Source organism: Tachypleus tridentatus, chromosome 10 (genome assembly GCF_004210375.1).
Source record: "Tachypleus tridentatus isolate NWPU-2018 chromosome 10, ASM421037v1, whole genome shotgun sequence".
Lineage (NCBI taxonomy): Eukaryota > Metazoa > Arthropoda > Merostomata > Xiphosura > Limulidae > Tachypleus > Tachypleus tridentatus.
The window spans coordinates 166,347,978-166,492,156 of record NC_134834.1 but is presented as its reverse complement, the minus strand read 5'-3'; the positions used below and the strand labels follow the sequence as shown (position 1 = coordinate 166,492,156).

The window sequence follows — 144,179 nt, the reverse complement described above, 5'->3', positions numbered from 1 at the left end:
TTGTTATTAAACTAATTTTACCCTTATAGAAGTGGTGGAATAATTCTTTAACAGAATAATCGCACTTTAAATGAGTGTCAAATATTTCGTATATTTGTTTATTCTTAAATCAGAAAATTTGTCAAACATTACAACATGATTCAACTCACAGTTATAAAATATTTTTAATCATTACTTTAATTGAGATATTGCTACTAGACTTTAGTATGTATTCAGATAGTCTTCTGCTAGATTATGATATTTTAAAGTCGCATTTGCAAATAATTCTTACTCAGAAGGTTTATGCATTATTTTAAAGCATTGTTACAATTAACAAGACCATTGTAACAAGTTTACTCCTAAAAAATTACTAACGAAACGTCCAAGCTGTCAACATTTTGTTTACACACATACACAGAATATATATATATAAACAATAGTTTCTATACCCTTAAATAAAACGTAAAAGAATAACTAAAGCACTATAGTCTCTTCTGTTTACACACTTTGCTGATTATATATATTATTTTCCACAGAATTTAAAATAAACATTTTGAAGTTTTCCAGAAATGTTCATATTTTTCACTACTTACAATTATTTGTACAGCAATAAAACAGTTGGTGGAAACATTCTGTTTTTTAGAGATGAGAGTGATGGTTACGTAATTTCGCAAAGTATGATTACCAGAAATGTAAAATCTGTTCTAAAATGGTCTTAAGATTTTCTCCGCTAAAGGAATCAATCCAAAAAAGAACATCAAAGAACATTGGACTTAGCAGTTGCAGCGTGAGCCCTAGCGACCACGGCCAGCGGGTCCTTACTCAATCGCTCGCAAATTTCATAATACATACTAATTTTAGTGCTAGAAAATGAATCACTAAATTTCACCCGGGTTTATTTGGCTGAGATAGTTAAGTACTTCTTTTTAACTATAACTAGATGTCTACTATTGAAAACATGGAACATCATCAGTGAATGAGAAATAACGTCAATTAATAAAAAGTATTCTCCTCCCCTTCATCCGTCACTCTCGTCCTCAGAGCTGTTTTTCCATAACCTCATCCTGGGTATTCCCTTTCGGCTCCTTCTCAACCGTCATTGATAAAGATAATACCAACGTAGCCTGGCATCTAGAAAATCTGGATGGAAACAGAAGATAGAGAAAAACGCACCAGTCGTTCTTGAACTTGAACGAGAACTGAGTGAAAACGAACGTTAAGCGATTCCTGGGTCGGTAGAGACCTAAGACAGTTAGTGTAAATAGTACAGCGGTGTGCTGCATAGCTACTACGTGATTCATGGAAAGAGAAATGGTATACAACTTTGCACTGAATACAGAAACTGAAGAGGGATCCTCTGAGTAAGAACAGAGCACCAACAAACCATGGCAGAACTGACAGAGTCACCTGATTTCCAACGATCCATGAAAAGGGAAATGAAAGAATGATTCAAAAGATGTTCCTCAAATAGAAGACGGTATTTTCAAACAGAAGTTTCTGCATTCCTCAGATGACAGGTGGAAATGGTAATTAGCCATTGGGCTGATCAACAGAGACAGCAACAACATCCGATGACAATATCATCTAGTCATTGATAATGGTCAAGGTAAGTTGAGTGCGTTTATATTTCATGCGATAAAGTTTGGAAACATTAATAATACAACATTAGTTGTTTCTACTCTTCTTTTACAACTCCTAGAAATATCACTTATGAGTTTCTGTAATTACTTCCATTATATTAAATCTTATTTATCATGAAAGAAGCTAGAATTCTATTTCTTCGATCATAATATTCCAGAAAATACAAAAGTCTAAAAACTTAAAATGAAGCCATAAGAATAAAATAACGTAAGCAAAGCGGCAAAAAAAAACTATTATTTTTTATCTCTTTCTATACTTTTTGTATTTTGTTTTATTTATAGAAGCTATATTTTTCTGAACAGTTGGCACATATAATATCGGTGTATGTCATTAATCTGTGCAGATACGGTCTTTTGTGTTTTTAATAAGAATAAGTTAAAACTAGTTGAAGAGCAGATTATTTCAACTGTATATCGAAATGAAACTTAAGAAAGAATAAACGAACCAGTTTCATATTTACTGTAAACGTGTGATAATCAAATGAATTTATATTAAAAAAACAAAGAAATGTAAAGAAGCTTTTCACTTATCCAACTCTTTGATATAAGTTTAAAATAGCAAAGGGTCCGGCATGACCAGGTGCTTAAGGCACTCTGCTTGTAATTCGAGGGTCGCGGGTTTGAATCCTCGTCACACCAAACATGCTCGCACTTTCGGCCGTGGGGACGTTATAATGTGACGGTCAATACCACTTTTCGTTGGTGAAAGAGTAGCCCAAGAGTTGGCGGTGGGTGGTGATGACTATCTGCCACTGCTAAATTGAGGACAACTAGCGCAGATAGCCCTGGTGTAGCTTTGCGCAAAATTCAAAACAAACCACAAACCAAAATTTCAAAGCATATTATAATATTCAATCGGAACTATAGTTTATCTGCTATTTGGAATTTACAATTGGAAGATTTGCAATGGAAATTTCAGAGGATAAAAAATAAATATATTCCCTCTCACCTACGTGAAATATTTTGAAATGTGTATAATAACGTGCATGCAATGGTGTTTTTTCACAATATAATGTAAGACCAAAAACAGATTAAACCTGCTACTGTTATTTATTTTAAAGAACTGTATGCTTGAGATAGCATAAGTATACTGGGGAACAACCTCAACTGACTGTGTTAGTACGACAATTCTAAGCCTATTTTATATCCTATAGCTCACGCTACTTTAAATATACAATTTAAGCTTTATAAACATCAGCTGAAAAAGAACAATCAAAATAAGTTTGTGTCTGAACTTATGTGTCGCATGTTCCCATTTAAGTACAATAAATTAAAAATGTCGTATAAGATGTAAAAGTTGTGTAACATCACAATGTGCTTTACGTCCTACCATTGCAGCTGTACGATTGATACCATGACACAATATATTTGTTCATATACTCTTGAAAAGCTAATGACATTTTAACTAACAAATTAAATCGGTTTGGTTTGAATATCGCACAAAGCTACACGTGGGCTATCTGCGCTAGTAGTCTTTAATTTGGCACTGCAAGATCAGCAGGAAGGCATGTAGTCATCACCAACCACCGCCAACTCTTGGGCTACTCTTCTACCAACGAATAGTGAGATTGACGTACGAACGATTGAAATGGCAAGCATGTTTGATGGGACGGGGATTCGAACCTGCAGCTTTCAGATGGCAAGTCGAGCGCCCGAACCACGTGGTCACACCGGACCGAACAAAATAAAAAACATAGAGTTAGTGAATCACAAACACGACTTAGAAAAGATTAATGGTGCTGCGTGATTTTCGTCGTCATGTTTTTATGAATCATCATAAATCTAAATAATTCCCAATTAATTATTTTAATTTAATTGAGCTGTAAAACCATTATCCTATACTATTTTTCTCCCGATGTCTTAACGGTAAGTCTTGGGGCTTATGTCGCCAAAAAACGGGCTTCGTTACCCACGGTGGCTACAGCATGGACAGCCACATATGTATCTTTGAACTTAATAACACTATGTTTGTTTGAACTTTAGCACAATGCTACACAATGGTCTATATGTGTTCTATCTACCACGGGTATCGAAACCCGTTTTTTGACGACATAAGCCCAAGACGTACGCAATGCCACTGGGGAGATCTCAACAATAACTAAACCCTAAGGGTCGCTGTATTAAGTAACAAGCTGCCTGTCTAATTTTAAGCCTACGTAAACGTTCGACTGAGTAAACTTTCTGTATAAGAATACCGAGCAGGAGACAATGGTTGGTAAAAGCAATTCGGATAGGATAATACAATACAATAAATTATCCATCAAAAAAAGACTGTGAAAAATATATGACTGTAAACTAGTCAAAGGGATCTACTAGTACTCGCTTTTACTTTTATATTATATAAATTTATACTTTGACTTTTAAAGAAAGCCCTCAGATAGATAGAGAGATAAATCTTATTTTTAAGTAAGAGGCAATCGCTGATTCTACTTGTCTTGAATAAAATGTGTCAGAAGTTCACTCCTGTTATTAATGAAATTTATAATATAAACTAAATCAAGCAAAACGTTAATCCAACCCTAGGTTTACAGTATAAAGTTAATGTAGGTGTATTACTGGTGCGTATGACGTAGGAAAGTAGTTTCTTTGAGTTCTATTGTTTCTGTTTGGTTTCCATCCTGAACATATCGTTGAAAAAAGGAAAACTAACAAAGTTTTAGAAGTTTCAACAAAAATTTAAAAAACAAACAACACGAACTTCTTCTTAAAATAACTTGGAAATAAATTTTAATTATCAGTGAAAACTCTGGTGGTGATGTGTTCCTGACACGTAACTCGAGGCAGCGTGATTCGCAAATTTGAATTTGAAGAAAATATTAACATAGAATAGAAACTAGCTTGCACGTGATTAGAAACAAATACAAATCCAGTGATAACGCAATCAACCACCTGAAAAATACACAAGCTATATTTATTAAAACATTCATATGTGAACTTACAACGCTGTAATCCGGGGTTCGATACCTGTGGTGGGCAGAGCACAAATAGCCCATTGTGTAGCTTTGTGCTTAGTTACAAACGACATCAGCCAGCATTGTAATAGTCTGCGATTATGTTGAACGAGACTAGTGGTTAGCGTGCTATGATTATGATCAGAATGTCCTATGTTTGAGCTTGTTACACAGCGCTGAACACGCTACGCAATTTTGACTATAGAAAGACACTTTTTGGGCCCGGCATGGCCAAGCGTGTTAAGGCGTGCGTCTCGTAATCTGAGGGTCGCGGGCTCGCATCCCGGTCGCGCCAAACATGCTTGCCCTTTCAGCCGTGGGGGCGTTATAATGTTACGGTCAATCCCACTATTCGTTGGTGAAAGAGTAGCCGAAGAGTTGGCGGTGGATGGTGATGACTAGTTGCCTTCCCTCTAGTCTTACACTGCTACATTAGGGACGGCTAGCACAGATAGCCCTCGTGTAGCTTTGTGCGAAATTCAAAAACAAACAAACAGAAAGACACTTAATATAAGCGACTGTTAACTGTTCTCTTAACTGTTTTTTCTTCCTGTGATCAGTAGTTCTAAGTTTCTTAAAATAAATTCTTTAACTGGTGATTTCATATTAGTAATAAAAAATATAATTAGGTCTTGGTACCCTGTGCTGTGGAGGTCTCAGTGTAACTAAGTATGAACAATTATGCTGAATATTCACTTTTCTAATCTGGTGCCGTACAGGTTGAAACAAGCCAGACACGCTCAGGTGATGAATGAGCTGGACTCGTAATCTGAGGATCGCAAGTCTGAATCTCTTATACTAAACATGTTCGCCTTTTCGGTCACAGAGACATTATAATGTATCGTTCAATCCAACTATTCGTTGATAAAAAGAGTATATCAAGAATTGACGGTGGGTGATATTGAATAGCCAGCTACCTTCCCTTTAGTCTATCGCTTTTAAGTTAAGGATGTTATTGAGTAGATATCCCTCGTGCAACTTTGCACGAAATTCCAAACAAACCAAATAAATAATTTAATTGAAAATGACAAATAATTTGCATATCTAATCATACTATTTGAAAAATAAAAAGTAGGAAACCTTCGAAAATATTTTAATAAAAGACTGAACATGCTATCAACTCAATGATTTTACTTGATGTATTATGATCCATTGTAATCGTATTTACGGAGGAGTCTGTCATTTCTTATGCTACATACGTTACGTATTACAATTTCAAATAGCCGGAAATTTTAATTTTAATTTAGAAGTTTAATTAAATGTCGATATGTATTAAATTTATGATATTTGTCAACAAGACTGATACACACACACATCTTTTACTATGCATATAACAATTTATAATAGCAGTTATTACAAATAATGATTTATATACAAACGTTTTACAAACTTATAAACAATTTTGATTTTTCTATCTGGATCAGAACTGAATATTTTATCGACGGTTCACGATAAGCGAATGAATTTTGAGTTGATATCGGCACAGTTCACTTGATGCTGAAGTTAAGCATGTCTCAGTAGAATTACTAAAGTTCGAAGTTAATCCACTGAAATTAAATGGTTTGTAACGTTCGAAATCTATGGATGCTTTTGGTGAGATATCTATAGTTTCTTGATTGATAAGTGTTTAATATAATTATACCTAACGACGTTTATAACAATATACACTGCTGGCCAAAATCTTAAGACCAATGAACATAAAGAAAAGATATAAATTTTGCGTTATTACACTCAACCACTTATTTGAGTAGAGCTTCGAAAGATGAAAATAAGAAAAGGGAAAATAAAAATAAAAAACTTTTCTAGCATTTAATAAGGAAAATGTGAACACTGTGAAATTAGCCTAAATACTAGCTGGTCAAAAGTTTAAAAAAAACGAAGCGTTAATCGGTAAACACGTAACGACATTTAGTCATTTGTGTTTAAGCATCTTGTCAACATCTTCCACTCACATCTCTTGTGTTACACTGGGTAAAAACATGGCAAAGGCTAAAAAGTTGACAGAGTTTGAACGTGTCAGAATTGTCGAGCTGCAAAAGCAAGGTCTCTGTCAACGTACCATCGCTGGTGAGATTGGATGTAGCAAAACTGCTGTTGCAAATTTCTTAAAAGACCCTGAGGGATACGGAACGAGAATTTCAAGTGGTCAGCTCAAGAAAATTTCGCCGGCGTTGAGCAGAAGAATTCGACGGGTTGTCCGGCAAGACACCAGACGATCGTCAAACCAGATTAAGCCCTTTCGAACGCAGAATGCAGCTCAAGAACAATAAGACAGCATCTACGAGAGAAAGGCTTTAAAAACCGTAAACGTCTTCAAAGGCCACGCCTTCTTCCACACCATGAAACAGCTCGGTTAAACTTTGCTGAGAAGCATTAAACATGGGACGTAAAAAAGTGGAAAAAGGTTTTGTTCTCTGATGAGAAAAAATTTAACCTGGATTGTACAGATGGCTTCCAACGTTACTGACACAATAAGGATATCCCACTGGAGACATTTTTTACACGACACAGTGAGGAGGTTCCATCATGATCTGGGGTGCTTTCTCCTGCCATGGAACAATGAAGCTTCAGGTTATACAGGGGCGTCAAACAGCTGCTGGCTACATTGGCATGTTGAAGAGAGCATCCTTATTGATTGAAGGCCATCGCTTGTGTGGAAATGACTGGATCTTTCAGCAGGACAACGCTGCAATCCACAATGCCCGCAGAACAAAGGACTTTTTCATGACGAATAACGTGATTCTTTTGGACCCTCCAGCGTGTTCGCCCGAACTGAACACCATTGAAAATGTTTGGGGTGTATGAGAAGGGTAGTCTATAGAAATGAACGTCAATTCCAAACAGTGCATGATCTTCGTGAAGCCATCTTCACCACTTGGAATAACATTCTAATCAGCCTTCTGCAAACGCTTATATTGACCATGCCAAAGCGAATGTTTGTAGCTATTGCAAAATTACAAAAACGTCGTTATTAAAATAAATATATAATAGTGAATCAGTAACAGATGTCATAATTTCGCAAAGGAAACCACTCTTATAGCGTTTTCTTATTATTATTTATATTTGAAAATAAGCTAAATTCATTATGCAAAAATTATAATTTACAACCTAAATAGCACTTTATGAGCAAGTGATCCAAACTCTCAGATCAGAGAATTCCCCTCCTGAAAGTGTTAAGTCTCCGAATTTACGAACCTAAACCAGGGGCTCGATTCTCCTCGGTGAATAACCAGATAGTCCATTGTAGCTTTCCTGTAAGAAAAGCACACACAGATCATAGAATCCATAATTCAAGTGTGACAGAGAGACCAGAAAGTGAGAGCTCAGGTAGTATGCAACAGTTGATGTCTCAAGAGCTTGGTCCCTTTCCTGGAAAAAAGGCAACAAAAACAGAAAGTTCCATCACTTTTAAAACATACCAACAATTAAATCGCGGATCATGTTCACCAGCATCCAGTTTCAGACCTTTAATTACTTCGATGCGAACACACACATTAAACACAAGACAATGTCTGACCAATTATTTTCAAGAACATTATATCACCTCAACATCTGATCAATAAATATAAAGTGTTGTGGCTATTCATCAAGTATAATCTGATATTATGTTATGTTGATATTTGAATGACGAACATAGATTCGCACGATTTATCCTTGAAAGCTGTTTTACTTACGTTGTTCTGCAAACGGACACTTGCTTCACTATGAACCACGAGTTTCTTAAAACTTGTTAAACTTTGCTACTAATGTTCGCGTCTGTAGGCTGTAATAGAGCGGTTTTATTATTGCATCTTAAACTTACATACAAACTCTTGCAAGTTAGCTGAGGAGAATCAGTAAAAACACATTCTGTTGGGTTTGGTTTGAAATTCGCGCAAAGCTACACGAGGGTTTTCTGCGCTAGCTGTACCTAATTTAGCAGTGGGATTGACCGTCACTTTACAAAGGCCCTACCGCCGAAAGGGCGAGCACTTTTGGTATGACGGTTTATATTGTTCGAAATCTATAATCGTTTCTGGCTAAATTCTGTAGTATTCCGATTAACAGATGTTAATCACAATTGTAGCTTCCGAAGCTTATAGAAAACTGACTGTAGTTGACTAATGATGTTCTGCTAATGAATCTCGGCTGGCTGCTTTTATACGAAATACCAAACTTTTTCGAATATTCATTCGTTTGTTTGTTTTGAATTTTGCGCAAAGCTACAAGACGGCTAGCAATTGCAAGTTAGCAGAGTAAGAAAGGTAATATCAAATCTTATTTCAACTTAAAATGAACTTAGTACCAACATATACGATTCGATAAATATTGCAGAACCTCTTCAGTAAATAAATGAAAGATCTGAAGGAACAAGTCGAGTTGTACGTACAGTAAAAAATGTTTGCTAACTCGTGAATACTTTAGCGTTTTAACATATTGAATTGTTAAAATAGCTAAACTATTGATTTTTATACCCGTATGTAGTATAACATTACTCACAGACACCCTGGTATCATTTTTCCAGTTAAATTTAATCCACTGAGAAATAATAATGTAATTTTGAAATGTTTTAACTCAGTTATGTGTGAAATGTACAGAAAAAGAGATATCAACTTGAACTATGCGTTAGGTTAGAAGCCAAAACCACAACTAGTTGCATCTATGGATGAAGGTGTTATTTATCTTTAAAAAAAAGAAACTGAAGGTTTGTCAGCGCTTGTTATTATTATCTTACTAATTTCCAATTTCCAAACTGTTGTCTCAAAGCTAAAAATATTTTTGTGTCTTGTGGTATGGTAACTCAGACTATGTTACCAACACACTTACTTTCACTTGTGGTATGGTAACTCAGACTATGTTACTGACACACTTACTTTCACTTGTGGTATGGTAACTCAGACTATGTTACCGACACACTTACTTTCACTTGTGGTATGGTAACTCAGACTATGTTACCGACACACTTACTTTCACTTGTGGTATGGTAACTCAGACTATGTTACCGACACACTTACTTTCACTTGTGGTATGGTAACTCAGACTATGTTACCGACACACTTACTTTCATTTGTGGTATGGTAACTCAGACTATGTTACCGACACACTTACTTTCACTTGTGGTATGGTAACTCAGACTATGTTACCGACACACTTACTTTCACTTGTGGTATGGTAACTCAGGACTATGTTACCGACACACTTACTTTCATTTGTGGTATGGTAACTCAGACTATGTTACCGACACACTTACTTTCACTTGTGGTATGGTAACTCAGACTATGTTACCGACACACTTACTTTCATTTGTGGTATGGTAACTCAGACCATGTTACCGACACACTTACTTTCACTTGTGGTATGGTAACTCAGACCATGTTACCGACACACTTACTTTCACTTGTGGTATGGTAACTCAGACTATGTTACCGACACACTTACTTTCACTTGTGGTATGGTAACTCAGACCATGTTACCGACACACTTACTTTCATAGACATTTTCTAACGTTCAAAATATCACCACCAGAAATATGATAACCTCAGCACGTCATCTCCACGTCACAAGAATACCCATTTATAGCTTGCTCAGTCCTCTTCACCCCCCTTCTCCCGGATAAAAAGAGTCTTCAGCAACCCTCACTCACCAAGTCTCGAATGTTCCTTCCCTTCCTGTCGTTTTTCCCTACCTCTCTTTATAAATAAACAAAGTTTTAGGTTAAGAAAATGCATTTAGTTTAAACATACCTTTAACATACTAGAGTTATAATGTAATTTGACCTTATTTAAATAAATTATCTTGGGTGAAGTTTTTCTCGTACACTACTTTATTAAATACAATACTGTTCAACACCCTCACAGTGTTAATACGAGTTCCAGCTAAAAACTACACGATGAGTCACTTGCTCTCTATCTACTGCGAGGAATCGAGCCCCGGATTTTTGCGCTTTAAATCCGTGAACTTACCGTTGGATCCTCTCAGCTGTGGAGGCGTTATAATGTGACAATCAATCCCACTATTCGTTGGTAAAAGAGTAGCCTAAGAGTTAGCGGTGGGTGGTGATGACTATCTGCCTTTCCTCATGTCTTACGCTGTTAACTTAGGAACGGCTAGCACAGATAGCCCTCGTGTAGCTTTGCGCGAAATTTAAACCAGACTTACCGTTGGTACACAATATAAAATATATTTAGTTTGTTTGTTCATATCTAGTTCCCCCGAGGGTTCAGTTTGCCAGGACTACAAACCAAACGAACTGTGTCCATGTCCAGTTTTAAGAAAACAAGATACCTTTTACTGTTAGTTAAGCCTCACAGTCTGTGGACTTACAATGTTAAAAACCGGGGTTTCAATATCCGTGGTGGGCAGAGCACAGATAGCCCATTGTGTAGCTTTGTGCTTAATTCAAAACAACAACAACAACTGTTAGCTAAATGTCACGCTCTTGTAAGATTTAAATATTTCCACAGTCATATACTACTGTACCAGAATATTAAGTTAATACCAAAATACACGTGCAACTTTAACCACATGTAAGACTTATAGTCTATACTGAACATGACAAGTTTATGTCAACACATGAGATAGAAAAAAAAAAACTGAAATAAAAATAATATATGTTTTTATGTCACGCTATGCTTATGCTATGCCAAAAACTAAAATGTAACCGAATATTGTATTATATGTAACATCAAGTATACTTGTTGCCCTTCAGATGCTATGCGGTAATTTAACGGATTCAAAATGTTAAAATCCAAGGACCAATTCCCCGTGGTGAACAGAGGGCAGATAGCCAATAATGTGGCTCTGCGCTAAAATAAACAAGCAAAACAAAGACAAGATAATAAATCAACAATATTAAACATTCGTGCTTAAATATGATTAAAGTAAATAACAACAAGTAACAAATTAGAGAATTAACTTTTGAAAGTTTGAAACCCGAAGCTGATCATTTTATTCTGCTTTAATATCAGTTTTAGGATCGAAGGATTGAATTCTCGTCCTACCAAACATGCTCGTCCTGTCAGCCGCGGGGACGTTATAATGCTACAGTCAATCCCACTATTAGTTGGTAAAAGAGTAGCCCAAGAGTTGGCGGTAGGTGTTGATGACTATCTGCCTTCCCTCTAGTCTTTCACTGCTAAATTAGAGATGGTTAGCGTAAATAGACCTCGTGTAACTTTGTGCGAAATTCAAAACAAACAAATGCATTCCATTTATTGCCTTCGTTTAGTTGTTTTTTCTTATATGCTGTAAACCTGACAAGAAAGTTTATAAAGGAAATATCTGTTTTATTAAAAACACAGTTTGAGACATTCGCAGGAACAATACCTCAGGCTTAGAGACAAGTTAAATAGAGGAAAGGTAATTTCTAGCACTTAATATCCAGCTACGTTTCACTAGGCAGAAAATTTTGTAATGAAATACCTCTTTGCAATCCATGGTATACCAAATTTATCCATCAAGTGTATCCATTTTCAGAGTTATCAACAGTGACAATGGACAGTATGCATGTTTATCATTAAACAATGTTTTGGCTGACAAACACTGGTGATAGACTGAAAAACAGTACTAATGAACAGACTCGTAGTGAAGCAGGCTTCAAATGTGAGTACCAGCTGGCCTAATAATTGAACAGTGGACAGAAGGCGACTGTTTCTAACCATATCATATAAAAAGACCTCTAGAACTGTCTTATGGTAACCGATACACAGTCTTAAACACTTTTTATCTGATGCAAACTGAAAATCATAGCATCTTGGACGGTTATAATGCAGATTCTAACCAATGAATGGCTGGAAGTGTATGATGCGGTCTCGTAAGTAGTGCTTCTCTCTAATACTCTAATAATTAATAATGTTTGTTTATTCGAACTGCAGGTTGCTGGAAGTGACGTAATGATGTGGATCTATTTTTGTCTGGAGCTTTGACTTTTTTTTAAAGGACAAATAACATCCAGAAAGTACTTCAACGTCTTCCCAACCACATCAACCCTACAATACTTCATATAAAACTCTATAAGTAAAGAACAAAACTCTTTGAAGACAATAATGCAACAATTGAATCCTCTTATATTGTCCAAAATTCCCTTGAAGAGGAACACACTTTTTTTTTAGTTATTGTTCGAAATTAGTTAAAATATAGCGTAACGTACATTTCAATGAATGTTCTACAGTCGAACATGTCACGCCAAGTCCATGCTGTGCCTCAGAAAGAAAAAAATCAATTTCATATTAAACAGGGGCTTAATAAAAGGGCTGTTCTATATTACAATTCTAGTACATGAATAAATCACTTTTAAGGCAAAATGGTCATTCATGCTTATAATGAGCAAAAACAATAAAAGATGAAACTTTGTAGAATGGACGGCAACTGCCTGTTGTAGAGACACAAGTGTAGAGGACGACGTTTCGAAAGTCTTCCGCTTGAAAACGAAAGGCAACAGGCAGTTGACGTCCATTCTACAAAGTTTCGTCAAGTTAATTTTGATTTATATTTATTATAACTGTACGAAATTTAATTACCCAATACTCTGCCTAAACAATCTATCAAAGAATAATGAAAGATTTTAAAATATCTTTTTTGGTAAGTATCACAGTCATTTTATTTGTATGATTTGTTTGTTTGTTTTTTTGATTTCGCACAAAGCTACTCGAGGGCTATCTGTGCTAGTCGTCCATAATTTTGCAGTGTAATACTAGAGGGAAGGCAGCTAGTCATCACCACCCACCGCCAACTCTTGGGCTACTCTTTTACCAACTAATAGTGAGATTGACCGTCACATTGTAACGCCCCCACGGCTGAAAGGGCGAGCATGTTTGGCACGACGGGGATGCGAACCCGCGACCCTCGGATTACGAGTCGCATGCCTTAACGCGCTTGGCCATGCCGGGTCTATTATTCGTATGAACTTGTAATCATTGATGAAAAACGGGTGATTCACTCTTAATTATAAAAATATGGTAGGGTTAATTCTTGCTCAAGGAACTCTTAATAAAAGTAATTACTTTACTACAACAAGAAAAATATCTTGAGACATAAACGATAAAATATACGTTGCTGGGCCGGTTAGTAAACCTGACATCAAGTGTTTGATAATAGTATTAAAACACTTATTTCTTGCCTGAAGAATCTTTTAGTTGCTAAACAAAAGAGCAATAAAAGATTTAAGTCCTGAATAAATATAAACTTTTTGTTTTGTTTCAAAGCAACACAACAAACAAATACGACGTAAGCAAAACAACAAACAAATACGAAGTAAGCAACACAACAAACAAATACGACGTAAGCAACACGACAAACAAATACGAAGTAAGCAACACAACAAACAAATACGACGTAAGCAACACAACAAACAAATACGACGTAAGCAACACAAATCCCATTATTGATATTTCCTAACACTAATTTTAATCCATAAACCTTGGAATACTAATATGCTCTAAATTTCAGCATGCGAAGATAAATGTTAGTAGTTTATGTTTATTGTCAGAATTTCTAATAACTCCCTGAAGCCTTATTTGTTCGAAATAAGCAAAACGAGCTAGTAAAATGTCATGTTATTAACCGTAAGTTAAAATATTTATAATAGAGTGAAGATATACAAATGAATGAGCAAGTCCTGTTACTGGTTAACATTAAATTAACGAAAAATAACAACAAAGCTAATGATATTTATACAATATGATTAATCCTATTAATTGTTTAGTTGAAGTGTGTTTGTGAAGTTATTGCAGTGAGTGTTGCTTCAAACTATCAAAATAAAATATGTTTTTGCCTCTGGAGACAGTGTGTAAATCTAAAGATAAAGGCTTATACCTTTAAAGGCAAAGTCGATGAACAAGACCATAACAGGAAACATAGGTGAATATGTAATAGCATTGGGAGCAACTTCTTTACCTCTATATTTAACAAAACTGAGACATAAATAACATAACCTGAATCATAATTAAATACATTATCCTCACAAGTCTAAACATTATATTCTTTACAGCGTCGTTTATATTTACTAGAGAAGGAATATGCGAGATGTTTACACACTTATATGAGTTGTTTTGTTGTCGTCTTGAATTAGGCACAAAGCTACACAATCTGTGCTTTGCCCACCACGGGTAGCGAAACCCGGTTTTTAGCGCTGTAAGTCCGCAAACATACCGCTGAGCCACTGGGGGGCCGCTTAGATGAGATATTACAGAAATGAGTATTTAAATGCATTGAATAATATGCAATTACTATGATAAAAAATAAACTGGTCACGTTGAAGGAATAAAGGTTATGTCTCTCCTCAGAAGGCCACAGTCTCTGTTTTGTATACGAATAACCAAGGTAATGCAATCAAAGTTGTCAGCTGTTATACCTTCTTTTCTATGATTGCTCTGTAATATTTTACTCCAAACTTTGAGTTTTGTTCAAATACGATTTGAAGTTTTGATTTTTTTTATTAACTATTGTACGATCAATGGATGTTTCTTTGTTTTGAATTTCACGCAAAGCTACTCGAGCGCTATCTGCGTTAGCCGTCCCTAATTTATCACTGTAAGACAAGAGGGAAGGCAGCTAGTAATCACCACCCACTGCCAACTCTTGGGCTACTCTTTTACCAACGAATAGTGCGATTGACCGGGACATTATAACGCCCACACGGATGAAAGGGCGAGCATGTTTGGTGCGACCCAGATTCGAACCCGTGACCCTCGGATTAGAAGCCCACGATTAAAGAGCGTGTTTCTTGTTGCTTTTTTGTAGCAACAAAACACGTGAAAGATTCCATTTCAAGTGAAATTACTAAATGCAAGAGGAATAATTTATACAACGGTGTTATTCAAGCTAGAATCAAGACTATAATGTCTAACTGTATAAATCTTTGATACAAATAAAACCAATTTAATTAAAAATAACAGTCTTTAAATTGAAAAGTGAACATTATATATGAGGGTAAAATACATGAAATCAGAGAAAAACCTTTTTTTTTTGAAGAAACTATATTATATCAAGAATTTTAGAAGGGTATTAGCTTCACACGTTCACGTGTCTGTTTTAGTCCAACACTGTCTTCTGAAATGTAATAAGTCAATTGAGCTTTAAATGATACCAAGCATCGGAACTCATAAAACCGAAAACTACGTAAGTTTGGTTTGTTTTGGATTTCGTAGAAAGCTACACGAGTGCTATTTTTGTTAGCCGTCCCTAATTTACCAGTGTACGACTAGAGGGAAGGCAGCTAGTCATCACCACCCACTGCCAACACTTTGGTTACTCTTAACCAACGAATAGTGGGTTTGACCATCTCATTACAACCAAGGGTTGAAAGGGCGAGCATGTTTGGCGCAATGGGTCATTAGAAATATTATTTAACACTACTGTTTATAAAACTATGCTAAAACTTTAAATGTGCAGCCATTAAAAGTGGTAGAATAATAGCACTATATCTTTTCTAAAAATCTGGAACTACCGTGAATCAGTAACTGAAAAATGGAGACTGTACCGTTAACAATAATTTGATGACAAATTAATTTGTTAAGGATAATGGAAGTACGCCTTTCAGTTCGATTTAATTAAATTAATGAAACGTAACAAATGTAAAAAATTAGTAATAGTAATGTTTAGCAGTCTCAGTAGCAGGTCCAATGCCAGTGTAGGGGTTAGGTCGTGTGGGGGTTAGGTCATCTTAAAATATCTGTGGTTGAAATTAAAGTTCTTCTAATCTTAATTAAAGTTTAAAACTCAACTCTCAAGTATGAGGACCTATCATATTATAAATCATGCATTCCCTGTTGCATTATCTTGGTGTAAATACAAATGTAATTATAATAAGGGCTCGATTAAATATTTTTAAATGTGAATGTTTAGGAAAGAGAGAAATGCTTTGTAAAAAAAGAGGAGGCTACTTCCATACTTACCACTCTAATAAATTTCATACCTTCTACCTACTTATCTGCCCTTGCAGTTCTACTCTATATAGACGCTCGTTATAACTCGTTGTACAACATAGAATCCATTAGATAAGGCCCGATATGTCCTGATGGTTAAGGTACTCGACTCGTAATCTGAGGGTCGCGAGTTCGAATCTCCATCACACCAAACATGCTCGCCCTTTCAGCCGTAGGGGCGTTGTAATGTATCGGTCAATCCCACTATTCGTTGATAAAAGAATAGCCCAAGTGTTGGCGGTGGGTGGTGATGACTAGCTGCCTTCCTTCTAGTCTTACACTGCTAACTCAGGGATGGCTAGCGCAAATAGCCCTCAAGTAGCTTTGCGCGAAATTCAAAAACAAAACAAATCATTAGAAAAAGACTGTAGCTAGCGTTAGTTCTTGGCTTCAACTTCTGAATCTTAATGAGACAGCATCAAAAGTAGAAGAATCGAAACCTGACACTATTTTTGACGACAAAGTAATAAATTTAACTCGCGAAGGAACTCGATTCCACTTATACTTTTCGCCATTCTGCTCGAAAGAACTTCACACACAAAATGGCTAAAGGGAGAAGTTATATCAGTTAAGGTATTTTAAAAGGGGCAAATCAGTTACGATACTTCGTCTTTGTCGCTTCAAGAAAACATTATTGCAGTGAGTTACAATAAGATAAAATTAGAACCTGATTTACTGTCAGTTCTACTAAAATAAAAGAAAAAGATTAGGGTTACCTCTCAACAATGAGTGCGGAACAATTCCCTTCATGTCATTAATTAGTCATTCAGTTTTAGGTCAAATCACCTACATTGGCTTTTAACTGCACTAAACCACTTACATTAGTGAATGTGACCATACTTAGACTTTGTTATAGTTACTGATACGGTTTAGAGCTCAGCCAGGTTTTTAGGCCATTTCTTAAACTAATTATGTATCAAAATATTTGTAACACAACGACCCTGTTTATTACAGGATATATAACAAATTAAAAGCCACAAAAAAGAAATAATATATTTTTATATATATTGTAATAAACCCCACTGAGTGATTCCATCAAATTTTAGTCACTGAGTGATCTAACAAACAAAAAATATAATTGCTTAATTAATGCAGTATCTGTGAATTAACGGAAGTGTTCGTTTGTTTGTTGTATTGCCAAGCACAAAGTTACAAATGGAATTCTGTGCTATTTTTTTTGTGGGTATCTAAGCCCAAAGTTTAGCGTTATAAATTCTCAGACGTTCTCGCTAAGACACTAGGTGGGGGAGAGACTCAACGCTAGGGTTTGTGTTTGTGTGTTTGTGTTTTCTTTTTAGCAAAGCCACAAAGGCTATCTGCTCAGCCCACCGAGGGGAATCGAACCCCTGATTTTAGCGTTGTAAATAAACATTTAGGGTGTTTTTCTTATAACAAAGCCACATGAGGCTGTCTGCTGAGCCCACCGAGGGGAATCGAACCCCTGACTTTAGCGTTATAAATCCGGAGACTTGCCGATGTACTAACGGGGTGCCAACGCTAGGGAACACGCGTTTTCTTGTAGCAAAGCCACCATAGGCTATCTGCTGAGTCCACCGAGGGGAATCAAACCTCTGAATTTAGCGTTGTAAATCCGTAGATTTACCCCTGTACTAGCAGGGGGCGTTAGGGAACATAATAAAAACAAGCTGTTATTTTTATGGTTAAAATATCCATTAATTTACAACATAAAGTTCCATTTTTTGCTATTGTAGGATGGACATCATCATCGTATAGGACCAGTTGTAGGACTACTGTTACCTGATCGAATGGTGAAAATTGGCCGTTATTTGTTCAATGCACTCAGAGTTCCAAAGAGCGGAGGACGTTTTTTGCGGCAAAACGTTCACAGAAAGAATCCTTAGAATGATAATCCATGAATGATAACCATTAGAAAAGGCACGAATGAAGATAGATGACACAGAAGTATTCTTGCAAGAAGGAATCTGTTGCTTATAAACAAATGTTATTTGATGTCATTGCAAATACAATAGGATAATAAATAAATTTTACATTTACAATATGCTAAAATAGATTTGTTCTATTCAAAAACAAACAAATTACTCCATATTTTTATTTTTGTCGAACTCAGCACTCATGTTAGTAGACCTCGATAGTAAGCTAAGATCTGATGCTGATAATGTGACTGGCTTTAACAGTGTACTTTATACTCATAACTTATTTGTTTGTTCTGAACTTCGTGCAAAGCTACACCAGAGCTATCTGTGTTAGCCATCCCTAATTTAGCAGTGCAAAACTAGAGAGAAGGCAGCTAGTCATCACTACCCACCGCAAACTCTTGGACTACTTTTTTAGCAAGAAATACTGGGATTGACCGTCACTTTATAACTTCCCCACAGCTGTAAAGGCGAGCACGTTTGGTGTGACGAAGATTTCACACCTGAGATTGCGAACCGAGTGCTCCTAATAACAGGCCATGCAAAAAATTATTCAAAAGGTATGAAATACAATCAAAGAAGTTGTTTAACCTGTAACCACAACATGTGTAGTAGTAACACTTCTACTAATTATATTACCGGTAAAACCTTTATTTGTTTGTTTAATTATTTTATAACAAAGCCGCATTAGTCTAAGTGGTCTGTCCACTAGGTCCCTCCGCTGGTACATCTACGGATTTACAACGCTAAAATCAGTGGTTTGATTCCTATAGACGGACTCACCAGATAGCCCGATGTGACTTTGCTATAACAAAACACACCCACACGCACAATGTCCACCAGAATGAAGAAGACCCTGAATTTTATCGTTGTATCTCCGTAGACTTACCACTGTTCCATTGAGGGACGTTTTAGTAATAATGGTGTTCAGTAATTATACTACAGAATAAAATTCGTAATTTACATGTTGAAATGTAATATGTAGACAACACTTAATTTTTAAGAAGCAGAAATAATTTCCAAATGGTTTCGACCAAAAGCTAACTTTCCATTTTTCTATATAAACATGCGTATTCTCCGGCATACACTTGTGAATATTTATGAGGCAGACAAATTAATTTGTTCAAAGTAAAGATTTCAAGATGTTAGCTTTAACTTGAGGGAAGACGACATTTCGGTGGAAACGCTCGTTACAATTTATACTTAATTAAGGACTTAAGGACTCAACTCAAACTCAAAGATACATTGTGAAGTAATAATAATTTATATAAGTAATACGCTTGTATTTTGTTTGTCCATCCAGAACATTTGTCGCAAAATACTCTAATAAACGCTACAAATCTCATATGGTTAGAAAGATGGTGTGTGTGTGTGTGTTTTCATATAGCAAAGCCAAATCGGGCCATCTGCTGAGTCCACCTAGGGGAATCGAACCCCTGATTTTAGCGTTGTAAATGCGGAGACATATCGCTGTACTAGCGGGTAGAAAGGTCTTTGTCTGAGGAGTCATGTTTGCATACCGGCTGTTTCAAAACCTCATTACTTGGTTTTGCTTAGACAAACTTTTCAATGCAAAGAGTATGGTACAGTGTGACGCAATGTTGCTGTCGTCACATGACGACTTACCTCGATTTTAGCTTTAATTTTTTTTATTTTCGAAACATTTCACACAAACAACACATAACTCGTGTGTTATTTTCTAGACAAATTAATATTGCGCTAAATAAAATTTATATTGGTTTTCTAGACTTATTTAGATCTAAAACTCACATACGCATTTCGTCCAAAAACATGTGCTTATTACTTTGTGAACATGTATTCAGACATTTCTGCATATTCAGCTAAGTCAGTCTTCATCACAATTTTACATTCACTTCAGTTTGCAATATTGTAGCTGCGGTTCGTTTCATAGACTGCTATAAACACCTTTCAGCGGCTCTTTTTTTCTTTACTACAGCTTTTATTTTTCGGTTTGGTGAGTTGTTTTTTGTTTGCTTTAACTCGTAAAATCGTGTGGTACACTGAAAACTCATAACTGTTTCATACTTTCTACACTATTATAAACACCATTACTTTACTTTATTGTCTGCTTTACGTGTATTTTATTAAAGAAAGTCACGTCTACGTGAATTTGTTTGTCCGACCGCGTAACTTTTATTTTTGAAAAAAAACAACAACAAACAAACCAGGTTTTATCGATCTAGTACGTAATGCTTCCAGGAAAGCGTTGGTTTAAATGATGTGCGTGCAAATGATAGAACAAGGAAAATGAATAGCATGAAAAACCACGACAAATATTTTACGATTAGTACAAAATAAAACGTAAGCGGGAAAAATCATCAAAATACATTTTTTATGACCATTTCAAAAAGATCTGTATTTCAACGAAATATATTTAAAGCACTTCGTTAAAAAATAATTACCCCCCCCCCTCCAGTGTCTCAGCGGCATGTCTGCGGACTTACAATGTTAAAAACCGCGTTTCGATACCCGTGGTGGGCAGAGCACAGATAGTCCATTGTGTAGCTTCGTGCTTAATTCAAAACAAAATCATTAAAAAAAAGAGAGAGAAAAAGATAGAGAGAATAATTTCGGAGTTTCCGTAAATTACGCAAAAAATATGCTTTTAAACGATGCGTTAATATATATATTTTCATTAAATTACGTTTTTTATCTGTACTCTCCCAATGGCACAGCAGTATGTCTGCGAATATACAACGCTAGAATCAGGGTTTTGATCCCCGTGGTGGACAAAGCATAGATAGCACACTGTGTAGCTTTGTGCTTATTAACGAATAGAAATAGTTTTTCTGTAACCTATCTGGACTATTATTTGCTATTTCAATGTAGTCAGTTTTCAAATAATTCCTATTTTTACCAACCAATCTTATATCATGCTCATATTCACCGGCTAAGACACCACAGAACTAACAGAAACAAAGTGCGTATGATCTAACTAGTTGGCCTGTTATAAGTAGAGATCAAACTCGAAATCTAAGTTGTTACCTTGTGAAAGCTACCGATTCAAAACAAACAATTACCTTAATTTAATCTAACTTAATTGCTGCTTTCATAATGTTTAATGATCAAAATTAATTAGCCTTGCTAGTTCAACAGTCTAAAACAACTGCTATCGAGAGTAAAAGTAAGGATTGTCTTATAGTTCCGTTTATATTTCAAATACATAGAACTAGCTAAATTTAACATCTACAGTTAAAGATACTTTACAGAACAAAGTGTGCGTGGCCTTACTACCTACTGAAAACCCACGTTAGGCTAATAAAGGAAACTTGTTAAAAACGTAGCACCAGTCTTGTTATGATTCAATACAAATGTAACAGTTATTACTAATGAGTTGAAAAACTAAATATCCAACGATTAGATACGTTTGCAAGAAGATCATAAGCAGAGGAATCCATGATTAATACTTGGTCTCAGATAAAATAACCAGTGCAGAAATTCGTAAACGTTTAACGCCTCATTATAAGTGTAAATCATAGTCTTTCATATGCTTTATCGAAATGTACCGACGGGTAATTTCGATTTTAGATATAGTTATAATTTGCGGTTCTTAATGAACAAGGTTCTCAAATTTTGGGAATCTGGTAAAATGAACTGAAACCGACACGAAACAACTGATTAGTAAATTACTTCACAAATGATAGGGAAGTTAAAAGCAATCTAATTTAAATAATGGGAGTATTATGACTTATCTCGGACGAGTCTTCATTTATTATTTTACGTATAACGATTTCAAATAGCCTGAAATTTTAATTTTAATTTTAATTTAGATGTTAATTGAATATCGATATGTACTAACTTTACGATATTTGCCAAAAACATTGTTACACATTTTCCTTTCTTAACACAAATATATTTTAATATACAAATAATAACACATTTGATAATAACGGTTATTACAAATAATGGTTTATATACCAGAGTTTTACGAACTTACAAACAATATTCAGCCTTCTATATATTTTGGAAGTGAATACTTTGTCGACGGTTTACGAGGAGCAAATTGTTTTTATGTTGATGCATAGATACACTTCACTTGACGGGAATGCTAGCTAGCTCTATTCTTCACACGTAAGCTTTTCCTGGCGAAAATATCTAAACTCCTTGCAGAAATACTAACGTTCAAAGTTAATTCACTGAAGTTAAACGATTTGTAATGTTCGAAATCTTTAAACATTCCTGGTCAAATATCTGTGGTTTTCCTATTATTAAGCGTTTATTACAGTAAATAGATTCCAAGGTTTATAGCATACCAACTGTAGCAAACCAACAATATATATAACTGTCTTTCGGCGCGTTGGTCTATAAGCGTTAAGGCGAGGTTCTTGAATATCAGTTGGCAACAATAGGCTAATCCTTTCGTAAATCATATGTTGTTGACATTTTGGACTCAAAGACCTTTTACAAATTTAGGGAATATGGGTGATTTTCGCAATACACATTTAATATTATAATTTACATGTATTTCTAAACATACGTTGAATTGAAACAAAGACAGATATTAATATAAACATATAACAGTAGATATATCACAATAGAAAAGGTCTGAACACATTAATTTTAGTTTTTTTTCTGTTGCGCACAAAGCTACACAATGGGCTGTCAGTACTGTACGTACTATGAGTATTGGAAATCGGTATTTAGCGTTATAAGCCTTATTTATCACTAAGTAACTGGGGAAGGGGTGATCTGGACAAATAAATCATAAACATCTTAAAGGAAGCCACTCATAATAATTATGAACAAGATATAAAATATGAAGAAGTCACTGAATATTTTATTTTTTATTATTGTAAATACATGTTCAACCCAATCAATAAAAGTTTATTTTTGTAAAATAATATTAATGTATTCCGTGATGACGAGAAAACACTTGTAGAGAAAAATATGTATGTAAAAACGGCCGGTATGGTCAGGTTCACGATGACCGAAGAAGGTCGAAACGGTGTTCGCTCCTCTACATAAAAAAAATTTATTTACCCATACAAGCCGTTTTTACATAAATATTAATGTATTTACGGAAATAATTAGGATTTAATTTTCGATCGCTAATACTTTCAAGTAATAAGGTATATAAAGGCGTTAAATTTTTAAAATAACACAACTCGTCATGGTCAGGTGGATACGGTACTCGACTCGTAATCTGAGCGTAGCGGGTTTGAATCACCATCGCAACAAACATTCTCGCCCTTTCAGTGGTGGGAGTGTTATAAAGTGACGGTCAATCCCACTATTCGTTGGTAAAAGAAAAGCCCAAAAGTTGGCGGTAGGTGGCGATTACTAGTTGCCTTCCTTCTAGTCTTACAGCGCTAAATTAGGCGCGGATAGCCCTCGTGTAGCTTTGTGTGAGATTCAAACACCAAACAAACTTTCCATTATCATTGTCTAACAAGCAGATCAATCAAGCATATCTAAACATAAACTTTGGTTTGTTTAAAGTTTGGTCGTTTGGAAGACTTTATTTAACAAGGTCATTATTATGCTATGATGGAATGAAATGAGTAGAATTATGGATAATAAATAAAACGTAAGTTGTTATTTCTTATTCTAAAATAATTTACATCATAAAGTTGAAATAATTCAATGTGAATTTTAGTAATATATAATTTTAACTAAACTCTGATCAAAACCAAGATACTTGAAGTTTGATAATATCGTTGAGAAAACTGGACCTCATCAGATATTTTTGGGACAATGACCATAACAATTCCGCCAACAGCAAGAGTGTTCAACTAATGACGTAAAGTTAAGTGTTCATACAAGCGTTTCGAAGTTTTATTTTCTTCCATACTTTAGATTGTTTATTATTAACCCTAATTATCGTGATAGAATTTTAAGTTATTCTGGTAAAAGTTATTACGTAATAAAATGTATTGTTCTTTATTTTTAAACAAATTATACGAGTTGTTTATTTATATTCTTACTTCTGAACATTTAGTTTTGTATAATTTGGTTTTAATGTTTTTTACTTTGTTTGTTTTTTGAATTTAGCGCAAAGCTACTCAAGGGCTATCTGCGTTAGCCGTCCTTAATTTAGCAGTGTAAAATTAGAGGGAAGGCAGCTAGTCATCACCACCCGCTGCCAACTCTTGGGATACTCGTTTATCGACGAATAGTGGGATTGAGCATCACATTATAATGCCCCCACGGATAAAAGGGCGAGCATGTTTGGTGTGATGGGGATTTAAACCCGCGACCCTCAGATTACGAGCCTTATGTATTTTACTAGAAATAACGTTTATTGCGTGAAAACTTTAATCTTCTTTCATCTTAGCACACGAAAGCATAGGAAACTATGTATATTGGTCGCATTTGTAGTTTTTAATAGTTTGTTTGTAGTTCAAGATATGACTACACATTGGGTTACCTGTGCTCTTTTCACCCAAATTTTAACGTTATTCGCACTGGCAGTCTCTAGATTTAAAGTGATAACCTAGTGAGAAGGCAGTTAGCTAATTAACAACATACACTGCAAACTCTTAGGCCACTTAAGGTAACCGACAGTCTTATAATGCACTAAAAGCCATAGTTGCGTAAAGCGGTTAGTTTTTATTTCTTTATAAGACGCAAAATAATTCACAGATTAGTGTTGAACAGAGTGTTTTTGATGAGTACGTACTGAGTTTTTTCAGGCTTGGAATATAATATTTATCTGAACAGGATATGCCTGACGCCTACAACAGTTTTCACTGAAATTGCGATGTTCTGCAGTATTAAATTACTGAAGTTAAAGAAAAGAAAAATATAAAAAAAATCCAGACAGCATATTCTAAGAGGGAAACTAATATAAAACGGTGCGACTGGGGGCAGGTTTTTCTTAATCTGTTCAGTGCCGTAGACGAAATAACTCGTCCAAGCCGATCGGTAACACAGAGCCACAGACGAGTTAATTCGTTCCCAATAATACCTAACTTCAACGCTATATGTCATCACCATATATGCATTTGACCTACTTACAAATTGTTTCACTTTCGATCCAAAATGGCGCCACGAAAAAAGTTATAAAATGAAGAAGCGTTAGAGTTGTATTGTAACAGCTGAAATACTTAGCAGTCAACAGGTTAAAGATGGCACATCTCTGGTTTTAGTTCACAAGCTATGTCCTGAAGACAAATGGGATTGGTGAATATGTTGTAGCTTAACATTTGGGCGAAATATGGGTCTTATGAGAATGTTATAGGGTTTGGGATTTCTTTTGAATTACCTATTGGCCGTATTCGCCCAGGGAAGTAAATTGAACTTTACCCATAGTTTTATTTACGTCTCAAACACTGGATGCACAGAAACATAGACTGGGCTTCATACTTATGTTGGTATTACAAACAGGTTGCCAACTGAATAATTAAAAATAAATTTGATTATTAACATTAACGTTACGTGTCCTTTAAATTCAATAGAAGCAAAGATCCTTTGTAGTGTGTAAAATAGAGCTCAAAACACCAAAGATATGATATACACTCCACCACTCTATTAAGCCTAGTCATATTTGTATTTGTTCAAGGTTACTGATGAGAATTGGATAATCCAATCAGGGGTGTGTGTGTGTTTTCTTATAGCAAAGCCAAATCAAGCTATCTGCTAAGCCCACCGAGGGGAATGGAATCCCTGAATTTAGCGTTGTAAATACGAATTCAGTCAGGAGAATAAATTGGAGAAGTAATGTTTCTTAAATATTCAAATAGTGTATCCATCCAAAAAGGCTTAAGCAAAAAACTAAAACTATGTATCAGCTAGACCCCAAGATGATATCTCATGAACTTGGCGAAACATTATTTTACTCTTGTTTTGTAACTGGAAAATTGTGACCCCTATTGAAAACCTACGTACATAGTGGATAAAAATTTCGTGGCGTTGGGGTTGCACATTGCGTAATAAAGAGTTTATTTAGTATCATATAAGCAAAAATTCCATTATAGTATGATGGCAAGAAATAGGGATCTGGAAGCAATAGTGAAACCAAATGACCCTCTCTGTGAGCTGAGCTACGCGAAATAAACCCGAGTAACGAAAGCTAGTAAGAAGGTGTTTTTATTTATTTTGATTAATATACTGCTGATGGAAAAATATTCAGGTTAAAGCAAACATTTATCAATTTTATTTTTGGTAGAAAATATTTCGTGCATAAAGAAAACTATGTAAACAGAAGAGACTACAGTGGTTTTGTTCATTTTCTTACTTTCATTTCGATTACAAAACTACCGATTTTTTTGGTAAAATGTGGATTCCTTGTGGTGAATAGAAAACACTTCACACCTCCATTCGTTTGAAAATGATAGTTATTGCCTACACGTGATATTTTCCAACTTGTAGTGCTAATATTGAATAAAACATCAACAATTTGAAGCACTCTCCTGTTGTTTGTTTACTCAAAATGATGTCGGTGACAAATGCTTATCAGTTGGTTAAAGCCGTACATAAATTTCAGAAAGCAAAAATAAAATTTCACGCATAGAAGCGAAAAATGGATCATGTAACGTGTTCCTCTTTTTATTGTTTTTTTCCACCAAATTTTTACTCATTTTTTTCCAGTAAGCTTTTCTACATCTGATTACTATGATTAACTAACACTTTCAAACTTGTTCTGAATGGTTTGAAGAGGGACGGAAACAACAAAGCATATAAATTTTACGTAATGAATATTAGCTGACTGAATTTATGTGTAGAAATATATATCTGCCTCCTTGCAGTTTTATTTAAGAATTTTTATCAAACGTTTTCTCTCTGATTACTAAGCAAAAATTTTAGGGAGTAGATGATAAGGCGAACATTATTCAAGTATTTGCTGTATTTTTGTATCTACGTTAACATCGCCTATGGATATAGCGTCGCAAAAATGCAAAGTAGTTTAGAATCAAGGACGCTAAGTCATTAGACAATTCGTCAAAATTAAACAACGAGTGTAAATACACACTCAAATGTTTGCTACGTGTTATATATTACATCATATTTGTATTCACTAGCGTTGACGTGATAACATAAACTTTAAAATATCTAAATGATTCTTTTTTAAATATATTCGTGAAATGCAAACTACAGCTAATGACACATCACAAGACAGATGGCATTCACGTATTTTGATTTGGTTGTTACTAAGCACAAAGTTACACAATGAACTATCTGTGCTCTGCTCACCAGGGGTATTGAAATCAAATTTGTTACAAAACTTTATAATTCACTTAAGGCACCTTTTTGTGCAACCTTTTTGAAGAAAATGTTTAGTAGTCATGTCAATGTAAATATTTATTTTACAATGAATTATTACTTAACTCAAGATTTGTACATCGTATGATAAATCGTATAGTTTGTGTACTTCTCAACCATTTGTTGTTATTTTTGTCTGGACCATAACTAAGACTTCTGATCAAAAGTAACATAATTGTAAGTATCAAATCTAAAACAACTAAACAAAACCTTAATATCTTAATAAACTGGATTTGAAATTTTAACTCAGAGTGGTAGTTATGTGCACTTGGACTTGAATTCCAGGTTCAAATATAACCGTCTACAATTTTGAACAACGCAACAGAGACAAGACCAGACAAAACCATCTAATTCATTGAATAATTGATCGACTGGTACCTTTATAATGTGCCCATAATGAAAATGTGGAACTACAAATTTTTCACATCCGTAGCCCGACTCGGTAGCCTCTAAATTATCTGAAATATATATTATTGAATGATCAGTTGTATGCCCTAGCTGTTAACCGTGTTTCTGATTTTAATCTCCATACTTTCTTATACGTTTTTGTCTACCTGAAACACTTAAGTTAATACTAAATTTATACATTACACCAAGGCTATAAAATGATAATAATATAGTTAATACTTTGAAAATTTTAATAAACTTTCTTTTCATTCAATATAACTGAATATAAAGACACTAAAAAAGGGCTACAACTAATAAAAAACATGCAAACACCAATCGGTTACATTTAAGATAAATTTTACGAAATATGAATAAATGTATGAGTATTCATATATTTGTAATAGGGCAAATTCAATACTATAAAACTAATGGACGTTTCAGAAATTATTAAAATTCATAAACATTGTCAAACTTCTCATGAATTACATCTCTATTCTGTTAATACATGACAAGTTGGTTTGTTCAGAAGCTCGCCAGCCATCCCCAGTTGAGCAGCGATACACTAGATGGAAGATAAGTGGCTAATTAACAACACCCACAGCCAACTCTAGAGCTATTCTTCTCTCGTCGCATTTTAAAGCTTAGTACGTCCGGTGATGGGAGTTCGTACCCGCCACCCTCAGTAAATGAGTTTAGAGCCTTAACCACCAAGCGTTAAGGGAAGTTGAAGTTAAGCCTGAATTTATAAAGTTTTGTGTCCGCCAAAAGTCACAAATTATTCTACATGAAACCACTGTTAATTGTTTCTCATTTCGATGTTCGAAACTATAGACCAAAATTCAAGGTAAGATTGTATTCTCTGACGAAACTTATCGTAATATTAAGTTTTGCAACTTAATGGTACCTTTCAAACTTAGAAATACCAAAAACAAATATCGGAAATTTCTACTGCTTTCCAAAATAGAACGGTTTCTACTTGACATTAGCAAATTAACCAGCACTAAGTTTAGATAAATAACGGCAGGATTTCTTCCTATTACAAAATATTGAATTGTTTTGTTCCTTTTATTTTTTTAATCACGGTTCTGAAAAATGTTCGATTTTCTACTTTCTTTACCTCATGCTAGACGATCTGAGCTATACGTTTTATAACTGTAACTGCATTGTGTAACTGACGACACTGTTTCCAGGAAAACACTCTACAAATTTTGACACTTTTAAGAAGCGGGTCTTGACAAGAACCAATCGACATAATCTAGACTAAAGACGACATATTCACTGTTACTGAATGGAGGTGAAGCCGGCACTATATTCTAAAGAACATTAGCTATATTACTTCACTATCTGTCTTCACTAGTTATATAAAATACGTTAGAGATCAGATCTGTGTATCTCAGAACGGCTGGTATGGGTATTAACACTTTTAGAGTGGGTTTCTCGTGATCAAGAATTACTCCAAGATCAGATCTATCTGTGTTTTCCACCTAAAAGTTATACTTTTTGAAGTTGGTTGCAGTTTAACGATCAAAAGTCTATCCAAATCGCTATTTATATAGGAATAACAAAAATTAAAATTACAATATTAAAGGCCAAAAGATGACGAAAGAATTAAACCAAGAAGTCTAACAATCACAAAAATAAAAAAAAACGACCTTGAACAATGGTGGCGGATTGTAAGATAAATTTTAAATACTGTTTCATAAGTTATGCTTAGAAATTTTTAACGGTAAAAATTCAGAATAATAGACAAAAGAAATATTTGCGGTCTTGTGTAATATTACGAATATTAGTCGTATTATTCTGTATGTATTTATTTTTTGTTATGTGAAAAATATTAGATCAAACAAGAAATTTAATGTTACGCAATTTTGATAATGTATAAGTACAAGAAACAAACAAATTGAAATATCGAATTGTTTTATTGTTTCTGGCCACGTGTGTTAAATGTTCAAATACACAATTTGACGAAAACTTTAATACTTTAACATTTAATCAAGAAATGTTTTATGAAACTATTGAGTATATTTATCTGCATACATTATATATATATATATACACACACACACATATGCAAATTGAAAAACATTTTTGCTTTAGCTTTGTACACTTACACGACACAAGAAGATACATTAATATTTGTGAGGCACTTAATTTCAACTAAACTTTTCTTTTGTCACACAGTTACAAATGATAGCAATTCATTGGATGAAGTAACTCGAACTTCATGACACAATATTTTCTCATTTATATTATTCTCAGAAACAAAATACATTCTCATTTTCCTAACAGTATACATATTTGTTTTTTTGCTATCTGTACGTCATCTCTCTTAACTCTTCGCTAAACTCAGCAGAATTTTCAATGAAAGAAGGTTCTTCTCTAAACGTCACTTCCGCTTTTAGGCCTCGTTTCAAACGTCCATTGTGACTGGTCCTTCGAGGTACGTGTAAAACAGCGGAAGTAGTCAAAAATTTGACCTGGTGGTGAGTATTTTTGGTAGCACGTCTTGAGAATATTATTCCAGAAGGCGACTCCGACTCTATTTCAGATTTGTTCCCCGTCTTAGGGCTAATATCAGATGATGACTCACGAGATAAAAAAGGTCTTTCTCGAAATCCTGGAATTTCCAATGTCACTGCTCGCACTCTGTAATGTACAAAATACTCATCAAGAACACTTAGTTCACTGTTATTGGCAAAAATCCATTTCCTTGTGAGCCGAGCTGTAATTGAAATGTAAAGCTAGTAAAATAATGTTAGACTTTTCCCTACAGTTTCCCATTTGATTTAAAATGAACACTGTTATTCTCTCAGCATTGTATAGCTTAAAAAAAAACTATGTTCCAAGATTTTAAGGAGATTACTTTAAAACAAGTAAATTCAGATAATACGAAATAATAACGTCCAAATATTCTCTTAACATGCACTATTTTAATCGCAGTTTTGTAAATTATAGGGGAATGAAGAGAATAAAAAATAAAAATTGTAGCCATGGCTGGCGCTAAGAATAAAAGTAACATTTCTATTTTATGTGCCAGAAGGAATATTGAGTTACCTCTGTAACTTTCAAGTTTTTTACGTAACATTCAGAATAGCATTTCTACATATCTTTCTTCTTCTGTATATATATATTGAAATATAATGAGACAAACAAAACTGAAAATTAAAAATTAGTTAAAGAAAAAAAACATGGTTACAGCCTGGCATGGTCAAGCGTGTTAAGGTGTGCGACTCGTAATCTGAGGGTCGCGAGTTCGCATCCCCATCGCGCCAAATATGCTCGCCCTTTCAGCCGTTAGGCCTTTTTAATGTGTCGGTCAATCCCACTATTCTTTGATAAAAGAGTAGCCCAAGAGTTGGCGGTGGGTGGTGATGATTAGCTGCCTTCCATCTAGTCTTACACTGTTAAATTAGGAATGGCTAGTGTAGATAGCCCTCGAGTAGCTTTGTGCGAAATTCAAAAACAAACGAAACATGGTTACATATTTCGTAAGTAGGTTTTGTTTTCTGTGTATAAGTCAGCAGAAGAAAAATATATCAATATTTTCAAATAGTCAATGTTTTTAGATGTAAATTATTGTTTTATATTTAAGTACTGAGGATTGAATTCCTCTGTTTTGCACATAACTCTGTATACAGATAAGTGTGTGTATATCCATAACAAAGTCTAGTATGCTACATTTACGTATGATACGGTTTGGTTGTTGTTTTAGTGCAAAGCTAAACATTAGTCTATATGCGCTTTGTGCAACGTGGAGAATCGTGTTTCACACGATAGCGATGTAAGTCCGTAACTTACTACTGATCAACCGGAGGACTTTTGACTATGAACGCAAGTGTTTTGAATAAGTGTCAAATAGATTAATGAACAGGTAAAGTCACTTTATTATAGCGCCTCTCACAAGTTAGGTTTATTCGTTATTGACTTAAGAAACGTATATGAATTTGCTTCTTAAATAATTTGTCATTTCTGCTAAACTATTTAAATTAAGAAATACACGTATAAGCTGAATAAAATAATTGTAATTTCAAAATTTTATGAAACTTTCGAGTGCTCTAAGAATGTATATCATACGATTAAGTTCGAATCAAGTGATTTAAATGTATAGAATTCAAGTATTTAGAATACAGTAAGAAACGACGAAATGACTACTTTTTGGTTTAACTTCCTCATATCCTCGCTTTAATAAACAGAATCTAAATACAGTTTTAAGTTAATTACCAATACTTGAAAGATGTGCTATTAAACAAATGTTTCAAGCCATTTCACTTTTTTTTAAATATTATTGTCATTAAAAATCAGTACTTGAAAAAAAGTCAAAAACAAAAAAATCGTAAACACGTTAAAGTTTGTTACGTTTTGTGTTCATTATTATCAGACGAACCTTTCAGTAAATAACCATAATAATAGAACCAGACCAGAGAAAAGAGCTAAGAAAAACACAGACGAATTAGTATATTAATCTAAAAACGCAAGTTTCAAATCAGAGAAAGTAACGCGTTACCGACGAATAGATTTGCTTAAAGCTGAGAAAGGAGCAAAAACTCAAGTAAAAGATGGATACCTGTCGTGCGAGTACAGTGTTCATGTTGCCATATAACTAACAGTATATACCACAGCGTTGACGTCAGTAGAGTATTAGCTAAACCGATCAATACCACATTAATCTTACTTGAACGCGGACCCACTTCGTAATTAACGACCGATTCTACGAAACTAACGAAGCGAAAAGAAAAATGGCTTAACTTTCCGACGCTAATGTGAGTTGCACGAGTGGACCATGTAGCTCAAACCATTAGGCTAAACCACTTGTTCACTCTCTCAAAGTTACCCACATGTAACTCAGATGAATATTTTTTCATGTGCTATATAACTGTGCCGGATGACATATTCTACTTTAAAGAGTCTTCCTTTACCACTTAAAATATCATTTAATTGTATTTATCCGGTTTATCAATTTTATTAAATAAAAAAGAGAAAATTCGTGGAAACCTATCTATCTTGATTCGAACAACACAAAGTTGCTCTTTATTTTACTAATATTCAAAGAGTGATTATATTTCACTTTTGCATTTATAGCGAAGAACAATAAGTAACGGAAGTAAAAAAAAACGGGACTTAACTTTTAATTATTTGATGATAAACGAAAAAAGAAATTTGTTGAGACAGCCGCTGTTACACGAACTAGATATACGCTAATGCTATTATTATGATGAACTGGAAAAGTAAAACACATCTTAAGATGTCAAACTATTATACCTATCAACGACTTGTTGGTAATAATTAGGAATAAATATCTAAGCAAATTTTGTAACACACCATTTCTTTCATTTCGCATTTTTTTTCAGTAACTACGAAAGGTGTTCAGTAAATAGAATATGCTTCTCAGACTTGATTAGGTTTGTGACAAACGTTGAAAGGTACTCAGTACATAGGATATATTTTTCAGATGTGGCTATATTCTAGGTGAAAGAAAATTAAGCCTATTATAAAGCTAAATACATTTTATTTGCTGATTACTCAAATAATTTAATCGTCTAAATGGTAAGCCTTAGTGAAGGAACAAAATCGTGCTTATAATAAGGCATGCACACATATCTCTTTGAGTTGAGGTTAATACAGACTAATAATTGGTTGATGCCAGAGTTTTATTAACTCAAAGGTTAACATTGCATTTCTTTTATTTTTAATTTACTTATTTATTTTATAATAGCAGAAAACAACCATAAAGATGAGATAGACACAGAAAATATGTAATTTCATAATATCTATTACAAACATTATCTTGTTTGTTTGTTTTTGAATTTCGCACAAAGCTACTCGAGGGCTATCTGCGTTAACCGTTCCTAATTTAGCAGTGTAAGACTAGAGGGAAGGCAGCTAGTCATCACCACCCACCGCCAACTCTTGGGCTACTCTTTTACCAAAGAATAGTGGGATTGACCGTCACATTATAACGCCCCCACGGCTGAAAGGGCAAGCATGTTTGGCGCGACAGCGATGCGAACCCGCGACCCTCAGATTACGAGTTGCACGCCTTAACACGCTTGGCCATGCCGGGCCCAAACATTATCTCTGAGATAATACCAAATACACTAACATTATCACAACGAACATAAATTACGTTTCATAGTTGACACCAATACACGAAAAGTTTAACGCGTAACAAATGTGATTTTATTTACAAAATAAAGTTTGTATATAGCTTGAATGGGTAGTAAAAAATTTATTACAAATGTAAGATGCTTCAACAAACTTATGTCATTATTAGGTGCAAGCAAAAATGTATTTGTGACGTAAATAATGTTGTTGTTTTCTAGTTAGTAGCCCTACTTTAGAGTAGGGATGGTGCTTTATTCTATACCAGATAATTTCAAACACTATTATTTAACCGACAAATTATTGAATTTTCTTTACTATTTTTATTTGATGCTTTAAGTGAGTAACTTTTATTTATTGTTAAGCCTAAAGTTACACAATGGGCTATGTGATCTGCCCAAACTCGAACTTTAGCACTTTATAAGTTCTCATGCTTACTGCTGAACCACCAGGGGGAGGAATACACAATGGGTTATCTACGATCTATCTATAAACAAGCCACTGGATTAGGCATTGCAAGTCCATAAATTGACTGCTAATTCATCGGAGGTCTCTAGTGGATGAACTTTTAAAAAAATTACTATTACCAGGTGATCAAATTTAGGAAACAAACGTCTTTCATATGTCAAATAACCTCAAACAGCGGAACATTGTTAGTCTGAAGTTTTCCTATGTTTAAAACCGGTTCAGCTTTACGAGAAACATGATGAAAAATAAATCTTGGAAAATATAACAGTCGAAACATATTTCAAACTACAGAAAAAATATTAAAATGTGTTCATACCTGTAAAGTTGAGGTGGCAAAACTACTAGGAATCCCGGACACTCAATGGTTGCGGGGAAATGTTGTATGGGTATAGAAAATACGTAAAGTATACAGTATTGTTAAGGTTCTCAGTACCTACGTATTCACTGGGGAAGGGGGGGAAGGGCTCAGTCAAGAAACAAAATTTTCTCCAGGGGAGTTGTGCTGAGGCCCTCTACTGTCTTTATATATTGGGTTCAAAATTAGTGCTACAACATACAGAATTACTAACCTACTTTTCACTGTCTATATGACTTATGACACAGTGGAATGTCTGTGGATTTACAATGTTAGAATCCGGGTTTGACACCCATAGAGGGCAAAGAACAGATAGTCCATTGTGTAGCTTTGTGTTTAACTTCAATCAGTCAGTCAACTTGTGCTGAGAAAGCTAAGAACTCCTGCTATTACGTTATGGAAAAAATACTTTTCATTATTGTTTCAATTTATAGTTTTAAATGAAAACTTATTTTTTGTAAAAGTTTACTGACAGCCATCAAGGAAAGCAACTGTATTTAAAAAACAAACAAACAACAAGGTCATCTTTCTATTTCACTTAATTTACTTAGTTTCTCACAACATTGTTTTTCCATCCGGAGTTTGTTTTGAAAACCGTAAGTACTGTTTGAAGTTCTAAAGCTCTAATTAAGAAAATATCATATACGTAATTAAAAACAACCTTATAAAAGCTTTAGCATCTCTACGTATTGATAACGGAAACCGTATTTAACAACTTTCGAAACAAACACACCTAAAGAAACAAAAGTTGCAGAAATTTGACTATAAGACAGACCTTGATTTTAGCAAGAAACAAACTGAATTATATTATGTTGAACTTATGAAATTCAGGGAAAGCATTCACGAGAAACATAAGTTTTTCATACAAGTTCAAATCGCTCATAAAACAAGGCTTTCAATTTCCTCAAGATCAGAAAACATACACAGAATCAATGACACAGATCTTAGGATTTCTTCCTTCGAGAAAGCTGCTTGAAAATGATTAAGTCTGATCTATTGGATTGAGGAATAATTCGTGAGCGTTTTTTCAAGTTAAAAAAATATATCCATAAATAAAAACGCTTTCGCAAAATATTTCATGTCATTTGGTAGATAATTTTTTGCTCTAATAGATGGTGTGTTTGATTTTCATATGTCTTTAATTTTTGCTTTCATTTTCAGCTCATTAAATGGAATGTCAAGTGGACAAAATCGAGCATTTTCGACACCATCTGCTTTTCGCATTTAATTTCTTGCAATTTCGTTTAAAACAATGCACACTATATACCTAGGTATTACATGAAATAAAGTATCATAATAAATGTTTTGGGTGTAATGTGTTCATGCATTGAAGTATTGTATAGTCTTGCATGTAATGCTTGAATGAAATTATTTAAAAACGCTCACGAATTATTCCTCAACCTAATACGTATACTTCAGGACTTTTAGCGTAAAATTAAAACATCATAAATACAACCAGGAACAAAATAAAATATTAGTTTTTATAGCATTTTAATTAAGCTTTAATGCGTGTCTTCTGGATTTTATATTTTAGGTGTTGCACATCGTCGTAAAGTTTCACATCGTGAAAAGTCCATTTTCAGCTAAACGCAAATTCTATCAGTTTTGTTAAGCCTAAAAATACACGAGTCTTATTTAAAAAGTTATAACCTGAAATCGCCGAACAAATTCTGAAATTCGACAGTGTTGCGTGCATATGTTTTAAATCCGTAATTATTACTTTGTTGATTCAAACTGTGATAAATCCATATGTTTAAAACATAAAAGTGACAGTCAGTCAAATACTTGAAGCTATACAATACGACTATTTTAATCCCTTAATGTTTTTGTTAATTATGAAATAACCCAATGCATTGTCATTTTTACAACTTTGAGAACATAGTTTCGGTGAGTTCAAAAATGCCCATAAAAGAATTAGCATCACCATATCACAAAAATGTTTAATCTCGTAAACTGCTAAAAATACCACTAACATATAACATGTAATGTTTTAAAGGAAACCTAGCAGAAACTTAATGAAAGTCAGCAAAATTTTCTTACGCAAAAGTTATTAAAAGTTTGAAATATAGTTTTTAATGAAGGTAAATCAAAACAGATTTATAAACATTACGATACTTACCCTGCTTTTAGTCGTCTAATATGCTCACGTCTTCGGTGACGCTGAGCTCTGTGTTTAAGAGCACAAATTATAGCAAAAGCTAGCAGTGGAAAACTGATAACACAAGACACAATAGGAATCACAATGGGACGAGCATCGAGGGAAACTGAAAACAAAGAAATAATACGTTTACGTTCCTTTTTGTAAAACAAATTCCTAGTAACAACTGATTGGAGTCTATGATTGAACGTCTGAAACAAAATATTCTGTTCTATCACAACAAAAACTTTGTTTGTTTTAAATTTCGCGCATAGCTAAACGAGGGCTATCTGCGCTAGCCGTCCCTAATTTATAAGTGTAAGAGTATAGGGAAGGCAAATAGTCATCACCACTCACCGCCAGCTTTTGGACTATTCTTTTACCAACGAATTGTGAGATTGACCGTAACATTATAACACCCCCACGGCTGAAAGGGCGAGCATGTTTGGTGCGACGGGTAGTTCAGATTACGAACTACAAAAAAGAATTTTATCATTGTATTATGATGAAATGAAATAGTCGGTTTCATTAAATTCAATAATGACGTGAATATCCAAGAGTTGATTTCAATGGTTGTAGTTGATATTAATCAACAGTTGATCTTAATAAATACAATGGTCGTAGTGTGAGATAAAGAATTTTTTGTTATGATTTTGTCTATCGTTCAATAATTATTTCCTTCTATGGTTTAGTTTATTTATAAATTTTTAGTTACATTAAAATGCTAACTAACCTTCTATTTGAATACGTTTATTAAGAGTAAATATGTATGTATGTGTACATATATTATGAAACTGACACCAGCTTCCCTGGCAATGACGCACAGATTATTAATGTAAGAAAATATTATGTTAACTTATGATCACCTCAGATGTACTCTCGTGACGTTAGAAGCATATAAATACTCTTCCATAAGCTTCGTAAGTGTAGTCACGAGATAGTTAGAGAGTTATTGCTGTTTTTGACTCGATATTGTTATTCATACAGAAACTGATTTAGGAATATTGTATTTGTTTTATTGGAATTAGGTTTTCTTATCCTGGGTCTTTTCCATGATTTCATTATTTGAAATAATTAATAATGATATTAATGCTTTATTGTTTATTAACGTTAATATACCGTTCTGTCCAGGTGTGTTTTTGATAAGTGCTAAAGTTGTTATAAAGTCTTGTTATAATTTAATGCATTGTTCTGTTGTTCTTGTTCATTCATCAGTGTAACGGCGTATTATGTTAAACTGCCACAGTAATAAACAAAAATATCAATATATGAAACGGTCGTAGTAAATGTCCGTGAGATGGTCAAATCACACATCTCACTTTGGTCTTTGTAATAAGTTGTAATAACCTTAAGTTCTAGAAATCACTGACGTTATGATTTGTGAAATTGAACCACAAAATACCTTCTTTTAATAACTCTCTAATCAGATTTCAAGTTTTGTACCTTTGGTAAATGAGTACAAACGTTTTCCAAGTGGAAATGTGGCATAGTTAATTAATTACACACACACATATGTTCAGATACATATGGACAAAACACTCACTACTTGAACAGTTGCATCATTTAAAAGTGGTATCATAACTGGATTTAAGAAAGTAAACCTTATCTGTTTCATCTTTTCGATGATGTTACGAGATACATCTCACTTGTAATATTCTGTTTAGTTTTGATCTCTTCGTTTAAATAAGGATATTCATTTATTTGAAAGTGTTCAGAGGAAAGCTACAAGAAGGATGAGGGATAAATATATTATATTACAGTGATAAGTTACGGTCTCTTTATTTATTTCATTTTAAGAAAGAAGGACAAGAGGTAATTTTATTGAAGTACAAGTTTATTCAATGGAGGCCCGGAATGGCCAGGTGATTAGGGCAATCGACTTGTAATCTGAAAGTCGTTGGTTCGAATCCCCTCATACTAAACATGCTCGCCTTTTTAAGCCGTGGGGGCGTTATAATGTGACGGTTTATTCCACTATTTGATGGTAAAAGAGTAATACAAGAGTCGGCGGTGGGTGGTGATAACTAGCTGCTTTCCCTCTAGTCTTACGTTGCTAAATTAGGAACGGCTAGCGCAGATAGCTTTTCATGTAGTTTGGCGCGAAATTTGAAAACAATTATTCAATGAATCAAAAGAATTAAGACCTGCTATTTGTTTTTACTCTGTAACTAAAATAACAGGATAATATGACAAACTCGTTTAAAATTTGTAAAAGACAAACCACGATAAACTGAGGTTTTTTTTTCTAACAGGGTGATTAACTTATGGTATGAGTTATATACAGCAAAAGTAGTAGCCAGCACTTAACATAAGCCTAAGTTGTTTTCTGTCAAACACAAAGCGTAAGTGCCGTGGATATCGAAACATAATTTTAGCATTAAAGACTTCCCATTTACTGCTAGGCTAGTGGAATTGCGGGAGTTGAACAGGGAGAGGGAGTTGATTATTTCCTTAAAGAGCATGGAGTGAAAACATCGAATAACAAAATAACCCTTTGTTCTTCGTACGTTATGTTAACAAAAACAATTAGCTTGGATATGAAATGATTTAACTTTGTTCGTCACTGTTATTAGTACAATAAGTTAAGCGTACCTAAAATCATTACAAAAGTGCAAATTATGCAATTAAAATCAACTTATTTTGTACAAAATAGCGTTTCTCGAGAACAAGTTATTGATATCAAATAACTTTTCATAACTTATATTAACTAGGGAAACAAAAACAGAAATTAAACTAACCTGTGATATGTCACTTAGAAATTAATGGACAATTGTTATATCTGAACTGTATTCCTCCATCCAAGATAAGTTTCGCGCAAAGCTACACGAGGGCTATCTGCGCTAGCCGACCCTAATTTATCAGTGTAAGACTAGAGGGAAGGCAGCTAGTCATCACCATCTATCGAAAGAATGTTATTTTAACTGTCAAACACGGTAAATATATTGCAGCACATAGTCAATTAAGACTCCCCAGGCTCCAGTCTTCAATTCCGCACGTATACTTACTGGTCTACATAACAACTTAATATCTTACTATTAATATCCAAACTACCGACCTCAAGCTTATTTCTACTGTTTTTAATATTTCTTTAATGAACTGGAAAGCGAAACGACTGTTGTAATATACGATATTTAAATATTATTAATTTTACTTCTATTCTGTGAATACTAACTTATGAAAACAGTAATCTGTTAAGGTTCTAAGTTATTGCATAGTCACCTTTTTTTCCAAGTACAAATACAAACAGATGCGTATACTAACAACAAGGGGTGAAAGTTTGCCGGTACACAGCGGTACTGAGTATTGGAACTTTTTTTCACGGCGGTACTAATACTGAGACACATTTTTGAGCTGTTTCATCGAATGCACGTGCCTCTATTGTTCTGTCACAAAGCATTTCTTCATCGACTTTCAAATATTCGTTTATTTGTTTACACGATTTTTTGTTTTGTTTTTTTTAAGAAAAAGAGCTCTACTTTCCACAGCCGAGTGCCTCTACTTTCCACAGCCGAGTGCCTCTACTTTCCACAGCCGAGTACCTCTACTTTCCACAGCCGAGTACCTCTACTTTCCACAGTCGAGTACCTCTACTTTCCCCAGCCGAGTACCTCTACTTTCCACAGTCGAGTACCTCTACTTTCCACAGCCGAGTACCTCTACTTTCCACAGCCGAGTACCTCTACTTTCCACAGCCGAGTACCTCTACTTTCCACAGCCGAGTGCCTCTACTTTCCCCAGTCGAGTACCTCTACTTTCCCCAGCCAGTACCTCTACTTTCCACAGCCGAGTGCCTCTACTTTCCACAGCCGAGTGCCTCTACTTTCCACAGCCGAGTGCCTCTACTTTCCCCAGTCGAGTACCTCTACTTTCCACAGCCGAGTGCCTCTACTTTCCCCAGTCGAGTACCTCTACTTTCCCCAGCCAGTACCTCTACTTTCCCCAGCCGAGTACCTCTACTTTCCCCAGTCGAGTACCTCTACTTTCCCCAGTCGAGTACCTCTACTTTCCCCAGCCGAGTACCTCTACTTTCCATTGTTATTGAAAATTTCACCACCGACAACAACCAATCCAAACCGCAACTCTTTGCAAATTCTCACATTTTTCTTAATGGAATATAAGCAGTATTTGATGCTTCGTCTTTAAACAGCATAAGCGCCCCCCCCCCCAGTGGCTCAGCAATATGTCTGCGGATTTACAACGCTAAAAACCGGGTTTCGATATCCGTGGTGGGCAGAGCACAGATAGCCCATTGTGTAGCTGTGTGCTTAATTCAAAATAGCAACAACTAAACAGCATAAGCTCCTCAGACCAACGTATTGAGGATTAGTTTTATTGCTACTTATAAAACAGTTTGCACTGTGTTTTGTAATTATAAAGAAATTTTTGAAAAGGTACTAATTCAGTGTTAACAAAAGTTTCTTCAGCTATCGTAACTTGTACAGTGAAACATATTATACTTACACAGCAGTAAACCAACAAACAATGATTTGTAAGGACAATCAATTTCTTTATTGTTGGAAACAAAATATATTTTTGTAGTGCGTTTCTTACAATAAATATTGTGCTTACACATCATTATCAATTTTTCTCAGCCATTATCTTCCAATACTTCCAATAATTACTCAGTAGTAATTTACGCTGATACATTGCTACTTTTAGGTGGCTAGTTGTTCTTTTTACCACACGTCAACAATGGGTAAAAACAATCTCATTATTGATCATACCGTTTGATGGTTCACACTCACTACCATGAAGGTTTGTCTTATATTGTGTTCCAACAATTAAGCTTTAAAAAACATGTAGAATACGAAAAAAGTTAAAATATAATATAATTTACTAACTGATATAGGAGCTTCAACCCTAACCAATATTCAGTGTACAAAAATGGGAATCACGTTTTCCGATATTGTATTATAAATATGAAAGTAAACGTCGGAATTATATTATTACAGACCACGTATTAGTAGAAAAGTTTAGAAAAAAGCTATATTGGGCCATCTGCTGTGTTCACCGCGAGGAATCTGACGTCATATTTTTAGCCTTATAAGTCCTGTAGACAATTTCACGTTCTTCACTTTCTGGTTTTACTACCAGAAACTACTGCATTTAAAATATTTATTCCTAGATCGTTTCCTTATAGTTTGTATTCAGAAGAAAATTAATCTTTGAAACACACCACACACACACAAGAAAATATCTATCAGTTGTAATAGGTCCGGCATGGCCAGGTGGATAAGGCACTCGACTAGCAATCTGTGAGCCGCGGGTTCGAATTTCCGTTACACCAAACATGCTCGCCCTTTCAGCCGTGGGAGCGTTATAATTCGACGGACAATCCCACTATTCGTTGGTAAAAGAGTAGCCCAAGAGTTGGCGGTGGGTGGTTATGAACTAGCTACTTTCCATCTAGTCTTAGACTGCTAAATTAGGGACGGCTAGCGCAGATAGCCCTCGTGTAACTTTGCGCGAAATTCAAACCAAAATACGTTTTAATAACATTCTATACTAAGAAAGGATACAATATGCCTGTTTTAGGTTTTCTATCTATCTTTGTTTTGGGAGATATTTAGGTAATTTACATTTTAATTTCTCTCTTCTCTATTTAGGGCAGTGATGTTTGTTTAGGTTTTTCTTAGTGTAAAACTATATCGTAGACTATCTTAACTCTGTCCACAATGAGGAAATAAGCTTGGGATTTAGTTGTAGGTCCATGAACTTACCGCTGACCTATAATGTAATTAGTCCTTTTCAACATGTGTTTAGTTTTATCAAATAGTAAATACATTTTTTTCTCGAAAGTTAAATAAAACAATGTGCATATACATTTAAAACTTTAGTCTACGTGTTTGACTGTTGAAAGAAATTCTTATCTCACGATCAAATGGTACTGCTATTATTTCACAGTTTTAAAAGTATATGTATATATATATTACATGATTGTAGCTAAATTTTTCTTTTCATTATTCCTTTGATTTATATTTACTAACAAAAAATAATTTAGAAAGATAAAGGTACAAATTGACGGTTAAAACCTGTGGATAAAATGTTATTATACTCCTAAATAAATTAATATATGTTTATTTTTCACTACAATAAACTACAGCATCCCGTCATCACAGCATTAAGATTTTTAAAGTACAAGTAAAAAATATCCGGATCATAGAAATAAAAATACTATTGTCACTTTTAGGATCCTAAAGATAGGCCAAACATGTGTAGATAATCTATAGTTACCTTTAGGATCCAAATGATAGGCCAAACATATGTAGATAATCTATAGTTACCTTTAGGATTAGAATGACAGGCCAAACATATGTAGATAATCTATAGTTACCTTTAAGATCCAAACGATAAGCCAAACATATGTAGATAACAGATCAGAAGATTCAAATTCGAATAAAGTTAAATCACAATTCAGAATAGCCAACAGACAACTCACCTGTTGGTTTAGGGAAAGGTAGGTTGAACTTAGTTGCATCGTCATGAAATACTGTAGCGTCGGGTAGAGCAGTAGTGGTGAAATGCATTGTTGTGTTTACAGTGGAGTCGATGGACATCATTTACACACAAGACACATAAATACAACCAGCACGTATTCTTACGAAGCTAGACTGTCAATAAAAGCAGCTTTAATCTTGGAAATTCGAACTTTAACATTGCCAGACCGTCATATGCCGACTTATCACGTTCCAAACACTCTTCATAACGTATTCCAAGGGATTTTGGTGCTAAACATTTCCGAGAAAAGAATACCTCTGTTTCTTCCTCATGACTATTTCGAGTTCAGAGTTCGAGGCTAAAAAAAATTGAAGCGAAACTTTACCATTAGAAACAAATTGCTTTTATTCCATTAGTTAATCATGACTGTTTTTATTCCGCTCACCGACAAGATATATCCCACGGGTGCGTTACAAGTGTGTTGTCACGTCCTTTATTACAAAACACAAGCACCTAGTTGTTCTATTGACCTTTTACAACGCAAAAAACGAAGAGTCGATACCAGAGATTCGTAAACATCAACGAACTTTCAGTCTGGGAGGCAAGTCCAACATCTTATGATAACCAGGTTAAGAGTAGAAATAATGTGCTAACCGATACTGCACAAGCACATTATGTTATCACAGAACGTCAATATACAAGTTAACGCACATCTTCATTGTACATTATGTTTCACGCAAAAAAATTTTCGCGGTGTTCGTAAAGTCGGAATTCCTCCTATAAAAGTGGATAAGTGAAAACTGTGTTAACTAATAGGAAAACTTAAGTTTCATTTTCATATAAACAATAAGAGCTGGTAAGGGCATTAACACTTTTGTTGATAAGCAGAGAACAACGTTTCGACCTTTCTAGGTCATCGTTTCGTTCTAATATAAAGAATAAAAGCCTTTAAACCAAAATTGTATTAATTGATAGGAAAAACTTGCGTTTCATTCTTATGTAAAGAATAAAACCAGTTCCTTTTTGAACGATGAAAGGGATATTTCCAAAATTTAGTGTAAACTTAATTGTTATTATTTCCATCAAAGTTAATTATCGAGATATTAATACTTAAAAATAGAAAGCCTGTTTGTCTGATTTGTACTGAATCAGCTTCGTCTGTGGTGGATGTTATCGATCTGCCATGACACACTTTGTTAATATAAAGCCTTCATGTGTCGAATATCAATCAGAATGTTTCATAGACATGGGGTAAAAATTATACTGAAAACGCTCAATGTATTTCGTAAAGCTTTTACATTAACATTCGTTCACGCTTTCCCATTGAGGCCCGGCATGGACAGGTCGGATAAAGCATTCGACTCGTAATCTGAGGGTCGCGGGTTCGAATCCAGGTCGCAACAAACAACTCGCCCTTTCAGCCGTGGGAGCATTATTAATGCGACGGTCAATCCCATTATTCGTTGGTAAAAGAGTAGCCAAGAGTTGGCTGTGGGTGATGAAGACTAGCTGCCTTCCCTCTAGTTTTACACTGCTAATTAGGGACGGCTAGCGCAGATAGCCCTCGAGTAACTTTGCGCGAAATAAAAAAAACAAAAAACAAACAAACATTCCCAATGAAATAATCAAGTATGCTGGGGATAATTTAATATTTTGCTCCATAAGATTTTTAAATCTTGAAAACACCTTTAGGGATTTTTCAAAGTTATTGAATCAAATTCTATTCAAACTTTTTAATTATATATATATATATATTTCATGCCACTAATGTCTTATGTTTATTCTTGTTGTCTTATTTATTGGTTTTTGTTATTTTAGCTTAAGTTAAAAAATATGAATAATGCATATTCCTCGCATGGATATCTTTCCTCATAAAAGCTAAATGATGACAATTATGCATAGGCTATCCCTAGTTAACAACGACCACCATTAAATGTTTGGGCATTGTTGTTCGACCAAAGAGTGGAATTTGACTGTTCCTCGTATAACACTATCAGGCTCACTGCCCCAAAGTGAGAAACACAGTTTTGTTGCTGCAACGGATTCACAGTCCTGGAACTCTATCAGGCCACGCCCAGTCATACCTAAGACGACACGTCAATAAATAGGGTTTAAGGACTGTTTAAATTTGATACTGCTTGAAGCAGGCAAGCTGTACACAATTTTCTCTTCCCGACGTAATGACATAACATAAGCTATTATTAACTTTGATAACTTTGTATTCCGAAACCGTATTTCGTTATTCTACATAAGTTAACTCGTTATTTAGTGTAAATGTATTCCATTACAATGGATGTAACGAATACATTGATGGTAGCAACAGTAGCCCAAGTTTCTAATGTCGTTAAGTTCAAAGGATATTCCTGTCCAGGAAATTTTAAATATTTGATCTAATCATATCTTTCTGATCCGAGTATATGCATATTTCGCGTCGAAAAGGACCTTTTCAAAACAGACTAATTTACAACATCAAAGAGCGATTTTACATCGGTTGCGGTTATCACGTGACTTGCTGATTTAAATATTAAAAATTATCTTAGTGTAAGTATTTAACCCTGTAATACTCCTACACATAGAAGTATGGAATGTATTTAGTGATATAACATTGCTATAATCATGGCTTTTTCGATCCACAGCTTAGCACACTTACTTAAGCCCGGCTTAACCCTTAACTAAATACATCTAAATAGCAGCTATTAACAAAACAACAAAATCAATTCAGTTTCATCAATAACAATTACAGTTTGTTCCCATTCACATAACATACATATATAGAAGGTTGATGGGTTATTTATTAGGTTACTGTTTAAAACTCATTATGCAGTCTATCATCTGAAGTACTTCGTGCTAACATTTTGAATTTTACGTTTTGTTGGTCATGTATTTATTTATTTTCTTTGTAGGTTTTCGTGATTCAAGTCAGACATGTGTAAGTAATAGTCTGAATACTGTCTAATTAAAAATTGTCAACAAACACCTGATTACTCTCTGTATAACAAAATAACAAAAATTAAAATTACGATATTAAAGGCCAAAAGTGGTTCGCCCCCCGGTCTCGGCGCCAGATATAAGGGCCTGGCATGGCCTAGCGCGTTAAGGCGTACGCTTCGTAATCTGAGGGTCGCGGGTTCGCGCCCGAGTCGCGCCAAACATGCTCGCCCTCCCAGCCGTGGGGGCGTTATAATGTGACGGTCAACCCCACTTTTCGTTGGTAAAAGAGTAGCCCAAGAGTTGGCGGTGGGTGGTGATGACTAGCTGCCTTCCCTCTAGTCTTACACTGCTAAATTAGGGACAGCTAGCACAGATAGCCCTTGAGTAGCTTTGTGCGAAATTCAAAAACAAACAAACAAACAAAAGGCCAAAAGTTGACGAAAGAATTAAACCAAGAAGTCTAACAATAAAAAAAATTAAAAAACGACCTTGAACAATGGTGGCGGATTGTAAGATAAATTTTAAATACTATTTCATAAGTTATGCTTAGAAATTTTTAACGGTAAAAATTCAGAATAATAGACAAAAGAAATATTTGCGGTCTTGTGTAATATCACTAATATTAGTCGTATTATTCTGTATGTATTTATTTTTTGTTATGTGAAAAATATTAGATCAAACAAGAAATTTAATGTTACGCAATTTTGATAATGTATAAGTACAAGAAACAAACAAATTGAAATATCGAATTGTTTTATTGTTTCTGGCCACGTGTATTAAATGTTCAAATACACAATTTGACGAAAACTTTAATACTTTAACATTTAATCAAGAAATGTTTTATGAAACTATTGAGTATATTTATCTGCATACATTATATATATATATATACACACACACACATATGCAAATTGGAAAACATTTTTGCTTTAGCTTTGTACACTTACACGACACAAGAAGATACATTAATATTTGTGAGGCACTTAATTGATGTCGTCATGGTAGAAAAACTTTGGTGATAATTCTCTAGATTTTGCATTTATTTCAGGAGGCAGGAAGGTTCTTGATTTCCGTATGGTTCCAACAAGTCCTGTTCTTTTTGTTCGTAGGTACTTGGCAAGTGTCATTGTTGTGAAGAAATTATCTGTCGTTATTGTCCTTCCTTTTCCAAGAAATGGCTGACTCAGTTCTCTGACTATTCTTTCTCCTTGATTTGTTTCTGTCGTACTTCCAACCTTTTCAGTATAAATTTGAGCGTTGAGGAGGTAACTTATCTCTGCATCTGTTAGGCACCAAATCTTTATTCCGTATTTGCCTGGCTTTGTCGGAATGTATGTTCTGAAGCCAACTCTTCCTTTGAAGTTACATAGTTGTTCAACCACTGTCAGGTATTCGCTTGGGTTGTAACTGTTTTTGCAATTTTCAATGAAAAAATTCCAGACTCCAGAGATGGCGGCATCTTTGATTTCTCTATTTCTTTGAGAGTGGATGTCAAATCTGATTTTTGAGCACATTTTTTTGAATTTGTCTTGTGTAATCAGTTTTCGCAAAAATGGCAAACCGAATTCGGTTGAAAATATTTCGTCTATCGATGCATTTTTGGATTTGCTTATTCCAAGGAAAAGATTAGCTGCGATCCATTTCCAGAGGTCTTCTTCAAAAATTGGTTCTTTCATGACGGTGTTTGTTGAGTGAATGATCTGTTCCATCATATTATCAGAAATGAAAATTTTGAATGTTTCGAATGGTGTAGAGACTCTTGGAGCAGCTTGCCTTGTAACGCCTGGGTTCCCATTGAATATATTGAGAGTTGCGGTTCTCCTGTTGATCCTTGAAGGTGTTGTTGAATAACTAAAATTCTTATCTTTGGACAAAAGTTCGTTCACTGGCATCGTAGTAAGATCTTCTTGATTACTTTCTTCACTTTCAGAAGGATACGGCGCGATTTGTTTATCATTTTCGGCTTCAGAAGGATCTTCATCACAACTTTCAGAGTAGTCTTCGACATTGCCATGTTCACTTTCATCGTCGGATGGTTTTGTCAGTAAATGTACAGCTTCATCAAGAGATATCATTTTTGACACGGTTTGAAGATTTCAGCTCCTATATATATAGGATTTGTGGATTCTTCTAGAATATTCTAGGAGCTTCAAGAATATTCTAGATTATTCTAAATACTTCTGTAAAGTTTCTAGAATGTTCTAGAACAGGCGTGGGCAAACTAGGCAATAATCAGGACCGTCTAAAATTATTGTTGGAGTAGTTATTATCCTAAATATCCATCTTTTGAAAAGAAGTTGTAAAATTAATATATTTTTACTATAATTTGCTTTTTTCGCTTGCCCAGGCCTGTTATAGAATTATTCAGGAAATAAATAAAGTCATTTTTATGTTTTTTGATCTGGGGCCTAATAGGCCCCAAAATACCCTTAGTGGATGTTTTAAAAATGTGTTTTTTTAATATTATTTCGCAAATGTCTGAAAAGTCAAAATATTATTGCTCCTTAAAATATAAAAAGATAGGGTCAGTTAATGGCAATTTCATTTAAATACAAAATTATTAGCCTAATATTAATAACCTTTCAAGTTGCTCTGGGGCCTATTAGGCCCCAATTTTCGTAGGAGTGTTAAAAATTGTCAACAAACACCTGATTACTCTCTGTCATTATCTACACATATTTGGAGAAAAGAAGGACACTACTGTTTGGCCATGCACCAGTTTTCAGAACTTTGTTTCGAAAGTTCTCGTAAAGCTACACTAGCGTCATCTACGCTAACAGGCCCAACTTTTGAAATAAATATTGAATAACCGAAACAAAAAAAAACAAACCTAACATATCCATGACCTAAGAGTGTAAAACTCATTTTCGCGATAACAGGTACTCTCAGTTTCACGATTTGTTACAGTAAGCACTAAACCACGCCCTGCTCGTCAACTTTTTTGAAATAATCATGTGTTAGTGTTCGTACAATTGAATTGAAATATTTAAAGCTAATCAAATTAACCTACCACAAGACTTGTTTTAAAAATTTTCTTTACTATTCGTGTTATGATTGTTTATTATTTTTGGAGAAGGAAAACTGGCAATATTTCATTACAATAAATAATGTCATACTATTTATTTTCTCCAACATTTTATGCATTTTGAAAAACTTATATAACATTCTAGGTTTTTGTTTATTTGTTTATAATTACGAACAAAGATACACAATATGCTGTCTGTGCTCTGCCCAACACAGGTATCGAAACCCGGATTCTAGCGTTGTAAGTCCGCAGATATACCGCTGTGCTACTGAGAAGGAACATTCTAGATTACATCCTGTTTTCTGCCCTCTTCTCACAATTTTCTTGAATATTGTCTTTAGACATAAAAATTGCAATTATTAGCATTTGTAGAGTCTACAATAGTCTCAGAAACCATTAAACTAACAATTTAGAATATCACAACTGATCTAATGCATTCGAATATACAATAGCATAGTATCGTTTACTATTCTTTAATTTGTATATTAAAGTAGAACTTTAACCTAATTTTCTACCACAAAGACAAACATGAATATTTATATATTTGTATACCAGTGTCTTTCAAAAATTGTCTTAATTCACCGAGATAATTGTTATTCACGTTCCAATAATAGTGGTTCAGTTAACAGTAGACGCTTCACAGTTAATTACCGAATATGTGGTTGCAGTAAGATGTGTAATTTAGGTCTGTGTTCCCGTTTTCATTTAGATAAAAGCTTTTTAGTGCACAAAACTTCTATGTCATCTGAAACATTTCTACGCCCTCTGTGGAAGACGGTTTTCTAAATACCGTTTTGTGCTTTTCTAATCTCGCAAGAAAACTGTTTGATATACAGTTGATTAGACTCATTAATCTGGAGAATTCCTTGAATTCCCATTCATATGTTCGCTTGGAAGTGTTTGAACTTTTAATTTATACTGGACACACACAGTATGCGAGAAGGAATCTTTATGTTAGAGAAACATTCCTCAAGCTGTGACATTGTTCGAGATACTGCACTGTGTCATTATAACGTACTCCATAAAGACGTGGTTTATGAAGGGAACGAAAAGAGACGTAATAAAGCTCGAGCTAAATGGGAAAAAATAATATTAGAATAATAATAAATCTAAAACACAAACGCTCTCCGTAAAGAATTAATTACATTTGTTACATAGGAACAAAAATGAATGAACCTACTACAAAGTATATAATTCTTTCAGTTTGTGTTATCAGTTTGTTAATAACTCTAGACATTGTGAACTTGGAATGTCAAAACTGCTAGATGATATCGATAACATATATTTCAGTATTTACGATATCAATATAAATCAGCTGTATTCTTGTTGCTTTAAGTGGTAAACAGTTGCGCTGTTTAATAATAATTAAAAATCTATTCGTATTTCGAATTTGTAACAACAGTTAAGTTTTGCACTGATTTTATCCACTTCACTAAAGAAAATTGTCATTCCTTGTTAAGTCCCTCGCTGGTACAGCGCTAAGTCTACAGATTTACAATCAGCGGTTTCATTCTTCTCGGTGGATAAGAAAACACAAAACAGTCATTCTTATCAAATTGTAACTACAAAACTTACAGTGAAACTAAATAGACCATTTTCTTGGGTGAGAAAGTCAGGTTTAAAATAAACTGAAAAAAATATCATTAACACAAACCAAATGGTGGTTACCCATGGCGACCTGAACGAGTTAGACTTTTTTCCATCTGTTTTGGCCTAATAAAGTCTTATCCTTGTATTTTACGTTTATTTTATATTCCATTTAAATATTTACATAAGTCGATTCGACCTCTTAGATTATTAAGCCGTTTTTCCTTAGGATGGCTATGGTTTATTTTGTTACTCATAAAGCTGCACAAAGAGCTGTCCGTGCTTTGCCCGCCACGGGTATCGAAATCCGATTTCTAGAATTAAAATACGCAGACATACCACTGTGCCACTAGAGGGCGATGGCTAAAGATCAATACATACTATTAGTAAATTCTCTTTGCGTCGTACACATTGCGTATTGAATGAAGTACTATTGCCATACTGCCACTGCTAGTTTTAAATACGTAAGTATTAGTAATCTGACATGGGCTAATTTTAAATATTTAAGTAGTGGTAACTTGATATTGGTTAGTTTTAAATACGTAAGTATTAGTAACATTTTTGTTGTTGTTTCTTGTTTGTAATAACATTTCTTATGTAAATAAGATGACTGGTAGAAATGTCATTTTAAGGCACCTCAATCCAGTATTGCACAAGTGAAAACGTGTTAACAATACGTATGATAATTCCGCCAGATGCACCATATACATACAAATGATGGATACTATATGATGTTTACAACCTTAAATTTATTCAAAACGAGTATAAAATAAATTATTTACAATCCTAGGAAGACTTTTTTAAAAATGACTTTTTAAAGATATCATGTCTTATTGACATTTATTGGCATTTTATCTTATGAATTGAACGTCTTAAATTTCATGTTTTTTTCTTATTAAAAATAACACAATAAAGTAATACTAAACAACTGACAATGAAGTTTCTAGTTTTGAGACAAGCAGAGCTGTATTTTTTTATTTTGAATAATAAATGAAAAGTTCTCCGTAGGAGAGTTTTACCGTAATGGATAAGATTGTTTTTTATTCATTTCTATACATTTTCTCAAAGTTAACGTACAGATTAAAATTACTTGAAACGGTACCTTATTAAAATTAAAAAGACCTTAAAAATAAATAACCTAAGATTTTAAGATGTAGAGCCACTTAGGTGGAGAAGCGAAACATTGAAAGAATAATAAAAATGGTCTAAAATTGTATGAGTTTAATTATTGTCCTTTAGTATTATATTATATCACATACATATATCATCTATAAATCTTGTATTTTCGTAGTTTATTTTAAAATATAAAGTACTAGCAGTGCTGTACTTTAAAAATAATGGAGTAAAAGGGGGATATGAGCCTCCTTCTTTTACCACTATGAGGCCGAGGTTTGGTAAGCAATATGTGAAATATCCATTTTAAGCCTAGGGATGAGTAACCAGCGACCATGCCTCTAATGCGGGATGCCAGGGTCCACTTCTTAAACAAAAAAATACAACACTTTTTATCGCAAGCAGGACGAAGAATAATCGCATGATCTCCGGGTACTCCTAGTTTCACACATAAAAACTAAATCCTAGCGACGTTAAAAGTAAAATCTTATCACTATTTTGAAGGGTATGGTGCGATACGTTTCTCCGATCTAAAAGTGCCTGTGCTACGCGCGACATTGAACGTCACTTTCGTTTGGAGCCGGTTATATAGACTCTGTTCGTGTCATTACGAAAGTAAAATTGAAATAGCTGCCAAATATGAACTGTTTCGTTCAGTTACTCATACATTTAAATTCCACCAAATTCACTGGAATTGGTTCAGCTAGTTCAAACAAGTGTTGAAAACAGGAAGGCAGACGAGAAGCATTGGAAGAATTGCCCTTATCGGTCCTAGTTGTCAACTTGATGTCATAACGGATAATGCTTGTGATAATAGCTCCCAAATGCGTTGAGGATATCCCATCTATCAGACAAAATTCAGATGTTGATAATAAAGTGGACAGTAATCATGAAAAATCAATTAAGTGTACAGCACACCCTCAACACATCAACTCCCACTGTCTGCAGCAAGTTGTGGAAAGTCAGTTAATCTTAAGTTCTTAAGGTAGAAATCAAATCACCCTAAAATTTCTAATGTGTGAAACTTTCAACATTCACACTTACCAAAAAAAAATACTAAACGAAATTAAATGAACTGAGAGATAACTACAAACCTGACCTTAATAGTTCTTACATAACCAGCCTTCTCTCTCTTTCATTAAGATTTATTCAAAAACAACGTACGCCAAGCTCAGCTACAGTGGCACAGCGTATTTCTGTGGACTTATACTACTAGAAACCGGGTTTCGATACCCGTGGTGGGTAGAGCACAGACAGCCATTTATACAGCTTTGTGATTGATACTAAACAACAAAAATTTGAAATTAGTCATTCCGCCTTGGTATACTGAACAAAATTATATTTTCCAAGTAAACTACTTGTAAACCCAAGCAATTAACGACCTCTAATGTATCCATAAGATAAGTTTCATAATCAAGAATTTATTTTTATCAAACATCTTCGTATATTTAATAAAAAAGTTTAAAAATTATTTAATTACCAGTCTTTATATCCATTATTTTTCAATTTTATTTATTAAAAGAATTACTGTTGTTACAGGTTATTGAAAACCTTTATAATTGAGATGTAATAATACCTTTTAACATAATATGTGGAATAACCCTATGGGGAATGGTACTCTAATAATCAGAATATTAAATTCCCTTCTTTTATCTAAAAATAGCAAACGGTGCTCTGTCCTCGACAAAATTAATACCTAAATCTAAGTAATCAACAAGACCATCATTATTATTACGAGTTCTTTCGAATATATTATGTTTGGTGCAAATTTCAAGTTATTTATTGAAATTAAATCATCTAATTAACAGAAGGTCTTGATGTAAAATGTAGAATTTAATACCTGCTTCAGAAATGAGTTTTCATAATAGAGATTGACCATATTTGAAGAGAAATTCGCTTCCATTGGAAAGAGAGTAGGAGTTAAGAGTTATAGGTGTAAGCACTTAATTCTGTACTCTTTAACTGATTTTCCATGATAGCTAACTCGTTTAACATCAACGTTTGAATATTATCTGAGAGATGGGATATCCCCAACGCTTTTGGGTACTATTATCACTAGCATCATCCGTTATGACAACTAGGACCAACAATGACAATGCTTATTTGATACATATATATATATATACACACACACACTCACATATCAGATAGAGAGATAGATATTTTTTAACACAGATATTTCACTGTATGTTTTGAGACTGACAAATAAATGTCTTACGCATGTTTAAGGACATAAAGATTAGGAGGAACGAAAACATTTCAAATATAGTATATGGATTTGCAATTTTATTTCAGTCCAACTAAAATATTCTCAAATTGCATTATATTTGGGTTAATAAAATTTGGTATTTTCAATCTAAAGGCATCTTTCGCAACACATGACCGTGTTAGAGAACAAAGGTCTAGACATATCCTAACCAGACGAACGGCAACTAATAACCAACACCCGGAATCTTCAAGACTACTTTTAATGTGATTTTAAAATCAGGAACATGTTTTGTGACATATCGTTAAGTCAAAACTTTGAAACTCCTGATCAGCGGTTCATCATGCTAACGACTAAATTAAGCCTGATCAAGGTTGTTAAAAAAACGTAATATGTTACAACAGACAACGATCTAGATTTTAAAAGTGTAAATAAGGTTCATAAGATAAGTGACTAAATTATCTCTACCTTACCTGGACGTGACTAGTTATCTTTAGTAAAAAGTCCCTAATGTTGTAGTACTTTCTAAAATAAACATTAACGGGCAGTTGTGTTTTATAAACTGAAAAACATTTCAGTTATAATAATTAGAAATGGCCTAACGTGTAACTTAAAATAAGAAATATAACTTATCCATGAAATATTGGTGTTCTTTACATGTGCTAGATTCTGCATTTATTATTATTATATGTTTGTTTTTTTTCTCGAAATAGCTGTATAAACCCAGCTATTGGTTGGTTACATACACTGTTTCAAAACGTGAAATCATTTTAGCTACCCTGTACATTTTGCAGCATGATGACTTATAGTGCCACCTAACATTTGAGACCAAATCAGTAAGCAGGCGAAAATGAGTTTACACGACATAAAGGTGATATTTTCTTATTTTCTATTCAAATTAAACAAAAGAAGCAGAAAACTAAATAAGAAAAACGTTTCCACTGATATGTCTAATACCATCATGATATAAGGTTAGAGTTCAGAAGACCAATAATGGTTGAATCATTGAATTGAAAAAACCTCCACCAAAACATGATTATCTCCAAGCAAGCGAAACGTCACAAAGTTTAGTGCTGAATTAAAACTGATGCGCCCTAAATGATTTTATTATAAAGTGTATTCATTAAATTGAGTGTTTTCTGTTGTGAAAATATATATATATATTTTTTTAAGTTTCTGAGAGTTACTGAAATCTATATGCAAAATGGAGGTGATTAGGGAATAACAGTTTTAGAACATTTTGAATAAATTGATAACGTACAGAGAAATTCTTTACCTCTGTTGATTATTTGAACGTCTACAACAAATTAGATAGTGGTATTGGTAATAATGAATTGTGAAGAAGTGTCTTTTGAAATTCGAGCCAGAACTGGTGGAGTGGCTAGCGTGCCAAGCTGCTGTTAAGAAGGTCTGAGGTCCGCAATGTTCCACGCTTTCAGCTGTGAGTGTCCTACAAGTTTGAGTGTCAATCCCAGTTTTCGTGAATAGCTGAAAAATCCAATATGTCAGCGAATACTGCTAACTGTCCTCCTTTCTCTCCCTAGTTCAAAATTAGAGACGGACATATCTACATCTGTGCGCTGAAAATACCATTCAGATCGAAAATGCCAATACCAAATTTTGAAAGTCATCAAATGTAAATAATCTTCAATCCAGTGCCTTGAAAACTGTATGAATTTATACAAATTTAATCATATGAAAGAACTACAGAGAAGTAATATTTTAATGTATTGTTCAATACAGACAGACACACAAACATACAAACAGCAACTATATATTGAATCATAATAAAAAGTGGAACTTTATATGCAGATATGAAATAACATGAACAATTACACTTTAGTGCTCGTATATGTCTATAAAGAACTTATTTTAGTGGCATTATAAACGTAGGCATAACTTAATTAGAGACAAACTCCGCAAGCATGTTTTTTTGTAGTATTATGGAAACAAAAATTGAGATAATGTGTCCATTATGTCTGTGAAGGAACAATGTTTCGTAAACTTGAGTATATAATATAGTTATGATGCAATCTCCTCATAAAATATTACGAGCATAATAATGCTTTTATTATTGACAAGAAGCATGTCGCATGTGGTGCAGGAAATACAGGTAAAGTGTTTATGTAGAATGTGCAATAAACACAATAAACATTAAAGTCTATCTCTTCAATTTTGACACCAAGAAAACTGTCAATCTTTAGCACATCCATGTTTTACTATTTCTTTGAAAAGCTTTTATGAGATCCCTGCGTGCTAACTTTAAATCATTTAACACTTAGCATATATGCATGTACATATAAGATGCACAACAAAGTTGATTGAACTTGTTTTGAAAATAACAAACACGACCAACATTTTATGTTAAGTAATTTTTTAAGGATCATTTAGCGAAATTTTTAGTGTATTTTTTATATTCTTACGCTTATTCTTACTTCATTCCATAGATCAATATATCCTTTATTTGGTTGATTTTCTACAATTATCTTTAATTTTACACTCATGCGCTGAAGCAGAAAATAATCACAACTTTGTACCTTCTTCGGACAATCAATGTTATACGTTTTTTTTTAGTACCTACGCTTGTTTCAGACTAGTTTCCTTTTTTTTGCATGTGACACATATATATTGTTGGCTGTGTACTGCGTAAGTCCCTCCCGTTCTCGACATTTGTAGAACATTCTTGAGAGTAAAAATCAACAATATTTATTTCACAAAATCGCGAGCATTGTTGAACCCTCTAGAAACATATGTGTTTGGTATATAAAATCGACGCGCTGTTATACAGTAAAAGAAGAATATTATTGGTCAACTACAGTCAGTGTGTTATAGGCCTCGGAAGCTATAATTGTGATTAACGCCTATTAGTCGAAAAACTACAGAATTGGACCAGGAACATTTATAGATTTCGAACATTACAACTGTTTAACTTCAGTGAATTAACTTTGGACGTTAATAGTTCTACGAGGACATTAGATATTGTCACCGGTGAAACTTACTGGTGCTTCAAACATAGCCAGCTGTCAAAAGAAGTGTATAGGGGTACCAACATAGAATTAATTTGATCTCCGTGAACTTCGATAAAAGATTCAGTTCCAAACCAGAAATAAAATTCAGTATTGTTTGTAACTTTGTAAAATTCTTATATATAAGCCACCAATTATAGTAACTATTATAACAAATTATATGTTTGTTTGTTTGTTTGTGTATTAAAATATATTTATGTTAAAAAACACTGTATGCCTCAATCTTGTTGGCAAATATAATAACTTTCACACGTATTAAAATTTAATTAACTTCTAATTTAAAAATTTAAAATTTAAATGTTAATACCTAGTATATGACATATAATAAATCAGAGACCAGTCCGAAATAAATTATAATACGTAACACTCAGTAAGGACGAAAGACTCAAATGGAACGATACTCTTGAAGTGTTTGTTATTCAATGTCTATTTAAATACGTCAGTTCTTAACGCAGTTGTTAGCTCATTGAATTTTCCATCTCATATGCATGCGAATCAATGGCTGTAAGTACAAAATAGCCATTTAAAAGTCCTACATTTAAGCCTTTCGTGTTTGGTCGTACAAGGAGCATTAAATTTTCACCAAAACACAAGGATAAATTCTAAGTGCACTAATAGGGTTGTGAATGACTAATGCATTATGCAAAAGATAATCCTCTTATGTAGCATTCCAGTTTTGTATAAACCAACAGTCAAGCCTAATAATAAACTATTTCAAGTATTTTTTATTTAAGTATTAAAATATGGTTAGCGTGAAACACTTAATCTTATGTTGGCTAGTAATAACTTAAACAATTATAAGTAACATTCAAATAAACTTGATTTAAGAACTTGTATCCAGCTAAAAAATAAAATAACTTGTTTCACAAAATGTAGAATATTCTAATGGAGATACAAAGTTACTTTGTTTGAAAGTGAAAGTTGTTTAATATAATTCTTATAGTTGAACGTGTTTGCTACGAGAAGTGTTGTTGGAGCTGTCGTGCTTGTAATGGAATTGATAGCGGCAGGAAAAAAAATAGCATTTTAAGAATAAAAAAATGTATGTCATAAAAATACACATGAGAAATAAAATATAAAAATAAACTTACATGTGCAGAAGTTTCTTGAATCAGGCTGACTCAATAAGACGTATACTACAATTTTCCATGAAAACTTTTAAATTTACTAATCATATTTACATTGTTGCTTTACGTCCAATAGTTCTTGTAATTTTTTCAAACATAAGGTCTAAGTAAACATTGCTGTAATTAGTTAATTTAAGTCCAAGAATATTTAATATGATATATATATATATATATACACACAACTGCAAGAGTAGAAAATAGGAAATCAAAAACGTGTAGTAACACAATAAAAAAGAAATGGAGTTTTGCAATAAGTGATAGTTTTTAAAATGTAGAAATCTAGTATAGTTAAATCTATGTTTTATTTAACATTGTTATTTGATTATTTTGTTTGTAATTTAGTGGACAGACCCCGGATGATCATAATTGTTGAAAGTGTATCATTTCGAAGAAATAGCTCCCGAAATACATTTAGATTCATTGCTTATTTCAAGGTGCTGAAGGAAAACTATATTAGAAATAAGAATTCATCATCTGTTATTATTAGCTTTAGGTACAGTATCGTCTTGTCTGACATTGATGCATTCGCCATAGTTACGCTCTTGAATACGTCACAGAATATTTCCCTGTTCTTTTTTAGAACTGATGACGTTCTACTACGGAATGAGATTTAGCGTTGTATTTGGGTAAACTGTTAACAAGTAAAAATAGTTTCATTTTCAAAGATGTGTAAAAGTTGCTTGCATTTGTAATAACGACAAACGCAGGTAAAGATTCTTATACGAGTGTCCACAGATCTGGTTTACAAAATATGGTCATCTTACCTTTGTTGTCATTCGCGTATGATGGATCGTAGAAGAAATACCTAGGCTTACCTGTAAAGAAAAAGAAAATAGACAAAGAAAGTGTAAAGTGGAATCAGTAAATCTGTAAAAGGGAAAAGTATGGACTATTTCATACACATGAACATACGTTTATACATTTAATCACGTAGATTTGGTCTTGTGTTGAATTAATTAAAACTGTTCGATAATTTGCTTCTTATAAATTTGAATGTTGGCTACAAAGTCACAGAAAGTGTTTGCATGGTATTATTATAATTGCAAAAGAAAGCACTTTTACTGAAAATTTATCTTCACGAGAACACTGTGCCGAGGTTTTATCTTACCCGGATGTCTCTTAACTAGAACTTTAAAACGTGTTTTAATACCGCTAGTCATTTTAATTTCATTGTTTTACAACTTTAAGTTACTTTGTGACGAGTATATTTTAATGTAACAGGCATGAAAAGTCTATAAAGAAGGCCTGAGTGAGAAATAAACAGTAAAAATAGGAATAACAATAAGAATCAGTAAACTTCATGAATGAAAATAGCGAACTTGGTAAATGAGCAGAAATTCTCTTGGTACGTCAGCTAAGTTTACCGACTTAAAACGCTAAAATCCATGTTTTGCTTTCCTCTGGTGGGCAGAGCGAAAATAGTTCATTATGTGGCTTTGTGCTAATAAACAAACAGTTGCCATAAAAATGATGTAAAGGTTTAAAGTTCCCATATGCCCAGTATTTAAAAACTGTATTAAAAATGTCGGACGGTAATAGAATTTTAATTTACGTGGTAGATGCAGCATGTGCATCATACTATAATGGAACTCTTGCTTACATGATATTGTAAAAACATTTTTATTACATGATATGCAGTTCCCAAATTCGCGAATTTTTTATTCTTTACGTATGCAGATTTGCAATAGGGGTCACAATTTTTCCGTTTCACCTCCGTTTCCCGTCATAGAGAACTTTATTTTATTCCATTCCATGAATACGTCTCATACGGATCTAATGCCCTGGCGCTATCTATATAAATATACTAATAATATCCGTTGTATGTCCATGTAAATACTTTGCATAGTATAATTGTTGGGTTCATGAGGAAATACATATGCAAATTTATGGTTTCACATTTTGTGTTTTGTTCTTTTTATGGGCGTTTTGATGTTTTTTAATTATTTATAAAATAAACAACTTTTTATCTCATAAGATAACCACATTTTATAACTTCCGTCCAGAGTACGGGTATCCTAGATAGTATTGATAATCCTACAACTTTACAGTTTATGTGCAATGAGTTACATACAAGTCACAGTACACATCAATAAGAACAGTTCAAGCTTATACTTAAATAGTAGAAACAGAACATAAATTTATACTAGTAAAAAATATGTAATTAAACACACAATAAATACAATAATGTTCTTTATAAGGTTTGGGATTATTCTCGGAATTTAAACAGACTTTCTGACAACTTTACTCCATCTTGTTTATTAACACTTTATTTTGATTTGGTTACTTATTTCAATGACATTATGTGTAAGGACGCTTAATATTAAACATTCACTAAACCTTTTGATAGCATGAACCTAAATATCACAATCCATCAAAAAAGGAACTATTTATATTTTTACTACATTGATATCCTACGAGATGATCGCCCAATAAGATATAATTAATGTATAGAGCACGTTTTTGCAGTAAATCTAAAATTAAGATGAGTATATATTTTAAGAATTACACTTTAAAGCTTACCGTTTAGAAGAAATGTTGTCGCTGTGTTAAGAACAGCCTCCAGGTTTGCAATTATTAAGCACTTGGACTCTTCACCGTCAGCTCTGTAAAGTATTACATACTTTCCTTTAGTAACTGAATAGTAAGTTTTGTTCAAACCTACTAAGGCAATGGTTGAATAATCATATCTTCCAAAACAAATGCTTTACTTTACGAGTCGACAGCCACTTAATGTTAGAGAATAAGCACTCATGTATTAGCTTGAGTTATTAAAAAGTACCTCACCAGCAGGTACTTTAAGGTTAGCATAGTTGGCAGAGCACTGGCCCAGGGTTCAAAGAAGTGAACAAAGAAATTATCACGTTTCTCCATTAAACGATTTCTATTCTCAGCTATAACATCTTTAAAATGAAACATTTTTGTTTGTCTGTTTTCTAATTTTTACACTGAAATCCAATTTACTTGGAATTTCAAACTGTGTAAGAACTCTGTCCGTGGCTAAAATTAACTTCTTTCTGTAGATGCTATGACTGTTCTTCTATATCTGATAATACTATTACTGTTAGTATATCATGTTTCGAAACTTTAGGAGTAGTCAACATATTTAGCATTTCACTGATATTGCTACGAACGCGATCAATATTAAGTTAATTGCATTTCAAAGATGGTTTTAATGTGATTTATTTCATCCTGAAACATAAAATAACTATTAAATATCCCGTACGCATGATTACTTAGTACTTTAATTAAAGAAACCTTACATTCCTAAGGAAGAAAACTACCAAAATGGGTATAAAGTCCTGATATTTGAGTTATGACATAAGCCTACTTCAAAATATATCTCGTTGATTATATACTAAAGCATCCACAAATGACAAACTATATTTTTGTTTCCACTAAACTGTAAACTTTGTTTCTTATTTAAATATGTCTAAAAAATACTAACACTCAGTACTTTAATAGAAAGGTGCTAAATGCATTCAAGAAGAAAGAAGTTCGAGTTCAAAAGAACTTCATCCCATCCATTGAACTTCATAGAATAAAAAAAAAATTAGCTATACAAACGTAGGATTAGATCCAATACTAACATAATGAAAGTGGAAACAAATTGTTTTGGAACACAAAATGTTATTCTCTGGCCGAAAACGGAATCAGATTAGAAGACACGTGCTTCGAAAAGGAAAGCCAGTTCTAGAAATATTATTATGTGAAGAGAAAAATAACAAAACTTCATATGGTTACACGACGGTTAACAAACCTACTTACAAATTTCTAAACATATGAATGAGTTTAAACAATTTCAAGAATTCACTTCTTGCACATTTCGATGATGGTTAGAGGTCCATTTAATAAAATAATAAATATTTATTAATATACTTCTTGTCTATTTAATAAGATAAATTATTTATTAATATACTTCTTGTCTATTTAATAAAATAATAAACATTTATTAAAAGGCTTCTTGTCCTTTGAATAAAATAATAAATATTTATTAATAGACCTCCTGTCCATTAAGTAAAATAATAATATTTGTTAATAGATCTCCTGTACAATGAGCTGGCCCGGAATGGCCAGGTGGTTAAGGCACTCGACACATAATCCGAGGATCGCGGATTCGAATCCTTGTCACACCAAACATGCTCGCCCTTTCAGCCATGGGAGCGTTATAATGTGCGGTCAATCCCACTATTCGTTAGCCCAACAGTTGGCGGTGAGTGGTGAAAACCAACTGCCTTCCCTCTAGTATTACACTGCTACATTAGGGACGGCCAGCGCAGATAGCTCTCTTGGAGCTCGAGTCGCGCCAAACATGCTCGCCCTCCCAGCCGTGGGGCGTTATAATGTGACGATCAATCCTACTATTCGTTGGAAAACGAGTAGCCCAAGAGTTGGCGGTGGATGGTGATGACTAGCTGCCTCCCCTCTAGTCTTACACTGCTAAATTGGGGACGGCTAGCACAGATAGCCATCGAGTAGCTTTTTGCGAAATTCCAAAAACAAACAAACATCTCTTGGAGCTTTGTGCGTAATTCAACAAACAAAACCTCAAACTACTTAGGTATGACCTGTTTTTGTATAGAATTTTGACATATTTTCAAGTCTTAACTGAAATAACAGTAACAGGTGTTTGTCAGAATCTGGAATATCAAACTGAAAGTGCGTTTTAAAGAGAAATATTGTCTTAGAAGAAACCCTGTTTGCTAAATACGTTTGTCATTAACATGTTTAGTCATTCAAGGTTTTTAAGAAAATACAGTAAAAATTTGCCTATTTGCCTATTTATCAGCTTAGTCCAGTAAGCTCAAGGTTAAGAACGTATAAACTATGTTTGTAATATGACAAACATATAGAATTTTACAAAGTGTTCGGAAAGTTTGAAGATAAAATAATCTTTTCATAAGGCCTCAGTGTTCGCTGTGGGGTTGTGCCATAAGCGGTCTATGTTCTTCCCATAACGCATTAATATTCGCCGATTAGGACCACGCCACAAACAGTCTGTGTTCTCCGAATAATGTCTTAATATTCGCTTGTTAGGGCTACGCCACAAACAGTCTATGTATGTTCTGTGCAAACCTTAAAATGACTGTTTGTATCACAAAACGAGAAGTAGTCTGATAATTCATGAATTATTTTACTCGTGTTTTACTTCAAACAGCCACAAACTATTCGTTTCACGTGTGTGTTTTTTCTTATAGCAAAGCCACATCGGGCTATCTACTAAGCCAACCGAGGGGAATCGAACCCCTGATTTTTTCGTTGTAAATCCGTAGACTCACCAGTGTCCTAGCGGAGGGCATTCCGTTCATACAATGAATTCAAACATTATATAAGATATTCCGTTACTTGAGTCATTCTATCTTGGGGCATTAAGCTTGTCTAGAAAGAATGTATCCTTTAAGATCTGTGCATTCTCTTATCACAAAACAAAACGTTTCTGTGCTAATTTCAGTTCATCTAATGTTGAGTGAGGCCCATATCTGTCGATATTTTTGATGTCAGCTAAGACGATACAAGTTAACTCTTCTAAACACTTTCTCTTCTTTACTTAGTGTAGATGAGTTTTATTGAATTTGCCTCTATAGTTTTGTTTTTTTTTGCTTTTTGCACACCTGGTCCTGTTCTGCCTCTAATGTATCTGAAAAGTTATTACCTTCAACTAGGCTGGGACGAACTGACGATGATGAGAAATTTCCAATATCAGTACTTGTACATCTAGAGTAAGCTCGACCTTATCCTTACGTAGAAAAATAATGTTTTTCAACATCAAGTCCAATTACTTAAGATGATGGTCCAAAATAGGTTATCGTTTTTTCAAAGTCTGTACCATTTTTACTATCACTGATGATAAATTCGTTGCATAAGAGGGAAAGCCTAGATACTTTGATATAGAAGCCAGGCAATGTACAAGTGTGTTTGCTTGGGGCAAAACTTCACAGTAAGATACCTATGCTGCGCCCACAGTACTGATCAAACCCTGAATTTTAGCGTTATATTTTCCTCTAGCTTATGGCTGACCTACTGCGAGTAACAGGTTGATAGGGTTGAAAACATGATGTTAGTTGTTGGGTTTTTTTTCGTTTTGAAATTTTCAAGTAAACCTACACAATGGCGACCTGCACACGGCTGTTCCTAATTTTAACCTAACAGACTAGTTTGTTTCATTGTTTGTTTCTTACGTTTCGCGCAAAACTTCACAATGGCTATCCGCGCTAGTCGTCCCTAATTTAGCAGTGTAAGACTAGATGGAAATCAGCTAGTCATCACCACCCATCGCCAACCCTTGGGCTACTTTTTTACCAACGAATGTGGGATTGACCGTGACATTACAACGTCCCCATGGCTTAAAAGGGAGAGCATTTTGTTGTGAGGGGGATTCGAACCCAAGACTTTCAGACTGCAAGTGGATCGCTCTATCTTCCTGGTCATGGTAGTCCAGATAATAGAATAGATAAAAGCAATTAATCAGTATAATCTACCATCAAGTTTTGATCACACTTTGCTGACTGAATAATGGGTTTTATTCATCACTCTTATAGCGCATTCACAAAGGTTGGAGAGTATTTGCGTGGCAATTGTCTTATTTACAGTCAGGACAGGCTGTACAATGAACCACAACCTATCAAGATAGAATTAAAATAGCATTTCATGGATAAATTTCCTTCCTTAGGACAGCGCCAAGTCTTGGGATTGGCAACGCTAGCATCAGTGAGTTCTATTCCCCGCGGCGAACACCGAAGATAGCTCGATGTGACTTTTCTGTAAGAAAATGTACACGCACACTCCTCTTTAGATGTATTTTCATTGTTTTAATACAATAATATAAACTATGGTTACAAATGTTAACTTTTATTAATTTTTGTTTACAAAATTAAACAGTTACTGTAACAAAAAAAATGACATCGACGAGCGTTCCCTGAAGGAAACTATGTGCTTCAAATGTTCGCGGTTGTGCTGAATTTCGAGATCGAATCATTTTGTGTATGTGTGTGTGGAAGACTGAGACTAAAACAGGAGCTTTTGCTATCTCATGACGTGATTTTAAACGCTGTTAAACTCGAGAAAATTTCTTATAAATAATATTTTACATTACAGTCCACACCATAGTATCTGTTAAAAATAGTTATTTTAATACATTACAGTTCATACTATAGTATCTGTTAAAATTATCAAACTGAAACTAATTTATAATACAATAAAATGGACTGGCTGAAAATTATAATAATTGAGAGACATTTTTGAAAAAAACTTATCAGTAGGTGGAGTCTACCACTGATCAGTTACTCCAGTTCTTTCTATATAATTCACGATTTTGTCGTGCGTAATATGAAAATAATCGATGTGATGCACCGAGCAGTCACCAATAACATGGAACACTTCTCAGTGAGACTTAAGAAACCTAACAAGTTGGTTCAGCGGTAAATCTGAAATTTTTTAACGCTAAAAAATCCGACTTCAAAACACGTAGTAGGCATAACACTGGTAGTCCATTGCGTAGTTTTGTTTGATAACAAACAAATACAAAGTAAAGAAAAGTGCGGGGCTGGCATATGCCGAGTTCGAATCTGTGTGATACCTCAAAATATTCCCGACACTTTTAATCAGCAGATGTGTTATAAAGTTGCAGTCAGTCCCTTGGAGTGGATGATAGGATGTCGTTGATTGGCTGCCTTATCTCTGGTGTATAGTTCAAAACGAGGGACGGCAGTAGGAAGCCGTCGTAGTTTTACCATAAATTCAAAATACAATATTGAAGAAAAGCTTTGAATAGAAAATATCCCTTAATATCTAAGATATTAACTAGAAAAGAGATTTGAGATGTGAAGTATGTTCGATTGATAATGAATCTACTTTGATCTTTACGTTAAATTAATACATGAATAATAGTCAATTCTAAATGTCCCCCGCTAGTACAACGGTAAGTCTACGGATTTACAAAGCTAAAATCAGGGGTGCCATTCCCTTCGGTGAACTCAGCTGATAGCCTCATGTGGCTTTGCTACAAGGAAACACACACACCATTCTAAACAATGTGGCAAAGGAAAACTTTAACTGTTTGCAAGTATAAAATAAAATGCTCAAACAATTACACAACTGATATATTTTATCGAAGTTTCTTTGATAGGAGGTAGTGGCAACAGTTTCAGTTTACTTTTCTGTGAGGTGTCTCTTCTTATTTGCTAAAATGGCTATGTGCTGTGAGCGTATGTGTTACTCTTAAACGTTTCTGTTGAGGAAATTGTTTCCTTATCTAGGCCTAGACTTGCTCCCAGTCATGAAGATCAGAAAATAGTCGAGCAAGCCAAAAAGTGATTTTGCGTTATTTTGTGCGAATCGGTCAACCAGTATTCTGGATTAAGATTACTGTCCTCCTTAATAACTTCTTCTCCGTAAAACTCTTGCCAGCGTTGTTCAGATGTAGTGAAAGTTTCTTAAATGGAATATCACTAGGGATAGGTTATTTCAAAGTAGTTGTTTCAAAAGTACATGCTGTTAACCAGACTAATCAGGATCTGAACGTAAAATCTCGTCGATGTTAACCTTTCTATTAATCCAAGAGAAAACAAAAATAACGAGTTGCATGAACTTTTATTTCTAAAAAAAAGGTTAAAAATAATGCTCGAATTGTTTTACAAGAGCAATGTTAAAACATTGTTGGACTGGCTCTGCTTCAAATAACTAAATTCTTTAGAAATTTAAACACTTCGCTGATTAATCTCAAACACAAAATATTCTTATAAACAGCATAATTAGAGCTTTGGATTTGTTCCAATTTATAAACACAGCTTCAGGTGTAAAAAAGAAATTGACATAATTAATAAAATAACTTAATATTAAATTATTCGCTAACAGACTCCACAAGATGCATATCTTATTAACACTTGAGAAATCAGTGTATACTTGTTACTTTACGTGTGTGTGTTTTCTTATGGTAAAGCTACATCGGACTATCTGCTGAGTCCACCGAAGGGAATCGAGCCCCTGATTTTAGCGTTGTAAATCTATACACTTACCGCCGTACCAGCGGGGGACGTTACTTTTACGTCCAGATCTCACTCGTGTACTCGAGTTTTTGCACGAGCCAAAACCTTTTCAATTTACGAAAATTACGGTTCGAAATATTTGATGCCTACGTAAATGTCTCAGTATACCGTTTATCAATTTTAACTTCCAATAACATCCAATGGATGATACCATTAAGAAAGGATATGCAATTCAATTCTGTCTTGAACAGGTGCTTTACTCATTTGTTCTATAGAAAATCTTTCAATGTTATTGATGACTGTGCTGGTATCCATAAAGTTACGATCTATATCACTAAATTTACAAGCGTTCAGAAACCGTTTTACGTCTAATTTTAGTGAACACAAACATTTCATAGCTAAAAAAAGACAGTTAATACACACATACACAGTTATATTTATACAAGTATATAAATAAAACATTATTTAAACGGTCAAAAACAATCTGTGAATTTGCTTAAAAGATGAGAGAATTTTTAAATTTAGTATTTGATATCTCCAACTGTTCTTTCTCCACGTTTATTTAAATTGTATGACTCATACTTTTTATACTTCCAAACATTCTCGACACAGAAAAGCACCACGTTACGAGGTTTATTCTAAGTTACCTTTACTTATGTCCTAAGTACTTTCCAAGTATCGAAAATATTAATGTTTATAGCCTAGAAGTATCGAGAATGTACGTAAAGAAAGTTTACAGTAGGACTCTAATTTTCAAAATGGCCTTTTCATCCCGAACAAAATACTACCTTGATATATCTAAACACATTAAGTAGAGTACCAAATCCTTGAAGTCATGTATTGTAGATTGTTTCTATATGAAATATACATGAAGATTAATGCTCCTTACAGACAAACATCATTCCTCTGCTAGATCCACAAGCACCTTGAAAAATATTGAAAAAAAATAGATAAACAAAATGCCAAACATTATTTTAGTACAACTCAGAACTAAAAAAAACTTGATTTGTCTTGATGTTCAGCCTACAGTCATGCAAAATACAAAATAAAAACATTATTAATATTATTTTGTGGATTATTTCCATTGATAAAGCGATTGCATTATCTTTATGACTTGTTCCAAAAACTTGTTATTTGGAACTGAGACTGGAATTTTCAATCTGAACACAGTAAACACAGTTTTAAGCTCACATGGACTGTTTAACTGTTTCTGATTCTGAGCTACTTGCGTGAAAGAGGACTGTCAGTCATCAGTACTGGATCTGTGGACCGGATTAACTGTTACTTTCCATCACGTCTCGAATATTGAGCTTTCTGATCCACACACCGACAAGTTAACCAACAGGCCAAGTCGAATTACTTACATGCATACATATATATATATATTTCGGGGGCAACAAATGAATAATTATCAGCACAAACAAACACAAAATACAATTTTTAAAATAGCTTGTATTGAGTCAATAATCCAGAAAATTGTTTGATATTTTTGTTACAATTAAAATACTGCGTGTTCACAATTGTAACAAGAAACAGCTAGGCCTCTGATATCATTTAATTTACGTCTCATCTGATATCGTTGTGACATACTGGAAACATTAAGCGATTTTTAGGGAAACCAATCGTGCTTGATGATTGAAAAACAGTCCATTTTTGAAGATAAATTAATTTCAAAATTATTTGTTTAGATTGTACATTATTTTCGATTTGTTTTCGTCAGTGATATTCATTCTAGGTTATTCTAAAATAATCGATATTTCATAAGGAAATTGTCAGGTCTTAGGCGGCTTTACCAAAATAAATTATTGTATTGATTGTAGCCAGGGAGATTATTGACTGATGTAATTCTCTGATAACGTTATTACTTGAAAGCAATATATCAACTTTCCGCAGTTCGTAGTTACCACATCATGGTTAAAACGCAGTTAAAATGCAATTTCAAATTTTCTGTCCCTTAAATTAATTGAGCTGTCACATACGCAACAAATCACTCAAACACTAATTGCAGTTGTTAAGTTTAAAATGTGTTATCTAAAATGTCATATAGCATATAACTCGGTCAACTTTTCCTCAGATGTCTTTTGCAACATCCAATGTTTAGTGATTAGGTTTTCCACGTTTTTTAGTCTATATTCGATATCCTTTTCATGTCAATATTTACAGAAATTTGATATACTAAATGTAATCTAATAGCCTTTGGAATTTCTTAATTATAGTTCAATTAGCAATAGCCCGTCACGCCAAACATGCTCGCCCTTTCAGATTGGTTTACTTTTGTGTTTTGAAATTCTCGCAAAACTACACGTGGTCCATCTGCACTAGTCGTCCCTAATTTAGCAGTGTAAGGCAGCTGGTCATCACAACCCACTGTCAATTCATGGGCTTCTCTTTTACCAACAAATAGTGGGATTGACCGCATCTCTATGATGCTCTCATGACCCTCAGATTACGAGTCACACGCCCTAACCACCTGGCCACGCATTGGTTTAGAAACATTAGTAGTCTTTCTAAGTTTAGGAAATAAAAAAAAATATTTGTTACGTATCTTATTACTATATTTAGCATTAGTGAGTTAGTTATCACCATTAGATTGCATCTAGAAACATGGGGCCGCAATTGCTTGCGGATTCTTCAACAAGTATTTAAGTGAGCAAGTTGTTAGTCCACTGCACCGAGCCGTCCCTAATTTAGCAGTGTAAGACGAGAGGGAAGGCAGCTATTTATCACCACCCACCGCCTACTCTTGTACCAACGAATAGTGGGATTGACCGTCACTTTATAATGCCCCCACGGCTAGGAGGGCGAGCATGTTTGGCGCGACGCGGGCGCGAACCCGCGACCCTCGGATTACGAGTCGCACGCCTTACGCGCTAGGCCATACCAGACCCGTATTTAGCATTGCTCGGCTAAATTTATTAGGTATGGTTGATTGGCTAACATTATGTAGCAGTTAGATCATCATTTATAATTTAAACCCCTATATTAAACACCCATATTTGAAAAATACATATACATACATATATAGAGAGAAGGATTATTCTGCTTAACATACGGTTAGAAAATATTTTTTAAATGTGTTGTCACAATAATTTTGATTCTCTGGTACAGGCTTCAAGAAGGAGTTGTAAATTGAGATTTTACTTATCTCATTTTGAAAGACAACAAGTATATATGTATGTACTGGAAATATTTATTAATTCCACCAGCTGTTTTAAATTTGTACTGTTTGCTTTTACTTGCACTGAATAATGCCCAATATTCTCTGCCAGCATGACCAGGTGGTTAGGGCGCTCGACTAGCAATCTGTAGGCCGCGAGTTCGAATCCCCGTCACACCAAGCATGCTCGTTCTTTCAGCCTTTGGGGCTTTATAGTGTGACGGTCAAACCCACTATTCGTTGGCAAAAGAGTAGCCCAAGAGTTGGCGGTGGGTGGTAATGACTAGCTGCCTTCCTTGTAGTCTTACATTGCTAAATTAGAAACGGCTAACACAGATAACTCTCTTGTAGCCCTGCGCGAAATTAAAAAAACAACAAAAAAGCAGGCTGTGTGTATCGCCACAGTTACGTATTTTCCTTCTGTATTATGGTGTATAACACTCATATTAACTAAACATAGGCTTTTGATTAGTATTCAGTGTGATATAACATCATAATATAACTGCGAATAACATTAGTCACATCTTTCTATACTGACCCATTGAGAAAAGTATATAATATAACATGTCAGTTAGAAACCCTTGTTTTTGTTACACGCTGTTATCGGACATTGGTTTAACTCAATATCTGTTCTACAATGGCACAGCGGTTTCGATACCAATGGTGACCAGACCATTGTGTATCTGTTTACTTGACTTCAAAACAAACAAGCAAACGGTCATATAATACCAGAGTTGTTCAGGTCACTTGGCAACACACCAGTTACCCGTGATGACGAGAAACCCACTTGAAGTAAAAATATATTTCAGGACCGCTGCCGGTCAGTTGTAAACTCTCTCTTTGTTTACCTGAAGATGACCGAAACGTTGTTTTCTGCTTTATTAGTAAAAGTATTAATACCAATACCAGTCGTCCTAAGATACACCAGTTACCAATCGACAACACATCATCTTACATAATTCCGAAGCAAAAGTATTAGGAATAATTTTGTTAATGTTTATATTTATTGATTCGACTGACAAAAAGAAACACGATTTATCCAAACTTGGAATTATTTTCATGTATATCATCTCTTAAACCAAAGTCATTCCAGTTGCCTCTACCGTTCTGGAAGCTATACATTAATAATAATTAATCTTTGTAAGACACTTCATGAATTAGATACTTTAGGTGCCTTGATTTGTTATACATAAGTAGAAGTAATGCTAAAGAAGTAAGACCAAGATAAAATAGCCATTGAAAGGCATATTCGACTAATTTGATATATCTTGATATCAAACCTTATATAAGTTAAAGTGATTTATATGGTTATATTACGCTTAGCAGTTAATATTTATACCTGGACAAAGAGCCAACAGTGTTGATTTTGCATTTTTTATTGAAACATAAAACTACATAATGGACTATCTTTGGTGTGCCTACCATGGGTATCGAACCCTTATTCGTGGAATATAGACTTTCAAGATTACTTTTAACTTACACATTCACCTTTTGGAGATGCAAAAAGGCATATAAAAATAATTTCTTCCAATTAATAGTATAATGAGTTAAATGAAACGTGAAGTATCGTTTTTCTATTTTTTCCAACTTTGTTGATAAACGTAGCTAATTTGTTTTTCAAAATTTTTTGTAAAATATTAATTTAAGTTTAAGTTACAATTTTATATTCATTTTATGTATTATTCAACAAAGTTGTTTTTTTACGGCAGTGTTTCTAATAGTAAATCTTTCGTCTTTAACTTAAACCTTTCTCTATGTACCACCTGCGTGTTTGATACGAGAAAGAAAAAAGTCCTAATCGGTGTAAACGCGTTAATTCTCATGTTGATTCGCTGCACTGAACGAAAACGTAATGAATTATACATATCCTTTTAATCGACATACTCCGATTTTTAAATTAAACGTATAAATGGATTTCTTTTATAATTATAAAAGTGCATATTGTGGCTTTAATATTTCACAGACATACAAGTTGGGATTTATAGTTGGAAGAGAAATGACATGTTAGTTGTCTGTTCAGATTAGTTTGAAACCCAGGTTAAGGGGCTCGACTCGTAATCTGAGGATCGCAGGTTCGAATCTTCGTCACATCAAACATTGCCCTTTCAGCCATGGGGGCCTTAAAAAGTGACGATAAATCCCACTATTCATTGGTTAAAGAGTAGTACAAAAGTTGGCGGTGGGTGGTGATGACTAGTTGCCTTCCCTCTAGTCTTACACCGCTGAATTAGGAGCGGCTAGCGCAGATAGCCCTCATGTATCTTTGCGCGAAGTTAAAAACAAAACTTTGAAACCCGCAAATGAACACAACAGTCGGTGATAATAAATGCAACACCTTTGATACATTAATACAACTAACTGATAAACGTACGTAGAACAGGCAATATGCCAAGGGATGGCAGTTACTAAAATAACACTCATCCCTTGTGTGGTTGTAAGTTGGCAATTCAAAAGACTGAGATGAAAGGTTACCAACAAACAAGAGTTACCTACGTTGTGTGTACTTGGATTAAATGTGAATTTTATTCAGATGATTAAGATGTATTATAAGGGCACTAAACCTAACTTGATTCTATGAGGAACTAAAATTGTATAAACGTACAGTAAAATACTGCAAGTTCCTTAACCATTTGTGTGTGTTTTGATCATATTATATATACAAGTAAGCTAAGTTCGCCAGGCATGTTTGTCACGGGCGCCACCACTAAGAGGTGGAGATAATTGACAATCTCTCCACTTTGAAAATAAGGGTGTGCCAAATATAGTATGGACACACCTTCGTGTGGCATGAATAAAAAAACAATCTGTGTTCTTTTCATTTAACGCAATACTTCAACAGTAACAGGGTTTCAAAAAAAATATTGTTGCATTAGATAAAGTAAATTTTAGTAAGTATTTCAAATGTTACTACATATTGAAAGCGTATGCATTTCTAGCTAAACAAATTATCCTTGTACCAATTATACCTTTCATTTATTTATTCACACGTTGTTTGCATCTTTGACACCATATGTGAGCTGTGTGTTTTGGATGAAGTTATACACCCCAGTAAGCTCAATCTCTTCAGTTATGACTGCTTTTTAGTTGAAACTACACAAAACAGTAAACTTCAGCTATATATATCTCTTCATGGGCAGGTTGGGTGGACAAGATGGGCGAAACAAAAGAAAAAAAGCAGTTTTGTGTTGGAAAGTTTATTCAATTGCATTTATGTTTACATTTTTTTTCTTAAAGAAAATTAAATATATTTGTCCACATAGATACTTCGATTTATATGTTTTTCACTTATACCCTATTAAAAAGGTAGATGAAAACAAAAACCATTTTGAGTCACCGCTAGGGGCTAGGGGCAATATGTAACCGACGATATGAAAGATAAACCCTCATTTTGTTGAACAAAGTTTTGTCTAGCACGTATTCTATGTCTAATATAAATTACAATTTATATGATGTACTTTGATAATATACCTTTTATTAAGAGAAGAATACACAGACAAAAACGCATTCGCATAGCAAGCAAGAACCCACACTTTTATTCCTTATTTCCTACTATTTGATGTGTAGCATGCATCAACTTCAGAATCCACCTGGTCTATTATAAAAAAAAAAGTTACATTGGCAAAAATGTAAATTTTCATCATGAAATTCGTGTTGCTACAAGTGTTTCAAAGGTATCGTGCTGGATTTTAAAACTTACATACTGAATCCAGCTGAAACTTTAACGTTATGCAATCCATAAGTTTGAAGTAAAAGTTCAGTGGTATTACGTAAAACTGTAAGTTGTGAAAAACATCCAAGAATAGTTTTAATAACCAGTAACCGAGCGTGGCTCATTGGACCAGTCTGGTTACCGCCACAAAAATAAATAAATAGAACAAGCTCTCCACTTTGGAACAATGGGAGAGTTACTTATAAGAGAGGTGGTTCAATCCCACAGTGTGATCTGTCAGGAGTAGCCCAAGAGTTAGTTTTGGGGAATGCTGACTAGCTGTTTTCACTCTAGTTTATTAGTGTGAAATTAGGAACGGTTGCGCAGATAGTCATCCAGTAGCTTTGTGTGAATTTTATAACAAACAAACGAACAAAAATTAGTAATGAGAGTCAAGTATATATGAATAAAAAATTAAAACTACATCTACGGAAATAAATTATTAATTTTATCTTAGATTAGATCTTCGCGTGTTGACTGAATATCTTTGTTGTTTAGAACAAGTTTATTTTTTTTATTTTAGGGATGCTTGCTGTGACCATCCGCGGAGAATCGAACTTAAGATTTCAGCGTTTAAGTCCGTAAAGTTATCTTTGTCTCACAAGGAAACATTTATAACAAAATACTACTACTTATTTTTTTCATATTTGATATTCAGGAAAATCATAGTTTGAAAATACAGAGCGAAAAAACATGCCAGTCTTCTAATTTTGATTTAATATTTGTGATATTTGTTCGACGAATAATCTATTACCAACATCTTCAATATGGTTACTTAAGCAGTTAAGTGAGAGAAGATATTATTTTTAGTGTAACAACGCCGATTTTTTATAATTATATGTTACTTTATCACTCTCTCTATATATATACACACACACACGTATATATATAGAAATATGTTTAAACTTAATTGAAACAATGCAAGTTTAACAGCAATTATATATTTGAAAGTAATAACTTGAAAATAAACTACAAAAATGTTTCTTCATAAACAACATTTACGGTTTGCTTTCCATCTAACAACAAATAAAGATTTTAATGTTATCCCACCCTTGAATACCCTACATCGAATTGATCATAAGAAAAACATGGTTGTTGGAGAAATAATCCAGTAACTTTCTTACTATGACTTTAAATCCATTTAGAATATTCAACATTGTCTAAAGCGTCAACCTGTAAGATTGTTTGAGACTCACCCAACAGGTAGATAGTGATTAACCAACAGGTTTTACAAAATATATAAAAGGTTAAGTGCAGAGTGTTCGGAAAGTCACTGTGCACTTATATATTTATTAATAGACAAAACTGCACAGTGACTTTCCGAACACCCTGTACATTTTTGATTTCCTTAGAACATTTTCCATAGTTCATAATGTATACATAGAAATTTTGGTTGAGATTGGCCCACTAGGAGAGGAGGAGTTAGGATGTAATTAACGACACATTTCGTCTTTATATATACACACGTCTCATTAAAATAAACCACATTTACATTCACATCATATATCTTCACTAAATGGAAGAATAGGAAGAATACTAAGATTTTGTTTCTCAAGAATTCCCGTAATAAGTATAGAAAGAAATATATTACTGTTTGTTCGACATTGTCACTTATTGTGTAGATGGACGTTTATACTGCTGTACAATTCTAGTGGGAGCCCATAGACAGGAAGTATTGTTGTGTGAAATCTCAAGAGAACGAATGGAGAAGACAATAGCATGTAAAATTAATGCTCGTACAATGTTCTGAGCTTGCTATACATCAAGTGGGATCTACCCGAGGACCATGTTATAGATATATAGTTCAATTACGAGAAAAAAAAACACGCCAAAAAACAATGTTTTATTGCGTACACAAATCACCATTTTCTCTACGCAAAAAAGTGAACACATTTTAACAATCATATGCATTGGGGACGGAGAGAGCTACGTTATTATTTCGTATCTTAAATTTTAACAAGAATTTAGAGGAGAGAAACGTAATTTTCAATGTAATGATTTATCGATGCAAATCTGTCGCGACAATGAAGTACATTTTCAAAGCAGAGGAAATTTCGTTAAATTGATTTCCTTGCTCGTACGCATATAAAAAGGTAAGTATATATGCTGACGTGTACATAAATGGGGTCACTAAATAATATGGTAAACATGATTTTGATACTAACATTTTGAAGTATAATTAAATACAAATCCAGTTTTATTTGTTAATCACAAGGCTACACTATAGGTTACTTGTAGTTTGCCTGACGCGGTTATTGAATCTCGATGTTTAGAGTTATACATCCTTATACGAACTGCTGAGCCTCAAGAAGTCATTTCAATAGTATCGTAGTTGAAGCAAAAATATTGAATAGTTAGTTTTATAAAGATTTCAGTGTGACGGAAAAGGATCAGTGCGTAGTAGAGGGGGACATTACAAAGAATCATAGAAATCAGATTTTTGTTGTTAGACTAGGTAGAATATAAATAGAAATAAAAGAAAAACTGATTGTCAGACTCGATATAATTTAGAGCAGGATGAATCAAAGATTGCTTGGTTACTTGGCAACTCATAAGAAACGGAATCAAAGAGTGACTGGCAAATCACTAGAGATGTAATCAGATAAAGTCTTGTTTGTGGTTAATGGTGAATTGTAAGATTCCCCAACATCTCACAGTCGACTGAACATTACGTATGATTTTTCGGCGAATTTCACGATCACAGTTTAACAGTTAGAGAAAAATACCACAAGAGTTTGTTTGTTTATTATTAGTTCCAGTGAATCATGGGTAATTTAGGTCTACACGCATGTACCTCCACAGTAAATCAGACCTAAGAACATTTTGTAGCGGATAACTGCGAAAAAAAAGTTCAAAGCATACGCTGTACATTTATAATCTAATAAACAGTAAGTGTATATTAAAGTTACGAGCTTCTTTATAAAAAAATATATCTCACTTTAAAACACAAAGGCAGAAAAATAAATTATTCATACCCCAAAAGTAAGGACAGCTTTTAAAATAACTGAGCTCGAGAATTAAAAGGTGTATTGATAAAAATGTTTAATCTGTGAATCGTGGAGATTCCGCTATTAAAACTTCAGTATTAAAAGTTGAGGCTTTTGTTTGTTTGTTTTTGAATTTCGCACAAAGCTACTCGAGGGCTCTCTGCGCTAGCCGTCCCTAATTTAGCAGTGTAAGACTAGAGGGAAAGCAGCTAGTCATCACCACCCACCGCCAACTCTTGGGCTACTATTTTTACCAACGAATAGTGGGATTGACGGTCATATTATAACGCCCCCACGGCTGGGAGGGAAGCATGTTTGGTGCGACCGGGATTCGAGCCCGCCCCCTCGGATTACGAGTCGAACGCCTTAACACGCTTGGCCATTCCTGGCCGAATGAAAAATGGAGTACATGCATTGTGCATGGATTGAGCATCAGTTTTTAACATTGTAAACCCTCTGCGTATTATCAAGCTACCACGAAACTCCTCAATATGGACGTTTCTATCTGGATATGTTTTACTGTTACGTATTATAAAATATTTTGGACGAGTCTCCAATTTATTATGTTACATACATTAACATACTACTGTTTCAAATAACTGTAAATTTGAATCTGAACTTACTACTTAATTAAATATTAATATGTATCAAATTTATTATATTTGCCAATTAGATTGATACACATAATTTTCTTTTTTAACACAAATATAGTTTAATATACAACAAAATATAATTTATAATACAGTTATTACAAAAAGTTATCACAAATGATGGTTTATATACAAGAGTTTTAGAAACTTACAGACAATACTAAGTCTTCTGTATAGTCTAGAGCTGAATATTTTATCGATGTTCCAGTTCCACGACGAGCAGATTAATTCTTAGTTGATTTTTTTACACCTCGCCTAAGCTAATGATGTCTCTTCTTGGCTAGCCTCCCATCGCATACCAGCTACTTCTTACCGAAGAAGGTATTTAATGTCCTCTTAGAAATATTAACGTCCGAAGTTAATGCACTGAAGCTAGACGGTTTGTAGTGTTCAAAATCTACAAATGATCCTGGTCAAATTCTGCAGTTTTCCGATTAATAAGCGTTAATTACAACTGTAACTTTAGAGGTTTATAACACACTGTTTGTAGCTGAACAATAATAATCTTATTTCTCTCGACGCGTAAATTTATAAACTTTTTAAGGAGACGTTCTAGAAAGTTCATTTGACAACTATACTGCCAGTTACTAGTATTACATACACATCTAGTACATTATTGATTCTTATGCTCGAGAATCTTCTACAAATTTAGAGAACAGACGGGACTTGCGTAATACAAAGCCAACAATATACGTCACATGCAAAAAAAGAAAACTATACTGAAACAGGCGTATATGTCAAAAGAAACTTACAACGGTAAATCTGTTACAATACAAAAATAGATCAAAAGTAAGTCTCGTTCATATAATAAATTCAAATTAAAATTTACGTCCTCATGTTGTAATCATGTTTCAACGTACAAACATTAATTAGATTAACAGTTACTACTGTTCCAAAAACCTGCACAGATGTGTAATGTTTGAAGTTAAATACAGTATATTCTGAAATTCATTGTAAGTTTACAGTTACAAAACGAAATGAAAAGTAAATAATTTATTGACGTCTTATAAACATATAGGTTAATAATACTTACAAGAAAAAGCTAAAACGTAACATAATTAGAGTGGCAGTTAGTGGAGTGCACACGTCTATCACACAACGTCAATCATGTTTGGTTCTCAAAAAATGCGAAGATATGTTCGTATGTCCGTCTTTTTTAACAGAAACGAACCAATTTTGGCAGGATAATGAGGAATTAAATTCTACACATCTTAATTTATGTTTATGAAAATCCAATATTTTTGACTGAGTTATAAAAAATACAGTGTGAAAGATCTATTTTCATGTTAACAGATAGAGATTTTTTTTTTATTTTCGTGACCTTGTTCTAGCCTTGAACCTCCAAAAACTAACCTCTTCTACGTTGGGTCATAGTCCAAATATATACCAACTTTTGTTCAAAAACATTCAGCCGTTTTTGAGAAATATTGCTGACAACACACCCACACCTATACAGGGGTAAAAATATAACTTCGGAGGTAAAGATTTGCGCTATGAAAATACAAACATTGAGCCTTTAGAAAAAGGAAACTGTGGAACAAATCTAAAAAAAAATTCTAAAATTTCTTTATGCATCTGTTACCTCGTATTACTTTATTAAATAAATGTCCAGCAAATACGAAATGAATGCATCATTATTTATTTTGGTTAGAAAATACAAGACTCTCACAAAAAGGCCTCATGCCACCTGTTGTGGATTATTTCACATGGAATGACATCATAGCAGGTGCTCATTTAGCTATTGTCTTAGCTCCAAGACATGACCGCCGATAAATGCTTAATTTTTTTTTACGAGAATTAAAAATTTGCTTGCTAGAAATTTCGCGCAAAGTTACACGAGAGCTATCTGCGCTATCCGTCCCACATTTAGTTGTGAAAGACTAGAGGGAAGGCAGATAATCATCATTACTTACCGACAACTCTTGAACTACTCTTTCATCAACAAATAGTTAGATTGACCATCACCACATAACACCTCCACGGCTGATAGGGAAGAGGGACATGTTCGGTGTGAGGGGGATTCGAGCCAGTGACTCTGAGATTGCGAGTCAAATATTCCAACCGCATGAACATATTTGTTTGTTCTTGTTAATGTTTGTAATAAATGTTTTATACTTTTAACAAATAAAGCATCAGCGAGATTCACAGTGGGATTAAATCGTCATGGGTTTAGTCAAAGTAAAATAAATAATACACGACTGAAAGTGTCAGGCACGTTGCTTTCTTGTTAATTTGATACCTATGTACATAATGGAAAAAACATATATGAATTTTATTATAACTTTTAACGAAAGCATAGCCAGCTGGGTTAAGGCGTTCGACTCATCATCTGAGGGTCGCGGATTCGAATTCCCGTCGCACCAAACATGCTCGCCCTTTCAGCCGTGGGGGCGCTATAATGATATGGTCAATACCACTATTTATTGGTAAAACAGAAGCCCAAGAGTTGGCGGCGGGTCGTGATGACTATCTATCTTACACTGCTAAATTAGGGATGGCTAGCGCAGCTAGCCTACGTGTAGCTTTGCGCGAAATTCAAAAAACGAAAACAAACGATTATACTGTTTTGACAGTTTCTCAATTTTGCTTTGTTATGGACCTATTTCAAACAGATGCAAAATAGGTTACTAAACCTTACACAGGCTATGATTAGGAACGTTCGAAAATGTGATACTGTATAACCTTTGTTATATAGTTGTTTAATTAACATGACGCAGGAGTCACAGCTCTCAGTTGTTTAACGAGCATGACATGAGTGTCACAACTCTTGTTTGATGAGTATAGCACTTGTATAGTATGAAACCTGTGACACGGTCGTCACACATCGAAGAGTTGTGACACTTATTTAACGAGTGTGACAGAACGTGGCACAGGTTTCATAGCTTAAGTTGTTTAACGACTGTGACGCAAGTGTTACAGCTCTCAGTTGTTTGACAGCATGGTTCGTGTCATATTTTTTAATTGTCTCACGAGCATGGCACGGGTGTTACAGACTGGTTTCGATATCAACTTTAGTTTTTATTTCCAAACAACATTTAATCCTCGTATAATTTCTTACAAGTTAACATTACACTAAATACAAATGGATTTTACGATTTATTTAGGTCTAAAATACGCATGCGTAATTCGTTTAAAACCATATACTTATCAATGTTTCTCAGGACGGCTGGTATGGCTGTTTACACCTTTACCAAAGTAAAGCAGAGAACAACGTTTCGACCTTATTTATATCAGACGACCTGAGATATGCATTTTACCTTCAAGGGGGTTTTTAGTCATCGCGCACATGCTTGTCACTTTGTGATCGTGCATTCAGACGTTTCTGCATATTCAGCTAAGACTGCCTTTAAAATAACCTTAGAATTACTTTACATTGTAATAAATTATCTTGTGTTCGCTTAGTGGATTGCTATAAACACCTTTTAGCTACCTCTTTCTTTAGTACAGGTTTTATTTTTTAGTTTCTTTGTTTGAACTGTAAAACTAAGCCATGCGCCAAACGATCATAAGTGTTTCCCTAATTGTACATTATAATAAATATTTTATTATTTACTCTAAGTGTAGTTGTAGTAAATAAATTTACATTTACGTGTGTTTATATGTCTTACTACGTAAACTTTTTTCACAAGGCCAGAATTTTTCAACCTAGCACATAATGCCTTCAAGAAAGCGTAGTTTAAATGTTGTACGTGTAAATGATAGAATAAGGAAAATTCAAGCGAAGTGCATGTAAACTACTGTAAATGTTTTGCAGTTTGTGGTTAATAACAAACAAAAAGTCACAGAAAACAAATGTAGTATTAATTAAATGTGATAAGTTTACAATCTACCTAAATATAGAGTAAGTAATATTTTGCCACATGTAATTACTTTTACTTAATATCACATTCTTAAAATTTCTTAAATATAAAATGAAATTTCTGTAAATCCCATGAAACTTTCCTTTAACACTCCTACGAAAAGACGTTTCTAGTCCTGATTTCTCCAAGCCCGTTCCCCTGGCTGTGGTTTCGCTAGACAGTAGATAGGGACAGTGGGAATCTCGTTAATCCATTCATTAATGGATTTAAATAACAATTTCATTTAAATACAAAATTATTAGCCTAATATTAATAACCTTCCAAGTTGCTCTGGGGCCTATTAGGCCCCACTTTTCGTAGGAGTGTTAACCTAAGAAATTCAAAGCATATTTTTAAAATGGGCTATCTGAGCTATCCGTCCCTCATTTGGCAGTGTAAGACTAGATGGAAGGCAGCTAGTCATCACCACCCACTGCTAACTCTTGGGCTACTCTTTTACCAACGAATAATAGGATTTTCCGTCACATTATTATGTTCCACGCCTGAAAGTGCGAGGATGTTTGATGTGATGGGGATTCGAGCACGCGACCCTCAGATTACAAGTCGAGCGTCTCTTAACCATTTGGCTGTGCCGGGCCCCTGACTATGGAAAATTATGGCGTGGAACGGAAAATACCGCTATTAAATCCAATTCTGGATAGCTGCATCTGATTTGTACAATATGGAGAATGGATTTGACATTAATCCACTAGTATAGAGTAATATTAAGACGTAGAGCAATTTAAGGTGGTTTGAACGTGTTTTCGCTAGTGACAATCAAGAAAGCCAAGAATGCCTTTCTTTTATTTGTCATTCTAGACGATTCTTTATGACTTCTATTGATATAATGTTATGGTAAAACAAAATACCCATTTTTTTATTACACTTGGTGTTGTGTTGCAAAAAAGATACAGTCTAAACCATCATATGTGTACCAAAAGTTAGTGTTAAGTGCTAATGATTTCTAACAGAAAAACAACAACAAACGGACCCATCTCTTAATAAACTGGTGTTCAACAGCAGAACTTAAGCCATGTTCTTAAGGTGTGCAATATTGTATATTGCAAAACGGTTGGTATGGATAGAGAAAGCACTAGTAGAGGAGTGAACAACGTTTTGACCTTCTTCGGTCATCGTCATCGTGAGTTGTTGTATAAGTAAGACTTCTTTAATTTTGCGTTTGTTTATGTTTGTCTCTTTATTTAATATTTAGGTGTTTTCTATGGTTATGTTGTGTTTATTTGATTTGCAGTGTTCGAAAACGTGTGAAGGCGACTTTTTGTGTTCTTTGAATCTGGTTTCCATTTTTCTACTTGTTTCTCCAATATAGAAGTTGTGGCAGTTATCACATTGTATTTTATAAGTAGTGTTGGTGTTGTGTTTGTCAGTGTAGTTTTTACATAGTATAGACCTCCGTTTTGTGCCTGGTTTTTTAATAAATTCAGTATTAACTGGAATGTCATATTTTGTTGCTAGTTTTTGCCAAATGTTGGTTATTTTTCTGCTGATGTTGGGAATATATGGTATGCAGCTGTATATGGTTTCGTAATTTTTTTAAATCGTGGGATATATTTACTTTTGTTAGTTGATTTTGCTTTTTGTCCAGGTGTGTCCGTATAATGTTTTCTACGGTTTGTAGAGGAAACTTATTGATGTTGATGAAGTATTGTTTTATTTTGTCTAATTTGTCATTTTATCTGGTGAGCACTGTTTTATGGCTGTGTTTATTTGGTTTCTTAGTATGTTCAGTTTTTGTTTTGTTTCAAGGAATGTATAGTCCAGTGTGGGGAATTTTTTGGTGGATTCCTGTTTTAAATTTGGTATCGGTTCTCGTAATTTTAAGGTTAAGAAATGATATTTGATTGCTTTTTTCCTGTTCATATCTGAAGTTAATGTTGGGATGTATAGAGTTAATGTGATTGAACAAAGTAAGTGTGTGTTCTGTGAATCTTAATCCTGCAATCGTGTCGTCTACATATCTGTACCAATAAAGTGGTGGATGTAATGCTGTGTTAATTGCTTGTGTTTCAACTTGTGTCATAAAAATATTGGCAAGAACTGGTGATACTGGGTTCTCCATGCTTAGATCATTTGCTTGTATATAGGTGTGGTTGTTGAACATGAAGTTTGTCTCCATCATGGTGAATTCTATGAGGGTTGCTAATTGGTTGCTGGAAATGTCTATTGATGGGTTAGGGTCTCGGATATAGAGTTTTAAGTCTATCTTACAGACTTCACTCAATTACACAACCGCCTTCAAACATGTGGTCAGCTACCGGCCAGTAACCCTTTTTTTTTTGTGAACTTGACGATGACCAAAGAAGGTCGAAACGTTGTTCGCTCCTCTATTAGTGCTTTCTCTACCCATGCCAGCCGTTTTAAATATATAATTTTCTCTACAAATGCGTTTTCTCGTCATCACGGAAGGTGTGCAATAGTTTGGTAGTGTACTTAGTATCACATAAACAAACAATAAGTACAATTTATATACATATGTGTGTGTATGTGTATGTTATATAATATATATGTTGCCGCTTTATTTTATCTCAGAGAAATTAGTTGATACCTTTGTTTTGGTTTCTGAGTTATTATGTAATAAAAAAGAAAGCAGAAGAAACGTGAACATGAAATACAAACTTAATACTACAATATTTACAAACATTATCAGAACTGATGGCAGGTTTACTACATAGATGTTGTTATAAAAGGAAACACTGTATGATATTGTAAAGTTCTGATGAACTACCTGTTCTGGTGATACCATTTCGATGAACAATCCGAACCATTCCTGTAAAGGCAGTGCTGCCACCTGCCCGATTTTTTACAAGGCGTTATCGAAAAGTAATGTTTATACAGCCAGATTATGTTTGTGTCTCTACAAGTTTATGTTAAATCACCTTCAGGAGCACTTTAGGTTTATTTTTAGTAGTGATTTAGTGTGCTGATTTATACTCCCCCCTTACAAAAAAAAGCAATACTTCCTAAGTTCCTCTTCGGCTTACCAAATATATTGCTAACAAAGATATATTATATCATTTAAGTCACTTTGAGGTTTTAATACTCAAAATATTTGTTTAGAAAATCACATAGCACTCATAAATAACTTTCAATTTAACCAATGGTTTGCACTTCACATCATAATTAAGTTTCATTAGGACGATGTTCCAGGCCCTTGAAACTACTTCCTCCACGTCAGTTGTCGTTAGTTTGATGACTATGATTACTCTTTATTAGCTGAAACCGCAGTTTTTGTTATAAAAATTTTTTTTGCGAAGAATAACAAGGCCAGTCTTAGCCCACACAACAAAGATGTCTATAGAAACTCCATTCTTTATAGACAGACGGATTTCAAGACCAAATTTAAAAATGCCAAAGGACAAAAGTCCAATGAAACAGCATCATAACTCAGTACCTCATGATTGAATACGTTTACTGTGATTCCAGTTTGTTTGTTGGTTTGCTTTCTTCTGAAAAACAAACGTTGATTTCAGGTTATGGCTGAAAGCTTGTGAATTTTTCGCTTATACACCTTTGTCAACTACAAATTTTGGTCAATTATTTTTAGAGAAGCTCAAGAAATGTGTCCAGCCTCACTACAATGGCTTTTCTGGTTGAAGATTTCTCTTTCGTATCCATAACCTTCGTGTTGCAGATGAGAGCATTGCTTCGGATTGGATTAGGATATGGTTTTCAAACTTTTTTGTTGTCTATAATGGTCTAGTGTACAAGATGTTCTGCTATCGTGAAGACTCCCTCTCTTCTAAATGCTATGTCGTTTGTAGCTGTGTATCGTTTAATAACCTTGCTGTCTTTGTATGTTCTATATAAATATTATATATTAATTCTTCAGCGTACATTTCTCCACGATAGCATCACACGGTTCAATATCTGACAATAATTATTCGTGAACAATATAGAGCACGCGTGTTATTTTATCAATTGTTTAATGTAAATTAAGGAAAACAATTGTTCTCAAATTGTCACCAGGGTAAAATATGCCAAGGTAAAAGATCTAAGTTACTTTTTTTTTAAGAACAGCTAAAAGGAAGCCGTAAAATCATGTACTTAACATATCTGCAAACCTATAAGTATAATTAAATCAAAATGAAGCGCAATTTAAAATATGGCACACTTTTCCTTACATATACGGCCAGATATTGTACAGATTACCTAGGCTACAAAATCCATGGTTCGAATCCCGTCACTTAACATGCTCATACTTTCAGACATGGAAACATTATAAGGTGATGTCAGTGTAAAATAGTAGTCTAATAGTTGACGGTGGTCGTGTTGACCAGTCATCTTATGTCTAGTCTATTACTTTTAATTAGGTACAGATAGCGCAGATAGCCTAGAGTATCTACAAACAAACCGTACAAAAACACTCATGATTTAAACTTAATAATTTGCTTTTATAAATTCAACTCGCACAAACACTTCAGTTTATAATTACAAAATCACTACAGCTCGTAATATAGCAAAAATAATTGGTCTTTGGTAAACCGTTGTCTGTGATATATATGAACTTGAGGCATTTCAGTTCTCGTGTTTCTATTCCCTATGACTTATAAATAAACAGACGCGATCGATCATAGCAAGTCCGCTCATAACGCATAGAGTGTTTAACTAAATAAAATTACTATGTTTGCTGAAAAACACAAGGCTTTGTGACTTTTATACACAGCCTTGCATTAGTTGCAAATATTCTGTTTTTGTAAACTAACTTTTTAATGTATTCTTAAACTTCTGTAAGTAGTACTGCAGATATTTTGACGCATAGTCATCTTTCCATGTACTATTCGTAATTCGTCGCGGTTTCGAATCCCCGTTACACAAAACATGCTCGCCCTTTCAGCCACGGAGACGTTATATGTGACGGTCAACCCGACTATTCGCGGGTAAAACAGTGGCCCAAGATTTGGCGGAGTTAGACTTACACTACTAAATTAGGGACGGACAGTGCTGATAGGCCTCGTATAGCTTTGCGCGAAATTAAAAAAACAAACCAAACCAATGTACTATAAATGTTTAAACGTGATAAGAAGCTAAACTACTGGTAGCAAACCTGCAACCTGACTTTAAAGACAAGAAGCCAACTAAAGGGAGAGATTGGGAAGAAATATCTACATTGTACAGATTACGTTTATTTTTCTTATATTTTGATTCCTTATTCTAAAGTGAAATATTCTCCATGAAACTGAGCTACTCTCCTGTAGTAGTAACTTCGACTCCCAGTAATCAAAGTCTTTGCATTTGAAGTCAGATATGTAAAAAATAATAATTATTAGAATATTGGTTTTTATGACACTCTGTTGTGTGTATGGAATCCACTTTATTCCACGAGTTGCTAAAACGTTTTGTTAATAAACGACGTGAGTGAATATTTATTTATCTACAACCTCAGATCTAGAAAATTAATAGCGAGACTCATCTGTGCGAAACTTGTTAATACCTTATCACAGATTAACATACAACGACGAAGATTAGTTCTACGGAAGAACTTCTCTCAAACAAATATTAATCCAGTATAATCAGGAAAACAGGTTAAGTTACTGTCACTCATGGTACTGAAGCTACACGAACAATTAAAATAAAACAAGAAGCAGGCATTGCAAAAAAACGTCTACTCCGTACCAGACAAAGATTTTGTAGTTCGTGAGAAACCAAAAGGTATTGTGGTTTGGTCCATATTCTGTTAAAGTGGATAATAATGAAGTTTTATTTTGAAGATTTACTTTCAAGAACGGCAAGGCCCGGCATGGCCAGGTGGTTAAGGCACTCGACTCGCAATCCATGTGTGTCGCTGGTTCACACCAAACATACTCGCCCTTTTAGCCGTGGGGGCTTTATAATGTGACGGTCAATCCAACTATTCGCTGGTAAAAGAGTAGTCCAAAAATTATCTGTGGGTGGTGATGAATAGCTAGCTAACTTCACTCTAGTCTTGCACTGCTAAATTAGGGACGGTTAGCGAAGATAGCCCTCGTGTAGCCTTGCGCGAAATTCAAAAAACAAACCAAGAACGGCAAAAAAGAAATAGAAAAGTTAGTTTGTAATATTAAAATACTGAAAACAATTAACATACAATTGGTATGTACCGTGTATTCTTCTACATAAAATTAGACACCGAATAGTCTTTTAAAATGTATTTTGGAAACAAAGCAGACCAAATAACCAACCAGTAAGTATGTATTTTTTGTTTGTTCTCTGAATATGGTTTACATTTTTCTGCTTGTTTCTCCGACATAGAAGTCGTAGTATTTCTTGTATTCTATTAATATTTCATAAATAATGCTGATGTCACGTTTGTCAGTGTAGTTTTTTTTACATAGTAAGAATTTTAATTTTGTACCTGGTTTTGAATGAATATTTTTATATTGTTACATGAAACAAGATAAAACTTTGTAAAATAATACTCCGAGTTTTACATACAATATATAAAAAAAGAGCAGAAGTCTAATCTGCTAATGGTAGGAAGTACAAAACCTGGTGGTCGTTGCTTTATTTACTACATTTACTGTGTTAAATTAGGGCAGAAATGGCTTAGAAGACATAAACTTTCGATGGTTATTTTTTATCATATATTATCTTCCACACTATTCTGAACACACGTGTTACAAGATTAAAAAAAATGCAAACCAATAAAAACGACACGTGCTCGTTATCTACGTAGTATACTAAGAAACAAGTTGTTTTTAATGAGAAAATATAACAATATTTGCATTAATGAGGGACGCGAATCGTATCAGTGACGTCATGTCAATGTTATCAATTGTTTTACGAGCAACTACGCATGCTTATGTTTCAAAACAGTAGAGCATTGGTCTTCAGAAACCACTAAGATAAAGAACTGGTATAACTATTTAAAATAAAAAAATATCCAGGTCTTGTTATGGAAATGTAGTCATATTAATATTACGTCATGGGTAAATACTCAAAATATACGTGAATAACATTTCTTTCAAAATTTGATACACACGATTCATTTCACAGTTAAAATATCTAAAGCCCCCCCCCCAATGGCAAAGCGGTATGTCTACGGACTCACACAGCTAAAATCTGGGTTTAGATACCCATGGTGGGCAGAGCACACATAGCCCCTTGTGTAGCTTTACTCTTAATTTCAAAAACAAAACAAACTTCCCGAAGAACATTTAATTATATTAGATTAAAAAGATAGACGGTTGTGAGTAATTTATGGACAACGAAGACAAGCATAAAAGTCAAAATGCCCAGAGTTGTAGGCTTAGTTATTACAAAACAGTACTAAACACGAGGTTGCTTTTGTGTGTGGGTGTATATAGGTCTGAAATAAGATTCCAAGTTAATTATTCTTGCTTACGCCAATGTAACAGAAATAATAACAAGAATAAACACGGACAAAGGCCCGGCATGGCCAGGAGGGTTAAAACTCATAATCTGAGAGTCGTGGGTTCGAATCCCGCTCGCCCTTTCAGGCATGGGGGCGTTATAATTTGACGATCAATACCACTATCCATTGGTAAAAAGAGCAGCTCAAGAGTTGGCGGTGGGTTGTGACGACTAGCTGCCTTCCCTCTAGTCTTACACTGCTAAATTAGGGACAGCTATCGCAGATAGCCCTCGTGTAACTTTGCGTGAAATTCAAAAATAAACAAGAAAAATACCTTATGACTCAACGACACAATATAACATGCTTATTTTTATATGTGCCTTTCCTTTTTTTCTTATTTTGGAATTTCGCACAAAGCTACTCGAGGGCTATCTGTGCTAGCCGTCCCTAATTTAGCAGTGTAAGACTAGAGGAAAGGCAGCTAGTCATCACCACCCACCGCCAACTCTTGGGCTACTCTTTTACCAACGAAAAGTGGAATTGACCGTCACATAATAACGCCCCCACGGCTGGGAGGGCGAGCATGTTTGGCGCGGCTCGGGCGCGAACCCGCGACCCTCAGATAACGAACCACACGCCTTAACACGCTAGGCTATGCCATACCCCGCCTTTTTTTTTTTTCTTTTTTAAATAGTTTATAAAACCTTTGCATGAATTAACCGCTGGCAACTTGATTTCCAAAATAACGTTTTTCAGTAAGGGTGAAATATGATAAAATAAATAAATTCGTATTTTTCTCTAGATATAAAGTCTATGACCTTATTTATTTGTGCACTTACATCTTGAGTTAGATCCTACTCGCCAGGGAATTAACCATCTTCCAGAATGTTATAAACAATGAATTAATTACGTATTTTGTTTTGTTTTTTAACAGGCTGGACATGAGTTAGTTGTCAGCCCGACAGGCAGCATATCAAATGGTCTAAGGTGCAGGTGGAATACAAAAATGATTAAATATATGTGTAAAAAAACGGCTCGTTTGGGTTGAGAATTTTTTAATTTTTTTTTACGTAGAGGAGCAAACAATGTTTCGACCTTCTTCGGTTATCATCAAGTTCACAAAGAAAGAAAGAGGTAACTGACCGGATGCTGACCACATGAAAAAAATGTTCTCAACCCAACGAGCCGTTTTTTACACATATATTTTTCCTACAAGTAGGTTTTCTCGACATCACAAATATGTCTGTTATTTGATTTACAAAACAGACAAAAACCTTTGTGACGACAGTTGCTACAGGCTGGTTTCTCCACCTCTCCTGTTCAATAGCTCAAAACTATCTGAGTGCTTATGATCTGACCGTGTTTCCTCCGCGAACCGAAGGTGCCGTTCAAGTTTAAAATTGCAGTAAAATTCCTGCTTTTACAGCTCAGATTTTTTTTATTAGATGTGTCTTAGTATAAAGATTGATAGTACCAATATAACATGATTATTTTAAGACAATTTATCAAGTGCTAAAAGCTGTTTTGTAGTCCTGACAGTAACTGTATTGTATCTCAATAAACGTCATATCCAATATATCCAAAATACTCACAGAAAATTAATGTTATTGCGACGCAAAAGTACGAAATCAACCTTTATAAAAATACATCTATATAAATTTAGTTTCATTACATGGATACCGCAACTGTCTCATTGCACCTATCGCCAGATAAATAAAAAATAAAAAATGGTGTCCAAGTGAAGATCTAGTTTAATTTAACTCCACAAGTCACATTCATGATGGATGTTATTACCGTGAGACGAGGTTCATGACTTTTTTTAAAAAGTTAGACACCACATTCATTTTATTCAAGGCATTATAATTTGAAACTAACAAATGAACCCGAATAGATGTAAGTGCAAAGAACTGACACCAACTCAGCCTTCCATTCATATTTACAAACCGATTGTTATTTTAGTTTTGAAATATGAAAATCCCACTGAAACGTCTGATAATTTTAATCTAATTCTACAAAGTTGGGACTGTAGTTGTAAAATACACGTATATTTCCGTAACAATAGACGGACAGATTTTGGAAGTTTGGCACAACGTTACAACAGCATAACATAAAGATTTCTTTCACAGCCGTGTAACACTGTGTGATAAAAAACAACTATGAAATAAGTTTCACCAGCACAGTCTGGCCCGGCATGGCTGGTTAAGGCATTCGACTCGTAATATGAAGGTTGCGGGTTGGAATCCCCGTCACACCAAACGTGCTCGCCCTTTCAGTCGTGGGGACGTTATAGTTTTACGGTCACTTCCACTATTCGTTCGTCAAAGAGTAGCCCAAGAGTTGACGGTGGGTGGTGGTGACTAGCTGCCTTCCCTCTAGTCTTACACTGCTAAATTAGGGACGGCTAGGGCAGATAGCCCTCGTGAAGTTTTGCGCGAAATTAAAACAAACAAACAATCCAGCACAACCTTACACTTCTTAGTAAGGTAAATCACAAGTACTAAAATAATGATAAAGCAGTAAAGATAAAAATCGTATTCACCATTCACTCAAACCTTCAACTTTGCATAAAATTATGTTTTGCTTTAACTTGCATTGAAATCCGGTTTATATAAAGCTTATTTTCTTGATTCAATAACGTGCAATTGATATTCATCGAATACAAAATAAATATGAAAGTTTATTTTCTATAAAACATCTATATAAGGTTGAGAACGTCCTGTTACAACGACTCTGAATATGCAAGTCAGCAAGTCACGTGATGCTTTCAGGCGACGTCATACATAAGTTATATTTTGATATTGTTTGGAGGTTCGTACGTAGCTAGTATAACGTCAGAGGAAATTAACCACTCTCTGCTGCGAAACACTCATATACTCAAATCATAAAGTCTTGAAAAGCTCGAGATTTAGAATTTTAAAGAGAGGGATTGGGGTGTCTCTTGTAGTTAATGTTATTGAAAAACAAAGAAATACGAATCATCTTGGGGAATCATGACCATCCAGATAAAGCTCTGAAACAATCTATACCATTGTCGTGGTAAGCAAAGTGCGATGAGAATCCAGTAACATGTAGGTCAGTGGCAGAAGCCGCTCAGACAACAGTATGCAATATAATGAAGAAGGATCTCGCTGTGTGAACTTAACAAGTCACGATTTCTAGTTAAGCCAAGCAGCTGGAGAATGAAATGGGTACTCTTGCTTTTCCATGCGAAGACATATCGGCTAAGTCACCTCATGCAAAGGCGAATGATTCCTGTTGTCCTCGTACACTAGATGGATTAAGGAAAATGACAGGGAGAAGTGGTATGCTTTGGACAGAGCCTTTGACGCAAACTGTACCAACGTAATAGATCTCCAAAATCATTTTAGTATAATGTTTTCTGCCTCTGTATTATGTAAATCTCACAAGAGCTAAAACAGTAAATTCCAACAATATAGAGGCGCCAAGTTCACTAATTCTAGAAATTAACATTGGATAGTGTCTGCACCAATATTAAATGTTTGTTTTGAACATTAAACTCAACAAATAATTAATTAAAGTCATTATCATAAAATAATTAAACTCAGCTTCCTGTGAAAGATTCTTTTGTTAACTAAGTGCATAATACAATTACATTTTCTCTGTAATTTTCTAATAATGACCACGAAAATAATATGTAAATTAACACGCGGTTCTCGCACCAGACTTTCACGAAAGAATTTATAATTTAAAAATTCTTGAGTCAAAGATTTTTCCTTACTTAAATATTCTCAAAGTTTTAAATTTGTCTTCGTTGACGCAATTAATTATATATTTTCTAAAATCAACAGCTGTACGTTTTTGAGAGTTAAGTCATTACTGCTCCAAAAATTGTGCTTTGGGTGTTGAGAGTTCACTAGTGTTACCAAATAAACTGATTACAATAAGAAACTAAGACCTCTGAAGTGATTTGCAAAACTTAGACAGCATAACCTGCATTATTTCCTTTTTCAAATAACCGACATTCGAGATTTTTTTAAAATATAAGTTATCTCAGTAATATGACGAGCAACTATTTGAATAAATACGGTTGATTCTTTCGTCTAAATTACATATTTTATTTTGTGACGATTCGAGAGGGTGCCTTGTGTCAAATTTCACGTCCTAACAGTGGTTTTCTTCGTTTAACATTACGGTCAAGCCTGACTACACGCAATACTCTAATCGTTGCTAAATAAAAGTTTTAATTTAGACGTGAGACGTAGCCTTCCTTATTCATATGAGTTTCAATTTGTTTTTCATCTCTTGAAGAACATTATTAATATGCGAAATATTTTTCAGTAGCATCTAAATTATAATTTTCAATCTTTTAGGCTTTTGAGTAGTTTAATTTCACCGACTTACTGGAACACGAGACAATAACGATTCGTGATCACAAGCTAGAAAAATCGCTGGTCATAAAGCAACCAAACAGCAATCAATATCTTCAGATGTTTAATCGACTATAAAACTGTTTGTATAATTTACAAATGTTTAATGGTCTGGAAATAAAGTGTTTTAAAGAAAAATTGCTTTCAGTACTTTCAAATAATAACTGTGTAATTCTCGCAATCTTAGCCCTAAGCCACAAATAATTACCTATCGTAAATGAGGTTCCGTCATTACAAATGGCGAATACTAAAGAAAACTCTTTCTCTATTGACCAGATAATTATTGACAGAGGTGTTCGGTATATAAATTATATGGTGAAAATCAGGTTAGTGGTCTTCGGAAATTTATAATCGGAGGAGTTTATAAATAATTTTGTGATTAAAGATTCGAAATACTATGACTGAAAAATAGCATTTTTATGTTATGTGAAACATTTATCAATTTTGTATTACATTACTAATGCCTAAAACTCTTTTAAACCATAAAATAATGCATTGTATGAATCTGAATTCAGGAAGATGTGAATCTTTATGTCACAAAAAGTAATATATATATATTTTATTGGTTTCAGAATTTTCAAGCTAAGTTACTCATATTCTACGAGACTTCTATTTTGGATCGAACAACTAGAAAGAAGGTTGGTGAACAATATTCACTATCAGTTGATGGGCACTCATATATACAGCACCTGTGGCCTTAAAATGTGGAGCGCGTTTTTGCCACAACAGAAGAGAACCATGGACCATCGGATTTATAGTCCGAGCATCTAATCACTAGTCCATGCCCTGTCTTCAAAACGATCGAATCCCAGATTTTAGCATTACACATCTTTAGTTTGAATCGTAAGTTAGTAGTGAATGGATATTTAGTCTATTAAAAAATAACGATTGGTTTTTAGAAAAGTGCTTGACGTGAAGCGTCAAAGAAGCCTTGAAGCAGAATCGTTTCTGACGAAGAAAAACAACAACAGCACATATACATAAATATATAGGCTTAAAATAATCTTATTTTGCCTAAAATATACATAAAATGTATATAACACCTGTCTGATCATTCTCCGGTGGTAAGCGTTAAGTTTATGAACGATAAAAGACAACTACACTGCTAATAATTTCCAATGTTACAGCGGAATGTCTTCGTACTTATGATACTAGAATCTGGATTTCTATATCTGTGGTGGTCAGAGCACAAATAACACATTGTGTTTCAATGTACTTCAAACCAATTAAAGGACGATAAAATCCACTATTAGATTTCCCCTTGGTGGACAGAGTGCACATAGCCCATCATATAGCTTTACACTATTAATAATTTGTTTGAAATAGGTCCAGGATGGCCAGATGGTTATTGTTCTCGACTGGTAATTTGAGGGTCGCTGTTTGGAATCCCGTCACACCAAACATGATCGCCTTTTCAGCCGTGGGGACGTTATAGTGTGACGGTCAATCCCACTATTTGTTGGTCAAAGAGTAGCCCAAGAGTTGGCGGTGGGTGGTGGTGACTAGCTGTCTTCCCTCTAGTCTTACACTGCTAAATTAGGGACGGCTAGCGCAGATAGCTCACGTGTAGCTTTGCGCAAAATTCAAAACACAAACAAACAATTTGTTTAAATCATCATTCGTGACAAATAAAGCCATGCAAATATTGAAAAATGAATAACTTTGTAAACAAACTGAATTCACGTCTTTAACTTCAAGCGTATTATTAGCAAGCATAAATGTGAAAAGACGCGTGAACTAAATCGTAAACTAAGTTCCAAAGCCTTTGCTCTTTGGCTTTAATATAGATTTACGGAGTAAATGCAGGATAAGCATGGATTTGTAATATTTGATCATACTGTAAACCTTGTTTTACAAGATCATTACACAGATTAGCCCTGTATTCGTCTAGGTAAAACTGGCAGTAAAAAATATGGGAGTCCGTTACTCCGCTAAGAACAGTTAGCTTAGGCTTTGTTCTGCGCGTTATGGCTGTGCAAACTACACTTAGTGGAATTTTCCTGACATTTCCAGTAATAATGCACCAGATATAAACGTAGGAACCAACAGAATGCCATTTCATCTAGATTTAATAATTGAATTAATAAAATAAAATGTGTTAGTTGATTTAATATCATATCTTAATATACACGCTTCGTAGAAAACAAAACAATAACACGAAAAGCTATTTACTTTTCAAATATTGTTTATCGTCCACTATTTGGGGACATTATACAATGTCATTTTCAAAAAGTATTTTAAACCATATTTACTTAACATATTTTTTTAAATGATAAGTAAAATTTTAAAAGTAAGGTTCACCTCTGTTGTTTTCAATTTACTTTTAGACCGGTAAAGTATCTAAGAAGTCTACGGAGGGTTAATCGTAATTTATGGCAACGATTTCCATATCCTCTTTAATACGGTGTACTGCCGCAGGTTCGAGTAGTAGCATGAGAGGTGACATTTTTAATGTGTACAAATTTGTTCTGCGATAAGTTCTCGATACGAATAAACTATTCGCGGCAAACCCCTTTTTATACAGTCTTATCAGCGGTATATTAGAACAGCGAAAAGATGCACGATCCATGATACACCTGTTTTAAATTATTATACGTGTAACATACTGAAAAACATCGACAATGGATAGTCAACACCCTGAAATTAATATAGCTGATAAAGTTCATATATTAGTCATACACGACGATATTTCTACCGGAAAGGAACTGCTAATAACTTTCGCATATGCCAGTCAACTGTGCTGAAAACAGTTGATAAAAATATTTGTTATATAAAGATTAATGCACTGATTGCACAGGCTTTCTTCCGGATACAATGTTAGGAAACAAACTGCAGAAACTATACGAAACATACCTTGCAGGCGATTGATAACAGTTTTTCTGAACGTTAGACGAGGTCTGGGTGGACTTGAATAACTGAAACTACCAAAACACATGATGAGGATTTTTCAACCTGTTATAAGTAATTAATGTAAAAAAAACAACATAAAGTTAGTTGATTGGCTTTATAGGTGCTGCAGCCTTCTCACATATATTGGGCAAATTAAACTTTCCAAAACACATTGCGAAATAAGGGTGAACTCCAACGAGTATCAGGAGAATGTATTGACACCATTATGCCGGATGAAATTCCTTGGCGCAAGGCCAAGGACTTCAAGAAGGATACAGCTTTTATTCTTATATCAGTGTTTTCTTGAAACCGTAGAGAACGGAATTTCTGGTATCGTATTAACAGCAGATGTGTAAAGCCATGTCTGTGCACCTATAAATATGTGCAAAGGTTATCAAATCGGGCCTGGCATGGCCAAGCGCGTAAGGCGTGCGACTCGTAATTCGCGGGTTCGCGCCCGCGTCGCGCTAAACATGCTCGCCCTCCCAGCCGTGGGGGCGTATAATGTGACGGTCTATCCCACTATTCGTTGGTACAAGAGTAGCCCAAGAGTTGGCGATGGGTGGTGATGACTAGCTGCCTTCCCTCTAGTCTTACACTGCTAAATTAGGGACGGCTAGCACAGATAGCCCTCGAGTAGCTTTGTGCGAAATTCCAAAAAAAACAAAAACAAACAAAAGGTATCAAATCGACTTCATTCATTTAAATTCAAAAATATTATTAACAATAGAAATGTAGAAACACGAATTTTGTTTACCTCGGAATCCATGTACAATCGAGGGTTTATAGGAGAGTTGCTAATGTGAGTTTGTTACAACGAAAATTGATTTGAAAAGCAAATGCTGAAGCGAACACAGAATGAACACGACCAACAATGGAAGAACTAGTTTCAAGGCCAGCAGGGAACCTATTACATTGTTCATATACGTATGGAACGCGTGCATTTCTCCTGAGTGCAACATGAAACGAAATTGTAGTTCCAATAGAAAATCCGAAACAATACGTTATCCATGGCATTTTTTATAGAAATCATCGAAAAAGGTACGTTTCTATCATTCAATATCTAGAAACGAGAGAAATGTTCTTAAATAAATAACTCCTAAGCAGTTTCTCTTAGACTTCTATTGATACCTTTAACAAATAAGCTAGCGATACAAAAAATAATGAGTAAGTCAAACACAAAGGTTGATATATTTTAATTATATCAAGGAAAAAAGTTCCAAGTAATTTCTGTTAAACTTCTATATACAGAAACGAGAGATAACTACACGATACAACGAAATAAATCACACACAGGGATAGTTATTTGAACTTTAAGAAATAAACTAAGTCTATGTTTTAGTGAAAGTGAACTGGTAGATAATGTGGACTAATGCAATACATTGTGTTAGAGAATTTCGTCGACAGCCATATAAGGTTCAAAATAAAAAAGCCGGATGGTGAAAGATAATTCCTGTCAAAAAGTAATCGAAAAGAAATATTACTATAATTTTCCCATTGAAAGATATGAAGACGATATATATATATATATATGTTCTCATTTTAGAGCAACGATTATGAAACGTCCGTTAAGGTTCTTATACTAATCTATTGAACAAATGTTTTGTCAAAAACGATATATTAATAAAGCCTTCATTTTAATACTCATGTTTTGTATCCTTTATCATTATCATCAGTATCGTTCAGTTTCTGAGCTGAATGATCACACTGAGTCCCCTAAATATATCTTTATGCTGTTTAAAACTTAAAAGCCACGATAATTTCATTGCTTCGGTGAAACTACGAAGTGAAACTGCTTCCTTACCCTATTGGCCCGATGTAGTACACACAGGGTGACTCGTAAGTCCCTACCCATCTAAATATCTTATGTATCCAGTGTATCTGTGTGCTGTCCCTCATTCTCGCTGCATAATATTATGCGACGCCATGTTCTGTGAGACATTTTCCTCAACATACAAGGGGTTATTGTTCCAAATGCCGCTGTAACAGCTGCTTTCAACTCATCATTGAATATAACTGAATATAGCATAATAACATATGGATGGGTAGGGACTTACGGGCCACCCTGTACTGTAGCATAACGAAACGACAGACAGCAACTGCTACGGTGTTATAGCAACACCACAGGCAGTTTCTTTTAGCGTCATAATGAAATTAAGAGAGCGATCTTTTGTAGTAAAGTAAAACTATGGAAATTAATTACTTCAGTGCATTATTAGAACACATACATAATATTATTTAATTAGGCTACAGCCACCAACTGCTTGATAACCTTATTCGCAATATATATATATATATATATAGCACTTAGCGCTGTAATGAGGCGCTAAAAACAGCAGTTATTTCAATACAATGTTCAGAATAAACTACTACAGACAGCAGCTACTTCATCGTCTTATTGAGGCTGCATGTAGCACCTATTTAATCACTAGTGAAGCTACTAACAGCAATCCATGTTGTAGAGAACTACAAACAGTTACTGCTTCATTATTGTAGAGAAACTACAGACAGCTACTGCTTCATTAGTGTGGAGAAACTACAGACAGCTACTGCTTCATTAGTGTAGAGAAACTACAGACAGCTACTGCTTCATTAGTGTAGAAAACTACACAGCTACTGCTTCATTACCGTAGAGAAACTTCAGTCAGTTACTGCGTTATTGTTGTAGAGAAACTGCAGACAGTATTACTTCGGTGCTGCAAAGAAACTAGAGACAGCCACCGCTTCAGTTGTAGAGAAACTAGCTACAGTTACTGCTTCAATATTGCAGAGAAACTACAGTCGATATTGCACAATGTGGTAGAGAAACTACGAACAACTAATGCTTCAATATTTTCGCGATGCTACAAACATCATCTACTGACGACTCAAGTGAGACTACTCCAGTAATGGAAGGAAGCTATTTATAGCGGTCGATTCATGTTGTAGTCCATATTCTGTTATTTTCTTTGCATTTTTACATTTAAAAACGTAATGACAAGATGATCATCGAAAACTGGAAGCAGGCACAGAATCACGTTTTGGACAGTACTTGTTACTACCACTAGTTGTTTTTTAAGTTTCTGCGTACACATGTTCTTTTAATAGACTGCAGAACATTTTAGTAGTTACTCAATACATTCCCCTGGTTCCACCTCGAGCACGTAAGTGAGTTATTCAATGGATTTTGTTTGTCTATAAAGTTGAAGAGCCCTTTTAACCTAAACTGCTTTAAAGTACATATTGCAACTGAACTCGTGGATATAACTGGTTCATAATTTTCCTTTTAATCATGTCTGAAATAGTAAGGTACAACTACCGTAACAGTTTTCTTCGGAACATCTAGCAAAATGGATTTGGTTTTCAGAATTTACGTTGAATGAGGACTATTATACTTTGAAAAGATAACGAGAAACAATTTCTTCTAAACATTTGCTTAATATTCTCAATTTAAAGGTTCTGTATAATATGGTTTATTCAAATTTTCTTTAGTAATTGAAGGAATGAAATTTTCAAAAGTGAATAAAGTATCCGGAAAATAGGTGACGCTCAGTACACCTTGACTGTTTAAAAAACATGATTATCTAAGAACGTGGCCCGGCATGACCAGGTGGTTAAGGCACTCGAATTGTAATGTTAGAGTCGCAGGTTTGAATCCCCGGTCTTATCAAACATGCACGCATTTTCAGCCGTGTGGGCGTTATAATGCGACGGTCAATCCAACTACTCGTTGGTAAAAAGAGTAGCCCAAGAGTTGGCGGTGGGTGATGATAACGAGCTGCCTTCCCTTTAGTTTTACACTGCTAAATCAAGGACGGCTAACGCAGATAGCCCTCATGTAGTTTTGCGCGAAATTCAAACCAAATGTAAGAACGAGAGTTTTCATTCTGTTAATTTTCAACAGTGAAATTTATGCTAGAATGTTTACTGTTTACAACTGAGTACTTTGTTACCAACTCAATGTTATTAAACAGCACGAGAACGTTGTCTGCATACCTCTTCAAATGCAGATGGTCGAAACGTTTAAAACAAGATTGTATTCAAGCACTTTCAAGAAAACCCAGAAAAAAAGAACAGGTTAGCTGAACAAGAAAAAGGGCTAAAGTCCGTAGTCACGCCATAAATGCGTTCACGAATTTTGTTCGTGCATTTAGGAAGTGCTATTGTTTCGTCGCAAATATTAAATTTTAGAAAACTGTCGTCCAGTTGCAACTTGGTTTACTTGTTTTGTTTTCTATGCGAAGCAGTGGGACGTATAGAAATAGTTAAATGGATAAATATATACAAGTAATTATGCACAAATATCAGTGGTTCACACACATACACACCTTTAGAGAAAAATATATAATGAAAGCAGAAATAATAAGATGGTGAGACAGTAGATAAGAACAAAGTAATTATTTTATCAAATTTTGAGTTCACGAAGTATTTTCTCTTTGTTCAGAACCATTGTATCTCATTAAGTAGTAGCGATTCCCGAGTTGTCCTGCCTTCCCCAGAGGTTTCACCTATGCCTATGAGACACCGTACGATAATTACAAAGTAGAAGTTAATGTAGTTATACGCAGACACAGTTATCTGGTTTTCAGCAGCAACGAACCGTTACAAAATCTCTGTTTAATGTAAAAGCAAAAGGTCTATTTTTTTGTCAGCAAGGCTTAAATAATCCTTGTGTGTTGTCTTGTTCATTTAGGATACGTTTTTATTAGGTGAGAAAATATGTCATTACAATCAGTTAGTCAGATAATTTACAGTGACTATGAAATGATTATTAAAAAACATTTTTGTCTAATTTTCGCATGTGGTAATGGTAAGTATGTTTCTCAAAAATCACGATTTGTTTGTTCTAGTGCAATGAGATTTTTAGTGTTATAAAACATGGTATTAAATACCTCAAATATTTAATTTAGTACCATATTTCAAATTCAAATTACAAATTATCAATTTTTGAAACGAAAAATATATTAAAATTATATTGTCATGACGATAAACTACTGTCTCATTAAACTAATTATATATGTTTTTCAAAAAGATTAAATTATCATACCAAGATAATTTTTAATATGCAAATCAGTAAGCTACTACACAGATACAGAATGTATCAGAACTCAAATCTAACCGGTTTCTTTTTTTCTTTTTTTTGTGTTCTTATGTAATGTGATGCCACAAAACATTTGTCGCTTTTTGGAAAAGCCTTCTTTGACGCAAAATATTAATATATTCAGAACATAAAGATGTTTCTAGGTTAAGAATTTAGAACGTTTAAAACGAAGATGTCCCTTGTACTTAATAACATTGTAGAAAAACGTATATGGATCATCACATGATTTCAGACTTATCCAGAAAGTGACCTGCAATTAGTCGTACGGTATACTGGAAATCCGCAAATACAAAGTTCAGTGGCAAACGAAGTTCATGTTTTCCAGCCAACAAAACTCAATATTACGATAAAGGATCTCCATCTGTAAGAAATATCGTAGCATGTGTAAAAAGTAGTTCCACGATGGAGAAGTTCAACTTTCGCACACCTTAAGTAACGGGAGAATGAATCGGCTATTCATGTTATTCCCTGTAACAACATACGAGTCAAATTACTGGACCCCACGTCTATAGGTTTCTGTGGGATTACATTGTTGCAGATAGCAATGAGAAAACGTGGTCCTCGTACACTAGACTGATTATGAGAAAAATGATAGGAAGAACGGTGTGCTTTGCGCGTGACAACTTTTCAACTTTTGTAATGGAACCTATATGTCAAGGCCCTTGTCAAGTTGCACGATTGCCAGATAAAGTACCACTGGACGGGGTGACATGAACTGTAACGACATGAGGGAGCTCCAAAATCATTTTAATAGAATGTACTGAATCTCCGAAAAAAATGTGTATATTGTACAACTTAACTACTCTTGAATATGTATTTAAAAATATAACAATAGCGTAAAGCATTTGACACCATCCATTTTTAGATTATCGTGAAATCTGATCAATTCGTTCTGCAAACATTTTAACGCACAATATAGCTAAATGCTACATTTTGAGAAAAAATGACACTTAACAATAGTGTAAGTTCACACTTCTTATAAGCCGAGGCTTATGAGAAAAATAAACTACCATGAGGATAATTTCGTAGACGAAAAGTACATGTACTTAAAACAAGTACAAATGGAAATAAACATATATAGAAGACAAAAAAGAAATAGAGAAAAAAAGTATAAAAACAACGTATAAGAATCCAAATAATCAGATAGGTTTGCTTTGTTATTACATGAACAAGTAACCTGGCTGAAAATTTGTGCCACCTGACCTGTTTTGCCGTGGCGAAAGAGTTCAAATCACTTCGTCTATAAAATATGGATTTTATTGTTGCTAACTTTGAAAACTGATTCCAACCTAACTGTACGAAGCTTATAATACTAGTAACTGGATAATAATAAAATGATACGGCCGGCATGGCGAAATGGTTAGGGGCGCTCAACTTGTAATCTGCGGGTCGGGGGTACGAATCTCGTCGCATCAAACATGCTCGCCCTTTCAGCCGTGGTAGCGTTACAATGTGATTATCAATCCCACTATTAGTTGGTCAAAGAGTAGCTTAAGAGTTGACGGTGGGTGGTGAAGACTACGGATGGCTAACGCGTAACTTTGCGCAAAAATTCAAAACAAGCAAAATGATATCCCGCTTTGTTTAAATTCAATCCTTTATAATGGTTCGTATTCATAACGAATGCAAACATTGTTACTTAAAAAGATAATAGTTTTTGTTTGAATGTTTATTGTTAAAATAAATTTTTGATATTTGAACACAGGTCAATTCTTACAATACGAATGCGTCTACAGTAGATTGTTTTTAAGCACAACTCTGCACAATGCGTTATTTTCGAAATTTAACACTATAAGCCCTCAAGCTTTACATCGGTGTGTTCACAGTAAAATTGATTCATCTTTACGAAGCTTTGTTAAAATAATTAAGAAAAATCAAAGTTAATAAAATATTTTTATGGCAGCAATTGAATGGGAAGCTGTTTTGGCTGAAACGTTGGAAAGGTATATGTTTTTCTCCCTTTCCCTTACAAAAGCATTCACAAACAAACGAAATCTAAAGAAATAACTGGAGAAATAAATAAAAGATATAAATAATTTATTATATCAGCCTTTATAAATAAACAAAATGTATAAATAACTTAGAAGTTATGAAAATAATTTGTAAGTGTTTTATCTATATTCACATCCAATGGAAATATTTCTCATTCAAACATTAATAGATGAAATGTATGTCTGGTTAATTCTTAAGATTGCGAAAATAGAATATTACAAGTTTCAAGATATTCTTTGTTGGTTTTAGTATGAAAGTAAATTATGTTAACAAGATATATTTACAATCAGCTTTGCAAAGAGAAGAATGAATGAAGTTCATAAAAGTTCCATAATCTTGCAACTATTTTAAAATGATTTCAATCCTTTTAAGAAGCAAGAAAAAAACATTTTGACCTCACCTTTTATTATTTTGGCTGTGTTAACTACCGCTGTTTGAGATTTCATTTCATGACACTATGAATAAATAAAGCGAATTCTCGTGGCCGTCAAATACAAATTATTACATAAGCATAGGACTATTGGTGGACTGAATTAATATACGATTAGGGTATAAAATATTTTTATTGCGCAGATCGGCGGTCAAACTACTTATCACTATGACTGTCTGCAGGATCTTTTGACCGACATGTGTTTGACTATCTTGTATCGATATCTCTGAGGTTCCTGTTCTGCAACTCGTGCTACTTAAGCCCCAAATCCCAAAACCTCCAGATGACGTCGAAACCGTGAGACTGCGCACTAGTGACCGATGACGTAGGGTAGCTTCACATCTTCCAGCATACTGTCTTATTTCAGGTGAAAATAGCATTATGCGCTCTCATTTTGTATTTTTGAAGAATAAAACTATTTTCTCTCTCTTTCTTAGTTTCTGTCAAAGTTTTATGACACAAAAGACGTGGACTGTTTTACTACATTTACTGTTTTCATAAAGCAGTTTGTCCACTGATATGAAAAAAAAATCTTCCCCGCGAAATTTTTTTAAATGCACTTCAATCTATAAAAGGAAGTTTTATAAGCAGTTTCGCGTGCATGTCAACGTTAATTATGTTATATGAGTGTCATTCTTTTTAAAAAGTAAATAAAAGAAAAAATCATGTAAAAAAGAACTTTAAATAAAATATCCAAAACGAAAAGACAAACTTATTCATAAATTTGTTCAAAACGCAATAAATCCAATCGAGTGTTAAAACGACACCCATTCACTCTGGCTGTAATATACTTAGATCTTTTGCACAGTTTTGAGCCTTTATTCTAAAACGACACACGTTCGCTCTGGATATAATATACTTAGATCTTTTGAACAGATTTGAGCCTTTATCTACAGGGGTACGTCTAATCTAACTCAAAGTCTTGAAGTGGCTAACTGTGTATCCACAAGTTGTAATGAATTTCAAATGAAATCCAAAACTCAAGCCCTTTCGAATAATTCACTGTTTTTCTTCAGAGCAAAAAGGATTATATTTAATGAACATAATGAAATATACAGGCATGTACGTCACGTGAACCAGATGTTTAATATGAGTTAGCCTTGAGGACTATCTAATCATAACTTAGAGTTGTCAGTATCCGGTTTAGTTTTGGTCAAAGAGGTGTGTACAGTGCACGAAGATTTAAGTGTGATAAAAACTACATGTAATTTTAACCAATTTTTATAAAGATGAAATAAAAATAAAGTAACGGCAAGAGGCGATAGGAAATAAGAAAAACGATATTGTGACTAATATATAATAAATAAATTAATAATATCAATAGAGAGAAATTAAAGCATGAATAATACTAACAGTGTAAAGTAAGTTTAATTATGGATTAAAAGTTGTATCCAAAAAACAATGAAATGGTTAACCCAAGGTATTCTAATTATCCACGATTCTGTCAAATGATTAATAAATATTACAATTAAATATAGATAACACTATATAACAAAATTTTTACTTTTTCTTGTTCCTGGGCAGAGAGTGTTATTTTCCAATTGCTTATACCTAAACTAAATGGAAAAGACCTATTTTTCTCCTCAAACTTTCCATGTGTGACCTCGGAGAGTATAACAAAACCATGATGGGAGACTATATTTGGGGGCTGATACGTGAAAGTGATTTACATTACAGTCGCAAATCTCGAAAAAATACTCACTTCTAAACATTTTTGTATAACTTTAGTATAAATACATGTAAATCTTCATTCATATGTTGTTTTATTCACACTTTATGTAAATGAAAATGTGCAAATTTGCCCGTTTTTACATAGAAAATAAGTTAATTTCTAAATTTCATTATCCAGGTCACAAAAGCAACGTTTTAAGGGAATAATGGCCATTTTCTGTACTTTTACAACATAAGCAATTAAGAAATAACACATACTATCCAGGAACAAAATTTGTGATACATAATGTAATTTACTTTAAAAGAAACAACTAAATTTTGATTGCAAATTATTTTAGTTATGCTACAAAAGCGCAGGAAGTTAGCAGAGAGTTATGTTTTTACGTATTAACTCAACTACTAGCTCCTACAAAACAACAAGAGACCCTGAGTTACGTATCGTTTGCATATCTTTGTTTTATACTATGTTTTTGCGTTCTTAAAATATGTTTGGAGTTTCCGTCTTTTTTATTATAACAATGAACCATTGATCAAACCTATTTAACTGCATGAACTGTAAAAAAATATGTTATTGCTATTCTTAGCCATGTATTGTAAAGAATCACCTTACAGTATATCAGATACATTAGACCAACCAATGACAGAGAAGTTTTCAATCAGATATTACACCTATTCATTCTTAGCAATGTATAAGTGACTGTTACAAGGTTATTAATTAACTGATATAAAAAATATGTTTTTAATGCTAATAATAAAACAATGTTAATGGAGCATTTTATTTTTTAAATATATATGGTCATATATTTATTATAATAGAGTTTTATTGAACAATTACTTCAAAGCATTAGCGTTATTTTTCCTCTTTCCTATTGTTCAGTCATTTTTGTGACTTATGTATCCCTACGCACAAAGATCGACCTGATTAAATAGATTTAGGAAAAGATTCCAAGTAATCACTTCACATAAGTTGGCTTTCAATTTTAGCCTTGGGATCCGATGGAACAGACCTAATGGAAAACTGTTCTTTTAATCATCTTCACGCCTATGTATGACAAAGAAAATTAGTTCTAATCTAGGTACAATACGTATTTATAACGAATTTAGTTTGGTCTCTAAAAACGTTCAGTTATGAGATATCAAAGGTTAGCGCAACGAAATATAATATAAAAAACACAAAAACCTTACACTATTTATAGATTTTCATGCACATCATAACTGAACGTGTTTCTGATTTTATCAGAAACCATCCAATGTATCACTAAGCTGATAACAAGTTGTGACAATATTTAAACTGTTGTTTGAACCTCGATATACTTCCGTATCTCAACAAAACATTAATCATGTTGTTTAACCCATTGGGTTCTGACAATTTAGTAATGGGTTCTACAAATTACTGTTTGTACAACATCGTAAACTTCCAAAAGTTCATCATTTCATTCTTCAAAACCATTACATCACTGGTTGCTCAAGCAATATCTCACGTGTCACTTTCACTGAACGTCACACGGTCGTGGAGCGTGTTAGTAGTCTGAGATAACAGGAACTGAGTTTCGGTCTCTTCATCATGATTGACTCTAACTGATATCATTGTCATCATCTGTCTGCCACTTCAAGAATATTTCTATATCAAAACAAAGTACACATAAGTACACTTTATTACACGACCAGAACAATACTGTACATCCGTATAAGTTGTTCTGTAAATAAACGTCCATTTTCTCTTCTCCAGACCAGAGAAATGTTTATTTTATTTATTTCCGACGTTTAAGCTTGACAACTTCGAAGCTGTTTCTTAGTTACAGTTATAACTGGTTATAACTTGATAGATATGGGTAACCCTTGATATAGTTGTAAGATTAAAACGACGGAAAATAAACAAAATAAAGATAGAGATCATTTATTGCTAAACGAACTCCAGTTCGTGCTATGAATTATACAGAGGAAAAAATAAGTCATAACTGTTTGTTTCAGGATTTCCCACAGAGCTACGCAAGGGATATTTACTCATAGCCGTCCCTAATTAATGTTAAGTGCAGCCTTACCTTATCATGTTTTAACGCGATGGGTTAGCCTATTTTGTCAGAAATGTTCCATACTACTAGATGAAATGGTCATCATCTATGACCTAGGTTCAGGCTCAGCATTCGTCCTTTTTTTTTAATTATTTGATTTCAGGGTCGTAAATGATGAAAATCCAGTCTTGCAAACAGACTGCTTTGTCTGAAAGTTCCGAATGCTGTCCAATTCTCTGAATCCAAAACTCTAGTATTGGATTTATCTTATAGTTTGACTTTAATGTTCTGTTTCCAGGAAACTCCAACAAGGGCCTTTCTTCTTTCGTATACCAGTAGGCAAATCATTATTTTACAATGTGCAGAATATCCCAAATAACATATACGTTTTTCCCTCTTTAACTCAAAATCCACAGAGAAAAAAATTAAACTTTTGCATTTGACTTATATGTAATATTCTTGTTTATATATATTAATTTCATCCGGGACCTACAAACTCTTCCTACTGATGAAACCTTCTCGTGAGCCATCTGAAGGAAACTCACGCATCAGAAGTGGGTGTTATGAGAATACAGTTTTGGAAATTATCAAAGCTAGTCAACAAGTTATGAACTAATAAATCCAAGGATTGAGTCTGCTATATGCCATTGAACATTTTCTGCACTTTCAAATATGAGCGCCTTATAAAAGTGACACACGATTTGTTATTCGATTCAATGTGGTCAGCAGCTCACAGTAGGGATGGTTATGCCCAAACACTTGGGTCTTGGATGAATCTCACCATCAAAGCCATGTATCGCAAAAGATACATTTTATGCAGCAAATACCAGAATAAGGAATTATTATTTGCAACGAGTATTTTAAAAGTGTTTCATCTCAATACGAAGATTTTTTGAATAATTTAGATTCTAAATATATATTACTTTTTACTTCAAATGCGCTTTCTGTTGTATTCTATAATTTATCGTGTGCCGTAAGTTTTACCAAATCTTAGCTATGGGTTTCTTGCCAAATTCGATTATTTTATGTCCCATAATTAATTTTTCGTACAAAGTTATGAAACAGAATAATAATACCTCTATGTTAACTCTGGAGACAGGTTGAAACTTAGCCTCGACAGATACTGATTTTAAATATTGTGATCCTTATGCATGTAGAACTCTAGTTATAAACAGGCTTACAATATGAAAGTCTTAGAATCTGCAAGCCTATATTACCATAATAATTATGGAACTATTTATTCTGTAAAACCTGCATTTAATACAGTTCTGTTATGAGTATTATGCCCCCCTTAGTACAGCGCTATGTCTCCGGATTTACAACGCTAAAATCAGGGGTTCGATTCCCCTCGGTGGGCTGGGCAGATAGCCCTTTGTGGCTTTGCTATACTAAAAACACACACAAAAAACACATATGAGTATTATACACTAGAACTACATACAATGGGTAGAGAATTTGTACTGGCGTATGAAATTAAGCTTGCTTCTGCCATCTCATTTATTTGTATATAGAGTTAATCTGTGAAGTTGAAGATCACACTATCCGAAATTTGGGGCACAATGGCTCTGAAAACGCTTCACACTTTTACCTAAGGGCGTGTCACAGTTAATCCTGTTATTCGGTTCCTGTGGCAGCTGGTGATGTTGAGTGGTTATCTTATCTATAAGAGTCTCTGTTCTAGTCGTTTAGTCCTCTAAGTACAACTTAGAGTACGGGTTGAAAATTGCAAATGGAACAATATCTTATATTCACTTCATAAGGAATAGCAAATTCAACTGTATGCAGTAAATAGTCTCGGTATGAATCCTTCTCTATCTAATATCCAATTCTGTCATCTCTGTAGTCTCTGTGCATCCTCTCCAAAGTCTGTTTTTCTAAGACTGAAAGCTAAGGCTTGTTTGCATATTTTACGGACTGTAACACTTAGTTTGTAGCGGTCTGCTTCGGTAAAAATAACTAGTTTGAGAACTAACACAATTCAAGCGTGATCAGTTACGAATAAATCAAACATTTTTCTCTGTATAACTTAATACATTCACTTCTATAAACCATAAATTTCTTTAATCTCTTAATGCACTGTTCCGCTGCACAGAAAATTCACTAGCGTACGTCCACTTACTTCTGAATTGTACGTTTTATAATTCAAGCTCTAACCAGTATTATTGATTTAACCCTTTTGATGAACGTTGACTTCTTCGCCCCCCCCCTACGCTAGTACAGCGGTATGTCTACGGATTTACAACGCTAAAATCAGGGGTTCGCTTCCGCTCGGTGGGCTCAGCAGATAGCCCGATGTGGCTTTCCTATAAGAAAACACAACACACGATTTCTTTGGTTGTATTCGAGGAACTGGTTCGTAACTAATGGTGTCAGCGAACATTGCTTAATCTCACTATGCTAAACTATGTTCAATATTATTACTACTATTTAAATAGTAGCTACAAACGTATATTATTTCTAACCAGAATGGTTAGTGTCAGCGATAGTTTTGAAAATTAAACTTTCTATTTCACGATTCTTTACGTGACGGTTTTGAAATTTTCTTAACATTAAGTGCCACTTCCTTCAGCATATTCATGTTTTTTTTTTAATTCTACCTTACTTTGGTTTTACATATTATACTAGTGTTCAAAGGTTTCCTCACTGTTTTCGATTTTAGAATTAGATACTTCTCGTAATTAATTTGAATGTTCTGTTTAAACCAGGAAAATAAATGATGAAGATTACAATGGTAACGTATGTAATAAATTGTTGAAGAAATATTCAGTTCTCAAGTTTACAAGACTGAATAATTCTATGTTCGTTTTTTGAATTTCGCGCAAAGCTACTCGAGGGCTATCTGCGTTAGCCGTCCCTAATTTAGCAGTGTAAGACTAGAAGAAAGGCAGCTACTCATCACCACCCACCGCCAACTCTTGGGCTACTCTTTTACCAACGAATAGTGGGATTGACCGTACATTATAACGCCCCAGCGGCTGAAAGGGCGAGCATCTTTGGTACGACGGGGATTCAAACCCGCGACCCTCTAATTACGAGTCGAAAGCCTTAATCCACTTGGCCATGCCAGGCCACAGACTGAATAAAAGTCATACATTACTTCCCAAACTTATCAATGGATGAATGAGCACAACCACATCAATAATAAAATATTGTTGTTATTGTAAACTGAACGAATCAAACATATTCTCATCAAATACATGTTTATGATCAAATTAGAAGAGAAAAAGGAAAATTGGACATATCATCTATAAAAGCACTAAAAAAATCCAAAGTTTAAATTTGCAAAAAAAATAAATGTTTCCTTGAATAAAACCTTCGATAAACACAACAGTTAACAAACTCGTTCTTGTTTTGACTGGAAGAAATTTAAAATAAGCAATCATTATCTTACATTTCCAGTGTAAGATAAAAAAAAAAGACAAGCATAGGGTGACTCTGGTATCATTAAGTTATTGGTTAAATTCATATGTAATATTCGACCAATGAATAAGCGACATTTTATATTTAAAAAATATAACACTATGTATGAGCACTTCGAAATAACTTTAACAATTCTAAAACGACGAATCATCGTTAGTTTGGAATTTCGCTCAAATCTACTTGAAGGCTACCTGTGCTGACCGCCTCTGACTTAGAAGTGAAAAACTAGAGGGAAGTTAGTCATCATCAACCCCACCGCCAACTCTTGGGATACTTTTAACAAGAACAGTTAAACCCATGCTCCCCAGATTGCAACTCAAGCGTCCTAACCAACTGTCCATGCCGGGCCACACGATCTCTCATAAGTAGAACAATGTTCTTGTTAAAAATTAATTAATTTATGGTCACACTAATTTAAAAATTATAACACCAAATGCAAATTAATACTCAAATGCTAAATGTGCCACAGTTCAAAAATTAAATAATACACTATTCCGTGTAGAAGTAATTATATTAAGCTGTGAAAGTTGAAATTATACGTTTTTATTGATTGGAATTAAAATTTTTGTTTCTTAAACTAGTGTTAAATGACACTTAAGTTTCTCTAAAAGTTATTCAAATAAATCAGTTATAAACAAACAAGTGCTGATGCGAATAAAAAAGTTGAATACTTTATATTAAAATGATTTTGGATCCTCAACACGTAGTTAAATGCGTTGAATGAGTTTGTTTGTTTGGAAATTTCGCACAAAGCTACTCGAGGGCTATCTGTGCTAGCCGTCCCTAATTTAGCAGTGTAAGACTAGAGGGAAGGCAGCTAGTCATCACCACCCACCGCCAACTCTGGGGCTACTCTTTATCAACGAATAGTGGGATTGACCGTCACATTATACACCCCCACGGCTGGGAGGGCGAGCATGTTTAGCGCGACGGGAGCGCGAACCCGCGACCCTCGGATTACGAGTCGCACGCCTTACGCGCTAGGCCATGCCGGGCCTCGCGTTGAATGAGAAGTATACTGTAAACCCTATAAACGAGTACTATAAGCCTTACTTTGCCAACCACGGCTGTGGAATGAATTACTTAAGGTCTCTTTTCGGATGGTCCTAGACCACTAATTTATTCATATTCATTCGTTTTGTAATGTACGAATATATTTCTTTCTTTTTTTTTTTTAATCTGAACACATCTGTACGATGTGAATGTATGAATATTTTGTGTCGGAAAAGGTCTGTTATATATCCTTCCCAAAACTGATACGTTTTCACACTACTGAAATATTTAAATAATTTAAAAAATGTTTGATCAGTCATTAATACGAATTTTCTGAAGCTACAGCGTGTATCTGTATAGAAAAATTGTTTTGGTGATTTTAGAGCAAAGTCTTATTGGGCTGTCTGCTAGGTCTATCGCGGGAAGCAAACTCCGGATTTTAGTGTTGTAAGTCCTCAGACTTACTGCTGTCCCATTAGGAGACTTGCGTATGACTATTAGATATTATACAAACTAAATTTGTCTTTCAAGTTCACTTACAAGTTTGTTACGAAAGTATGGAAAATATTCATATCTTTACAAACATTTCTCCGCATTTTGTGGTGCATTTCAAACAATTAGAAGTCATTTGACGCTAATATAATCATGTTTGTGGAATAACTTAGGGTCCAGACTTATGAGAAGAAAGATCAAAACAATTTCTGACGTCAGACTTACAACTGTAACACTATTTGGTTAACAGTAGTCTTGTAGTGGTTGGTGCCACTGATTTGTTGACCTTCTTCTAGTTAATAGTTATATACTACGAATGGTTATTTACCATCTCTACATTGGCCATTTAGCTCATTATTGCTGTTCAGTGGCATAGCTGCATATCTGTGAACTTAAAACTCTAGAAACCGGATTTAGATAACTGTGGTGGGTGGATTATACTATATCTAAAATATATGCGAAAGTTTTCCGATATTTTAAAATGACATATAATTATAGAATTACCATTGCGGTACGCAGTCTAATCTACAGTTAGTGTAGATTTACGAATATTCACGTCCTGTCACTAAAACGTTAACTGGTTTCAAAACACCTACAAAACGGATTCTGAAAAACAAAACAAAAATTACCAGAATCGATACGTATTGTTCCATTTCTATAAAGAGGTAAATTATAGTAGTGTTCACAATGAATCTTTTAATAAAACTATTTCTTAACTATTTAACCACATGTTCATTACACATCTATTAGTTAAATCGATCTTCGATTACTTGTATTTCTAAACGAAAAGCCGTATTTCTGCTCGGTTAATATCGAAGAGGCTACAAACGATTTACAAGCTACGAAAACATAAATGTGTCTGCCTTCGTCTGGCGAGATTAAACGTAATAAATATAATATTTTCATACACTTAGCAACTAACATTAAAGCCTAGAAATGTCCTTTATGTTTTATCTTTTACCCCAGAAATGTATTGTTCTTTCAGTCATTTAAGAAACATATTTAGAGAGACTAACATTAAAACAATTTTGTTTCTTTCAAATATGTGGAAAAAAAGAGCACTTTTTTTTCAATTTTTCTCAAACTTCATTTAATTAATTCCTATCCAATGTAATTAAAATTTATTCGAGTTCATTATATGAAACTAAAATGCACATATTCTAAACAAATGTATCGTTTGAAATGTCAAAAATATAAGATATTACAGAAACTTCAACATAAATCTCACTTTTGTTTTCTTTGGCACTATTTACTCTAGAAATTCAAGTTCCCAGTGTGTTTCCTGAATTGCCCATATATGCAAATACTGTTTCTCGAAGACACCAACCGTTACACAAATATCAACACATTCATATGACAATGAATGTATATTCAAAGTTAATGGTGCATATAAACGGAAACATCACTCAAGACGACACCTTTGGTGATTCAAATGATAATTTAATTCATTTTTATTCAAAACTGTGTTGGGCTTCATTCATTACAAGCTTCTCTTTGAGCTCTGCACGTTACTGCGTGCACTTCAAGTAAATGAATATAAAACGTCAGAAAGATCCCCAAATACATCTATGATTGTATAGCATATATATTATTCGGTTATGTTTCGTGTCCTCTGGTCTGTTGTTTTACTATGGTAATCATTAGTAAAACAAGTCTTCTGCGAGACATGTCAAATGACTTGCTTGTGCTCTACAGTGATTCTTGTGCGAGGTATGATACTATAAAACGCTATCTGTTAAATATACTTTTTAACCATTTCAACACAGCTAACAATTCAAGAACATACATCGTGTTACAGAACAAGGTAGAAGAAAAGTATAACTGTGCAATAAATATTAGTACAATACATAAGTTTTTATTGTTTATATATATATATATATATATATGATATACTAGATGTACTTCCACAAACTAACCGAAAGTGTTCTGTTTCAACATTAAACAAAATCAAAATTAATAGTATCAAATATTTTTATGTCTTGCTTTTAAAGTTTATATATCATGCTGTGTTGCAGCTTATAGAGTTCATAATTCTTCTCACGATTCATGGCATGCACACGATTTACTAACTGCACGATAGTACACATTGCAACATTAAGCATTTCTTATGCTCCATCATTTTAGTGTCTGCTGCCTGATAACACAATGCTGTATAGTGATGCGAGTGGTTAAAATAGGTGACCCTCTCCAGGCGACCTTAAACCCTGTTCGGTAAATGACATAACAGTAAAAACAAGAACTGTTAATGAACATCTTTAAAAATGCTTTTAGTCTTATTGTGAATATCTTGGCTTTTATTTGTATTAATTTTATTATTGTTATATTGTGTTGATTTGTTCGCCTATATACAATTAATATAACTTATAAAACTAGAACTATTTATATATTATATATACACATTTGTATCATTTCAAATTGTAGAGTTTCGTTCAACACATTATTCAGTCAAAGCAGATAAATTATACGTGTGCAAGTTATGTTTCATTTGTCATCATTATCTACAATTAGCATTAGCTCATAATTCTCTTTGCAATCTGCATTTTAAAAACAAGTGTAAAAATATTTGTGTTTTTTTGGGTGCCTCCATGTTCAAGGACTTTCTTCCCTTCTATTTCATTTTATTTGTCCACTTGAATAAATCGATGATTATTTTGTAAAAAGAATATAAGATTTTATGATATTTTACCTGCTTTACGTTTTCATATTAGGATAAAACAAATCTTTAGAACGTCTAAGAATTTATTGAACTTAAACTGCAATGATAAGTTTGATAACTTGTCCCTAAATTTATTTATTATAACATTTTAAGCGGACAAATACATGTTATAAAATTAGCAGTAGCTTGCTAAGTTTGTTAATTTCCGGACACATCCTGTAAATAAGCAAGCTATGTCTTATTCAGAGGTTCTGTTCGTCAGTGGCCATTGCTAGTCTTAAAATGATTAGAATTGATGACTATGTCACGTTCATCAAAGGCATGTTGAAATACACTCAATTTAGTCAAGGGAGTCTAAAAACTACATGGTTTTTAGTATGAGATAAAAGTGAATCCAATACAGCTTTGCTCATAGTGGGGACAGACAAATGTTTAAACTACATCTGATGATCTTAAATAAACAAAATGTAGGTGGCAGTTGTATTTCAAAATAAACATCAGATATATTTGAGGATATATATATATATCCTTAGAAGTACGTTTCTTAACCGATGTTTAGTACTCAAAGAATATATTACTTGTGCACTGCAAGGTTATAGCGACAGGATATTTCGAAACTTCAAATGTAGATAATTTATTAAAAATTCACTTATTCAGATAATTACGAAGCATTCTATGAACAATGGAAGATCATTTTATCATTTTTAAGCAAGATAGTTTAATTTATTTATATTGATACATTTTGTGGCTTACCTCAGACTTACTCGAATTAAACCGGAATGAAAACATTTATATAACACATGTCAATAATCACTTAAACTGGTATGAATTCTATAGTTGTGAAACAGTTACTTTGAGATTAGGGATAAATTTACATAAATTCCTTGTTAGATTTCCTGAAAAAGAAATGATCCTTAAGCCGTTCGACTCGTAATCCGACAATCGCGGGTTCGAATCCCAGTCGCACCAAACAACCTCGCCCTTGTAGCCGTCGGGGCGTTAAAATGCGACGGTCAATCCCACTATTCGTTGGTAAAAGAGTATCCTAAGACTTGGCGGTGGGTGGTGATGATTAGCTCAAGTCTAAAACTGCTAAATTATGGACGGCTATCCCTCGAGTAGCTTTGCGCGAAATACAAAAAACAAACAAACAACAAGCCTTACAAGTAGACTAAAATTAGAAATAACAGATACAGGTGCTAAGTCACGCCACCTATATCTAAAACTACTATTCATCAGTTGCCGGCAGTCGTAGGGATGTATTTGCTCTTAATGAATTACGAAAGTGAGAAAGGTAAAGCTAAAAATAAAATAGTTTACTAGAAATAGACCACTAGGGTTGAAAGTAAAAGCTACTTTTTAAAGTATTATTCCAGCCACTTGATAGTTATAAGCATGCATGAACAAAATAATGAAGCCTAAGGTTAATAATTACAGCTACTAGAAGAATGAAGAATTGGTTTTACCTTCCAAAACCCAAAGTCATTTTATGTAACCTTCATCTTCCCTGATAAATATGTTGTTAGAATTAGTACTCATTTGTATAAAGCATCTTAAGTATCCACAAATTCCGAAATGCATGAACTGGTTGCCAAAGGTAACCTTGTTGAGCAGTGAGCATCACAACAAGAAAGTTGTAACTAAAGAAACCCGTGTGAAGTGTTACGTATTACAATTTATATCGGACGAATCTCCGATTTCTCATGTTACGTATTACGATTTCAAATAGCCGGAAATTTTAATTTAGAACTTAACTGAATGTCGAAATTTATCAAATTTACGATATTTGCCAACAAGAATGATACACACAATTTTCCTTCTTAATACAAATATATTTTAATATACAAACAACAATACAATTTATTACAGTGGTTATTACAAATAATGATTTATATACAAAAATTACAAACTTACAAACAATACAGAGTCTTCTATCTGGTTTGGAACTGAATATTTCACTGACTGTTCACGATGAGTGAATTAATTATCAGTTGATATTGTTAGACTTTGCTTAAAGCTAACTAGATCTTTAGTCTCAGTTGGTCACGCACCGCTTACAAGCTGACTTTTTTAGACGAATATATCTAATATCCTCTAAGAAATACTTAGAATTTGCTTAATCTACGTTTGGATATATATATATTATACAGTTTTCTATTAGTGTCCACCCCGATGGTTCAGCGGGTTTCGATATTGTGGTGTTTACAGCACAGAAAACCTATTGTACAGATTTATGCTCAACAAGAAATAAAAACAACCTTCACAAATCACCTAAATTATTTATTTATGGCATATCTTCTTATAACGCCTTCTTGTAATACATAAGTATAATGAACGTCTAATGTAAGCATTTAGAAGTTACAAAGTAAAATCTAACATGCACATGCTGATTATAAATGTTTTAAAATTATTTCGTCAACATCAAAAACGTCAATGTTGATATATATTTTGAACAATAATTCTTGCGATCGTTTCCAGTTAAAACTTGTTCTCGTTTCTTTTTCTCCATTTTCTCTCCAGAAAAGAAGACACATCGCGAACAAGAAACCAGACAATGTATTATCTTGCAATGGAGTCACGCTCGCGCTAATGCAGAGAGTACATCTATAAATGCTCTTCTGAAGAGAAACTCTAGGTCTGTGGCGCGTAACATTTAGAAAAGGAAAACTAGTCAGATATTCAGAAAGTTAGATCGTGTTTTCCATGCGTGAGTCCTTTGTGAAATACCACTTGACCTCCTATTTGTGTACAAAAAATGCTGTAGAGGCGAACTGCATACAGTTGTTCTAGGCTACAAGCTATTATATGTTACAAAACAAAATCCGAATCGATTAGAATGAAACTATCATGCGAATCAAGTATACCTACAATAGATCAGCTTTACAAAAATTAAAAATATTTTGTCCATAAGCAAACGTATTCTATCTTTAAATGAACCCACTTTCTTCTTGATGTGAAGTAATTTATACTGGTTAAAAATCTCCTTTGTATTAACATATGAAGACTGTATATTTTGGCTAAGTATCGTAAGATAGTTAACGTGCAGTTACTCTGATTCCAAGGGTTTATGGTTCTCGTCTTGTTATCGCGAAAAACAAACTGTACTCGCATTTCGGGGACCTGGGTGCGTTATAAAGGTTACGGTCAAATCCCGTTATCACGTCAACAAGAGTAGCTGAAACGTTGGCGGTCGGTTCTACTGTCTAATTTCCTACCCTTTAGTCTTTCACTTCAAAATTACATATACGTCCCTTTGTTATATTTGCGCGAAAATCTGGAAATAAACAAACTGTGCGGATAAAGATAAAAAAAAGATAAAAAAAATATTTTTCTGATACCAATATGATATACATAATAATGATTGCAACCATTATTTCATATTTGAAATGATTTCGTTATTTTATTTATTTCAAGACTATTGTTCCAAATAACAAATTATTCAAGGAAATCTTCTAATTAAAGATGGAAATGTTTTTTTTGTTTTTTTAACTGCTTGTAAACATCTCAGTTTGTTAGATTAGAATTAATATCCTTAACAGTATGCCACCCAGTGGCACAACGCCAGAATTAGGGTTTCTATACCCGTGGCGGACAGAACACAGCCTATTGTGTTGTTCTGGGCTTAATTACAAACCAACACACCTTAACAATACAGAAGTATAGAATGTCTTGTCGTAGATCTTTCCCAGCATGGCCAGGTGGTCAAGACACTCGACTCGTAATCTAAAAGTCGCTTGTTCGATTCCTCGTCATACCAAACATGTTTCCACTTTCAGCTGTGGGGCGTTATAACGTGACGATCAATCCCACTATTCGTTGGTCAAAGAGTAGCCCAAGTGTTGGCGGTGGGTGGATGTAACTAGCTACCTTCTCTCTAGTCTTACATTGTTAAATCAGAGACGGCTAACGCAAATAGCTTTGCGCGAAAAAATTCAAAGCAAACAAACTTTCCGCTATTGAATTATTTTTAGAAACGATTTTAATCGGCCTATCTTCAAATTTTAAGGCAAAAACTCAAGCTCAGTTACTAATTTTTCACTTAATTAATGCCCAAATGTGTCATAGATTTATGTATGTATAACTTAATTCTTAATAAATCAGGTCCGGCACGACCAGTTGGTTATCGCGATCGGCTCGTAATCTCAGGGTCATGGGTACGATTTCAGGCGTGGGGCGTTATAAAGTAACGGCCAATCTCACTATTCGTTGGTAAAATAATAGCCCAAGAGTTGGCGGTGGTTGGTAATTATTAGCTGCCTTCTCTCTTGTGTTACACTGCAAAATTAGGGACGACTAACGCATATAGCCCTCACGCAAAATTGCGCTAAATTCAAAAACAAACAAAGAATCTTAATAAATGATAAAGACCCCTAACGCCATCCTTTTCTTTTACCTTTGTTTGTTAAATCGGAACAAAAAAATTCATGAAAGCATTTTCAAGTGTAAAGCGTCGAAGTTCCTAGTGCTTAAACTGAGCGATGCAGACTACTGTTTTATGGTTTTCTGCCATGAATTATTTGGAACGTGCAACTTTGTTGTGAAGTACATCTGGAAGAATACGAATAGTGATTCACCCTCAATTGGATCTCCAGTAATGGTAAAACTGGAAGAGATCGAATTTTATACGTGTTAAGTACCTGGAGTCACACTATTTAAAATAAAAAGAGAAACTACGTGAAACTATTTTTACCAAAGGTCATTTGTTTTCTTTGATATGCCATGACAAGAAGGATTGGTTTACAAAGACAAGATAAATGTAAAAAGATGGCTGTTAAAGTGTGTATCGTTTTACAAAACCATAAGTGGCTAACTTTGTTAGTCTATATAAAAAGTCATTAAAATAACTAGGAAACTATTTCGATTCGTCATGATGGGCAGAACTGAAACGAGCAATGAACATTTTCCTCGTGGGAAGTGTTGTAATTTTTAAGATATTAATAAACTAAGTTCTAAGGACCCTAATACTGTAAAATGCTTTTAGAAAGTGGCTGCTCTTATTTTAGAGCAAAACTACACAGTGGGCTATCTGCAATCTACCACTGCGGGAAATCGAGCCCCAGATTTAAGAGTTGCAAGTCCGTAACTTGCCTCTCACCCATTAGAAGAGGCCCTGCATGGCCAGATTGTTAAGGCACGCGACTCGTAATCCGAGAGTCGCGAGTTTGAATCCCTGTCACACGAAACATGCCCGCCCTTTCAGCCGTGGGAGCGTTATAATATTATGGTCAATTCCACTATTCGTTGGTAAAAGAGTAGTCGAAAAGTTGGCGATGGGCGGTGATGACTAGCTGCCTTCCCTCTAGTCTCACACTGCTAAATTAGGGACGGCTAGCGCAGGTAGCCCTCGTGTAGCTTTGCGCGAAATTCAAAATAAATTAAATCCACTAGAAGACACTACATAGTGAAGGCGGTGGGTTGTAGCTTGTGGAAGATTTGGTGTCTTCCGGCCGATAGTAGATCTCGTTTGTTTTGCTTCTCTTTAATATTGAAAAAAGTCTTTATTTACAGAATATTTATCAGCTGCTACTACACAAGTGACTATCTGTACTGTGTCCACCACTACTAGCAAAACCCGGTTTTTAGCCTTATAACCGCTGAGCCCCCAGGTGCGGGGCAACTGCTGAGATAAAAACACTTTTCATGAACAAGTTGTTTACAATTGTTTCTGTATTTCATAGCAATTGTTACAGCGATTTGTAAAGTGCGTAAAGTCTATTAGGCCTATGATAATAAGGTTTATCAGTTATTGATATTTCGCAACTTTAAGTACCAACTTATATTTGAATTCGCTTCTATAATTCATTTACAAATTACTCACTTACTGCAAAACCCAAACATATTTTTATGGCTGTTAGAAACAACATAATACAGTAAAATTGGAAAAAAATATTTTTCTGGTCTTTAGCTCAAATCAATAAATTTGAATAACATCACCATTCCTTGCACTTAAAAATACATTTCTGTTTTGGATTTCGCACAAAGCTACTTGAGGGCTATCTGCACTAGCCGTCCCTAATTTAGCAGTGTAAGACTAGAGGGAAGGCAGCTAGTCATCACCACCCATCGCCAACTCTTGGGCTACTCTTTTACCAACGAATAGTGGGATTGACCATTACATTATAACGGCTGAAAGGGAGAGCATTTGTAGTGCGACCGGGATTAGAACCCGCGACTCTCAGAGTAGAAGTCGAACGCCTTAACCCACCTGGCCATGCCGGGCCTATACATTTCTATCTTTTCTATAAACCAGAGATTTTTATTTGTTATGAAATTGACGTTCAAAATAGCGTGTTCTTCAGGATTATCAATGAGAAATCATGATATGATATTGACATCAACTACCGATCAAGATCAGCAGATAACCTGATGTGGCTTTGCTATAAGATATACACACACACTATCGTTCAAAACACGCAACCTGCCTAACTTTGTAGCAGCTTTTTACGTTGTCGTTTTCGATCTTTATAAATTGAAAACACGGTAAAAATGGCTACTTTCAAAGAAATCACCAAGTAATGCTCACATTAAATAACCTTTCAGACGTTTTTGAATTGTTTAGTGAAAATATATGATCGTTAATCAACTTATAAGTTTTCAAGATATTTGAAAGAGAAAGGTTTTTTAAGAACGCGTTTAAACTGTCCACTCTGTGTTCCTTCTAGGTATTGGTGCTCATTTTAATCAATATAAAACTTTTCTAACAAAGTATATATACAGTTTGTTTCGGACTTAATAGTTCCATGTGGTTTAAACATTAATAGAACATCAGGGTAGATATATTTGACATTGGTCCCTTATGATGTAATCTACTTACTATGTAAGGATAACCTTCCTAGGACTAAAACATATAGTTTTAGATTAGGTCTTAACATTATTGATTTCATATCAAAGGAGTATCGCCTAATCAATAAAGTTTAACAATAGCATTTAATTAATAATGCCTTACAAATATCTATATGTTATATTGGAAGAAAGACACCTGCTGCGGAGATGTGGATTCTTCGAGTGATGTCAACTATCTGGTTTTAGATAAATTGACGATATTAAAATTAAGTACTTCATAACTTATTAGCCTTAATCAATTAATGTGATTTAATAATTATGTACTTGGTAACTTTAAATGTTTCATTCTTTAGAAACAAAAAATATGCTCATTCATTCTGTTTGTTCGTTGACTTTCGCCCAAAGTTATTCGAGGATTACTTACGTTAACCGTCTTTAATTTGAAACAGCAGACATAAGAAGAAACAACTAGTCAAAACGTTTTATCACCAATTCTTCACTTATTCTTTAACGACGAATGGTGGGATTAGCTCTCACATTAAAACGCCCACACATCTGAAAGTGTAAGTGTGCTAGACGATGGGTTTTGATCTGACGATTTACAGATTACAATTCAGACTAACCAACGGTCCTAAAATCAAGTAACGCCGCTTATCAGAATTCATGTTAAGGTGATGAGATACACAGAATATCCAATACTAGTGTAATGCCGTTCTCGCTGGACGTGAGTACAAGACTATTAGATTGCTTTCCTGCTGTGTATTTTGGGGTTTAGGGTGCTCTGAGAGAGTGACGATTAAGTCCTACTTCCTGGTCAGATCACCCCCAGAATTTGAAATTGGCGCTATTTACTATTTGCTTGAAATTAGCGACGGCTATTTGAAGATAGCCTCTCGTGTATCTTTACGCGAACATTCTAAAACAAATATCTGTTTGTTTCTGGAAAAAAGGACCCTATCTCACCAATTCGTGTTCCTTTTTAATTATGGGTATAAGAATTCAAAGTTCATCTGTAACCTGACTTTGAATTGAAAACCTCTCACTAACACACATAAATAGTTTTAAACAAACCAAAACGTACCTATTCACCGACTAAAGGTGGATATACGAAGCTCACTCTTTCAAATTGTTTTACACACAAAACACAATGTATGAGAGTGTATCCATCAGTTTGCTTGACTATCAACCACTGTAATATTCTAATAATCAAGTAATAAGATAAAACTAACAATATGTTTTATTACTTTAAATATAATATCATTCAAGCATCTTATCTCTGGATTGTTTTTTGTTTTTTGAATTTCGCGCAAAGCTACACGAGGGCTATCTGCGCTAGCCGTCCCTAATTTAGCAATGTAAGACTAGAGGGAAGGCAGCTAGTCATCACCACCCACCGCCAACTCTTGGGCTACTCTTTTATCAACGAATAGTGTGATTGACAGGTCACATTATAACGTTCTCACGGCTAAAAGGGCAAGCATGTTTGATGTGACAGGAATTCGAACCCGCTTATCTCTGGACAAGAAGAAGAAAATAAAAAAATTTCAAGATGTGGTCGTGAATGTAAATATATATAGTTTCACTTCATTAATTACTCGGTACATATAATTTTATGTGTGTGTTTCAAGTATAGGAACTGTGTCCTTGTGCTTCATACTTCCAGGGCTGAGTTTGTATTAGAATTTTGAAACTTGTTTAATATAAAGTTCGCATTGAAATATGAACTTAACGATTTTGTAATGTTAACGACATTTTTGCCCGATGCATATTTATTTAATGTAACCACGGAAGTTACATTAAGATAAATAAGCAACGGCTATAGACAGTAGTTAAAATGCGGATTACGTCATGGATATTCTGTGTGTTGGCTTGTACCTACAAAGTTTTCAAGCACGTGGCCTTTTACAAGATGGCTGTAAGGCTAATATAAATCACAAATGAAGGATAAGGTTACTTGTGTTTAGTTTAATATATCTTGTATAAGAATATAGGGTTCAACCTGGCTTTTTTTATTAGAAGCTGTGTAAAGCAAATTGTTAAATTCCGTGTCAACAAAGATCGCGACATTAAGACACGAGAATGCAATAAGTATCTTTGGTAAGTCTTCAACCAAGTATTCGTTAATCTCAAGCCCAGACGTTGTCGTTAATTATCGTGTTCATTCCTTTAAACCTGCTAACCTAAACATAGAAACCTAAATAACATACTCAATTTTTATACAGCGACTTCAAGTAACTCTAGACAAGAAGTTGATGACCTGTTCTCCAAAATGAACTGCCCTCTTGATGGTTCAGTGGTATGTGTAATGGCTTAAAACGCTAAAAATCCGGTTTCAATATCCGCGGTTGACAGAGTATAAAAAGCCCAATGAGTGAATTTGTGCTTCTTTAGGCAAACAAATCAAAATGAATTAAAGAAATGTGGTTATCATTTCCTTTATTATATGAGTGGAAATTACTTTGGTTTGAAAGGAAGAAGTTTCCTCAGTTGGTTTACATTTTATATAAAAGGCCTTACGTGCGGCTGTGAGAGTTATACAAACTTACTTGTTCTGTGATCCAGACATAGAAGAATTCAATAAACAATCTTAAGGTCAGGGTTTAATTTCTAAATACATATAAACTCTGTGTTAGGTGGGAGGTAGTATTTGCCATATGTCCTATTACAAAACAGCTTTTCTAAGTTATATAAGCTTGTATAAACCAAAGGCTTTATTGATTTTTTTTTTTTTTTAATTTTGCGCAAAGCTACATGAGTTTAGTCATTCAAGACTAGGGGGAAGGCAGCTAGTCATCACCAGTCACCGCCAACTCTTGGGCTACCAAGGGATGATGGGATTGACCACAACATTATAACGCCACCACGACTGAAAGAGTGAGCAAGTGTGGTGTAACGAGGATTCGAAGCCGCGATCATCAGATTGCGATTCGAATGCGTTAACCACCTACCTGTTCATGCCGGGACTACCAATGGCTTTATATAGTCTTTCGATTCTCGTGTGAACAAGACTTCGCTTCTGTTAACCCAAAAGCAACCTAACAAAGACGGTGCTAAACTAAATATGTTTAACCTTCACCCATAGCTTCAACATGGTTTCATTCACGAGCTGTATCCATAGAGAATGATTCTCCTTAGAGATAACCTAATTTTATCCATAACCTATTATAATATTTGTAGCGATAGAAATGTTGTTTTCACATATAACTGTTTACTACACATGATTAAGTGCAGTTCCAATGGTCCAATGTCGCGTCGTTTAGATTCCAGTTTATATTCAACATAAACATTCAGTGTAAGTGATCACGTCCCCAGTGGAACAGTGGTAAACATAGGGAATTACAACGTTAAATTCCAACTTCCCACGTCGGACATAATGCGGATAGTATATTATGTAGCTTTGAATTAAAACAATAACAACGATAAAATATATAACTATTGAAGATAAAACGAATACAGTTGTTACTTACTTTCAAAAGGATATGGATAGAAGTACAACTGATGAATTAACTGATATTTGAGTCAGTTATTTTAAATAACCAACATAGATTGTCATTAAGTTTCAGATAAGTCTTATAGAATTTTTGGTTCTTGGTTCTTATCATAACTTCCGACATCCTTCTTCCCCGAGTCAAGCTCCTCCAAGTTTGCCAAGTGGACGTAGCAAGGGTTCAAGTCCATCAAGTTATGGGGCATCTGATGCTGGATCTACGTCATCAGCAGTCACCTCTGAATTCTTATGCCCTAAGTGTTTTGTGAAACCTACTTCCGAGTCTAATGGAGGCATAATTACAAATGCTGTAAACACAGTTTTGGCTGGGGATGTAAATTCTGAAACAAAGAAAAGCGTTTTGGAGGTAATAATTTATACAACATATCTCTGTATCTTCTTTAATTGGTTTGTGTCGAAGACAACGAGGGCTGAAACTACGCTAAATTACATCTCCGGTTACGTGACTACAACAACAAAACTTGGTGTGTTACTACATTTGGTGTAAGTGCATGGTCATGTAACATGATATAAGTTAACAAGTAATAAGAATAGGAATTGTTAAGTATATACGATAGTCAAACCCATCATACAAACGCTAAACCTGAGCGCTGTTTACCCATCTCAAATTAATATAACACATTCGTAAATAAAATGTTTCATGACCCCTTTTATACATTGTCAATAGTAATAATCCAATAAAATATATACCCAAGTTTTTCTTCTTTTTATCATATGGGTGTACGTATTTTCTTATAACAAAACCACATCGGGCTATCTGCTGAGCCCACCTGGTGAAATCGAACCCCCTGATTTTAGCGTTGTAAATCCGTAAACTTATCACTGTACTAGCGGGAGGTTTGTCATACGCAATATATTAACGAAACATATTTTATCACGTGATTAATATTAAAACCAAATCATGACCATTAATTTACTGTTAACCAATAACACCTTAGTAAATAACGATGATGTCAAGGGAGTAAATAGGATAGGTGGATTAGTTTTGAATAACTCCGTTGTGAATGTTACCTTAATTTATATACACCCTTGTGCAAATTAATTGAAACAAATGGACATTTAACAATATTTTCAGCATGGCGGCCAGTGTAGGCTTGTTGAACCCGCTGATTTCCTTTAATAGTCATTTTTTCACACAGACGGCGTCATTAGCTGTGTTTTGCGGACGAAATATGTTTGGTATATATAACGAAATTATGAGGAATATTACGTCATTCGAAATTGCGTTAGAAGGGCAAGGAGACCAGTCAAAAAACAGCTTCTTACCAACTCAATGAAGAAAAACCGGTATCAATGGGGTCTGAAATACAAGAACTGGACGCAAGAACAATGGAGGAAGGTGTTATTCAGTGACGAAACTCATTTCTTTGTACAGGGTCAAAGAAGTCTGCACGTTCGCAGATCTCCAGGTGAGAAACTTTGAGAATCTCACATCAATCAGTTCGTAAAACATCCCTTGAAGAAGATGTTTTGGGGCTTTTTCAGCTACTATGGCGTCGGAGGCTTAAATATCGTAAAAGGTATGATGCGAGGATCACAGTACATCGAATTTTACAGAGAAGAGTCGTTCCAGAATTTAAAAAGAAATTTCCAGATGGATCTGGTATTTTTCAGCAAGATCTGACTCTGTGCCTCACATTGAAACTTGTGAAGAATTTTATGACTACAACGCAAATAAAGGTCCTGAACTGGCCTGGAAACTCTCCGGACTTAAATCCTATTGAAAATCTTTGGGCGATTTGTAAAGAAAAACTCCGGAGAAAAGACTGTACTACGAAAGATAAGCTAATTGAAGCCATAATTGAGGTGTGATACCGCGATCCAAAAATTAGTAAAGATTGCAGTCAACTCGTGGGCTCGATGCCAAAGCGGATTAATGATCTTCTGAAAAATAAAGGCGGTCATATCATGCATTAATTTGTGAATAATTTTTGGATTCTCAGAAATAAAACGCAAAAAATTGAAAAAAATCGTAATTTTCCGTCTTGTTTCAATTAATTTGCACAAGGGTGTAGGTAAACAGAAATTCATGTTCGAAAATCATTATATCTAACCTAGCAATAAGTATCAATATTGTAAAGGACCCGTCCATAAATCCAGTCGTGATAATTTTAAACCTTGAAATTAACAGGAAAACAGCGTACTGTTTAGCTAGTAAGTATCTTGCATCTTTTTTTTGTATTTTCATTAACGATACCGTAATGGTGCTAGCAGTATGCTAAATGTATATCAGAGTAATTATGAGTTGCTCTTAAATAAACAATAATGCACGTGAACAGTTCATTAGTGTGTGTGGCGACACATCAGAGATGGGTATAGTAAAGTGTCCATGGTTACCAACGATACAAGTGTGAACGTAACTGTCTAGTGAGTCGTTTAGCATTAATTCTAACGAATGAAACATCTTAAAAATGAGTTAAACTAAAATAATGTATATGAATGTCTCAAACATTTAATCATAAAGGAAAGACATTCAAAGTCATAAGAGTTTCACTAAATATCTTAATCGTCTCAGTTGTTCCTCTTGGTAAAAATGAATCCAAAAGAAAAGGTGCACCAGTGATAATTTTCGTATTATTAATAGTTTGAAGTAAAGCAACAGTTGTGAAGAAATGTCATACAAAAACAGCAACTGCCGACAATTTGTTTGTTTTGAATTTCGAGCGAAGCTACTCGAGGGCTATCTGCGCTAGCCGTCCCTAATTTAGCAGTGTAAGACTAGAGGGAAGGCAGCTAGTCATCACCACCCACCGCCAATTCTTGAGCTACTCTTTTTACCAACGAATAGTGGAATTGACCGTAACATTATAACGCTCCGACGGCTGAAAGGGCGAGCATGTTTGGTGCGACCGGGATTCGAACCCGAGACCCTTGAATTACGAGTCAAACGCCTTAACACGCTTGGCCATGCCGGGCAACTGCCGACAAAGACAGTCCCTTGTCTTGCATGTAACCGTCACAATTAACACAGCGGATGATATCTTGGAGAAATATTTCAAATTAAGTTATTTCAAGAAAAATAAAAGAATATTTAGAACATCTAATGCAAATAAAAATGTTCCATAAACAGAAACAAGATGTATTTCATGAAGCTATCATACAAACCACATGAAGACTACTTGATAGCAATGACTGTGATGAGCACTTGTCTGTCCAAGTAGCCGTCAAAAAAATGAAAAACATTTGCATTTAATTAATCGGTTACTGGATCGAAAAGATTAATGTGGATTACACTCATTAATTGTTAAGTGAAATAGAAACACACATGTTAATGAGCGCCTGTTAAACGTTACTATATTAAGGGTGTGTGAGTATCACTGATAATTTTGGTTTAAATGCACAAAAAGTAAGAAAGACATATTAAATATATGTTCGTGTGATACTTTTTTGGCACTGACGAAAGTCTTATAATCTTTAGGTTTAGGATCTATGATTTAGGTAAAAGTCTCATAAACTCTACTATGCAGTTAGTGAACGTGTATCTATATTTTTTGTAATACCTACTCATCCACCAGTATGTACTTAAAATATTTCTACATTTGAACTAACGCTTGTTTCCTTGGAATTTTACTTAAAGTCTAGCAAATGTAGTAAACAGTGACATATTTGTCAGGGTAAATAAATCCGAAACCTTTCAAGGTGATGCTAATTAAGTTGATAACCGCATCTCTCTCCACGAATGAGATGATAGATTAAAGGACAAAATGGTGGCTTTGGAATTAGGTCTACCTTTACGAGATGTCATCCAATATATCTGCTGCTACTAGGGGCGCCATCTTGAGTTAAAAGGTGAAAAGCAACCATGTGTAGTCTAGCACCCTATAACTACTGAAAACACGACTAGCTTTCTTAGGGTTTTATAGAAATAGATATTTTCTCTTACATAAGGATCGAGAGTCTATTTAAAAACAGGGTTAAACACCATTAATAAACATGTCGTTGTTCACCACTGTGACAATCTCCTCTTCTTAATGAGGAATTATTTTACTTTTTTGTTTCAAAACTTTTTGTTATTGATATTTTAACTATTCATCGGTCATGAATTACTTATATATCACATTTTTTAGAAACCAATAATTCATTTCATGATTTTTTTCTTGCATTTCAAACGTTACTTTTGTAAGTTTCTCATCTTTCTCGGTTTAAATATGTGTCTATTTTTATTACTTTCTTTAACACATAGGCCTGGCATGGCCAGGTGGTTAAAACACTGAACTCGTAATCTGAGGATGACGGGTTCGAATCTCCGTAACTCCAAACATGCTAGCCCTTTCAGCCGTGGGGGCGTTATAATTTAACGATCAATCCCACTATTCGTTGGTAAAAGAGTAACCCAAGAGTTGGTGGTGGGGAGTGACGACTAGCTGCCTTCCCTCTAGACTTACACTGCAAAATTAGGGACGGCTAGCGCAGATAGCCCTCGAGTAGCTTTGCGCGAAATTTGAAACAAACAAAACAAACTTTCATCACCACTTTCTAGCTACTAATTCTTCACTTTTGTTCTGAATACATATTTCATTTTCATTTTTAATAAAAATGTTAGATATAAAATTTCAATAGAATTCCATTTAACTTAAAATGATTTCATATGGTATTTTTAGGTTTTAATAGAATATTAGGTCAAAAATCAAACTCACAAAAATCAGTCATACTCATAATCTCTTAAAGGATTTTCAAATTAGCTCACGTCATCAAATGAACGAATCATTAACGGGGCCCGTTATAGGAACCTATAACATGTTTATGTAATGTTTTGTTGAAACGTTATATTGTTTCGTAAGTAAAAGAATGACGTAAGTTACAATGGAAGGCTTCTAGCACAGGAATAATCTTTCTGACCCAATTATAATTGTTCGAGATTACAAATGCAGTACTTATTGAATTATTTACTTATTTGTTTGCATAAAAAGCTGCTCTAATCTCACATCTAATGTGAAATTTGAAAAGTAAAAAAATTTTAAAGAAATTAATAAATTACCGTTTGAATTTCGCGCAAAGCTACACGAGGGCTATCTGCGTTAGAAGTCTCTACTTTTGCAGTGTAAGACTAGAGGGAAGGTAACTAATCACTACCACCCACCGCCAACTCGTGGGCTACTCTTTTACCAACAAATAGTGGGATTGACTGTCAATTATAGCGCCCCACGGCTGAAATGGCGATCATGTTGGATGTGACGGGTATTCAAACCCGCGACCCTCAGATTACCAGTCGAGTGCAGAACGTTACTATTTGTTTCATACTTATGAATACAAACGTAATAGAAATATGAACTTTTTATTATTATATGTAAATGTAATTCACTTATTGGAACTTTAAACAAGCGAACAATTACGAAGTGTTATTATTTTAAATTATCAATGCAAGCGTTAATAAACTTTTTCGCAAATAAGACAATACAACGTGTCAAAGCATTGTACAAAAGACCTCTTCGGCACAGACTTCTAGGATCCAAAAGAAAGATCTCAAATACTGTTTTCACAAACTATTGCTTTGAAGTCTATAAGTGGAGAAATGAAAAATAATGCAAGAAAAAAAAAGAAATGCATTTTAGGTAGTTTTACATCACAAATGTTAAACCTATTGATTGCTAATGCTCCGTCAGCTTTCGGAGTTTAAACTATAATTTTTTTAAAGTCTTATACTGCATGTATACATAGTGCTTCCGTATAATTTTTGTCTCTCTTCGTCCAGTTCAACTTATGATAAGCAAAACGAGTCGTGATCTTGGGCAGTTTCTTATGGATGACAAAATATAAATCGGAAACAGTTTTTCACACACCTATAATTACCTCGAGTTTTGTTTAATGACCGAACGCTCAGACCATTACGGTGAAGAAAGAAAGACAATTATCGTATTATTTTAAGAAAAAAAAATGGACGAATGTAAAGATGTAGCAGATGTTCAAAGACATAAACGGCCGAAGTCGCGCATCGAGGTCTTTTGCAACCTATTTAAATGAGCGAGAAATTGAAACAAATTTATAGTATAAAAGATCAGGAGTTTAGAAAACGTGATACAAATTCAGTAGAAACGAAATTTCTCAATAAAAAATATTCACCCCCGAGAAGAAAAAAAAACCTTTAATAGGTTACTAACGAGGACAATAAACAGATAGAGAAAATAGTGAACGAAGTATGAAAGTCTTTACGGAAACAGATAGAAGCAGAACGGAAAAAAAGGCGGAATAACAAGAAAGAAAAACGAAAAAATGGATGTGGAACAGAAGAGAATGTAACAAGAGTTCAGATAAAGATTAACAAACTGTAGCCATAGGCAAATACGACGAAATATTATTTCAACATAATAATGTCTTTCAGTGGGTCAGCGATAAGTTTATCGACTTAAAATGATAAAATCCGGATTCGATTCACCGTGGAAGACAAAACGCACCTTTACGTAGCTTTGAGCTAAAACAAACTATGATCATAATACAGTAGAATCCGATGAGTGAGTTTTATTTTACTCTGCTAAAACCCCAGGTAAGTTATTACGAACGTAAAATAACACTGAATTGTTAAGAGTTCACAGACAAATATGTGGTAAACTACTGATTCAGCAAACAGGATAAAAGTAGTGTTAAGATTTAAACGTTATAACTGTTTGAAAGAGGCATTCGCGAACGAAAATTAATTGTAATCTCTTGAGAACGAGAATAGATTTTCCTGTAGGTGGCTTCAAATTAAGAGGACAAACGATACGGTTCCAAGTAGGCGGAATAAACACGTAGATATACATGAATAACACTAACTCATTTAACATTTTCTTGCAATACATAAACTGAAGAGTGCGGGTCTTGCTAATAGTTCAAACTATTTCGAACGTTAGGCATCCTAATTGCTCTTCATAGTTACAAACCACATTTTTTAACCCACCATTCTTTTCTGTGATAATAACGCTTGTGAACAAAACATTTAATGCCACTTGTTATTAGAAGGAAACATGAAAATAATACTCGTTCAGATAAACAATTATAATTGTGTTTTGCTTGCTCATAAAATATTTCGTGTCTTATCTCACAAAATAGAGGAAAACACATAATTGCCCCATAAAATATTTCGTGTCTTATCTCACAAAATAGAGGAAAACACATAGCCCCTTTTTATAAACTGGCTTCAAAACGGTACGTTTTTTTTTAATTAAATGTGAACACCTAAAAAAAAACACGAAAAAAATAATCCGAAGGGAATTTTTGGTAGTCTTATACAAAATATTCGACTAAGGTCAAAATTAGTTGTTTTTTTAATACTTATGTTCTTCATCTATTTGACAAGAAATGGTTTTCATTCCTCTTTTTTATATAATTTGTTTTTGTCGATTTTCTATTTCGACAAAGAGTTATTTCCTGGAAAGACAGAATTAAGATACACATGAAGAGGACTCCTGCAGTCCTCCCTTTCATTAATCAAAGCTGTTTCGCTGAGGTTATGGCAAAATGAAAAATAAAATCAACAGGAAAAAGATTCTTACTTTAAAAAAATCATAAAAAATAGATAAGGCGAAGTCTTTGGAATAAACTCTCTCAAATAACAGATTAAATTGGTAAACCCTCTCAAATAATAGATTAAATTGGTAAACCCTCTCAAATAACAGATTAAATTGGAAGTACCATCATCAATCTGTTTGTGTATTTGTCAATTTCTTTGCTTTTCAACCGTTTTGCCCTTCATTGGCTCAGCGGTAAAACTGAACGCTTAAATCTGACTTTGATATCCTTGGTAAGCACAAACACAGAGTCCGTTGTATAGCTTTATGCTATTTATCTTTGAATTTGATAGCGAGGAAGCCACTTTTATTATAAACTATTTACCTATCTGTGTAGAGTATTTCAATAAACTTAAATTAAATGTCTGTACATCTATAGTGTTTCAATAAACTTAAATTAAATGTCTGTACATCTATAGTGTTTCAATGAACTTAAATTAAATGTATGTATATCTATAGTGTTTCAATAAACTTAAGTTAAATGTCTTCAATAAACTTAAGTTAAATGTCTTCAATAAACTTAAGTTAAATGTCTCTATTACAAAAGTATAATTAATTTAACTGTCCGAAATTTTAGTTTCTGTCAATGAAACTCTCTTTAATTCTGTTTTCTGTAAAGCTATAGTGTTTCAATAAACTTAATGCCAAAATTATTTATTACAAAAGTATAATTAATTCAAGTGTCCGACATTTTAGTTTCAGTTAATGAAAATATCCTGTTCTGATGCATTACGAATTTCCCTATTGTAAACTTTGTATGTTTTATCACAGTTGTCTAAACAAGAATCATCACAGAGAAATCATTACATATTCTTAAGTTACTTGTTAGTACAGTGAAATATTATTGTTTATCGAACATGTTTATGTACAGACACATCAACAGATCTTTTCAAGTTATTCATCATTGTTGCTGCTTTCGGAGAGTTAAAGGTTGTCTTTCGTTTTCAGAGTCGACTTTTAAATCACTTAGAAGTAGGAAGCCCCAAACTTAGTTCAGTAACCTTCAATGACGTTATGATCGTAACGAGAACTCTTAAATTTAATCTGAATTATCTGCGTATTTCGTTACTTTATCGGGTCTTCAGCGGACATGGGCCAAGTGTGTTAAAGCGTTCTACTCGTAATCAGAGGGTCTGGGGCTCGAATCCCGGTCGCACCAAACATGATCGCCCTTTCAGCCGTGTGGGCGTTATAATGTGACGATCAATCCCCTTATTCATTGGTAAAAGAGTAGCCCAAGAGTTGGCGGTGAGTGGTGATGACTAGCTGCTTTCCCTCTAGTCTTACACTACTAAATTAGGGACGGCTAGCACAGATAGCCCTCGAGTAGCTTTATGCGAAATACAAAAACAAACTTCGCAGGGTGTAAATATACGAGTGTTTTTGTGTTTATTTTGTTTACCACAACTTCGCCTCTGTTGATGGATCTTCACCAAATTCGACATGAAGATTTGTATTTCCATGAAGAAATACATGTACATTTACAGTTTCATATTTTGTGTTTTGCCTTTCCTATGGGCGTTTTCGGTTTTAAAAGAATATATATGTAATTTATAAATATAAATAACTTTCATGTCCTAAGATAACCTTTTATTAATCATGAATTTACATGACTTCCATCCAGCTCGTTTCATTAAATGGATAGGTTGGTTCTTTGTTTTTAATTTTGTGCAAAGCTACAAGAGGGCTATCCGCTCTAGCCGTCTGTAATTTAGCAGTGTAAGACAAAAGGAAGGCAGATCGTCATCACCACCCACCGTCAACTCTTGGGCTACTCTTTTATCAACGAATAGTGAGATAAACTGTCACTTTAGAACGACCCGACGTCTGAAAGGGAGAACAAGTTTTTTGAGACAAAGATTCGAATCCATCATCCTCAAATTAGAGTAATAAGTATAATAAATTTCATACATATTAACATTTAATTAAATCCTAAATTAAAATTTCCCATTATTTCAAATTATAATTCGTAATAATATATCAGATGTTAGTATCGCTAAATAAGTTAGCATAAATTTTACTCTAAAATAACAATAACAATTGTAATTTATACATTGTTAGACGCACGTTACCACAGACTCGAGAGATAGAACATTACAGGTAATGAATATTCTAATATCATACAGTTCTGTTTTTTGTTAACAAAAAATAATTTTATTCCAAATACCTAGTGAACAACAGAACAATAAAAATTTACCATACTGTATTCTTGGATTTCTGTTTGATTACACAAAAATGTATATTAACAAGTGTATTCTATGAAAGAGTTTTCTGTATTTGTTGTTAAGAGTATCAACTGTTAAGGTGAAGGGTGAGTTCAATTTGAAATATTTCGAAAGCTAGAGAGAAAAACTTAACATGTTCCCAAACGTTCATACCAAATCTAACATCTTTCTCAGAGTTATTCTGGTGTGTCTGTTGTTATTAAAACAGACATCCAGGGCATTATATTTCCGAGAAATGCTTCATCAGAAGCAAAAATATATGATTTAGATAAGAACAACAACACTTCAACTTTTTGTACGCTGAAGTATAATTCCCAACGGCGGGTCTTTATATGGAAATTGACCAACACAGGTAAAAAACCCAATTCTTCCTATATTAAATCTATTAAGAACCAGCAGAGTTTTAGCCAACCTGACAATCAAAATCAATAATGATTATATTCTTTAACTCTCACATGATTTTAGTTTGGTCTGATTGTGCGTCCCGTTGTAATACACATATGTAACGGCCCCAATGAAACACAAATGTCTTTGAGGACATACACAGGAAATTGGCATTTCATAAAAGTATTTATGCAAATAAATCATAAAGTTTGGTGATGCTATCATTAAGTTTATCTATATATATTTCAGGAACTGGAAAATTTCAGGAAAAGGAACTGCCAATGGAGAAGGAAGATCGGAACAGTGAAGACGAAATGGAGAATTATATGTTCAACAATACAATAAACAAGACAAGCAGCATATTTCATATATTTGAAAATGCATCCTTATTTAAATTTCTAATCCTTTTAATTGCTTTTCTGTTTATTATGATTCTGATAAATGCGTGTTTCAAGTGTTATCACTTAGTATTGTAAATGTTCTTGTGTTATATCAATAACACTGGTTATTTTTCTCATTTGTTGTTACCTTCAAAAATAGATATTATTCTGCTTTTAATTTTCACAATAACAAAGTATCTCAATAAATTACATTTCCAACTATTCTGTGTCACAATTTTAAATTTTAAGCAGCTTTGTTAACAAAAAATACTTTTATTCCAAATATCTAGTGAACAACAGGACAATAAAAACTTTACCATACTGTATTCTTGGATTTCTGTTTGATTACACAAAAATGTATATTAACAAGGTGTATTCTGTGAAAGAATTTTCTGTATTTGTTATTAAGAGTATCAACTGTTAAGGTGAAGGAAAATTTTGATCATGCACAACTTTTGCGTAAATGAATTAAACATTTTATACAAACATGAAATATATCTCAAACATAACATAATACAGTAGTTTAGGACAACATGAAACCTATTGATCCATCCTGTTTGTCTCATCCTCTAAATTAAACTAAAACTATTTATAAATAAATTTTTTAAAAATTTTAAAGCTAGCCCTTATCATTCATATACTTTTCAAAATTTCTCTTAAAATTACTTTAAATTACTGCTTCCACATCATCAGGCAACTCTTCCAAATAACTACTACATTAAGAAAGTGAAAACAACTCCTATCCTGCAGAAATTTACATTTACGTCTGCCAGTCCTACCATTCTCATCATGAAGTACAAAACAGATGTTGCATCAACACTATCAATTTCATTAGTAATCTTGAACATTTCAATCAGATTCCCTCTCACTATTCTCTTTTTTCATGAGAAAAACAACTGTATCAAGTGGCTCACATATTCAAGTTCTAACCTCCATCAAATTCCTTGGCTAAATATGTGCTTTCTTGAGATCAAGAAAGTTGGTGAAACAGGAAATTAAGACGTTAAAAAGGATGAAAGCAGAAGACTGGCTGAAAATATAAAAATAACAGTTTGGATTTCTTTAAATATATAAAGTGTAAACAAAATGCCAGGATGCAGTGGCACCCTTAAGGTGTGATAAAGAAAGGCTTGTATGTGATGATTATGAGATGAATGGGTTGTTAATTGTTTTTGCTTTTTATTCTGTTTCTACTATTGAAGATTTAAGTAGTATTCTACATTTTGAAGATGGAAACAAAGATGGCTGCATTAATTCTGGGCTAGTCAAGGCAAAATTTCGAAGTTTAAAGGAAAATAAATCTAGTCATGTAGCTCTACACCCTGTCTTTCATTTTATAACAAGTTATCAATATTTCTTTTTGCCCTCTTCATGAAGTGTCAAGTTTCACTAACATTCTTGTAATAACAGACGACTGTTTTAACACATTATAAAAATAAACTTTACATAAATTCGAAGAAATACAAAAAATAATATTAGATGATAATTTCTATTTATTTCGTCTGTTGAATCACGTTTTCTTTAAGGCCTCAGTTTAAATATGGTTCAATGTTTCTTCCACAGTGATTTAATAAATCTTGTGTGCAGTTGAGCCTGTATTTAACTTTTATTTCGTTTTAGCTATTCATTAGGCTTAAAGAAAGAACTGGCTATTTATTTTACATTAAAATATTCTAGCAAAAATCTTTTTATTTTCTCTATAATCCAGAGAAATGTTTAATATAAATTACAATAAAAATATTTTTTTCTAGGAAGCGAGTAAAGACGTCATTAAATATCATCATTTGTGTATAGTTAAGCACAGAGTCATAAAGAGAGGACTTTGTATGCTCTCCTCAGCGGGGGTTTCGAAAGCCGGTTTATAGCTGTGTAAGTCCAGAAACATTAGCTGTACCACTAGAGAACCGAATGTCATCATCGTTACTAAAAGGTTTAAAACTTTAAAACATTAAGGAAGTTAACCTTTCATTAAAATCATTCAGTGTTACGCCCCCAACTTCTCCTGTCTCAGCGGTAATTCAGCAGTCTTACGACGCTGGCCCATCATTGCCAGAGTCGAAATCTGAGGGTCGCGGGTTCGCATCGCTGTCGCGCCAAACATGCTTGCCCTTTCAGCCGTGGGGGCGTTATAATGTGACGGTCAACTCCAATATTCGTTGGTAAAAGAGTAGTCCAAGAGTTGGCGGTGGGTGGTGATGACTAGTCTTACACTGCAAAATTAGGGACGGCCAGAGCAGACAGCCTTCGTGTAGCTTTGCGTGAAATTCAAAACAAGCCAAACCATAAACTTTTCGACGCTAAAATCTGGGCTTCGATACCAGTGACAGACAGAGCATATATAGCTTATTATGCAGTTTTATGTTTAACAACCTAACTAAAAGTTAGTGTCAATAATCTGCACATCCAAATTATAATTCTTTCATTCTTCGAAAGCTTCCAAATACCTAAAAAATGCTTATATATACACTGCTGGCCAAGATCTTAATGCCAATGAACATAAAAAAGAAATATGCATTTTGCGTTGTTAGAATCAACCACTTATTTGAGTAGAGCTTTGAGTAGATGAAAATAAGAAAAGGGAAAATAAAAAAAAACTTTTTTAAGCATCTAATAGGCAAAATGTGAACACTATGAAATTAGCCTAAATACTAGCTGGTCAAAAGTTTAAGACCATACCAAAAAGAAGTCCTAAACAGGGTAGGAAATGCCCAACAAGAAGTCTCAGTAGTGAGTTGTACGTCCGTCAATCCGAATAGCTGCAACATTCGCTTTGGCATGGTCGATATAAGCATTTGCAGAAGGCTGGCTGGAATGTTATTCCAAGTGGTGAAGATGACTTCACGAAGATCATGCACTGTTTGGAATTGACGTCCATTTCTATATACTTTCCTTGACGTCACCCCCAAACATTTTCAATGGGGTTCAGTTCGGGAGAACACGCTGAATGGTCCAAAAGAATTTGGTTATTCGCCAAGAAAAAGTTCTTTGTCCTGCAGGCTTTGTGGATTGCAACGTGTCCTGCTGAAAGATTCAGTCATTTCCACACAAGCGAGAGCCTTCACTCAATAAGGATGCTCTCTCCAACATGCCAATGTAGCCAGCTGCTGTTTGACGCCCCTGTATAACCTGAAGCTCCATTGTTCCATGGAAGGGAAAGCATCCCAAATTATGATGGAACCTCCTCCACTGTGTCGTGTAGAAAATGTCTCCGGCGGAATATCTTTATCGTGCAAGTAACGTTGGAAGCCATCTGGACCATACAGGTTAAATATTTTCTCATCAGAGAACAAAACCTTCTTCCACTTATCTACGTCCCATGTTTGGTGCTTCTCAAGTTTAACCGAGCTGTTTCGTGGTGTGGAAGGAGGCGTGGCCTTTGAAGACGTTTACGGTTTTTAAAGCTTTCCTCTCGTAGATGCTGTCTTATTTTTCTTGAGCTGCATTCTGCGTTCGAAAGGGCTTAATCTGGTTCGACGATCGTCTGGTGTCTTGCCGGACAACCCGTCGAATCCATCTGCTTAACGCCGGCAACATTTTCTTGGGCCGACCACTTGAAATTCTCGTTCCGTATCCCTCAGGGTCTTTTAAGAAATTTGTAACAGTAGTTTTATTACGTCCAATCTCACCATCGATGGTACGTTGAGAGAGATCTTACTTTTGCAGCTCGACAATTCTACCACGTTCAAACTCTGTCAGTGTTTTAGCCTTTGCCATGTTTTTACCCAATGTAACACAAGAGAGGCCAGTGGGAGATGTTGACAACGCTTATGCTTGAACACAAATGACTAAATTTCATTACGTGTTTACCGATTAACGCTTCGTTTCAGTATGGTCTTAAACATTTGACCAACTAGTATTTAGGCTAATTTCATAGTTTTCACATTTTCCCTATTAAATGCTAAAAACGTTTTTTTTTGTTTTTATCTTCCCTTTTCTTATTTTCATCTTTCGAAGCTCTACTCAAATAAATGGTTGAGTCTAACAACGTAAAATACATATTTTTTCTTTATGTTCATTGGCCTTAAGATTTTGGCCAGCAGTGTATATATATATGCGTAGTGGAAGCCCTTAAGAATTTAATTACAGCCTGAAATAAAACGTGGAAAGAAACGTAAATGAGACTAAAGCAGCTGGAAAGTGAAATTAAAATAGTTTACCGTATGTTATGTTCTTTATTGTAGAAAAACAAATATAAATTTCAAATTAATGAAAGAATATTATGATAAAAACTCGCAGGTGTAAATATTCTTTTCTTTTGGGATGTTTTATATTTTATTTTCCTTTATAAATATTTGTGCATTGTGCAACCTATTTCGATATTTGTGTTTGTACAAAAATCTGTACTACTAAAAATACTAATAGGTCTCATATTAATTAGATATGTTGTTATGTTTCTAAAAAAATACGAAGTTTAGCTGGTTGTCAACGGTTTTTCTTTTGGACAATTTATCAACAAAAAGGCATAAGAAAAGAACATATTAAAACGTAAATAAAAACTTGGAGAAATATGCTAAACGTGTACACTTTTCTTCATAACTTTCACTTTATTGAGATATGGCATATTTTTTGGATAAAAATTAAAATGAATGGTCAGATATTTTTCTTGTTGTAAACTCTAAGCTCTGAGACACTGAAATATTGACTACGTTTATAATAATTCATAGTGAGTCAGAAAATCAATGTGAAATGGTATATATTTCATTCGAATAATGCTGATGAATAGGTGAAATTAGTACCTGCGATAATAAATACTTTCCCTTTTCTAGTTAAGATTGCTTAAAAACGACGAACGACATTGTTTGTTTTCGAATTTCGCGCAAAACTACACGAGGATTATCTGCTATAACCGTTCCTAATTTAGCAGTGTAAGACTAGAGGGAAGGCATCTAGTCATCACTACCCACTGCCAACTCTTGGGCTACTCTTTTACCAACAAATAATGGGATTGATAGTCACATTACAACGCCCCACTGCTGAAAGGGCGAGCATGTTTGGTGTGACGGGAATTCGAACCCGTGCCCCTCAGATTACAAGTCGAATGCCGAGCCTGACGAACGACATATACAACAAAGTAAACGTTTTATAAATTGCGGTCCACGCAGTTATTAGTGGTTTTAGATTGTTTTTTTTTATTTCTGTTTTGTATAGGACAAGAGAAAATTTCATATAAATGCTAAATTTAACCGTCGAATTGTTTAATTAAATATTTCATTACAGGTTCTTATAAAGAAAAAAATACTTCAAATTGCCTATATTTATTTGCTTTTAAAATTTGGAAAGAGGAAAATAGGATTATAGGCTGTATCGACAGAAATATTGAATATAAGTCTACACATGTTATAGTTTCATTGTATAGGTTACTGATTAGGCCACATTTGGAGGATTGTGTTCAGTCCTGGGCTTATTATCTTAGAAAAAAAAATATTTGGAAAGAGTTCAAAGGAGGGTTACTAAAATGTAACCCTCCTAAGATGGAGAGGTTATCCTGTGAGGAGAGATGAAGATTCTTGAAACTGTTTTCTCTTTAAAAGAAAAGAGTTAGAAGGAATTTGATTGAAATGTTTAAGAATGCAAAAGAATTGATAATGTTGAAAAATTAACATTTTTCATACTTAACAGGAGAATTATAGAACAAAGAGACACAAATATAGATTTATGCAATGTAGAAGTAGTCGTTACCGAAGACAATTTTATTTTTCAAATAGAGTTTTTGATCTACGGAATTGGTTTCTTTTAAGTGTTGAAAAGATAGTAAATATTAGCGAGTTTAAAAGCAAGCTTAATAGATAAACAAAAAATAAGGATAGGCTTTACTTTTTTTAAATTTATTTATTTAATAGTTTTAGTTAGGCTTAGTGGATGGGACAGCCATTATGGACTGATAGATACCTTGTTGTCCCTAAACATTATGTTATGTTAAAATATGCATAACTTTTTGCGGTAATATACAGTTTTTCGAAACAGAAAATAATTAAATGAGCTTTTATACACTTTGGTTTTGCATTATATTTATGGTGTTAGAAATGTTTATTACGTTAGCCAAATATAATTATTTTACAGATTTTTTTAAAGTTATTTTTGGTTAGATTTTTAATATATTTAATTTCGTGTACATGTGTCGTTTCGATCTTCTGATAGTTTTAGTATTCACTAAACGTTAACGTTTTAAATCTGTTGCAGATAAGTGTATATAAAATGTTCTGAACATTTTACCACTTGTTAAAAATAGTGTATAAGGAAACTAAAAATTTGTAAGATCATGTTTGAATTTACACTTGTTTCTTTTTTCTAATATAAAATTATTTATTGATAAGTAAGAACGCAATATTTACTTCATTTAGTATTATACAAAAGTTTGAGATTTAATTAACAAAATAAATAATCAATAGATTATTTGTATCTATTTATTTTACAGTATTTCTTTTCAAAATATAAATATCTGCTTCACAATCTACAAGTTATTTCTTACTGTAATAAATGCGTAAAGCTCTTTATCCCCGTACTATTTCGGATAGGAAACACATGTTAAACACGACGCTGAAGATTAGATTTCTGACCATTAAGTACGTACGTCTGGAATGTTCCTACTGGAACTTTTGTTGTTGAAATAAAAGTTAGCTTTAAGTAAGGTCGTGTATGGCGCAAACTTAGTTTTACATAGAAACTCTCAGTCAGCTCTATTCTATATATACTTAAAGGTAGCGCCTGAAATTACATGATTTGTTTTTTGTTTTTGAATTTCGCGCAAAGCTACTCGAGGGCTATCTGCGCTAGCCGTCCCTAATTTAGCAGTGTAAGACTAGAGGGAAGGCAGCTAGTCATCACCACCCACCGCCAACTCTTGGGCTACTCTTTTACCAACGAATAGTGGGATTAACCGCACATTGTAACGCCCCCACAGATGAAAGGGCGAGCATGTTTGGTGCGACGGGGGATGCAAAGCTGCGACTCTCAAATTACGAGTCGCACGCCTTAACCAACCTGGCCATGCCGGGCCTTCATATATATAGGTGTGGCTCAGAATAGCGTATATATTTTAAACACATTTCTTTTATTTAAGTTTGTTTTTCATTACTGCCACGAAATTACATGAAACTTATAACATGTAAAATTATATGTAAACTCAATATGTTTCTCGTTTTACTATATCTTGTTTTACCTTTTAGTTAAACGTTCATTGGAAATGTGGCCAGAGGTGACTTCATGTTTAACGTGTTTCGACTGTGAGTCAAGAGGGTTCATAGTTCTGAACCCGTTGTTACAGAAATTCGTTCTGTATGTTTCTAGCGTGAGTACGTTAAAGTAATGATGGCCAAATCCTACCATTTAGGCAGACAATAACATCCCAAGACCTGATAGTAGTTGTTGTTCATTTACTGTCTTCCCTTTAGCTTATCAATTTAAGATGAGGTACCGCTAAATATACACTGTATTTTGTGTAACTTAAGGATTCTAAAACGTTTGGAATCAGGTTTACTCTTTAATCTAATTAATTTTTGCACTAATAAAAACACGTAGCACAATGAAGCAAAAGTCAAACACATTTTCCTTTAACAATGTAGGCGAAGACAAGTTTGGTTGCTATTACCATATGACAAAAATAATGTATTACTTCAAATTGTAGACCTCCCATTCCTATACTGCCATGTTAAATAAAAACATAAAATATAAGCCAATATAGTCAAAGTTATGATAAAAGTTTACTATTGAATAACTGATTTTTTATTTATTTTCACATCTATGAAAATACTAATAACACTAGAAATAGATACATTCCTTCCTACCTTAGAACATACAGAAACTTCGGATCTCTCGTACTAGATCCAAGACTAGGTATACAAATATGCTTCTGTGAAAACCTGAGATTGCCATTATCCTTCTGCATATTGTTATATAAAGTTATTGTGTGAGGTGATAAACGAAATAAAATTTCTAGATTCATACCTTAAATCGAAATACCTTGGGATTTTCTGTAGCCGTCTTTATATTAGGTCTACGAAATAGCTTATTGGCAATCGATAAACGTTCTCAGCACTTCCTTAGCATGAACTCGCGTGCAAAGGCTGAGTGCATTGTTTGTTTTTAACATGCTCGCCGAACACAGTTTATATATTTCCAGGAACGACATGGCGCCAAAAGACCTAATGTTTTCTTCTACAAAGTAAAATTCACAAACATGAAAACCGTAAGCTCTTGTTTTTCTCTTAGTCAAAGCAAAACACCCAGACATGGCACCACAATATCTTGTTTTTGTATTATATAAACATT

At 34.2% G+C, this 144,179-nt stretch overlaps 2 protein-coding genes and 1 non-coding gene across 7 annotated transcripts; 1 reads left to right on the top strand and 2 right to left on the bottom strand.

Moving 5' to 3' along the window:
- Nucleotides 1-28,631: 28,631 nt before the first annotated feature.
- On the top strand, nt 28,632-42,848 carry LOC143230857 (uncharacterized). The gene is made up of 2 exons (XM_076465121.1): nt 28,632-28,821; nt 40,499-42,848. The coding sequence occupies exons 1-2, from the start codon at nt 28,762-28,764 to the stop codon at nt 41,177-41,179; spliced, it is 741 nt and encodes a 246-aa protein (XP_076321236.1). The 5' UTR covers nt 28,632-28,761; the 3' UTR covers nt 41,180-42,848.
- LOC143230858 (uncharacterized) lies at nt 29,910-143,819 on the bottom strand. 5 transcript variants are annotated; one of them, XM_076465122.1, is made up of 5 exons: nt 143,696-143,819; nt 61,010-61,092; nt 59,254-59,304; nt 37,019-37,163; nt 29,910-30,623 (listed from the first exon to the last, which is right to left on the bottom strand). In XM_076465122.1, the coding sequence occupies exons 1-5, from the start codon at nt 143,794-143,796 to the stop codon at nt 30,287-30,289; spliced, it is 717 nt and encodes a 238-aa protein (XP_076321237.1). In that variant the 5' UTR covers nt 143,797-143,819; the 3' UTR covers nt 29,910-30,286. The 5 variants fall into 5 exon arrangements, 4 of the variants coding, with proteins under 4 accessions (XP_076321237.1, XP_076321239.1, XP_076321240.1 ...); XM_076465124.1 differs by lacking the exons at nt 59,254-59,304; nt 143,696-143,819 and adding exons at nt 43,476-44,251; nt 103,874-104,138; XM_076465125.1 differs by lacking the exons at nt 59,254-59,304; nt 143,696-143,819 and adding exons at nt 43,476-43,832; nt 103,874-104,138.
- Nucleotides 142,922-142,991, bottom strand: LOC143231205 (small nucleolar RNA U54). The gene has a single exon (XR_013016833.1). It is a non-coding gene; the product is annotated as a small nucleolar RNA U54 (small nucleolar RNA).
- Nucleotides 143,820-144,179: the final 360 nt, after the last annotated feature.

Excerpts from the sequence above, each read along its gene's own strand:
- LOC143230858 (XM_076465122.1), bottom strand. The coding sequence starts at position 143,796 with ATGCAGAAGGATAATGGCAATCTCAGGTTTTCACAGAAGCATATTTGT. Across the intron at positions 61,093-143,695 it reads AAGTTTCTGTATGTTCTAAG|AGCTGACGGTGAAGAGTCCA; the intron begins GTAGGAAGGAAT and ends AATACTTTACAG. Across the intron at positions 30,624-37,018 it reads ATTAGACGACTAAAAGCAGG|AGTGCGAGCAGTGACATTGG; the intron begins GTAAGTATCGTA and ends TGTACATTACAG.
- LOC143230857 (XM_076465121.1), top strand. The coding sequence starts at position 28,762 with ATGAAACCACTGTTAATTGTTTCTCATTTCGATGTTCGAAACTATAGA. Across the intron at positions 28,822-40,498 it reads ACTATAGACCAAAATTCAAG|AAAAAGAGCTCTACTTTCCA; the intron begins GTAAGATTGTAT and ends GTTTTTTTTAAG.